General features: G+C 47.0%; 1 protein-coding gene across 3 annotated transcripts; it reads left to right on the forward strand.

Annotated features, from left to right (window-relative positions):
- The first annotated feature begins 39338 nt into the window (after window positions 1–39338).
- Window positions 39339–106733, forward strand: rab11fip5a (RAB11 family interacting protein 5a (class I)). Of its 3 annotated transcripts, XM_042330396.1 has the most exons (5): window positions 39342–40033; window positions 75418–75935; window positions 80015–80519; window positions 98208–98352; window positions 105385–106733. In XM_042330396.1, exons 1-5 carry the CDS (start codon window positions 39648–39650, stop codon window positions 105640–105642), a joined length of 1812 nt encoding a protein of 603 aa, XP_042186330.1. In that variant the 5' UTR covers window positions 39342–39647; the 3' UTR covers window positions 105643–106733. The 3 variants fall into 3 exon arrangements, with proteins under 3 accessions (XP_024271882.2, XP_042186330.1, XP_042186331.1); XM_024416114.2 differs by lacking the exons at window positions 98208–98352; window positions 105385–106733 and adding an exon at window positions 91412–91807 and having other exon boundaries at window positions 39339–40033; XM_042330397.1 differs by lacking the exons at window positions 39342–40033; window positions 75418–75935; window positions 80015–80519 and adding an exon at window positions 91519–92784.
- The last annotated feature ends 26769 nt before the right edge of the window (window positions 106734–133502 follow it).

Genomic DNA, 133502 nt, shown 5'->3' on the forward strand with positions numbered 1-133502 from the left:
CTCATGTATTCAAGTATGCTGTGCTGGAGTGTGGTGATGTTCAGCTTGTTGTCCTGGAGCATGGTGGTGTTCAGCTGGTTGTCCTGGAGTATGGTGATGTTCAGCTTGTTGTCCTGGAGAATGGTGATGTTCAGCTGGTTGTCCTGGAGAATGGTGATGTTCACGTTTCTGGCCATGGATGGTGACTTTAACGGAATGTAGATAGGAAGCCATAATTTTACTCCTCAAAGACATGAGAGTTCCATCGCACCTCCCTTCACAACCTCCCTCCACTCCCGGAGCACTAACAGGTTACAGCTTCTCAGTTCTACCTGCTAGGATGAAGCCATTCCCACGATTTCCTACATTCTGCTATCAGACTCTATACAGGTAAAACTACATTTACCAGTACAGTCTCATTGAACATCTTGATCACTTGTCTAGCGTCTCTGGATTAAAACCTAATAATAACAAGTGTACCATTGTTACACACTTCGAGGAGTAGTGGGTGCGGAGTCAGGCGCAGAGAGCAGAGAGTAAAGGACAATTGTGTTTATTCCGGCACAGAAAACGGTCACGCCAAAACACCAGGCGCATACAAATGACCGGCCCAAAAACAGGACCCAAACAGTCCGGAGAAAACAAGAATATCGCACCACCACAAAAATGAACAGAGGAACAAGCCCGCACAAAAGCAGGCGGGCATAACCGGCTTAAATAGCCCTAACCAAAACCTAAACAAGAAACAGGTGTAACCAATAAGACAAAACTAACAGAAAAGGAAAAGGGGATCGGTGGCAGCTAGTAGACCGGTGACGACGACCGCCGAGCGCCGCCTGAACAGGAAGAGGAGCCACCATCGGTGGGAGTCGTGACAACCATATTATGTATTGGATCGTTAAAAAATACAGTGTTTACACTAACTTGTAGTTTACCAATAAAATGGGCGGATAATGAAGCAGACATACTTGGTTTTCACATCTCAAAAAATATAATTGAATTTACCACAATTAATTTCAATAGAAAGTTAGCAAAAATGGATACGATTTTGCAACCATGGAGGGGTAAATACATGTCTATTTATGGAAAAATGACATTGATTAACTCTTTGGTCCTGTCACAGTTAATTACTAATGGCACTGCCTGGTCCAGATGATTCGTTTTTAAAATCATATGAGCAAAAAATATTTAATTTTATTTGGAATGCTAAACCAGGCAGGACTAAACGTGCTTATTTATATAATGAATATGGGGTTAAAATGATTAAATACTACAGCTTTAAACCACTAAAAGCTTCACACATACATAAATTACACTTAAACCCAAAATGGTTCTCCAGTAGATTATTAAGAAAGACTCCTCCTTTGTTCAAAGCCTTTTTGCCTTCATACAGATTAAAACTTCTCATTTCCCACTAGTTGAAAATGACATTTTGTTTAAAGTATCACCCTTTCTTAAACAAGCCATACAAAGCTGGTTAAAATTTCAGTTTTATCCTCCAGAAAAGAACAAATATTACAACAAATGGCTAAACTCAAAAATGTTGATTAATTTTAAAAAAAACATTCTTTATGGAATTTAAAAAATATATATATTATATTTATTAATGATATGAATAGAAACAGAGGAGTTATGCAGTTATCGAAAATATCTGGGAATATCTGCTCAATCCAAATTTACAACCAACTGATCGCAGCACTACCACAGAGATGGAGGAGACAAGAGGAAAAGGGAGAAGGTAGAGAACTTGTTTGCCTGCCATATATTAAAGATACTAATTGGCTGAAAGGAACATAAATGTCATGCAAAATAAATGGGAGGAGATTTTCGATGTACCGATTCCATGGCACATGTTTTATGAACTGGTACAAAAAAAACTAGAGTTAGAGTTTTTCAATTTAAATTATTATATAAACTCTTGCCACCAACAGAATGCTATATATATATATATATATATATATATATACACACACAGTGGGGAGAACAAGTATTTGATACATTGCCGATTTTGCAGATTTTCCTACTTACAAAGCATGTAGAGGTCTGTCATTTTTTATCATAGGTACACTTCAACTGTGAGAGACGGAATTCAGAAAAAATCTCACATACAGTGCCTTGCGAAAGTATTCGCCCCCCTTGAACTTTGCGACCTTTTGCCACATTTCAGGCTTCAAACATAAAGATATAAAACTGTATTTTTTTGTGAAGAATCAACAACAAGTGGGACACAATCATGAAGTGGAACGACATTTATTGGATATTTCAAACTTTTTTAACAAATCAAAAACTGAAAAATTGGGCGTGCAAAATTATTCAGCCCCCTTAAGTTAATACTTTGTAGCGCCACCTTTTGCTGCGATTACAGCTGTAAGTCGCTTGGGGTATGTCTCTATCAGTTTTGCACATCGAGAGACTGAAATATTTTCCCATTCCTCCTTGCAAAACAGCTCGAGCTCAGTGAGGTTGGATGGAGAGCATTTGTGAACAGCAGTTTTCAGTTCTTTCCACAGATTCTCGATTGGATTCAGGTCTGGACTTTGACTTGGCCATTCTAACACCTGGATATGTTTATTTTTGAACCATTCCATTGTAGATTTTGCTTTATGTTTTGGATCATTGTCTTGTTGGAAGACAAATCTCCGTCCCAGTCTCAGGTCTTTTGCAGACTCCATCAGGTTTTCTTCCAGAATGGTCCTGTATTTGGCTCCATCCATCTTCCCATCAATTTTAACCATCTTCCCTGTCCCTGCTGAAGAAAAGCAGGTCCAAACCATGATGCTGCCACCACCATGTTTGACAGTGGGGATGGTGTATTCAGCGTGATGAGCTGTGTTGCTTTTACGCCAAACATAACGTTTTGCATTGTTGCCAAAAAGTTCAATTTTGGTTTCATCTGACCAGAGCACCTTCTTCCACATGTTTGGTGTGTCTCCCAGGTGGCTTGTGGCAAACTTTAAACAACACTTTTTATGGATATCTTTAAGAAATGGCTTTCTTCTTGCCACTCTTCCATAAAGGCCAGATTTGTGCAATATACGACTGATTGTTGTCCTATGGACAGAGTCTCCCACCTCAACTGTAGATCTCTGCAGTTCATCCAGAGTGATCATGGGCCTCTTGGCTGCATCTCTGATCAGTCTTCTCCTTGTATGAGCTGAAAGTTTAGAGGGACGGCCAGGTCTTGGTAGATTTGCAGTGGTCTGATACTCCTTCCAATTCAATATTATCACTTGCACAGTGCTCCTTGGGATGTTTAAAGCTTGGGAAATCTTTTTGTATCCAAATCCGGCTTTAAACTTCTTCACAACAGTATCTCGGACCTGCCTGGTGTGTTCCTTGTTCTTCATGATGCTCTCTGCGCTTTTAACGGACCTCTGAGATTATCACAGTGCAGGTGCATTTATACGGAGACTTGATTACACACAGGTGGATTATATTTATCATCATTAGTCATTTAGGTCAACATTGGATCATTCAGAGATCCTCACTGAACTTCTGGAGAGAGTTTTCTGCACTGAAAGTAAAGGGGCTGAATAATTTTGCACGCCCAATTTTTCAGTTTTTGATTTGTTAAAAAAGTTTGAAATATCCAATAAATGTCGTTCCACTTCATGATTGTGTCCCACTTGTTGCTGATTCTTCACAAAAAAAATACAGTTTTATATCTTTATGTTTGAAGCCTGAAATGTGGCAAAAGGTTGCAAAGTTCAAGGGGGCCAAATACTTTCGCAAGGCACTGTAGGTGTTCCTTTTGTACAGGTAGGAAAGGGAAGTGTGGAGTGTGATTGAGATAGTGTCATCATTGGATCTGTTGGGGCGGTATGCGAATTGGAGTGGGTCTAGGGTATCCGGGAGGATGCCGTTGATGTGAGCCATGACCATCCAGAAAATCACATTGTATGATTTTTAAGTAATTCATTAGCATTTTATTGCATGACATAAGTATTTGATCACCTACCAACCAGTAAGAATTCCTTCTCTCACAGACCTGTTAGTTTTTATTTAAGAAGCCCTTCTGTTCTCCACTCATTACTCCACTGTTCTCCACCCAGACCTGACTGCCCTCGACCAGCACAAAAACATCCTGTGGCGGACTGCAATAGCATCGAATAGTCCCCGGGATATGCAACTGTTCAGGGAAGTCCGTAACCAATACACGCAGTCAGTCAGGAAAGCTAAGGCCAGCTTCTTCAGGCAGAAGTTTGCATCATGTAGCTCCAACTCCAAAAAGTTCTGGGACACTGTGAAGTCCATGGAGAACAAGAGCACCTCCTCCCAGCTGCCCACTGCACTGAGGCTAGGTAACACGGTCACCACCGATAAATCCATGATTATCGAAAACTTCAATAAGCATTTCTCAAAGGCTGGCCATGCCTTCCGCCTGGCTACTCCAACCTCGGCCAACAGCTCTGCCCCCGGCAGCTCCTCGCCCAAGCCTCTCCAGGTTCTCCTTTACCCAAATCCAGATAGCAGATGTTCTGAAAGAGCTGCAAAACCTGGACCCGTACAAATCAGCTGGGCTTGACAATCTGGACCCCCTATTTCTGAAACTTTCGGCCGCCATTGTCGCAACCCCTATTACCAGCCTGTTCAACCTCTCTTTCATATCGTCTGAGATCCCCAAGGATTGAAAGCTGCCGCAGTCATCCCCCTCTTCAAAGGGGGAGACACCCTGGACCCAAACTGTTACAGACCTATATCCATCCTGCCCTGCCTATCTAAGGTCTTCGAAAGCCAAGTCAACAAACAGGTCACTGACCATCTCGAATCCCACCGTACCTTCTCCGCTGTGCAATCTGGTTTCGAGCCGGTCACGGGTGCACCTCAGCAACACTCAAGGTACTAAACGATATCATAACCGCCATCGATAAAAGACAGTACTGTGCAGCCGTCTTCATTGACCTTGCCAAGGCTTTCGACTCTGTCAATCACCATATTCTTATCGGCAGACTCAGTAGCCTCGGTTTTCGGATGACTGCCTTGCCTGGTTCACCAATTACTTTGCAGACAGAGTTCAGTGTGTCAAATCGGAGGGCATGCTGTCCGGTCCTCTGGCAGTCTCTATGGGGTGCCACAGGGTTCAATTCTCGGGCCGACTCTTTTCTCTGTATATATCAATGACGTTGCTCTTGTTGCGGGCGATTCCCTGATCCACCTCTACGCAGACGACACCATTCTATATACTTTCGGCCCGTCATTGGACACTGTGCTATCCAACCTCCAAACAAGCTTCAATGCCATACAACACTCCTTCCGTGGCCTCCAACTGCTCTTAAACGCTAGTAAAACCAAATGCATGCTTTTCAACCGATCGCTGCCTGCACCCGCATGCCCGACTAGCATCACCACCCTGGATGGTTCCGACCTTGAATATGTGGACATCTATAAGTACCTAGGTGTCTGGCTAGACTGCAAACTCTCCTTCCAGACTCATATCAAACATCTCCAATCGAAAATCAAATCAAGAGTCGGCTTTCTATTCCGTAACAAAGCCTCCTTCACTCACGCCGCCAAGCTTACCCTAGTAAAACTGACTATCCCTCCGATCCTCGACTTCGGCGATGTCATCTACAAAATGGCTTCCAACACTCTACTCAGCAAACTGGATGCAGTCTATCACAGTGCCATCCGTTTTGTCACAAAAGCACCTTATACCACCCACCACTGCGACCTGTATGCTCTAGTCGGCTGGCCCTCATTACATATTCGTCGCCAGACCCACTGGCTCCAGGTCATCTACAAGTCCATGCTAGGTAAAGCTCCGCCTTATCTCAGTTCACTGGTCACGATGGCAACACCCATCCGTAGCACGCGCTCCAGCAGGTGTATCTCACTGATCATCCCTAAAGCCAACACCTCATTTGGCCGCCTTTCGTTCCAGTACTCTGCTGCCTGTGACTGGAACGAATTGCAAAATCGCTGAAGTTGGAGACTTTTATCTCCCTCACCAACTTCAAACATCAGCTATCTGAGCAGCTAACCGATCGCTGCTGCTGTACATAGTCTATTGGTAAATAGCCCACCCATTTTCACCTACCTCATCCCCATACTGTTTTTATTTATTTACTTGCTCTTTTGCACACCAATATCTCTACCTGTACATGACCATCTGATCATTTATCACTCCAGTGTTAATCTGCAAAATTGTAATTATTCGCCTACCTCCTCATGCCTTTTGCACACATTGTATATAGACTCCCCCCTTTGTTTTCTACTGTGTTATTGACTTGTTAATTGTTTATTCCATGTGTAACTCTGTGTTGTCTGCTCACACTGCTATGCTTTATCTTGGCCAGGTCGCAGTTGCAAATGAGAACTTGTTCTCAACTGGCCTACCTGGTTAAATAAAGGTGAAATAAAAAATAAAATAAAAATTACCTGTATTAACTGCACCTATTTGAACTCGTTACCTGTATAAAATACACCTGTCCACACAATCAAACAGACTCCAACCTCTCCACAATGGCCAAGACCAAAGAGCTGTGTAAGGACATCAGGGATAAAATTGTAGACCTGCACAAGGCTGGGATGGGCTACAGGACAATAGGCAAGCAGCTTGGTGAGAAGCCAACAACTGTTGGCTCAATTATTAAAAAATGGAAGAAGTTCAAGATGACGGTCAATCACCCTCGGTCTGGGGCTCCATACAAGATCTCACCTCGTGGGGCATCAATGAGCATGAGGAAGGTGAGAGATCAGCCCAGAACTACACGGCTGGACCTGGTCAATGACCTGAAGAGAGCTGGGTCCACAGTCTCAAAGAAAACCATTAGTAACACACTACGCCATCATGGGTAAAAATCCTGCAGCGCACGCAAGGTCCCCCTGCTCAAGCCAGTGCATGTCCAGGCCCGTCTGAAGTTTGCCAATGACCATCTGGATGATCCAGAGGAGGAATGGGAGAAGGTCATGTGGTCTGATGAGACAAAAATAGAGCTTTTTGGTAAACCCCACTCGCCATGTTTGGAGGAAGAAGAAGGATGAGTACAACCCCAAGAACACCATCACAACCGTGAAGCATGGAGGTGGAAACATCATTCTTTGGGGATGCTTTTCTGCAAAGAGGACAGGACCGTAATTGAGGGGAGTATGGATGGGGCCATGTATCGCGTGATCTCGAGATCTTGGCCAACAACCTACTTCCCTCAGTAAGAGCATTGAAGATGGGTCGTGGCTGGGTCTTCCAGCATGACAACGACCCGAAACACACAGCCAGGGCAGCTAAGGAGTGGCTCCATAAGAAGCATCTCAGGGTCCTGGAGTGGCTTAGCCAGTCTCCAGACCTGAACCCAATAGAAAATATTTTGAGGGAGCTGAAAGTCTGTATTGCCCAGCGACAGCCCCGAAACCTGAAGGATCTGGAGAAGGTCTGTATGGAGGAGTGGGCCAAAATCCCTGCTGCAGTGTGTGCAAACCTGGTCAAGAACTACAGGAAACGTATGATCTCTGTAATTGCAAACAAAGGTTTCTGTACCAAATATTAAGTTCTGCTTTTCTGATGTATCAAATACTTATGTCATGGAATAAAATGCAAATTACTTACTTAAAAATCATACAATGTGATTTTCTGGATTTTTGTATGGGCATACCTCAATCTCAGCTCTGTAGATTTTGTTGCGAATAGACTGAATCAATAGATCATTTATTCTGGTATTGCCCCAATGTAGCTTGTTTCTGGTCACAGGTTCAGGAATGGTTAAAAAAAAAAAAACCTGCACTTAAAATGTACCTTACAAATAGCAGTGTTGGGCGATCTGGAAAACCCTAGTCAGTCAATCAATAATATAATCATACTAGTAGGAAAGGTTTTCATCTTTAGCTCATGATCTTTGGATACTATACGAGTAGAAAGATTTTTAAAAATTGTAAAACATCACAGCACAATTGAAAAATATATGGCACATGGAAAACAAACAAGGGCGGTCTATGGTGATAGGTGGGATGGGCTGAGAGTGGCTGAGGGTTGGGATTAAAACGTTTGTTTGGTAGTATAGAATACAGTATATACAGTCGTATGAAAAAGTTTGGGCACCCCTCTGAGGCTGTATAATAATTTACTCTGTCGTCATAGAAAATGATCACAGTGGCATGCCATTCATTTTCTAATAAAAGCTGAGTACTGGGGTATTGGCCAGACAAAGATTTTTAGTGTAGCAATATTAAGTTGTATGAAATTAAATCAGATGTGAAAAATAGGCTATGCAAAAATTTTGGGCATTTTTGTCATTCTGTTGATTTGAATACCTGTAACTACTTAGCACTGTTTCATTGGAACACACAATTGGTTTGGTGAGCTCATTAAGCCTTGAACTTCATAGACAAGTGCATCCAATCATGAGAAAAGGTATTTAAGGTGGCCAATTGCAAGTTGTTGTTCTCCTTGACTCTCCTCTGAAGAGTGGCAACATGGGGGCCTCAAAACAACTCTCAAATGACCCGAAAACAAAGATTGTTCAACATTATGGTTTAGAGAAAGGCTACAAAAAAGCTATCGCAGAGATTTAGGCTGTCAGTGTCCACTAGTGAGGAAATGGACGACCACAGGCACAGTTCTTGTTAAGGCCAGAAGTGGCAGGCCAAGTAAAATATCGGAGAGGTAAAGGGCAAAGGCCAAAGGATGGTGAGGTAAAAGCAGGTCATAAGCAGACCACCTCCAAAGATTTTCTTGCTGCAGATGGTGTCACATCGTTCAACAGTTCAGCGCACTTTGCACAAGGAGAAGCTGTATGGGAGAGTAATGCGGAAGAAGCCTTTTCTGCACACGCCACAAACAGAGGGGTATGTAAACGCACATTTGGACAAGCCAGCTTCATTTTGGAATAAAGTGCTGTGGACTGATGAAACAAAGATTGAGTTATTTAGTCATAACAAGGGACGTTATGCATGGCGGCAAAAGAACACAGCGTTCCAAGAAAAACACTTGCTTCCAACAGTAGAATTTGGTGGGGGTTCCATCATGCTGTGGGGCTGTGGCCAGTGTCGGTACTTGGAATCTTGTTAAATCTTGTTAACCTCATTTCACTACTGAAATATTACTGTGTCCATCAGTTACTTGATAGATCAAAATGAAATTGCTGATCCAAACACCCAATTATTTATAAATGGAAATCATGGAAATTGTCAGGGGTTCCCAAACTTTTTCATACGACTGTACAGATGAAATTAGTAAAACAGTATATGAAGTGACCAGTGTTCCAAGTCTATGTGCATAGGGCAGCAGCCTCTAAGGTGCAGGGTTGAGTAACCAGGTGGTAGCCGGCTAGTGAAAGTGACTAAGTTCAGGGCAGGGTACTGGGTGGAGGCTGGCTAATTAACAGTCCGATGGCCTTGGATTGGAAGCTGTTTTCCAGTCTCTCTGTCCCAGCTTTGATGAACCTGTACTGAACACACCTTCTGGATGATAACGGGGTGAACAGGCAGTGGCTCGGGTGGTTGTTGTCCTTGATGATCTTTATGGCCTTCCTGTGACATCGGGTGGTGTAGGTGTCCTGGAGGGCAGGTAGTTTGCCCCCGGTGATGCGTTGGGCAGACCTCACTACCCTCTGGAGAGCCCTGCGGTTGCGAGCGGTGCAGTTGCCATACCAGGCGGTGCTACTGCCCGACAGGATGCTCTCAATGGTGCATCTGTAAAAGTTTGTGTGGGTCTTAGGGGCCAAGACAAATTTCTTCAGCCTCCTGAGGTTGAAGAGTTGTTTAGGCGCTTTCTACACCTCACTGTCTATGAGGGTGGACCATTTCAGATCGTCAGTGACTTGTACGAGGAGGAACTTGAAACGTTCCACCTTCTCCACTGCGGTCTCGTCGATGTGCTCCCTCTGCTGTCTCCTGAAGTCCACGATCAGCTCTTTGGTTTTGTTGACGTTGAGAGGGAGGTTATTTTCCACAGCTGTAGAATGTCTTTTTTTCACGTATTTTTGCTGTTCTATATTATTTGTCTCTTGCAACAATCCGGAGTGAAGCGCATGAAAAACCAAAATCAACCTTCTTCTGGCGTGGGATTGTCAAGGATGTGGACAGCTTGGGCAAGTGAAATAACCTTTTGTTTATCAATCACATACCATTTTATCTGAAATGATTACGATTTCGATGAATGTCATGTCAGAGCACACACAGTGTTTCAATTAGTCACTTTGTGGTTACAGGTCAGTAGCCTGTTTAGCCTGCCATAAGTTTGAGATGACGGAGACTGTGGCACCGGAGTTGAAGCATGATTAGTAATTGTAACAATTCAAATTGTTCAGTTTCCCAGTTCCTTACTGGTCCTTAACCCCTTCTCCCTAGCCATTAATCTATTGTGTCCAATTCCAAATCAACATTTTAGGCCGGGGTTGGTATGGAATTAGACATTAGTTTCTAGTTAGTGTTTGCTTATCTGGAGGTTCTAGATGTGTGTTTGTAATGTGGCAGAAGTCTCCTGGAGTCCATTACACAGCAGGGTGGAGTCATCACCGTATCGCTACACCTATCCAAGCCCCATTTTGACTGTATGTATTGTGATTGCTCATAATGAATTGCCTGATCGAGGATATGAATGTTTTCTAAACTAAACGACAGAGGAAGACAGAACAAAAGAAGACATTTGTATCTTCTGCGGTGAGTCTGGACTGCCTTGATAAGATGTAGTTTTGTTCAGCCAGACAGACAGCCAGCCAGCCAGTCAGCCAGCCAGCCAGCCAGCCAGCCAGCCAGCCAGCCAGCCAGCAAGCCAGCGCATCCCAAATAGAACCCTATACCTTATAGTGAACAGAGCCCTGGTCAAAAGTAGTGCCCTAAGTAGCGAATAGGGTGCCGTTTGGAACGCATTCACTGACTGACTGAACAGAAACCCCCTGAAAGGATCTGTGGAAATAGATGAGACACACCCAGCCCTTCTTCAGCCACTGTCTTTAGTTATGACTCATTCTCTAAACCCAGCTCTTCCCTGAGCAAGGCCGCTAACCCACTAAGGCAGCCCACCGCATCTCTCTGACTCAGAGGGGTTGGGTTAAATGCGGAAGACACATTTCAGTTGAATTCATTCAGTTGGACAACTGACTAGGTATACCCTTTTACCCTTTCCTTTCTTCAGCCACTGTCTTCAGCCATCGGATGTTGGGATGTATCCCAAATGGCAAGCTGTTCCCTCTATAGTGCACTACTTTAGACCAGGGCCCATAGGGGTTAGGGTGACATTAGGGGGACACAGACAGTTTTGTGAGAGGAAATACATGTCTCCACAGAAAAGGTCTTCTAAGAGCCATGATATAACAGAAGGGTACTCAGGCAGGTTGATATAACAGAAGGGTACTCAGGTTGATATAACAGAAGGCTACTCAGGCAGGTTGATATAACAGAAGGGTACTCAAGTTGATATAACAGAAGGGTACTCAGGTTGATATAACAGAAGGCTACTCAGGCAGGTTGATATAACAGAAGGGTACTCAGGTTGATATAACAGAAGGCTACTCAGGCAGGTTGATATAACAGAAGGGTACTCAGGTTGATATAACAGAAGGCTACTCAGGCAGGTTGATATAACAGAAGGGTACTCAAGTTGATATAACAGAAGGCTACTCAGGCAGGTTGATATAACAGAAGGGTACTCAGACAGGTTGATATAACAGAAGGGTACTCAGACAGGTTGATATAACAGAAGGGTACTCAAGTTGATATAACAGAAGGGTACTCAGGTTGATATAACAGAAGGCTACTCAGGCAGGTTGATATAACAGAAGGGTACTCAGGTTGATATAACAGAAGGCTACTCAGGCAGGTTGATATAACAGAAGGGTACTCAGACAGGTTGATATAACAGAAGGCTACTCAGACAGGTTGATATAACAGAAGGGTACTCAGACAGGTTTATATAACAGAAGGGTACTCAGACAGGTTTATATAACAGAAGGGTACTCAGACAGGTTGACATAACAGAAGGGTACTCAGACAGGTTGAAATAACAGAAGGGTACTCAGACAGGTTGAAATAACAGAAGGGTACTCAGACAGGTTGATATAACAGAAGGGTACTCCGACAGGTTGATATAACAGAAGGGTACTCAGTCAGGTTGATATAACAGAAGGGTACTCAGACTGGTTGATGTAACAGAAGGGTACTCAGGTTGATATAACAGAAGGGTACTCAGACAGGTTGATATAACAGTAGGGTACTCAGACAGGTTGATATAACAGAAGGGTACTCGGGTTGATATAACAGAAGGGTACTCAGACAGGTTGATATAACAGAAGGGTACTCAGGTTGATATAACAGAAGGGTACTCAGACAGGTTGATATAACAGTAGGCTACTCAGACAGGTTTACATTGCAGTCTGCTGCTAGTCATCTGTCTCACATCTGTTATGGCATGTTCTTGGTTGTATGTTTGTGTCCCAGTCTGCTCTTCCCTCCTGTCGCCACAAGGTGGCACTGTTCTATAGAGTACTCTAGTGAGACATGTTCACCCCCTAATGGTGTGCATAATTTCAATCTGCAATATATATCTGCCTGAGTAGACTTTTACCATCCTAATGTGCCTCTTGTTTGCCATATGTCCTTATAAGGATGTTGGGATTACTGCAGTTCCCAGACCAATGCATGAGTCACCCCAGCAGGAGAGCTCATTCTACACATGCTAGTCCAGGTATCAGCCTGTCAGCCCTGTTTGTTAGCAAAATAGGTACTTCTGCACACCAGCAGATTTCCAGACAACATTTTGGCTGTTGAATGGCCTCCTGACATGTCTCTAATAACTGCCAGATGAGAGGACTGATGGAGTGGGCCTATCCAGGGAAGTTCTGGGATAATTAGGGGAGGACTGATGGAGTGGGCCTATCCAGGGAAGTTCTGGGAGATTCAGGATGGCATCGACATTGGAGAGGTACATTTCTGATTACGTGAAGGCCCACTAAGCGGATGGCATTTCTTGTCAATGAGTGTCATGTTGTGTTTGTTCATTGTAGTGAACACCTGCTTTATGAGCTGTCATGTGTGGTTGCATCCTCCCCATACACCATATTGTCACCAAGGCAACACCAGGGCAGACAACCAAGATGGTGCGCATGATTGTCTGGAAGAAGCAATGTGTCAGATCAACCCAGAACAGCAGAAGAGTGCACCAGAACAGCAGAAGAGTGCACCAGAACAGCAAAAGAGTGCACCAGAACAGCAAAAGAGTGCACCAGAACAGCAGAAGAGTGCACCAGAACAGCAAAAGAGTGCACCAGAACAGCAGAAGAGTGCACCAGAACAGCAGAAGAGTGCACCAGAACAGCAAAAGAGTGCACCAGAACAGCAGAAGAGTGCACCAGAACAGCAGAAGAGTGCACCAGAACAGCAGAAGAGTGCACCAGAACAGCAGAAGAGTGCACCAGAACAGCAGAAGAGTGCACCAGAACAGCAAAAGAGTGCACCAGAACAGCAGAAGAGTGCACCAGAACAGCAGAAGAGTGCACCAGAACAGCAAAAGAGTGCACCAGAACAGCAAAAGAGTGCACCAGAACAGCAGAAGAGTGCACCAGAACAGCAGAAGAGTGCACCAGAACAGCAAAAGAGTGCACCAGAACAGCAGAAGAGTGCACCAGAACAGCAAAAGAGTGCACCAGAACAGCAGAAGAGTGCACCAGAACAGCAAAAGAGTGCACCAGAACAGCAGAAGAGTGCAGAACCAGAACAGCAAAAGAGTGCACCAGAACAGCAAAAGAGTGCACCAGAACAGCAAAAGAGTGCACCAGAACAGCAAAAGAGTGCACCAGAACAGCAGAAGAGTGCACCAGAACAGCAAAAGAGTGCACCAGAACAGCAAAAGAGTGCACCAGAACATCCTAAATGTGCATCCCAAATGTTGGATTCAGGCAGACGTATTAGACTAGCCATGAACCAAAGCTCACTTATAAATGATAAGGAGGTGACTTAAGAGCCCAATCCTGGAGGGGAAAGTTGTAGAGCTAGGGAGAAGGGGTTAGAGTCATGGTTTGGATTTGCAGTACTTATATTAGAGCCTCCCAGTTGCCTCATTTTAAAGATGTATTTAAACCTTTATTTAACCAGGAAGGGCTCATTGAGATTCAAATCTCTTTTTCAAGAGCGCCCTGGCCAAGATGGGCAGCACCAAGTAATTACAAAAAAAATTACAGACAGACAACATGAAAAACTACAAGTAATCTAGTAAAAACCATAGAATTCACAAGAGTATAAAACAGCCAATTAAAAACATTGACAGGTCAGGGAATCAGTCTCATTGATCCTCAAAGAGGCTTGTGACTGGGAATACTTGGTGTTGCCATGGCAGTCTGCTGACTTTTCTATATCAGACAAGGTGTTTGAGTGTCATTATGGCAGACCGGCTGGATTCTCAACGTAGCTGAAGTACACAACAAATAGTTTTGAGTACAGGTCATAAGTACAGTACGCAAATGTGAAAAATGTCTCATTTAAAACGTGTACATACGGTATACAGGTGGTTAAACCACCATTTAATGGTAATATGGCTGCCATAATGGATGGGGGGCTAATAAGTTCAATAGTAGTTCCTGCGCATATAAAATCCACAGAGGATCCTTTGACTGGAAAAAAGAAAGACAGTTTTAAGTGTCTGAGACCACTTGCCTTAGAGCCAATTACAATCGCCACAACATAAACACAACGTGTAGCTGGATGTTGTCAGGCAGGACCATACAGCACTGAAGGAGAGCACATTTGCCTTGGAAAGTTGTCTATTGAACAGCTACCAAAAAGCTGTTTATGTTCATATTTCCACCTATTGTATTTGTGTTTACAGGTCTATGTTTCCTACTTGCATTAAGATACCATAATGTTGTTTGTTTGTGTATATAACCATATCCTAATGTTGTTTGTGTATATAACCATGTCCTAATGTTGTTTGTGTATATAACCATATCCTAATGTTGTTTGTTTGTGTATATAACCATATCCTAATGTTGTTTGTTTGTGTATATAACAATGTTGGGTCACATGAGTTTATGTGGCCCAACTCTCTCCAGCCAGGCATTATTCTGCACTGTTTGAGTTTAAGGGTGTGTCACACACAATATCTATCAATGTAACCACTTTTGCAGTGAACTTATATGTCTATACTACAATCCATTTCCTATATGGGAGAACTTAAAGAGATATGGGAAATCATGGGTATGCTGTGTTATACCTCGGGTATCTAAAACCTTTTTTGAGGATTGGCCACTTTTTATTTCCTTTATTTAACTAGGCAAGTCAGTTAAGAACAAATTCTTATTTTCAATGACGGCCTAGGAACAGTGTGTTAACTGTCTGTTCAGGGGCAGAACAACAGATTTGTACTTTGTCAGCTCGGGGGTTTGAACTTGCAATCTTCCGGTTACTAGTCCACCGCTCTAACCACTAGGCTACCCTGCCTGTAGACTAATCTGCATCTATACGAAGACGAGTGAATGACTATGATTTTAGTCCTTACTTTTATCGTCTGAAAAATGGTTACAACATAGACTTATAAACCCTATATGCCATCATGTCCCCAAATAAGCATAGCACAAAAATGAGTTTTGGTCAAATAATTTCTAAATCAACACTTTCCTCACTAAATCGTGGCAAATGGATCACTTTGGATGGTCACTTTGTCAATCTGAAACAACTTGGAAACATGCAAACACACACACTGAATAAGGTTGGGTCTGGGGAGTGAGGAGTGGGCTAGACTAAATAATATTGTAGCCTTTGTGCCGCTGTGCATAATGAAAACGGCTTATCATGATGATGTCCCCGGGCGTTATTTCGACTTGTTCCATTTATCCGTGCTGAATTAAGGGAATGTCACCTGAACCATGTGACCACGACACCGTTTCGCTCGTCTTCGGGATTGAGAACAATAAGAGAAAGAGAAAATAAAGAGAGAAATTGGGAAGCGATTAAAACGAATAGAAGCCATCTCTACATGAGAGACATACTATTTCCTCATTTATTTAACATTCATTGAATTGAATTATCCGTCCTTTTTATCTTTAAATTGTCTGCATGTTTACCTTAAATATGCAAATTTATGTTTGCTGCAAGTGTTCTATGATTTAATATTTTTTTTCATCAATATATGCCTACGGGTCCGTCCTGAATTATTGGCACCCTAGGTAAATATGGATAAAAAAGGCTGTTAAGAAGTAAATTGAGAAGTAAATATTTTATTTTAAAAATATGAAGAATTCTTGGCAGGCCAGCATTTAGTACCTTGTGCCCCCTCCCTTTAATAACAGTTCTGAGTCATCTCCTAGAATGTTTTGATGAGGTGGGAGAACACCCCCTCCCCTTTAATAACAGTTCTGAGTCATCTCCTAGAATGTTTTGATGAGGTGGGAGAACACCCCCTCCCCTTTAATAACAGTTCTGAGTCATCTCCTAGAATGTTTTGATGAGGTGGGAGAACACCCCCTCCCCTTTAATAACAGTTCTGAGTCATCTCCTAGAATGTTTTGATGAGGTGGGAGAACACCCTCTCCCTTTAATAACAGTTCTGAGTCATCTCCTAGAATGTTTTGATGAGGTGGAAGAACACCCCCTCCCCTTTAATAACAGTTCTGAGTCATCTCCTAGAATGTTTTGATGAGGTGGGAGAACACCCTCTCCCTTTAATAACAGTTCTGAGTCATCTCCTAGAATGTTTTGATGAGGTGGGAGAACACCCTCTCCCTTTAATAACAGTTCTGAGTCATCTCCTAGAATGTTTTGATGAGGTGGGAGAACACCCCCTCCCCTTTAATAACAGTTCTGAGTCATCTCCTAGAATGTTTTGATGAGGTGGGAGAACACCCTCTCCCTTTAATAACAGTTCTGAGTCATCTCCTAGAATGTTTTTGATGAGGTGGGAGAACACCCCCTCCCCTTGGGGTTTAGTGTCAGGGGACTGGGATGGCCATAGCAAAAGCTTAATTCTGTGGTCAGTGAACCATTTTCGTGTGGATTTGGAGGTATGGTTTGGATCATTGTCCTGCTGGAAGATCCAACAACGACCAAGTGTTACCCTTCTGGCAGAGGCAGACAGGTTTTGGCCTAAAATCTCCTGGTACTTGGAGTCGATGATGCCGTGTTTCCTAACAAGGTACCCAGGGCCTTTGGAAGTAAAACAGCCCCACATCATCACAGATCCACCATCATACTTCACAGTGGGTATGAGGTTCTTTTATGCATGACCATGGCTCTTTTTACTCCAAACCTACTTCTGGTGTTTGTTGCCAAAAATATCTATTTTAGTCTCAATGACATTTAGCAAACTCCAGGCACTTGGTGACAGCAGAGGCTTTCTTCTGGCAACCCTTCCAAATAACTTGTTGGCACGGAGGTGGCATCTTATTGTAGTTTTGGAGACTTGGTGACACCAAAATGTAACCAACTTCTGCAATTCTCCAACTGTAATCCTTGGAGATTGTTTCGCCACTTGAACCATTGATCTCACTGTGTGTTGGGGGCAAAATACACTTACGTCCTGTTCCAGGCAGGTTCATTACAGCTCCAGTTGTTTTAAATGTCTTAAGTATTGCCCTAATAGTGCAGATGGGCATTTTCAGGAATGTAGCTCTCTTTTTATAACCATTGCCTGATTTGTGAAGGTCAACAATATTTTGTCTCATTTCCTTTGTGTGTTCTCTGGCCTGTCTCATGTTGATGGATGACTAAGGGAGTTTATCCCTGTGTGTCACCTCATATTTATACCCCAGGGAAACAGGAACTCATGGATGACCACGTAAGGGCTCCCAAAGACTCAGATGAACTTTAAAAAAGTAAAATCAGAATATCCATCAATTACATTTTGTTGATAATAATTTTTAGGGGTGTGAATCATTTTGACACGTATGTTTTCAAATAAAATAATTTCTAGATGATTTATTTTAGATTATTTTTTGTTTTTAAAGTTTAGATTCATATAATATTAAGACCAAGCTGATAAACAACATTCACATTTTTTCACAGCTTTTTGTGTTCATATTTACCCAGGGTGCCATAGTGCCCTCCTGAATTATCTCTCTCCGCTTAGATTAGTCTTATATTTGCTAATTGTTTCTAACTTTTCTATTCATGTTTCTGCACTTTGCCCTGGGCAAAGCCAGTTACATTTCAATCAAAATATTTAATTGTAAAGTCAATATACCAAACTATGCCCTGATAATTGTCTGTCACTTTGCATAGCTGCGCCACTCTCTGCCTCCGGGCCAAACCACTGTGGCCTTATCTGACTGTGGCCTTATGCTCGACTAAGAAAAAATAATGAACAATTTATCAATAGTCTTCAATGGGAAATAATAACAGGTTAAATGTAATTTCCTGTTTTGTGCCTTACAAATAGAGCCCCATAGTGGATGCGTAATAATGCCCATGAAACCCTTCGGTCAAACACCGAAATGGTTCCAATCATAAATTCATTTTCCCCACAGGGGATTTTAGAACCATTTTAAAACAAGGTCGGTGGTTCATGTAGTCAGTAGCATGAGAACCCCTTTAAAACAAGGTCTGTGTTTCATGTAGTCAGTAGCATGAGAACCCCTTTAAAACAAGGTCTGTGTTTCATGTAGTCAGTAGCATGAGAACCCATTTAAAACAAGGTCTGTGTTTCATGTAGTCAGTAGCATGAGAACCCATTTAAAACAAGGTCTGTGTTTCATGTAGTCAGTAGCATGAGAACCCATTTAAAACAAGGTCTGTGTTTCATGTAGTCAGTAGCATGAGAACCCCTTTAAAACAAGGTCTGTGTTTCATGTAGTCAGTAGCATGAGAACCCCTTTAAAACAAGGTCTGTGTTTAAAAACAGTTTCTATGCATGATAAAACAGGTCAGTCTGGCATTCTCTGGATGTATGGTGCTTTCAAGACTACTGGGAACTTGTTTTCCCAGTCTGAGATCGTTTTCTTTCCGAGTTCCCACTTGTCTTGAACTCATGAAGTCTGAGATTTCCCAGTTTTTCCGAGTTCCCACTTGTCTTGAACTCATGAAGTCTGAGATTTCCCAGTTTTTCCGAGTTTCCAGTTGTTCTGAACGCGGCAGAAGTCATGCTGGATTGTTTTACATTTAGTTTATTAATTTGACCATTTAAAAAAACAAGCACACATAAAACTTGGAAAAGCCATACATGCAAATAACTAAAATCATCAAGGATAACACACAATCAAGTCTGGAACTTTCTATTGTGGTCCTCTTGAAACAACACTTCTAGGCAAGATACAACATGGTTGAACACAGTATGAAAATAATCTAACAAAGAAGAACATCAGTGCAGTTACATCCTAGGGGTCATTCAGATGGGCACAGAAGACATCTTCCCTGACATTAGTTATCTTTGTTTTCTTTATTATGTTGGTTAGGTCAGGGTTTGACAAGGGTGGTTGGTTTAGTTTTTTGTATTGTCTAGGTGTTTTTGTCCTGTCTAGGGTTTTTGTATATCTATGGGGTTTTAGTATGTCTAGGTATATGTAGGTCTATGGTGGCCTGAATTGGTTCCCAATCAGAGGCAGCTGTTTATCGTTGTCTCTGATTGGGGATCCTATTTAGGTTGCCATTTTCACTTTTGGTTTTGTGGGTTATTGTCTATGTGTAGTTGCATGTCAGCACTCGGGTTTATAGCTTCACGTTCGTTTTGTTATTTTGTTAGTTTGTTTAGTGTTCTTCATTTAAATAAAGAAGAACGTATTCATCTCACACTGCGCCAAGGTCTCCTCGTTATGACGAACGTGACAACATCAAACAGGTTTTTAACTTTATTTTTGACAGCATGGCCAATATTGAACCTTTTCTGGCTTATGGTGTTGAATGTTTATCCTTTTAAACTGAACAGCAGGCTAGTGTCTGCTTTTAAACTTGGAAAAGAGACCCTTAAACCCAGACTTGGACCACACACCCACTCCACTGAACAGCAGGCTAGTCACTGCTTTTAAACTTGGAAAAGAGACCCTTAAACCCAGACTTGGACCACACACCCACTCCACTGAACAGCAGGCTAGTCACTGCTTTTAAACTTGGAAAAGAGACCCTTAAACCCAGACTTGGACCACACACCCACTCCACTGAACAGCAGGCTAGTCACTGCTTTTAACTTCTTGGATATAGGGGGCGCTCTTTTAATTTATGGATAAAAAAACGTTCCCGTTTTAAACTAGATATTTTGTCACGAAAAGATGCTCGACTATGCATATAATTGCCAGGTTTGGAAAGAAAACACTCTGACGTTTCCAAAACTGCAAAGATATTGTCTGTGAGTGCCACAGAACTAATGCTACAGGCGAGCTTAGACTTTGTCATTTCCCCAAGGTGTCGACAGCATTGTGACGTATTTGTAGGCAAATCATTGGAAGATTGACCTTAAGAGACTACATCTACCAGGTGGCCGCTTGGTGTCCTCCGTTGCAATTATTGCGTAATCTCCAGCTGCGTGTATTTTTCGTTTACTTTGAGGAGAAACACAGCTGCCACTAATGATTTATCATCGAATAGATATGTGAAAAACACCTTGAGCATTGATTCTAAACAACGTTTGCCATGTTTCATTCGATATTATGGAGTTCATTTGGTAAAAAGTTCGGTGTTGTAGAGACTGCATTTTCGGAATTTTTTCTTAGCCAAACGTGATGAACAAAACGGAGCGATTTCTCCTACACAAATACTCTTTTTGGAAAAAATGAACATTTGATATCTAACTGAGAGTCTCCTCATTGAAAACATCCGAAGTTCTTCAAAGGTAAATGATTTTATTTGAATGCTTTTCTTGTTTTTGTGAAAATGTTGCCTGCTGAATGCTAGGCTTAATGCTATGCTAGCTATCAATACTCTTACACAAATGCTTGTGTAGCTATGGTTGAAAAGCATATTTTGAAAATCTGAGATGACAGTGTTGTTAACAAAAGGCTAAGCTTGTGAGTGAATATATTTCTTTCATTTCATTTGCGATTTTCATGAATAGTTAACTTTGCGTTATGGTAATGAGCTTGAGGCTATAATTACGCTCCCGGATACGGGATTGCTCGACGCTAGAGGTTAAACTTGGAAAAGAGACCCTTAAACCCAGACTTGGACCACACACCCACTCCACTGAACAGCAGGCTCGGCACTGCTTTGCTGTGCTTGCACTTATTTCTTCCAAACCACTTATTGTTGAATTTGCGATTTCCAACTTGTGTAATGTTTATGGCCGATGAGCACCGATGCAATTTATCTATCAGTTCACTTCATAAGACAAGGATTGAAAAGTATTTGCCTGCAGATTGTCAACGTGATTCATGTTGGTGACTGCTTGTCTAGTTAAGATTTTGAAAGTATGATTGATCAGTCCAATCAAAGCTACGGTAGATATAACGTGATTTGACAATTTTATCTGTGGTCAATGACCTTGAGCCTTCTTGGATGAGAATTTCTAATGTAACTCTATGGCAACACCCAAGGTGCTTGAATTGTCGCGCTCTAGAACAATCCTCCTGTATTCCTGACCATGAGATGGCTTTAGAACAGCCCTCCTGTATTCCTGGCCCTGAGATGGCTCTAGAACATTCCTCCTGTATTCCTGACCCTGAGGATGGCTCTAGAAGATTCCTCCTGTATTCCTGACCCTGAGATGGCTCTAGAACATTCCTCCTGTATTCCTGACCCTGAAATGGCTTTAGAACAGCCCTCCTGTATTCCTGACCCTGAGATGGCTCTAGAACATTCCTCCTGTATTCTTGACCCTGAGATGGCTCTAGAACATTCCTCCTGTATTCCTGAACCTGAGATGTCTCTAGAACATTTATCTTGTATTCCTGACCCTGAGATGGCTCTAGAAGCTTCCTCCTGTATTCCTGACCCTGAGGATGGCTCTAGAACATTCCTCCTGTATTCCTGACCCTGAGATGGCTCTAGAACATTCCTCCTGTATTCTTGACCCTGAGATGGCTCTAGAACATTCCTCCTGTATTCCTGAACCTGAGATGTCTCTAGAACATTTATCTTGTATTCCTGACCCTGAATTGGCTCGACAACATTTCTCCTGTATTCCTGACCCTGAGATGGCTCTAGAACATTTATCCTGTATGTCACACCCTGACCATAGTTTGCTTTGTATGTTTCTATGTTTTGGTTGGTCAGGGTGTGATCTGAGTGGGCATTCTATGTTGGATGTCTTGTTTGTCTATTTCTATGTCTGGCCTGATATGGTTCTCAATCAGAGGCAGGTGTTAGTCATTGTCTCTGATTGGGAACCATATTTAGGTAGCCTGGGTTTCACTGTGTGTTTGTGGGTGATTGTGGGTGATTGTCCTTGTTCTGTCTCTGTGTTACTTTGCACCAGTATTAGGCTGTTTCGGTTTTCGTTTATTGTTTTTGTATTTGATTCGTGTTTACTTTGTTTCATTAAACATGGATCGCAATAGCCACGCCGCATTTTGGTCTGACTCTCTTTCACATACAGAAAACCGTGACACTGTATTCCTGACCCTGAATTGGCTCTAGAACATTTCTCCTGTATTCCTGAACCTGAGATGGCTCTAGAACATTCCTCCTGTATTCCTGACCCTGAGATGGCTCTAGAACATTCCTCCTGTATTCCTGACCCTGAGATGGCTCTAGAACATTCCTCCTGTATTCCTGACCCTGAGGATGGCTCTAGAAGATTCCTCCTGTATTCCTGACCCTGAGATGGCTCTAGAACATTCCTCCTGTATTCCTGACCCTGAGATGGCTCTAGAACATTCCTCCTTTATTCCTGACCCTGAGATGGCTCTAGAACATTTCTCCTGTATTCCTGACCCTGAGATGGCTCTAGAAGATTCCTCCTGTATTCCTGACCCTGAGATGGCTCTAGAACATTTCTCCTGATTCCTGACCCTGAGATGGCTCTAGAACATTCCTCCTGTATTCCTGACCCTGAGGATGGCTCTAGAAGATTCCTCCTGTATTCCTGACCCTGAAATGGCTTTAGAACAGCCCTCCTGTATTCCTGACCCTGAGATGGCTCTAGAACATTCCTCCTGTATTCTTGACCCTGAGATGGCTCTAGAACATTCCTCCTGTATTCCTGAACCTGAGATGTCTCTAGAACATTTATCTTGTATTCCTGACCCTGAATTGGCTCGACAACATTTCTCCTGTATTCCTGACCCTGAGATGGCTCTAGAACATTTATCCTGTATTCCTGACCCTGAGATGGCTCTAGAACATTCCTCCTGTATTCCTGACCCTGAGATGGCTCTAGAACATTCCTCCTGTATTCCTGACCCTGAGATGGCTCTAGAACAGATTGGGAATATGACTCAATAAGGAATAGGCCTTGGAACAGATTGGGAATATGACTGAATAATGAATAGGCCTTGGAACAGATTGGGAATATGACTGAATAATGAATAGGCCTTGGAACAGATTGGGAATATGACTGAATAACGAATAGGCCTTGGAACAGATTGGGAATATGACTGAATAATGAATAGGCCTTGGAACAGATTGGGAATATGACTGAATAACGAATAGGCCTTGGAGCAGATTGGGAATATGACTGAATAATGAATAGGCCTTGGAACAGATTGGGAATATGACTGAATAACTAAAGATCTTAAAAAATATAAAAAATTAAATGCTTTTTGAATAATAGGTAGGTTATATCAATTGTAGTTGCTCTGGCAACATCACCAATAAAATGGTACCATGTCTGTTCAATGTGACGCTGACGATGACAGATGTCCGAGAAACATAATGAGAGTTCCTGCTGAACTGAGATACATTTTTGTATTAATTTATTTCTCTGTTCATTCGTATATTTATTTTCTAATCTAATTGATCCTGCCCCTGGGCGCTGAGAGAACACTGGATAATTAAATTATTGGGCTTTAGCTGTAACCTTCTCCACTTGTTATGGAACCAACCACGGATATAATGGGAACCAACCACGGATATAATGGGAACCAACCATGGATATAATGGGAACCAACCACGGATATAATGGGAACCAACCACGGATATAATGGGAACCAACCACGGATATAATGGGAACCAACCACGGATATAATGGGAACCAACTACGGATATAATGGGAACCAACCACGGATATAATGGGAACCAACCACGGATATAATGGGAACCAACTACGGTTTATAATGGGAACCAACCACGGATATAATGGGAACCAACTACGGTTTATAATGGGAACCAACCACGGATATAATGGGAACCAACCACGGATATAATGGGAACCAACCACGGATATAATGGGAACCAACCACGGATATAATGGGAACCAACTACGGATATAATGGGAACCAACCACGGATATAATGGGAACCAACCACGGATATAATGGGAACCAACCACGGATATAATGGGAACCAACTACGGTTTATAATGGGAACCAACCACGGATATAATGGGAACCAACCACGGATATAATGGGAACCAACCACGGATATAATGGGAACCAACTACGGTTTATAATGGGAACCAACCACGGATATAATGGGAACCAACTACGGTTTATAATGGGAACCAACCACGGATATAATGGGAACCAACTACGGATATAATGGGAACCAACCACAGATATAATGGGAACCAACCACGGATATAATGGGAACCAACCACGGATATAATGCGAACCAACCACGGATATAATGGGAACCAACCACGGATATAATGGGAACCAACCACGGATATAATGGGAACCAACCACGGATATAATGGGAATGTTATTATGCTGTTATCACAAAGAGCCTCAAAGGTTGACATGAAATGACAATAACTGCTTTTCTGTGAAAAAAAAGTAGTACTTTCTTTGAAGAGAAGTCATAGGTTAAAACCATAACAGGACACATTGATTTCACTTCAATAGCCTAACTGTCCTCCATCATTTAGGGCTCAATATGTGATATTTTGTTTCTGTCTAACGGTCGTTTCTCATTTTCTGGTTGAGACCAGATGTATGTTTCTCTCCAAATCACGAGGCTCCTTAGAAACTGCAAGCCTTTTTCACAGTTCAATGTTTCTGCCAAAGTTTAAACTTGTCATCCTACACGACAGACATCAAATTTAATGTTAATGTTAATGTTGATTTTTATAACCATAAATATGTTATTAGTGACGCAGAACCCACCAAATGGAACAAGAGGGGTAACTAACTTCCTCTGGAGTTTCAGAGGAAGTGACACTGCATATTTACACTGTCTACTGTACATCACACGGAAGGTTCATCTCTGAGGGTGGAGGTGACACCTCAGACGGGGACTATCCTATCTCTATACTAATTCAGCCTTGATTTTCAGTAGAATGTGTGTGCATTTCTCTAAACAGCCAATGAATTAAGTTGAATTGGTCTAGGCTATTACCGGTAATTAACTAATTATAATAACCTGAAAACGTCAAGGCTGCTAGCTGTAAAATGTGCTGAGAATGAAAAAGGAAACCCAGGAAGTATTTGATGTTTGCCAGTGGATAGGCTGTTAGGTATACTATCCAGAATGATTCACAGCTCCAAAAGTACCTTTTATCTGGTTGAAATGAGGTTGAAAGATGAACAGGGAAACATGAGCTGACCCACCGCCCCAAGGATTACCTCTCTCTGCTGGCCTTCAGCACAGAAGGATAAAAAAAGGACCATCTCTCCGTGTTACATTGTATCAGTCGGCTTTATGACCACGACAATGGCTGACCACCAAATGTCAGTGTGTCCGTTTTGGAGATCAGTCGCCACGGTCATGACAAGGTGAAGTGGTGGACAATCCTTTGGTTCAGAGATGTCTGTGGGAGCAGGCCCCAGGAACCTGCCCCAGGAACCTGCTCTAAGGGCCCCTTTTGTTAGGGCCCTTAGAGCAGAGAGATGGGTAGCATGCCCCAGGAACAGGGGGTCCTTTTGTTGGGGCCCTTAGAGCAGGGAGATAGGTAAGCAGGCCCCAGGAACAGGGGGTCCTTTTGTTGGGGCCCTTAGAGCAGAGAGATGGGTAGCAGGCCCCAGGAACAGGGGGTCCTTTTGTTGGGAACCTTAGAGCAGGGAGATTGGTGGTTATTGGGCCTGTCATGACAAATAATGTCCCCCAGACAAAATGTTTTCCCCCCCCGTGTCACAATGGGATTCCCAAGAGTAAAAATACTGTTGTAATCCTGACCTTCACAGCAGCCATGACATGAGGAGAGTTGATCGTGGTGGCTAAGGCGAGTATAAACAGGATTAATACAGGCCTTAAAACCCGGCCAAGACCACGTACATAGACTTCTGGTGGGACAGGGACAGAGGCTGGGGCTGGACAGAGGCTGGGGCCGGAAAGAGGCTGGGGCTGGACAGAGGCTGGGGCTGGACAGAGGCTAGGGCTGGACAGTGGCTGCGGCCGGACAGAGGCTGGTGCTGGACAGAGGCTGGACAGAAGCTGGGGCTGGACAGAGGCTGGACAGAAGCTGGGGCTGGACAGAGGCTGGGGCCGGACAGTGGCTGCGGCCGGACAGAGGCTGGACAGAGACTGGACAGAAGCTGGGGCTGGACAGAGGCTGGACAGAAGCTGGGGCCGGACAGTGGCTGCGGCCGGACAGAGGCTGGCGCTGGACAGAGGCGGGGGCAGGACAGTGGCTGCGGCTGGTCAGAGGCTGGGGCTGGACAGTGGCTGCGGCTGGACAGAGGCTGGGGCTGGACAGAGGCTGCGGCTGGACAGAGGCTGGGGCTGGACAGTGGCTGGGGCTGGACAGTGGCTGCGGTTGGACAGAGGCTGGGGCTGGACAGAGGCTGGGGCTGGACAGAGGCTGGGGCTGGACAGAGGCTGGGTCTGGACAGAGGCTGGGGCTGGACAGTGGCTGCGGCTAGACAGAGGCTGGGGCTGGACAGAGGCTGGGGCTGGACAGAGGCTGGACAGAAGCTGGGGCTGGACAGAGGCTGGGGCAGGACAGTGGCTGGGGCCGGACAGTGGCTGCGGCCGGACAGTGGCTGCGGCCGGACAGAGGCTGGGGCCGGACAGAGGCTGCGGCCGGACAGAGGCTGCGGCCGGACAGAGGCTGCGGCCGGACAGAGGCTGCGGCCGGACAGAGGCTGCGGCCGGACAGAGGCTGGGGCCGGACAGAGGCTGGGGCCGGACAGAGGCTGGGGCCGGACAGAGGCTGACAGATTCCACCTCTTTACCACAGTGACTGACAGATTCCACCACTTTACCCCCAGTGACTGACAGATTCCACCACTTTACCCCCAGTGACTGACAGATTCTACCTCTTTACCCCCAGTGACTGACAGATTCCTCCTCTTTACCCCCAGTGACTGACAGATTCCTCCTCTTTACCCCCAGTGACTGACAGATTCTACCTCTTTACCCCCAGTGACTGACAGATTCTACCTCTTTACCCCCAGTGACTGACAGTTTCCTCCTCTTTACCCCCAGTGACTGACAGATTCCACCTCTTTACCACAGTGACTGACAGATTCCACCACTTTACCCCCAGTGACTGACAGATTCTACCTCTTTACCCCCAGTGACTGACAGATTCCTCCTCTTTACCCCCAGTGACTGACAGATTCCTCCTCTTTACCCCCAGTGACTGACAGATTCTACCTCTTTACCCCCAGTGACTGACAGATTCTACCTCTTTACCCCCAGTGACTGACAGATTCCTCCTCTTTACCCCCAGTGACTGACAGATTCCTCCTCTTTACCCCCAGTGACTGACAGATTCCTCCTCTTTACCCCCAGTGACTGACAGATTCCACCTCTTTACCCCCAGTGACTGACAGATTCCTCCTCTTTACCCCCAGTGACTGACAGATTCTACCTCTTTACCCACAGTGACTGACAGATTCCACCTCTTTACCCCCAGTGACTGACAGATTCCTCCTCTTTACCCCCAGTGACTGACAGATTCCACCTCTTTACCCCCAGTGACTGACAGATTCCTCCTCTTTACCCCAGTGACTGACAGATTCCTCCTCTTTACCCCCAGTGACTGACAGATTCTACCTCTTTACCCCCAGTGACTGACAGATTCCTCCTCTTTACCCCCAGTGACTGACAGATTCCTCCTCTTTACCCCAGTGACTGACAGATTCCTCCTCTTTACCCCCAGTGACTGACAGATTCCACCTCTTTACCCCCAGTGACTGACAGATTCCTCCTCTTTACCCCCAGTGACTGACAGATTCTACCTCTTTACCCACAGTGACTGACAGATTCCACCTCTTTACCCCCAGTGACTGACAGATTCCTCCTCTTTACCCCCAGTGACTGACAGATTCTACCTCTTTACCCACAGTGACTGACAGATTCCACCTCTTTACCCCCAGTGACTGACAGATTCCACCTCTTTACCCCCAGTGACTGACAGATTCCTCCTCTTTACCCCAGTGACTGACAGATTCCTCCTCTTTACCCCCAGTGACTGACAGATTCTACCTCTTTACCCACAGTGACTGACAGATTCCACCTCTTTACCCCCAGTGACTGACAGATTCCACCTCTTTACCCCCAGTGACTGACAGATTCCTCCTCTTTACCCCCAGTGACTGACATATTCTACCTCTTTACCCCCAGTGACTGACTGATTCTACCTCTTTACCCCAGTGACTGACAGATTCCACCTCTTCCCCCAGTGACTGACAGATTCCTCCTCTTTACCCCCAGTGACTGACAGATTCTACCGCTTTAACCCAGTGACTGACAGATTCCACCTCTTCCCTCCCAGTGACTGACAGATTCCACCTCTTTACCCCCAGTGACTGACAGATTCCACCTCTTCCCCCAGTGACTGACAGATTCTACCTCTTTACCCACAGTGACTGACAGATTCCACCTCTTTACCCCCAGTGACTGACAGATTCCACCTCTTTACCCCCAGTGACTGACAGATTCCTCCTCTTTACCCCAGTGACTGACAGATTCCTCCTCTTTACCCCCAGTGACTGACAGATTCTACCTCTTTACCCACAGTGACTGACAGATTCCACCTCTTTACCCCCAGTGACTGACAGATTCCACCTCTTTACCCCCAGTGACTGACAGATTCCTCCTCTTTACCCCCAGTGACTGACATATTCTACCTCTTTACCCCCAGTGACTGACTGATTCTACCTCTTTACCCCAGTGACTGACAGATTCCACCTCTTCCCCCAGTGACTGACAGATTCCACCTCTTCCCCCCAGTGACTGACAGATTCCTCCTCTTTACCCCCAGTGACTGACAGATTCCTCCTCTTTACCCCAGTGACTGACAGATTCCACCTCTTCCCTCCCAGTGACTGACAGATTCCACCTCTTTACCCCCAGTGACTGACAGATTCCTCCTCTTTACTCCCAGTGACTAACAGATTCCACCTCTTCCCTCCCAGTGACTGACAGATTCCACCTCTTCCCTCCCAGTGACTGACAGATTCCACCTCTTCCCTCCCAGTGACTAACAGATTTGGAGGTCATTCTGCCATGCGCACCGCCATGCGGTGGTCCAATTAAACTTCCCAAAGAGCAGTAACTCTAGCAGAGGTCCAATAGTCCTTCCAGAAGAGCAGTAACTCTAGCAGAGGTCCAATAGTCCTTCCAGAAGAGCAGTAACTCTAGCAGACGACTAAGTCTTCTGTTAAATGGCACAAAGGGGAGGGGGAGGCAGGGAGGGGGAGGGGAGGCGGAGGGGAGGCAGGGAGGGGAGGCAGGGAGGGGAAGGGGAGGCAGGGAGGGGGAGTGGAGGCAGGGAGGGGGGGAGTGGAGGGAGGGGAAGGGGAGGCAGGGAGGGGAGGGGAGGCAGGGAGGGGAGTGGAGGCAGGGAGGGGGAGGGGGAGGCAGGGAGGGGGAGGCAGGGGGGGGAGGCAGGGACGGCTGATAGGGCCTTGGCTGCTCCCTCCATCGGATATGCGGCTCCGCTCACCTCGGCGCCGGATGGATTAATCTGTTGTCCTGTTTCGATAGGATATCAGTTTATATACCGACAGACAATGGTTGTGTCTCAAATGACACCCCATTCCCTTTAAAGTGTTGTGACCAGGGCCCGTAGTGACCAGGGCCCGTAGTGACCAGGGCTCATAGTGACCAGGGCTCGTAGTGACCAGGGCCTGTAGTGACCAGGGCCCGTAGTGACCAGGGCCCGTAGTGACCAGGGCTCGTAGTGACCAGGGCCCGTAGTGACCAGGGCCCGTAGTGACCAGGGCTCGTAGTGACCAGGGCTCGTAGTGACCAGGGCCCGTAGTGACCAGGGCTCGTAGTGACCAGGGCCCGTAGTGACCAGGGCTCGTAGTGACCAGGGCCCGTAGTGACCAGGGCCCGTAGTGACCAGGGCCCGTAGTGACCAGGGCCCGTAGTGACCAGGGCTCGTAGTGACCAGGGCCCGTAGTGACTAGGGCCGTAGTGACCAGGGCTCGTAGTGACCAGGGCCCGTAGTGACCAGGGCTCGTAGTGACCAGGGCCCGTAGTGACTAGGGCCGTAGTGACCAGGGCTCGTAGTGACCAGGGCCCGTAGTGACCAGGGCCCGTAGTGACCAGGGCCCGTAGTGACCAGGGCCCGTAGTGACCAGGGCCCGTAGTGACCAGGGCTCGTAGTGACCAGGGCTGCTAAGCAAGCTGCTAAATCATTCAGTTTACATCTTCCCTACATCTTGTCAAAGCTATTGTAGACTATCTGAAATTAGATGTAGGCCTATCAGGGGCTATAGGCTACCGAGTTTATCTAAGCAAACCATGGCAACATTTAATTAGAATCATAAGCCCAGGCCTCCTGAGTGGTGCAGTGGTCTAAGGCACTGCATCGCTGTGCCACCAGAGATTCTGGGTTCGAGGCCAGGCTTGAGACCGATGGGGCGGCGCACAATTGGCACAGCGTCGTCAGGGTTAGGGGAGGGTGTAGGTGTTTCCTCCGACACATTGGTGCGGTTGTAACTACCAATTGGATACCACAAAAGAGGGGCAAAAAGAATCATAAACCCAGATTTATGTCTGTATTCTATGCCTATTGAAATGACAAGTCAATCTCTGAAAAAGGGACATTTATAACGTTTTTTAGTCTGAACATCTGGCACATAACAGTACAATTGCCAGAAAATGCGTTATGCGTTTTATAACATGATATTATTCAACAGCCTACAGTGCAAATGTTGATTGAGAAATGATGTCATTTTATTTTATTTTTGCTCCGGTACCTAAAGAAATAGCACTACATCACTGACTATAATTGGTTGAATCTGTAATGCCACTATAGTTACACATCTTTGTTTTGAATTTTACTTACTTTTTGTAAAGACTGAAAAGTCTCATCATAAAAGTATTTTGTTAAAACTGACTACCTGTCTCTTTACTGGACATAATACGTTCCTATGGGATTTTACCTAAAGTGACGTGTTCAGGGCAGATTTTCTGTCATTTTTCTTAAAATTGAAACAGAACAGAATATCATGCTAGTTGGTGCTAGTTCCGGGACGGAAACATTAGCCAGGAGTAGTCAACCCGGGTTGCGGTTAGCTAGCTGTGATGATCCAGATGAAAAGGTTCAGAGTTTGTGGTAGGAATTTGGGGATATGGAGAGAAAAATAGGTCCTGTGTGCTCTGGTTTGAAACGCGTTGTATGAACTGGCGAGAGCTTTCCGAGCTTAAGGTTAGCTGATGACCGCTAGCAGTGGTTAGCTGACTGATAGCTGGTAGCTAGCTTCAGTTGAGGTATTCCAGTTCGAGGTAAATACAAATACTTTAGGGAAAAAACAAAACAGATCCACACCACATTGGGTGAGGCGGGTTGCAGGAGAGTATTTTGAAGTTGAGGTTTAGGAAAAATATTAAAAAGAACGCGAAGAAAAAGATATATACACATGGGACGAGACAAGACAAAGACAAGGACGTCTGACTGCTACGCCATCTTGGATTGCAAGGAAAGCTGGAATCCAACTTTTGAAAGTTGGATCCTTTTATCCTTTTGAGGCTTTCGTACAATATGATTTTGAGCATTTAAAGCCACTGGGAAACGTCCATGGCAGGCATTGTTGTCACTTTAGCTTCCTACATAACTTCTGAGTGATAGAAAGCACAAGTACCACCACCAATCAGCCTACACCACTGCACACACACCCGTCGTTACTATGACAACTAGTGTAGACATTTCAGCAAATGACTGCTGTCTGAACACACGTGAATCTGATTTGGTCACTTGTAACTTGCTGTTTGGACAGTCAATATTCTAAAACAGAGTTGAAAAACCAAACTGATTTGAGCATTAAAGGCCTGCAGTGTGAACAAGGCTTTAGACAAAAGCAGAAGTGCTGACACATACCATTGGCAGTACAGTACAGTACAGCACAGGCCTGCAGTGTGAACAAGGCTTTAGTCTCACATCGACCTCTACATGCAACAGCATTATTATACAACTCGAACCAGTAGTCCTTCCAGAAGATCAGTAACTCTAGCAGAGGTCCAGTAGTTCTTCCCTAAGAGCAGTAACTCTAGCAGAGGTCCAATAGTGCTTCCAGAAGAGCAGTAACTCTAGCAGAAGTCCAATAGTCCTTCCAGAAGAGCAGTAACTCTAGCAGAAGTCCAGTAGTCCTTCCAGAAGAGCAGTAATTCTAGCAGAGGTCCAATAGTACTTCCAGAAGAGCAGTAACTCTAGCAGAAGTCCAATAGTCCTTCCAGAAGAGCAGTAACTCTAGCAGAAGTCCAGTAGTCCTTCCAGAAGAGCAGTAATTCTAGCAGAGGTCCAATAGTCCTTCCCGAAGAGCAGTAACTCTAGCAGAGGTCAAATAGTTATTCCAGAAGAGCAGTAACTCTAGCAGAGGTCCAATAGTCCTTCCAGAAGAGCAGTAACTCTAGCAGAGGTCAAATAGTCCTTCCAGAAGAACAGTAGCTCTAGCAGAGGTCCAATAGTCCTTCCCGAAGAGCAGTAACTCTAGCAGAGGTCCAATAGTCCTTCCAGAAGAGCAGTAATTCTAGCAGAGGTCCAATAGTCCTTCCAGAAGAGCAGTAACTCTAGCAGAGGTCAAATAGTTATTCCAGAAGAGCAGTAACTCTAGCAGAGGTCCAATAGTCCTTCCAGAAGAGCAGTAACTCTAGCAGAGGTCCAATAGTCCTTCCAGAAGAGCAGTAACTCTAGTAGAGGTGATGAAGTCTCCATGTTGGTTTAACTGTAAAAGGACTTTCTCAGTACATCTGCTGAGCTTTCTACCAGCACTCTTAAAAGTTCTTCACAACTTGTTTTTGCCTCAGAACTAACACTCTTGATTAAAATAATAAAGTTATCATCAAGCATTTGATTTGAATCATGTGTATTAGTCCAGCCCTTTGGGTTCCCAGGATCAGGATTAGAGCCAGGACCAGGATTAGAACCAGGATCAGGATTAGAGCCAGGACCAGGATTAGAACCAGGATCGGGATTAGAACCAGGATCAGGATTAGAACCAGGACCAGGATTAGAACCAGGATCAGGATTAGAACCAGGACCAGGATTAGAACCAGGATCGGGATTAGAACCAGGATCAGGATTAGAACCAGGACCAGGATTAGAACCAGGATCAGGATTAGAACCAGGATCAGGATTAGAATCAGGATCAGGATTAGAATCAGGATCAGGATTAGAACCAGGACCAGGATTAAAACCAGGATCAGGATTAGAATCAGGATTAGGAAACACTCCCTCTGTTATAACATCCTGCATTGGAGCTGAGCAGTGAGAGAACAGAACCCAGCAGCCAGCCACGCCTCACTGACCAGGTGGTAAATTCTCTTCTTCCATAACAGCAAAAAGACAGTAATAAAATCAGCTAAATGAATTAAGCCCTCCAGCTCCCTCACTCTTTCCCTCTCTGTCTCTTTTTTCTGCAACTCATCTGCCAGATGCAGCAGGTATCAGGAATATGACTGACAGTCACTGCAGTCAGTGGATTCTCACCTGCTGCTAAATAGTAAACCAGAGGTGTCAAACTTATCCCATGGAGGGCCTAGTGTCTGCTGGATTTTGGGTTTTCCTTTCAATGAAGCTCTAGACCACCAGGTGAGGGGAGTTCCTTACTAATTAGTGACCTTCATTCATCAATCAAGGACAAGGATGGAGCAAAAACCCATCGACAATCGGCCCTCCATGGAATGAGTTTGACACGTGCTGTAGGTGATTGACTGTAGGCCACAGTATATATATATATATATATGTATATATGTTTTATTTATTTAACTAGGCAAGTCGGTTAAGAACACATTCTTATTTACAATGACGGCCTACCAAAAGGCCTCCTGCGGGGACGGGGGCTGAGATAAAAAAACAACAAATACAATTAAAATATAGGAGAAAACACACATCACAACAAGACATAGACCACAACACTACATAAAGAGAGACCTAAGACAACACCATAGCAAGGCAGCAACACATAACACAGCATGTTAGCAACACAACATTGCAGCAGCACAGAACATGGTACAAACATCGTTGGGCACAGACAACAGCACAAAGGGCAAGAAGGTAGAGACAACAATACATCACGCAAAGCAGCCACAGCGGTCAGTAAGGGTGTCCATGCATGAAGCAGCCACAGCGGTCAGTAAGGGTGTCCATGCATGAAGCAGCCACAGCGGTCAGTAAGGGTGTCCATGCATGAAGCAGCCACAGTGGTCAGTAAGGGTGGCCATCCACAAAGCAGCCACAGCGCTCAGTAAGAGTGTCCATCCACAAAGCAGCCACAGCGTTCAGTAAGAGTGTCCATCCACAAAGCAGCCACAGCGCTCAGTAAGGGTGTCCATGCACAAAGCAGCCACAGCGCTCAGTAAGGGTGTCCATCCACAAAGCAGCCACAGTGCTCAGCAAGGGTGTCCATCCACAAAGCAGCCACAGCGCTCAGTAAGGGTGTCCATCCACAAAGCAGCCACAGCGCTCAGTAAGGGAGTCTATGATTGAGTCTTTCAATGAAGGGTTGAAACTCTACGGCGGTTTGGCTACCAGGTGAGGTCCTCATCAGACTGCTGTCTACTAAAGCAATGAGAGGCCCTAGACTAAGGACCAATATAAAAGGGTGGCTGGCAAACATTTTAAGGGCCAATCTGGAATTGATACATACATTTTACCAGCATCATCCCTCAACTGTTTATCAAAACAGTGGCTGGGTTTCCACTTGGTTTAAATCCCAGATTACCCCTTTATCGTGTGGGCTACATTGTTGAATAGCATGTGTTGCTTAGTTTGAAGATTAGGCTGAAGGCGAAAGGCTTGTATTTTCAATCTATGAAAACTTCCCACTGGCTGTAAAGGGTGTACCACCACTACGGACTACAATAGTCCTGGTTGGGAGATAAAACACAAATCTGCCAAAATGTGTCCATTTATTTTTAAGAGTTCAAACGTACTACTGGTATAACAAACCACAACAACAACAACTACCCATGTTGGCCCTGCAGAAGGAGTGACAGAGAGTACCCATGTTGGCCCTGCAGAAGGAGTGACAGAGAGTACCCATGTTGGCCCTGCAGAAGGAGTGACAGAGAGTACCCATGTTGGCCCTGCAGAAGGAGTGACAGAGTGAACCCATGTTGGCCCTGCAGAAGGAGTGACAGAGAGTACCCATGTTGGCCCTGCAGAAGGAGTGACAGAGTACCCATGTTGGCCCTGCAGAAGGAGTGACAGAGTGAAACCATGTTGGCCCTGTGGAAGGAGTGACAGAGAGTACCCATGTTGGCCCTGCAGAAGGAGTGACAGAGTGAACCCATGTTGGCCCTGTGGAAGGAGTGACAGAGAGTACCCATGTTGGCCCTGCAGAAGGAGTGACAGAGAGTACCCATGTTGGCCCTGCAGAAGGAGTGACAGAGTGAACCCATGTTGGCCCTGCAGAAGGAGTGACAGAGAGTACCCATGTTGGCCCTGCAGAAGGAGTGACAGAGAGTACCCATGTTGGCCCTGCAGAAGGAGTGACAGAGTGAACCAATGTTGGCCCTGCAGAAGGAGTGACAGAGAGTACCCATGTTGGCCCTGCAGAAGGAGTGACAGAGAGTACCCATGTTGGCCCTGCAGAAGGAGTGACAGAGTGAACCCATGTTGGCCCTGCAGAAGGAGTGACAGAGAGTACCCATGTTGGCCCTGTGGAAGGAGTGACAGAGAGTACCCATGTTGGCCCTGCAGAAGGAGTGACAGAGTACCCATGTTGGCCCTGCAGAAGGAGTGACAGAGAGTACCCATGTTGGCCCTGCAGAAGGAGTGACAGAGAGTACCCATGTTGGCCCTGTGGAAGGAGTGACAGAGTACCCATGTTGGCCCTGCAGAAGGAGTGACAGAGAGTACCCATGTTGGCCCTGCAGAAGGAGTGACAGAGTACCCATGTTGGCCCTGCAGAAGGAGTGACAGAGTGAACCCATGTTGGCCCTGTGGAAGGAGTGACAGAGAGTACCCATGTTGGCCCTGCAGAAGGAGTGACAGAGAGTACCCATGTTGGCCCTGCAGAAGGAGTGACAGAGTGAACCCATGTTGGCCCTGCAGAAGGAGTGACAGAGTACCCATGTTGGCCCTGCAGAAGGAGTGACAGAGAGTACCCATGTTGGCCCTGCAGAAGGAGTGACAGAGAGTACCCATGTTGGCCCTGCAGAAGGAGTGACAGAGAGTACCCATGTTGGCCCTGCAGAAGGAGTGACAGAGTGAACCCATGTTGGCCCTGCAGAAGGAGTGACAGAGAGTACCCATGTTGGCCCTGCAGAAGGAGTGACAGAGAGTACCCATGTTGGCCCTGCAGAAGGAGTGACAGAGAGTACCCATGTTGGCCCTGCAGAAGGAGTGACAGAGAGTACCCATGTTGGCCCTGCAGAAGGAGTGACAGACAGTACCCATGTTGGCCCTGCAGAAGGAGTGACAGAGTCCCGCATTCAACACCATAGTACCCTCCAAGCTCGTCATCAAGCTCGAGACCCTGGGTCTCGACCCCGCCCTGTGCAACTGGGTACTGGACTTCCTGACGGGCCGCCCCCAGGTGGTGAGGGTAGGCAACAACATCTCCTCCCCGCTGATCCTCAACACTGGGGCCCCACAAGGGTGCGTTCTGAGCCCTCTCCTGTACTCCCTGTTCACCCACGACTGCGTGGCCACGCACGCCTCCAACTCAATCATCAAGTTCGCGGACGACACAACAGTGGTAGGCTTGATTATCATCAACGACGAGACGGCCTACAGGGAGGAGGTGAGGGCCCTCGGAGTGTGGTGTCAGGAAAATAACCTCACACTCAACGTCAACAAAACTAAGGAGATGATTGTGGACTTCAGGAAACAGCAGAGGGAACACCCCCCTATCCACATCGATGGAACAGTAGTGGAGAGGGTAGCAAGTTTTAAGTTCCTCGGCATACACATCACAGACAAACTGAATTGGTCCACTCACACAGACAGCATCGTGAAGAAGGCGCAGCAGCGCCTCTTCAACCTCAGGAGGCTGAAGAAATTCGGCTTGTCACCAAAAGCACTCACAAACTTCTACAGATGCACAATCGAGAGCATCCTGGCGGGCTGTATCACCGCCTGGTACGGCAACTGCTCCGCCCTCAACCGTAAGGCTCTCCAGAGGGTAGTGAGGTCTGCACAACGCATCACCGGGGGCAAACTACCTGCCCTCCAGGACACCTACACCACCCGATGTTACAGGAAGGCCATAAAGATCATCAAGGACAACAACCACCCGAGCCACTGCCTGTTCACCCCGCTATCATCCAGAAGGCGAGGTCAGTACAGGTGCATCAAAGCTGGGACCGAGAGACTGAAAAACAGCTTCTATCTCAAGGCCATCAGACTGTTAAACAGCCACCACTAACATTGAGTGGCTGCTGCCAACACACTGACACTGACTCAACTCCAGCCACTTTAATAATGGGAATTGATGGGAAATGATGTAAATATATAAACAATGCTACCTTATATAATGTTACTTACCCTACATTATTCATCTCATATGCATACGTATATACTGTACTCTATATCATTGACTGCATCCTTATGTAATACATGTATCACTAGCCACTTTAACTATGCCACTTTGTTTACATACTCATCTCATATGCATATACTGTACTCGATATCAGCTACTGTATCTTGCCTATGCTGCTCTGTACCATCACTCATTCATATATCCTTATGTACATATTCTTTATCCCCTTACACTGTGTATAAGACAGTAGTTTTGGAATTGTTAGTTAGATTACTTGATGGTTATTACTGCATTGTCGGAACTAGAAGCACAAGCATTTCGCTACACTCGCATTAACATCTGCTAACCATGTGTATGTGACAAATAAAATGTGATTTGATTTGAGTACCCATGTTGGCCCTGCAGAAGGAGTGACAGAGTGAACCCATGTTGGCCCTGCAGAAGGAGTGACAGAGAGTACCCATGTTGGCCCTGCAGAAGGAGTGACAGAGTGAACCCATTTTGGCCCTGCAGAAGGAGTGACAGAGTGAACCCATATTGGCCCTGCAGAAGGAGTGACAGAGAGTACCCATGTTGGCCCTGCAGAAGGAGTGACAGAGAGTACCCATGTTGGCCCTGCAGAAGGAGTGACAGAGAGTACCCATGTTGGCCCTGCAGAAGGAGTGACAGAGAGTACCCATGTTGGCCCTGCAGAAGGAGTGACAGAGAGTACCCATGTTGGCCCTGCAGAAGGAGTGACAGAGTACCCATGTTGGCCCTGCAGAAGGAGTGACAGAGAGGTTTTCTTTCCTACCGATCATCTGGCGGGCCCACTGGGCACAGACATCTAGAGTTGTCAACTAACGTGATTTTTTATTTTATTTTTTACTTTAAGTTAAAAGTTGAGTAAAAAAATAGTAAATGTCCTAACATTGATGCCTTTTTTCAAATCCAATTAGATATACACTTTGATTCAATGTCATCAACACATAGATCTTTTACTCCAGTTGAAATGACGTGGAAACAACGTTGATTCAACCCATTTTCTGCCCAGTGGGGAGCAACAGAGCATCTGCAATGTTATGTCATCCCAGGGCTGTGTGTACTCTAGAACTGTTCTCACAGCGCAGTACCCCGGAGGGGAAGGTGGTCTCCCTACTTCCAATGGGTCTGATCTGAGAGACAGGCCGCAGTCTGGACAGGATAGTTATCACTGCAACTCTTTAAAAACAAAGGATCTTTGTAATATACGTTTCACGTTATCATATTACTAGAGATTCTGATAAACTGAGCCTCGGGTATTGTGGTGGAAGCTGTTTTCTACTACCTTCTTCCTGTAGAGAGAGGATAAAGGCGTGACATTGGCACTGCCTTGGTTTCAACCATAGAGAATGATAGAGAAAACATCCTTATATAGTTCTATTATGGCGTCTGTAAGTGCATGGGAAACGCCAATGAGGCAATCTCCATTTTGAAGAAGTCCATTTTTGATTTATTTTTTACGATTAGCTGATCCCTCCTGGTGAGCCAATGAAGTTGAAATGTCCCACCCAGTTGAAATGGTGGAAGCCCTCAATGCGCTGCGCATTTTGACGACGGCCTTTTGCCACTAGAGAACTCTATCATTGTCTATGGTTTGAACAATTCTGACTGCAGAGAGGGGACGCGGAGACGCGCGTCGTACCGTCGATAGCTTTATTAGCATAGCCGAGCATACGCCACGATACACATGCTGGGGCAACGAACAGTGAAGACACTACAGACAGACCGGTCAATACCGACAACTTAAAGGATACAATAATGCCGAGCCGTCCACCTCGCGACTAGGCTGGACGGCATCTCTGAGAGACGCTGAGGGAAACGGCAGGGTATCCTCCCATTTCCACGTTTACATTTGAGCCTGTCCTCACTCTCTGTTTCTTTGGACATGTCCTCGCTAAATATAGACTACGACGAAGACCAGAGATGGGTTCCTACACACGTCCAGGTCACCGTTCTGCGGGGCAGGGGCTTGCGGGCGAAGGGCAAACACGGTACCAGCGACGTCTACACCATTATCCAGGTGGGCAAGGAGAAATACTCCACTTGTGTTCTGGAAAAGACCACTGTTCCCGAATGGAAGGAGGAATGTTCTTTCGAGTTGTTACCGGGTGTTCTGGAGCAGGTTGGGGACGGGGGCGCATACCCCCCCGGGAGCAGCGACTTGGTCCTGACGGTGATGCACCGGGCGCTCATGGGACTGGACGTGTTTCTGGGCCAAGCCGTGATCCCTCTGGATAAGGTGTTTCAGGACAGAATATGCATGAAAAACGAGTAGGTTTCATTTCTTTTGAGGTTTGAAGTCTTTTTGCTGTATATTCCATTTGATTTCAGCGCTTCAGGGAGACGAGAGAACACCGGCCCTGTCCTGCATGGTGGTCTGTTCGAGAAACAGTCTCGCAGTGTTTCAAAGAGAGATTTTTTTTAAACTCCCAAAGCTTTACATTGTACGACAACATTAGTCAACTTTACCTTTCTTTTAATTGGGTTTAGAGGGTTTATTCTAAAGTTGACTTCTATAAACACAACAACTGTCAGATCATTCTGCAGCTTCAACCCAGGGCCTCTGCACTACCAGACACGCCCTCTACATGCAGCCAGACATCACAACTAGTTTGTCAAACATGACTATGACTATGAAGAGGGGACTATGCTATTTGATAGCCATTCTAGACTGCCGTGCTATTACTTTTCAGGCTGTGTAATGCTACATGAGGTTAGCCTACAGAGCTGGGCTATGATGAGGGAGGTTAGCCTACAGAGCTGGGCTATGATGAGGGAGGTTAGCCTACAGAGCTGGGCTATGATGAGGGAGGTTAGCCTACAGAGCTGGGCTATGATGAGGGAGGTTAGACTACAGAGCTGGGCTATGATGAGGGAGGTTAGACTACATGAGGTTAGCCTACAGAGCTGGGCTATGATGAGGGAGGTTAGACTACATGAGGTTAGCCTACAGAGCTGAGCTATGATGAGGGAGGTTGGCCTACAGAGCTGTGCTATGATGAGGGAGGTTAGCCTACAGAGCTGTGCTATGATGAGTGAGGTTAGTCTACAGAGCTGGGCTAAGCTGAGGGAGGTTAGCCTACAGAGCTGGCCTATGATGAGGGAGGTTAGCCTACAGAGCTGGGCTATGATGAGGGAGGTTAGACTACATGAGGTTAGCCTACAGAGCTGGCCTATGATGAGGGAGGTTGGCCTACAGAGCTGTGCTATGATGAGGGAGGTTAGCCTACAGAGCTGTGCTATGATGAGTGAGGTTAGTCTACAGAGCTGTGCTATGATGAGGGAGGTTGGCCTACAGAGCTGTGCTATGATGAGGGAGGTTGGCCTACAGAGCTGGGCTAAGCTGAGGGAGGTTAGCCTACAGAGCTGGGCTATGATGAGGGAGGTTAGACTACATGAGGTTAGCCTACAGAGCTGGGCTATGATGAGGGAGGTTGGCCTACAGAGCTGTGCTATGATGAGGGAGGTTAGCCTACAGAGCTGGGCTATGCTGAGGGAGGTTAGCCTACAGAGCTGGGCTATGATGAGGAGGTTGGCCTACAGAGCTGTGCTATGATGAGGAGGTTAGCCTACCGAGCTGTGCTATGATGAGGGAGGTTTGCCTACAGAGCTGTGCTATGATGAGGGAGGTTAGCCTACAGAGCTGGGCTAGGCTACATGAGGTTAGCCTACAGAGCTGGCCTATGATGAGGAGGTTAGCCTACAGAGCTGGGCTATGATGAGGGAGGTTAGCCTACAGAGCTGGGCTATGATGAGGAGGTTAGCCTACAGAGCTGGCCTATGATGCGGGAGGTTAGCCTATAGAGCTGGGCTGAGGGAGGTTAGCCTACAGAGCTGGGCTATGATGAGGGAGGTTAGCCTACAGAGCTGGCCTATGATGAGGAGGTTAGCCTACAGAGCTGGGCTAGGCTACATGAGGTTAGCCTACAGAGCTGGCCTATGATGAGGGAGGTTAGCCTACAGAGCTGTGCTATGATGAGGGAGGTTAGCCTACAGAGCTGTGCTATGATGAGTGAGGTTAGTCTACAGAGCTGTGCTATGATGAGGGAGGTTGGCCTACAGAGCTGTGCTATGATGAGGGAGGTTGGCCTACAGAGCTGGGCTAAGCTGAGGGAGGTTAGCCTACAGAGCTGGGCTATGATGAGGGAGGTTAGACTACATGAGGTTAGCCTACAGAGCTGGGCTATGATGAGGGAGGTTGGCCTACAGAGCTGTGCTATGATGAGGGAGGTTAGCCTACAGAGCTGGGCTATGCTGAGGGAGGTTAGCCTACAGAGCTGGGCTATGATGAGGGAGGTTGGCCTACAGAGCTGTGCTATGATGAGGGAGGTTAGCCTACCGAGCTGTGCTATGATGAGGGAGGTTAGCCTACAGAGCTGTGCTATGATGAGGGAGGTTAGCCTACAGAGCTGGGCTAGGCTACATGAGGTTAGCCTACAGAGCTGGCCTATGATGAGGGAGGTTAGCCTACAGAGCTGGGCTATGATGAGGGAGGTTAGCCTACAGAGCTGGGCTATGATGAGGGAGGTTAGCCTACAGAGCTGGCCTATGATGCGGGAGGTTAGCCTATAGAGCTGGGCTGAGGGAGGTTAGCCTACAGAGCTGGGCTATGATGAGGAGGTTAGCCTACAGAGCTGGCCTATGATGAGGGAGGTTAGCCTACAGAGCTGGGCTAGGCTACATGAGGTTAGCCTACAGAGCTGGCCTATGATGAGGAGGTTAGCCTACAGAGCTGTGCTATGATGAGGGAGGTTAGCCTACAGAGCTGGGCTATGCTGAGGGAGGTTAGCCTACAGAGCTGGGCTATGATGAGGAGGTTGGCCTACAGAGCTGGGCTATGCTGAGGGAGGTTAGCCTACAGAGCTGTGCTATGATGAGGGAGGTTAGCCTACAGAGCTGGCCTATGATGAGGGAGGTTAGCCTACAGAGCTGGGCTATGATGAGGAGGTTAGCCTACAGAGCTGGGCTATGCTGAGGGAGGTTAGCCTACAGAGCTGTGCTATGATGAGGGAGGTTAGCCTACAGAGCTGGGCTATGCTGAGGGAGGTTAGCCTACAGAGCTGTGCTATGATGAGGGAGGTTAGCCTACAGAGCTGGCCTATGATGAGGAGGTTAGCCTACAGAGCTGTGCTATGCTGAGGGAGGTTAGACTACAGAGCTGGGCTATGCTGAGGAGGTTAGCCTACAGAGCTGGGCTATGATGAGGGAGGTTGGCCTACAGAGCTGGGCTATGCTGAGGAGGTTAGCCTACAGAGCTGTGCTATAATGAGGGAGGTTAGCCTACAGAGCTGGCCTATGATGAGGGAGGTTAGCCTACAGAGCTGGGCTATGATGAGGGAGGTTAGCCTACAGAGCTGGGCTATGATGAGGAGGTTAGCCTACAGAGCTGGGCTATGATGAGGAGGTTAGCCTACAGAGCTGGGCTATGATGAGGAGGTTAGCCTACAGAGCTGGGCTATGATGAGGGAGGTTAGCCTACAGAGCTGGGCTATGATGAGGAGGTTAGACTACATGAGGTTAGCCTACAGAGCTGTGCTATGATGAGGGAGGTTGGCCTACAGAGCTGTGCTATGATGAGGGAGGTTAGCCTACAGAGCTGGGCTATGATGAGGGAGGTTAGCCTACAGAGCTGGGCTATGATGAGGAGGTTAGCCTACAGAGCTGTGCTATGATGAGGAGGTTAGCCTACCGAGCTGTGCTATGATGAGGGAGGTTAGCCTACAGAGCTGTGCTATGATGAGGGAGGTTAGCCTACAGAGCTGGGCTAGGCTACATGAGGTTAGCCTACAGAGCTGGCCTATGATGAGGGAGGTTAGCCTACAGAGCTGGGCTATGATGAGGGAGGTTAGCCTACAGAGCTGGGCTATGATGAGGAGGTTAGCCTACAGAGCTGGCCTATGATGCGGGAGGTTAGCCTATAGAGCTGGGCTGAGGGAGGTTAGCCTACAGAGCTGGGCTATGATGAGGAGGTTAGCCTACAGAGCTGGCCTATGATGAGGGAGGTTAACCTACAGAGCTGGCCTATGATGAGGGAGGTTAGCCTACAGAGCTGGCCTATGATGAGGGAGGTTAGCCTACAGAGCTGGCCTATGATGAGGGAGGTTAGCCTACAGAGCTGGCCTATGATGAGGGAGGTTAGCCTACAGAGCTGGCCTATGATTAGGGAGGTTAGCCTACAGAGCTGGCCTATGATGAGGGAGGTTAGCCTCCAGAGCTGGCCTATGATGAGGGAGGTTAGCCTACAGAGCTGGCCTATGATGAGGGAGGTTAGCCTACAGAGCTGGCCTATGATGAGGGAGGTTAGCCTACAGAGCTGGCCTATGATGCGGGAGGTTAGCCTATAGAGCTGGGCTGAGGGAGGTTAGCCTACAGAGCTGGGCTATGATGAGGGAGGTTAGCCTACAGAGCTGGCCTATGATGAGGGAGGTTAGCCTACAGAGCTGGGCTAGGCTACATGAGGTTAGCCTACAGAGCTGGCCTATGATGAGGGAGGTTAGCCTACAGAGCTGTGCTATGATGAGGGAGGTTAGCCTACAGAGCTGGGCTATGCTGAGGGAGGTTAGCCTACAGAGCTGGGCTATGATGAGGGAGGTTGGCCTACAGAGCTGGGCTATGCTGAGGGAGGTTAGCCTACAGAGCTGTGCTATGATGAGGGAGGTTAGCCTACAGAGCTGGCCTATGATGAGGGAGGTTAGCCTACAGAGCTGGGCTATGATGAGGAGGTTAGCCTACAGAGCTGGGCTATGCTGAGGGAGGTTAGCCTACAGAGCTGTGCTATGATGAGGGAGGTTAGCCTACAGAGCTGGGCTATGCTGAGGAGGTTAGCCTACAGAGCTGTGCTATGATGAGGGAGGTTAGCCTACAGAGCTGGCCTATGATGAGGGAGGTTAGCCTACAGAGCTGTGCTATGCTGAGGAGGTTAGACTACAGAGCTGGGCTATGCTGAGGGAGGTTAGCCTACAGAGCTGGGCTATGATGAGGAGGTTGGCCTACAGAGCTGGGCTATGCTGAGGGAGGTTAGCCTACAGAGCTGTGCTATAATGAGGGAGGTTAGCCTACAGAGCTGGCCTATGATGAGGGAGGTTAGCCTACAGAGCTGGGCTATGATGAGGGAGGTTAGCCTACAGAGCTGGGCTATGATGAGGGAGGTTAGCCTACAGAGCTGGGCTATGATGAGGGAGGTTAGCCTACAGAGCTGGGCTATGATGAGGAGGTTAGCCTACAGAGCTGGGCTATGATGAGGGAGGTTAGCCTACAGAGCTGGGCTATGATGAGGGAGGTTAGACTACATGAGGTTAGCCTACAGAGCTGTGCTATGATGAGGAGGTTGGCCTACAGAGCTGTGCTATGATGAGGGAGGTTAGCCTACAGAGCTGGGCTATGATGAGGAGGTTAGCCTACAGAGCTGGGCTATGATGAGGGAGGTTAGCCTACAGAGCTGTGCTATGATGAGGGAGGTTAGCCTACCGAGCTGTGCTATGATGAGGGAGGTTAGCCTACAGAGCTGTGCTATGATGAGGAGGTTAGCCTACAGAGCTGGGCTAGGCTACATGAGGTTAGCCTACAGAGCTGGCCTATGATGAGGGAGGTTAGCCTACAGAGCTGGGCTATGATGAGGAGGTTAGCCTACAGAGCTGGGCTATGATGAGGGAGGTTAGCCTACAGAGCTGGCCTATGATGCGGGAGGTTAGCCTATAGAGCTGGGCTGAGGGAGGTTAGCCTACAGAGCTGGGCTATGATGAGGGAGGTTAGCCTACAGAGCTGGCCTATGATGAGGGAGGTTAACCTACAGAGCTGGCCTATGATGAGGGAGGTTAGCCTACAGAGCTGGCCTATGATGAGGGAGGTTAGCCTACAGAGCTGGCCTATGATGAGGAGGTTAGCCTACAGAGCTGGCCTATGATGAGGAGGTTAGCCTACAGAGCTGGCCTATGATTAGGGAGGTTAGCCTACAGAGCTGGCCTATGATGAGGGAGGTTAGCCTCCAGAGCTGGCCTATGATGAGGGAGGTTAGCCTACAGAGCTGGCCTATGATGAGGGAGGTTAGCCTACAGAGCTGGCCTATGATGAGGGAGGTTAGCCTACAGAGCTGGCCTATGATGCGGGAGGTTAGCCTATAGAGCTGGGCTGAGGGAGGTTAGCCTACAGAGCTGGGCTATGATGAGGGAGGTTAGCCTACAGAGCTGGCCCATGATGAGGGAGGTTAACCTACAGAGCTGGCCTATGATGAGGGAGGTTAGCCTACAGAGCTGGCCTATGATGAGGGAGGTTAGCCTACAGAGCTGGCCTATGATGAGGGAGGTTAGCCTACAGAGCTGGCCTATGATGAGGGAGGTTAGCCTACAGAGCTGGCCTATGATGAGGGAGGTTAGCCTACAGAGCTGGCCTATGATGAGGGAGGTTAGCCTACAGAGCTGGCCTATGATGAGGGAGGTTAGCCTACAGAGCTGGGCTATGATGAGGGAGGTTAGCCTACAGAGCTGGGCTATGAGGAGGGAGGTTAGCCTATAGAGCTGGACTATGATGAGGGAGGTTAGCCTACAGAGCTGGCCTATGATGAGGAGGTTAGCCTACAGAGCTGGCCTATGATGAGGGAGGTTAGCCTACAGAGCTGGGCTATGATGAGGAGGTTAGCCTACAGAGCTGGGCTATGAGGAGGGAGGTTAGCCTACAGAGCTGGACTATGAGGAGGGAGGTTAGCCTACAGAGCTGGGCTATGAGGAGGGAGGTTAGCCTATAGAGCTGGGCTATGAGGAGGGATGTTAGCTTCCAGAGCTGGACTATGAGGAGGGATGTTAGCTTCCAGAGCTGGACTATGATGAGGAGGTTAGCCTATAGAGCTGGGCTATGATGAGGAGGTTAGCCTACAGAGCTGGGCTATGAGGAGGGAGGTTAGCCTACAGAGCTGGCCTATGATGAGGGAGGTTAGCCTACAGAGCTGGCCTATGATGAGGAGGTTAGCCTACAGAGCTGGCCTATGATGAGGGAGGTTAGCCTACAGAGCTGGCCTATGATGAGGAGGTTAGCCTACAGAGCTGGCCTATGATGAGGGAGGTTAGCCTACAGAGCTGGCCTATGATGAGGGAGGTTAGCCTACAGAGCTGGCCTATGATGAGGGAGGTTAGCCTACAGAGCTGGCCTATGATGAGGAGGTTAGCCTACAGAGCTGGCCTATGATGAGGGAGGTTAGCCTACAGAGCTGGCCTATGATGAGGGAGGTTAGCCTACAGAGCTGTGCTATGATGAGGGAGGTTAGCCTACAGAGCTGGGCTATGAGGAGGGAGGTTAGCCTATAGAGCTGGACTATGAGGAGGGATGTTAGCTTCCAGAGCTGGGCTATGATGAGGGAGGTTAGCCTATAGAGCTGGACTATGAGGAGGGATGTTAGCTTCCAGAGCTGGCCTATGAGGAGGGAGGTTAGCCTATAGAGCTGGGCTATGAGGAGGGATGTTAGCCTATAGAGCTGGACTATGAGGAGGGAGGTTAGCCTATAGAGCTGGGCTATGAGGAGGGAGGTTAGCCTATAGAGCTGGACTATGAGGAGGGATGTTAGCTTCCAGAGCTGGACTATGAGGAGGGAGGTTAGCCTACAGAGCTGGGCTATGATGAGGAGGTTAGCCTATAGAGCTGGGCTATGAGGAGGAGGTTAGCCTATAGAGCTGGGCTATGAGGAGGGAGGTTAGCCTACAGAGCTGGCCTATGATGAGGGAGGTTAGCCTACAGAGCTGGCCTATGATGAGGGAGGTTAGCCTACAGAGCTGGCCTATGATGAGGGAGGTTAGCCTACAGAGCTGGCCTATGATGAGGGAGGTTAGCCTACAGAGCTGGCCTATGATGAGGAGGTTAGCCTACAGAGCTGGCCTATGATGAGGAGGTTAGCCTACAGAGCTGGCCTATGATGAGGGAGGTTAGCCTACAGAGCTGGCCTATGATGAGGGAGGTTAGCCTACAGAGCTGGCCTATGATGAGGGAGGTTAGCCTACAGAGCTGGCCTATGATGAGGGAGGTTAGCCTACAGAGCTGGGCTATGAGGAGGGAGGTTAGCCTATAGAGCTGGACTATGAGGAGGGATGTTAGCTTCCAGAGCTGGGCTATGATGAGGAGGTTAGCCTATAGAGCTGGACTATGAGGAGGGATGTTAGCTTCCAGAGCTGGCCTATGAGGAGGGAGGTTAGCCTATAGAGCTGGGCTATGAGGAGGGATGTTAGCCTATAGAGCTGGACTATGAGGAGGGAGGTTAGCCTATAGAGCTGGGCTATGAGGAGGGAGGTTAGCCTATAGAGCTGGACTATGAGGAGGGATGTTAGCTTCCAGAGCTGGACTATGAGGAGGGAGGTTAGCCTACAGAGCTGGGCTATGAGGAGGGAGGTTAGCCTATAGAGCTGGGCTATGAGGAGGGAGGTTAGCCTATAGAGCTGGGCTATGAGGAGGGAGGTTAGCCTATAGAGCTGGACTATGAGGAGGGAGGTTAGCCTATAGAGCTGGGCTATGAGGAGGGAGGTTAGCCTATAGAGCTGGGCTATGAGGAGGGAGGTTAGCCTATAGAGCTGGGCTATGAGGAGGGAGGTTAGCCTATAGAGCTGGACTATGAGGAGGGATGTTAGCTTCCAGAGCTGGACTATGAGGAGGGAGGTTAGCCTACAGAGCTGGGCTATGAGGAGGGAGGTTAGCCTATAGAGCTGGACTATGAGGAGGGAGGTTAGCCTATAGAGCTGGGCTATGAGGAGGGAGGTTAGCCTATAGAGCTGGGCTATGAGGAGGGATGTTAGCTTCCAGAGCTGGACTATGAGGAGGGATGTTAGCTTCCAGAGCTGGGCTATGAGGAGGGAGGTTAGCCTATAGAGCTGGACTATGAGGAGGGAGGTTAGCCTATAGAGCTGGACTATGAGGAGGGAGGTTAGCCTACAGAGCTGGGCTATGAGGAGGGAGATTAGCCTACAGAGCTGGGCTATGAGGAGGGAGGTTAGCCTATAGAGCTGGACTATGAGGAGGGATGTTAGCCTATAGAGCTGGACTATGAGGAGGGATGTTAGCCTACAGAGCTGGACTATGAGGAGGGATGTTAGCTTCCAGAGCTGGGCTATGAGGAGGGATGTTAGCTTCCAGAGCTGGGCCATGATGAGGGAGGTTAGCCTACAGAGCTGGACTATGATGAGGGATGTTAGCCTACAGAGCTGGACTATGAGGAGGGATGTTAGCTTCCAGAGCTGGGCTATGAGGAGGGATGTTAGCTTCCAGAGCTGGGCTATGAGGAGGGAGGTTAGCCTACAGAGCTGGACTATGAGGAGGGAGGTTAGCCTACAGAGCTGGGCCATGCAGAGAGTAATTCTAAACTCCAGAGGTGGAATAACATGTTATTCTCTGTAATCTGTATTGTGGCCCCAGGCAGGACTATGGCAGGATGTGAAATTACTGGGGATTAGAGTTTGTCCCAGTTCTCAGGATAATCCACTGGTCTCATGGCCTGAAAGCTCTGATTGGCATCCCAAATGGCACGCTATTTAGTTTATAGTGGAATACTGTTGACCAGGGCCCGTGGGGGGTGGAGCCTGACCAGGACCCGTGGGGGGGATGGAGCCTGACCAGGACCCGTGGGTGGTGGAGCCTGACCAGGACCCGTGGGGGATGGAGCCTGACCAGGACCCGTGGGAGGGGGAGGATGGAGCCTGACCATGGCCCGTGGGGGATGGAGCCTGACCAGGGCCCATGGGGGGATGGAGCCTGACCAGGACCCATGGGGGGATGGAGCCTGACCACGGCCCGTGTGCATAGTTGTAGTGACGACCCGGGCCTGTCTCATACTATTAGGTGATAGAAGTAGTGACGACCCGGGCCTGTCTCATACTATTAGGTGATAGAAGTAGTGACGACCGGGCCTGTCTCATACTATTAGGTGATAGACGTAGTGACGACCCGGGCCTGTCTCATACTATTAGGTGATAGATGTAGTGACGACCGGGCCTGTCTCATACTATTAGGTGATAGATGTAGTGACGACCGGGCCTTTCTCATACTATTAGGTGATAGACATTGTAGTGACGACCGGGCATGCCTCATACTATTAGGTGATAGACATAGTGACGACCGGGCCTGCCTCATACTATTAGGTGATAGACGTTGTAATGACGACCCGGGCCTGCCTCATACTATTAGGTGATAAACGTTGTAATGACGACCCGGGCCTGTGTCATACTATTAGGTGGTAGACGTTGTAGTGACGACCCGGGCATGCCTCATACTATTAGGTGATAGACATAGTGACGACCCGGGCCTGCCTCATACTATTAGGTGATAGATGTTGTAATGACGACCCGGGCCTGCCTCATACTATTAGGTGATATAAAGTGGTTTAACATTTTATTTTTTATAAGTATTCAGACTCTTTGCTATGAGATTCAAAGTTGAGCTCAGGTGCATCCTGTTTCCATTGATCATCCTTGAGATGTTTCTACAACTTGATTGGAGTCCACCTGTGGTAAATTCAATTGATTGGACATGATTTGGAAGGTCGAAGGAATTGTCCGTAGAGCTCCAAGACAGGATTGTGTTGACGCACAGATCTGGGGAAGAGTACCAAAACATTTCTGCAGCATTGAAGGTCTCATTGCCCTCCATCATTCTTAAATGGAAGAAGTTTGGAACCACCAAGACTTCCTAGAGTTGGCCGTCCGGCCAAACTGAGTAATTGGTTGAAGGGTCTTTGTCAGGGAAGTGACCCAGAACCTGATGGTCACTCTGACAGAGCTCCAGAGTTCCTCTGTGGAGATGGGAGAACCTTCCAGAAGGGCAACCATCTCTGCAGCACTCCATCAATCAGGCCTTTAAGGTAGAGTGGCCAGACGGAAGCCACTCCTCAGTAAAAGGCACATGACAGCCCACTTGGAGTTTTCCAAAAGGCACCTAAAGGACTCTCAGACAATGAGAAACGAGATTCTCTGGTCTGATGTAACCAAGATTGAACTCTTTAACCTGAATGCCAAGCGTCACGTCTGGAGGAAACCTGGCACCATCCCTACAGTGAAGCATGTTGGTGGTGGAAAAATGCTGTGGGGATGTTTTTCAGCAGCAGGGACTGGGAGACTAGTCAGGATCGAGGGAAAGATGAACAGAGCAAAGTACAGAGAGATCCTTGATGGAAAAACTACCTTCCAACAGGACAACGAACCTAAGCACACAGCCAAGACAGCGCAGAATTGGCTTCAGGTCAAGTCTCTGAATGTGCTTGAGTTTGCCCAGCCAGAGCCCGGACTTGAACCCGATTGGACATCTCTACAGAGACCTGAAAATAGCTGTGCAGCGACGCTCCCCATCTAACCTGACAGAGCTTGAGAGAATCTGCAGAGAAGAATGGGAGAAACTCCCCAAATACAGGTGTGCCAAGCTTGTAGTGTCATACCGGGGGAGGCAGGGTAGCCTAGTGGTTAGAGTGTTGGGCTAGTAACCAAAAGGTTGCAAGATCGAATCCCTGAGCTGACAAGGTACAGATCTGTCATTCTGCCCCTGAACAAGGCAGTGTTCCCCAGTAGGCCATTGTTGAAAATAAGAATTTGTTCTTAACGGACTTGTCTAGTTAAATAAAGGTATAATACCAAAGAAGATTTGAGGATGTAATCGCTGCCAAAGGTGCTTCAACAAAGTACTGAGTAAAAGTACAACGAAGTACTGAGTAAAAGTACAACGAAGTACTGGATACTAATGTGATATTTCAGTTTTATTGTATTTTGCCCCTTTTTTCTCCCCAATTTAATGATATCCAATTCGTAGTTATAGTCTAATCTCATCGCTGCAACTCCCGTACGAACTCGGGAGAGGCGAAAGTCGAGAGCCAACGCGTCCTCCGAAACACGACCCAACCTAGCCGCACTGCTTCTTGACACAATGCCCACTTAACCATGAAGCCAGCCGCACCAATGTGTCGGAGGAAACACCGTACACCTGGCGACTGTGTCAGCGTGCATTGTGTCCGGCCCACCACAGCAGTCACTAGTGCGCGATGGGACAGGGACATCCCTGCCGGCCAAACCCTCCTCTAACCCCAACGACTCTTGGCCAATTGTGCGCCGCCTCATGTGTCTCCTGGTCGCGGCCAGCTGAGACAGAGCCTAGGCTCGAACCCAGAATCTCTAGTGGCACAGCTTTAGCTGCAAAGATTTCTAAAACAATTTTTGCTTTGTCATTATGGGGTATTGTGATGTCATTGTGGGGTATTGTGATGTCATTATAGGGTACTGTAATGTCATTATAGGGTATTGTGATGTCATTATGGGGTACTGTGATGTCATTATGGGGTATTGTGTGTAGATTAATGAGGATCTTTATTTATTTAATCGATTTTAGAATAAGGCTAACGTAACAAACGTTGTAAAGGTCAAGGGGTCTGAATACTTTCTGAATGCTCTGTATATTCTAGATATGAGTGTGTTCCTTCATATAGATTGATGGTGTGTATTGCAGGGAATGATGACCGAGGCGTGCTTGGACCCAGCTCTGCCAAAGACCTGTCACTTAACTATTTCTGATATTTATAAAGCTCTTACATAGGAGGAGGGGCTTAGTATAGCTCAGCCTCTGTTGGGCACTGGGACATACTGTATATTCTAGTCATCCATCTCTAGTCATCCATCTCTATTAATCTCTAGTCATCCAACGCTATCGATCTCTAGTCATCCATCTCTATTAATCTCTAGTCATCCATCGCTATCGATCTCTAGTCATCCATCTCTAGTCATGCATCTCTATCCATCTCTAGTCATCCATCTCTAGTCATGCATCTCTATTCAGCTCTAGTCATCCATCTCTAGTCATATCTCTATTCAGCTCTAGTTATCCATCTCTAGTCATGCATCTCTATTCAGCTCTAGTCATCCATCTCTAGTCATCCATCGCTATCGATCTCTAGTCATCCATCTCTATTAATCTCTAGTCATCCATCGCTATCGATCTCTAGTCATCCATCTCTAGTCATGCATCTCTATTCAGCTCTAGTCATCCATCTCTAGTCATATCTCTATTCAGCTCTAGTTATCCATCTCTAGTCATCCATCTCTATTCATCTCTAGTCATCCATCTCTAGTCATATCTCTATCCATCTCTAGTCATCCATCTCTAGTCATGCATCTCTATTCAGCTCTAGTCATCCATCTCTAGTCATGCATCTCTATCCATCTCTAGTCATCCATCTCTAGTCATATCTCTATTCAGCTCTAGTCATCCATCTCTAGTCATGCATCTCTATTCAGCTCTAGTCATCCATCTCTAGTCATGCACCTCTATTCAGCTCTAGTCATCCATCTCTAGTCATCCATCTCTAGTCATGCATCTCTATTCAGCTCTAGTCATCCATCTCTAGTCATGCATCTCTATTCATCTCTAGTCATCCATCTCTAGTCATATCTCTATTCAGCTCTAGTTATCCATCTCTAGTCATATCTCTATCCATCTCTATTCATCCATCTCTAGTCATGCATCTCTATCCATCTCTAGTCATCCATCTCTAGTCATATCTCTCTTCAGCTCTAGTTATCCATCTCTAGTCATATCTCTCTTCAGCTCTAGTCATGCATCTCTATCCATCTCTAGTCATCTCTAGTCATCCATCTCTAGTCATATCTCTATTCATCTCTATTCATCCATCTCTAGTCATATCTCTATCCATCTCTATTCATCCATCTCTAGTCATGCATCTCTATCCATCTCTAGTCATCCATCTCTAGTCATGCATCTCTATTCATCTCTAGTCATCCATCTCTAGTCATATCTCTCTTCAGCTCTAGTCATGCATCTCTATCCATCTCTATTCATCTCTAGTTATCCATCTCTAGTCATATCTCTATTCATCCATCTCTAGTCATATCTCTATTCAGCTCTAGTCATGCATCTCTATCCATCTCTATTCATCTCTAGTTATCCATCTCTAGTCATATCTCTATTCATCCATCTCTAGTCATATCTCTATTCAGCTCTAGTTATCCATCTCTAGTCATATCTCTCTTCAGCTCTAGTCATCCATCTCTAGTCATATCTCTATTCAGCTCTAGTCATCCATCTCTAGTCATGCATCTCTATTCAGCTCTAGTTATCCATCTCTAGTTATCCATCTCTAGTCATATCTCTATTCAGCTCTAGTTATCCATCTCTAGTCATCTATCTCTCTTCAGCTCTAGTCATGCATCTCTATCCATCTCTAGTCATCTCTATTCATCCATCTCTGTGCTGTAGATGGTTTAGAGCAACGCTCTACAACTAGATTTAGCCATGGGTGGCTGGAACCTAATTATATATTTATTTGTACTCGATCAGTCAAAAGTTTGGACACACTTACTCAGTCAAGGGTTTTTCTTTATTTGTACTATTTTCTACATTGTAGAATAATAGTGAAGACATCAAAACTATGAAACAACACATATGGAATCATGTAGTTACCAAAAAAGTGTTAAACAATAACCAAACAAGTGTTACAATATATTTTATATTTGAGATTCTTCAAAGTAGCCACCCTTTGCCTTGATGACAGCTTTGTACACTCTTGACATTCTCTCAAACAGCTTTTACATTATTTTTCCTTCATATTTTCAAGCAGTCCATTTCTATTTTCCAACGGGGCTATACATTTGTGTGCGTTTTATTTTCTCTCGCCTGAGTAGCCTCGTTTCACTGCCAAAAATAAAACATTTAACCATTTAGTGTTCAGCAAAAAATAGCTTTGTCAAATGCAGGTAACCTAGTCAAATAATTAACATCCAATCACATTAACCGTTACTCTCTCGTGGGAATTCCACTAACGGTCCGTATGTAGCCAAACGTAGCTGATGCTCATGTTTGTATCTGTACTGATGGAGCAAAAGCCATGGCAGGGAGACAGTAGAGTGGTAACGCGCCTGCAAGCAGTTGCTCCCGACGCCACTTGGATACACTGCAGCATCCACTGAGAGGCTCTTGCTGCCAAGGGAATGCCTGACAGCTTGAAATACATTTTGGACACTACAGTGAAACTGGTTAACTTTGTTAAAGCAAAAGGCCCCTGAACTCTCGTGTGTTTTCTGCATTATGCAATGATATGGGTAGGGACCATGTAACGCTTTTACAACATACAGAAGTGTGCTGGTTATCAAGGGGCAAAGTATCGACACATTCTTTAAAGCTGAGACGAGCTTATTGTTTTCTATACTGACCATAATTTTCACTTGTCTGACCGCTTGTGTTGGACTAGTAACCGAAAGGTTGCAAGATCAAATCCCAGGTAAAAATCTGTTGTTCTGCCCCTGAACAAGGCAGTTAACCCACTGTTCCTAGGCCATCATTGTAAATAAGAATTTGTTCTTAACTAACTAGCCTAGTTAAATAAAGGTAAAATTGACTGATTTTTAAAAATTGAGAGACGAGCTTAAATGTTCTATACTGACCATTATTTTCACTTGTCTAACCGCTTGCATGATGACGAGTTTCTCACACAACTGGCCTATCTGGGTGATGTTTTTTTCTCGCCTTAATGATCTGAATCTAGGATTACAGGGACTCTCCACAACTATATTCAATTTGCAGGACAAACTTGAGGCGATGATTAATACGTTGGAGCTCTTCTCTGTCTGTATTAACAAGGACAACACACATCAGCATTCTATGATTTCTGTTGTTGTTATTTTTTTGTGCAAATGAACTCAATTTAATCAGAAGCCACTGACAGATTTCCTGATAGGGCTGCGCTCAGAGTATCCTGCCTTTGCAAATCGTCCTGTTAAAACACTGATGCCCTTTGCAACTACGTACCTATGTGAGAGTGGATTCTCGGCCCTCACTAGCATGATAACTAAATACAGGCACAGACTGTGTGGAAAATGATTTAAGACTGCGACTCTCTCCAATACAACCCAACATTGCAGAGTTATGTGCAGCCTTTCAAGCACACCCTTCTCATTAACCTGTGGTGAGTTATTCACAATTTTCTATACAGAAATACTGTTTTATATCTAAGATGGTTAAATAAACAGCTAAATGATTGATTATTATTATTTGTGCCCTGGTCCTATAAGAGCTCCTTGTCACTTCCCACGACCTGGGTTGTGGCAAAAAAAATCACACTCATTCTTATGTTTATTAAATCTCTGTGTGTGTGGCAGGCTTACAATGATGTCAACAAACAACATTTGCAAGTGTGCTGACCCTGGTGCTAAAGGGGGTACAGCTGGAGGTTGACTGTTTGAAGGGGTAAGGGACTATGAACAGTTTGGGAACCACTGGTTTAGAGAATAAGAGGGCGGAGGATGTTGTAGATGGTTTATAGAATGAGGGAGAGGAGGATGGAGGAGGATGTTGTAGATGGTTTATAGAATGAGGGAGAGGAGGAAGGAGGTGGATGTTGTAGATGGTTTATAGAATGAGGGAGGAGGATGTTGTAGATGGTTTATAGAAAGAGGGAGAGGAGGATGTTGTAGATGGTCTATAGAATGTGGGAGGAGGATGTTGTAGATGGTTTATAGAAGTAGGGAGGAGGATGTTGTAGATGGTTTATAGAATGAGGGAGAGGAGGAAGGAGGAGGATGTTGTAGATGGTTTATAGAATGAGGGAGAAGGATGTTGTAGATGGTTTATAGAATGAGGGAGAAGGATGTTGTAGATGGTTTATAGAAGGAGGAGGAGGATGTTGTAGATGGTTTATAGGAGGGAGGAGGATGTTGTAGATGGTTTATAGAAGTAGGGAGGAGGATGTTGTAGATGGTTTATAGAAGTAGGGAGGAGGATGTTGTAGATGGTTTATAGAATGAGGGAGGAGGATGTTGTAGATGGTTTATAGAATGAGGGAGAGGAGGAAGGAGGTGGATGTTGTAGATGGTTTATAGAATGAGGGAGAGGAGGATGTTGTAGATGGTCTATAGAATGTGGGAGGAGGATGTTGTAGATGGTTTATAGAATGAGGGAGAGGAGGATGTTGTAGATGGTTTATAGAATGAGGGAGAGGAGGATGTTGTAGATGGTTTATAGAATGAGGGAGGAGGATGTTGTAGATGGTTTATAGAATGAGGGAGGAGGATGTTGTAGATGGTTTATAGAAAGAGGGAGAGGAGGAAGGAGGAGGATGTTGTAGATGGTTTTTAGAAAGAGGGAGATGAGGAAGGAGGAGGATGTTGTAGATGGTTTATAGAATGAGGGAGAGGAGGATGTTGTAGATGGTTTATAGAAAGAGGGAGAGGAGGAAGGAGGAGGATGTTGTAGATGGTTTATAGAAAGAGGGAGATGAGGAAGGAGGAGGATGTTGTAGATGGTTTATAGAATGAGGGAGAGGAGGAAGGAGGAGGATGTTGTAGATGGTTTATAGAAAGAGGGAGAGGAGGAAGGAGGAGGATGTTGTAGATGGTTTATAGAAAGAGGGAGAGGAGGAAGGAGGAGGATGTTGTAGATGGTTTATAGAAAGAGGGAGAGGAGGATGTTGTAGATGGTTTATAGAAGGAGGAGGATGTTGTAGATGGTTTATAGAAGTAGGGAGGAGGATGTTGTAGATGGTTTATAGAAGGAGGGAGGAGGATGTTGTAGATGGTTTATAGAAGTAGGGAGGAGGATGTTGTAGATGTACGTGCTCTATATGAATCATGCAGAACAGAACGATGCATCTTCATAGTGCAGGTTGAGGTCGAGAGAGATGTAGTTTATTAATCAATCCTGTCTGTCTGTCCTCCATTTCTAAACTGCTTAACAACATGAACTAGCATTTGCAATGAACTAGCCTGTCTTTTGAAAGACTTAACCACTAGACCATTCCATGATATAATATAACTAACTATATTTGAGAGTGGTGAACAGTAGTTAACTATTTGTGTTTTTATAGAACCTTCATTTAACTAGGCAAGTCAGTGAAGGACAAATTCTTATTTATAATGACGGCCTACACCGGCCACACCTGGACGACGCTGGGCCAATGGTGCGGCGCCCTACGGGACTCCCGGTTACGGCCGGCTGGGATACAGCCTGGATAGTAGTGGGGGAGGGGCTCTCATCACATCCAGATGTGGAATGTGTTTCTCCTCCCATGTCCATTGTGATTTCTGACATTACAGCCTGTCCCACTGAGGAGGCTGTTTACAGCCTGTCCCACTGAGGAGGCTGTTTACAGCCTGTCCCACTGAGGAGGCTGTTTACAGCCTGTCCTGCTATTCCCTTCATAGTGTACTACTCTGGTCAACAGTAGGGCCCTATACTGTATAGGACTCTGGTCAACAGTAGGGCACTATACTGTATAGGACTCTGGTCAACAGTAGGGCACTATACTGTATAGGACTGGTCAACAGTAGGGCACTATACTGTATAGGACTCTGGTCAACAGTAGGGCACTATACTGTATAGGACTCTGGTCAACAGTAGGGCACTATACTGTATAGGACTCTGGTCAACAGTAGGGCACTATACTGTATAGGACTGGTCAACAGTAGGGCACTATACTGTATAGGACTCTGGTCAACAGTAGGGCACTATACTGTATAGGACTCTTGTCAACAGTAGGGCACTATACTGTAGAGGACTCTGGTCAACAGTAGGGCACAATACTGTAGAGGACTCTGGTCAACAGTAGGGCACTATACTGTATAGGACTGGTCAACAGTAGGGCACTATACTGTATAGGACTCTGGTCAACAGTAGGGCACTATACTGTATAGGACTCTGGTCAACAGTAGGGCACTATACTGTAGAGGACTCTGGTCAACAGTAGGGCACAATACTGTAGAGGACTCTGGTCAACAGTAGGGCACTATACTGTAGAGGACTCTGGTCAACAGTAGGGCACTATACTGTAAAGGACTGGTCAACAGTAGGGCACTATACTGTATAGGACTCTGGTCAACAGTAGGGCACTATACTGTATAGGACTCTGGTCAACAGTAGGGCACTATACTGTATAGGACTCTGGTCAACAGTAGGGCACTATACTGTATAGGACTCTGGTCAACAGTAGGGCACTATACTGTATAGGACTCTGGTCAACAGTAGGGCACTATACTGTAGAGGACTGGTCAACAGTAGGGCACTATACTGTAGAGGACTGGTCAACAGTAGGGCACTATACTGTAGAGGACTCTGGTCAACAGTAGGGCACTATACTGTAGAGGACTGGTCAACAGTAGGGCACTATACTGTAGAGGACTGGTCAACAGTAGGGCACTATACTGTATAGGACTCTGGTCAACAGTAGGGCACTATACTGTAGAGGACTCTGGTCAACAGTAGGGCACTATACTGTATAGGACTCTGGTCAACAGTAGGGCACTATACTGTATAGGACTCTGGTCAACAGTAGGGCACTATACTGTACATTTGGGATGAAGACGTGAGGTCTCCAGCTCTGCTTACTCCAAGAACAATGTAAAACTACTGTACCTACAGGACTACAGTATATCTGACTGATCCTACTGTTCTACCAACCCCTGCTGTACAGAGTGAGGTGGAAGCAGTATGTCTGACTGATCCTACTGTTCTACCAACCCCTGACTGATCCTACTGTTCTACCAACCCCTGACCAACCCCTGACTGATCCTACTGTTCTACCAACCCCTGACTGATCCTACTGTTCTACCAACCCCCTTGTCTTACCAGAGCTCACTGGCGCATGAAACTCTGAGGGCCCAGAGTAGTTGATACAATAATGCAAGTTTGCTATGGCCAAGACCCAGTTGATAGTTAGTTTGCTATGGCCAAGACCCAGTTGATAGTTAGTTTGCTATGGCCAAGACCCAGTTGATAGTTAGTTTGCTATGGCCAAGACCCAGTTGATAGTTAGTTTGCTATGGCCAAGACCCAGTTGATAGTTAGTTTGCTATGGCCCAGACCCAGTTGATAGTTAGTTTGCTATGGCCAAGACCCAGTTGATAGTTAGTTTGCTATGGCCAAGACCCAGTTGATAGTTAGTTTGCTATGGCCAAGACCCAGTTGATAGTTAGTTTGCTATGGCCAAGACCCAGTTGATAGTTAGTTTGCTATGGCCAAGACCCAGTTGATAGTTAGTTTGCTATGGCCAAGACCCAGTTGATAGTTAGTTTGCTATGGCCAAGACCCAGTTGATAGTTAGTTTGCTATGGCCAAGACCCAGTTGATAGTTAGTTTGCTATGGCCAAGACCCAGTTGATAGTTAGTTTGCTATGGCCAAGACCCAGTTGATAGTTAGTTTGCTATGGGCCAGACCCAGTTGATAGTTAGTTTGCTATGGGCCAGACCCAGTTGATAGTTTGCTATGGGCCAGACCCAGTTGATAGTTAGTTTGCTATGGGCCAGACCCAGTTGATAGTTGAAATGATTTGCAGACAGGAAATGCCAATTTAATTTAACTTATTTTTTGCTATTTTTATCTAGTTGGCAATAGAAGTACATTTGAGATTTGTTTAGATATAATTTAGATGAACCAGATGAGACATGAAGATGTTATTGTAATTCAAATTAAACACTTCCTCTCAAAAGTGCATACGAACATTTTATGACAAGTTTCATGCAATTCTATTCATTTTGTCATGGGGCAATGATACATTTTTGCAGTTTTTAAAGTGAATTTCCTGCAATTTTACACATTTCTCCATGGGCAGTGAGAAATGTTTGCACTTTTAAAGCAAATCTGCAATTCTACACATTTTGCCATGACTTATGCCATGTTAACTACATCTGTGCGCGAGTGACTAACAAAATCAAAGGGGGCCCCCTGTAGGTCAAGCATATTCCCTGCGTGACCGGTCGGTATTCAGACATCATTACGACAAGTTTAAATAGCTGGGTATACTAACTTACCAATCTAAAAATTGTTACTTGATTTGATTAAAACAGGGTGTGTCTATGGAAAAATACATACAAATAATTAAATAGTGGAACATTTCCCCTTAGTTAAATGCCTCTGGATGCTGCTCATTAGTGGCAGTTCTATTTGCATTTGTTAAACTATCTCTGTTAGACGGGCTGTAGCCTGAGTGTCAATGTTAAACCGCGACGCCAGTGAATGGTAGTTTTCTCCCTTTGGTGTGGATCAGAGAGGGAGTGAGGAGGCTGCGTCCCAATTGGCACCCTATTCCTTATGAAGTGCACGTCAGAAGTAGTGCACTATAAAGGGAAAAGTGCTATTTGGTACGCAGACAGGAGATGGTCTCAGATGGGGAGATGGGGACAGGGTGGAGTGTTGTGGTTTCCTGTTTTAGGGAGATTCTGGAACAGATGGGGAGTGTTTTACAATCTGTCTGTACAGACTCCCAGAAATGCCCAGGAGCAGGCAGCCCCATACCCGTCCTTCTGCCCCACACCCATCCTTCTGCCCCACTACAGACCTGTACTGTCTCTCTCCTGTGTGTCTGCCCCATACCCGTCCTTCTGCCCCACTACAGACCTGTACTGTCTCTCCTGTGTGTCTGCCCCATACCCATCCTTCTGCCCCACTACAGACCTGTACTGTCTCTCTCCTGTGTGTCTGCCCCATACCCGTCCTTCTGCCCCACTACAGACCTGTACTGTCTCTCTCCTGTGTGTCTGCCCCATACCTGTCCTTCTGCCCCACTACAGACCTGTACTGTCTCTCCTGTGTGTCTGCCCCATACCCGTCCTTCTGCCCCACTACAGACCTGTACTGTCTCTCTCCTGTGTGTCTGCCCCATACCTGTCCTTCTGCCCCATACCTGTCCTTCTGCCCCACTACAGACCTGTACTGTCTCTCCTTTGTGTCTGCCCCATACCCGTCCTTCTGCCCCACTACAGACCTGTACTGTCTCTCCTGTGTGTCTGCCCCATACCCATCCTTCTGCCCCACTACAGACCTGTACTCTCTCTCCTGTGTGTCTGACCCATACCCGTCCTTCTGCCCCACTACAGACCTGTACTCTCTCTCCTGTGTGTCTGACCCATACCCGTCCTTCTGTCCCACTACAGACCTGTACTCTCTCTCCTGTGTGTCTGACCCATACCCGTCCTTCTGCCCCACTACAGACCTGTACTCTCTCTCCTGTGTGTCTGACCCATACCCGTCCTTCTGCCCCACTACAGACCTGTACTCTCTCTCCTGTGTGTCTGACCCATACCCGTCCTTCTGTCCCACTACAGACCTGTACTGTCTCTCCTGTGTGTTCCAGTTCCAAAACTATTTGCCTTAACAGCAGTTCTACTTTCGATTACATTGTAGTTTTGTGAGTTTTTAAAAAACATTTTATTCAAGCATCATGATTCTATGCAGCTGCAAGGCCACAAATAGGAGAGACAGTACAGGTACAAATAGACCAGAGAGTACAGGTCTGTAGTGTAGAGACAGTACAGGTCTGTAGTGGGACAGAAGGACGGGTATGGGGCAGACACACAGGAGAGAGACAGTACAGGTCTGTAGTGGGGCAGAAGGACGGGTATGGGGCAGACACACAGGAGAGAGACAGTACAGGTCTGTAGTGGGGCAGAAGGACGGGTATGGGGCAGACACAAAGGAGAGACAGTACAGGTCTGTAGTGGGGCAGAAGGACGGGTATGGGGCAGACACACAGGAGAGACAGTACAGGTCTGTAGTGGGGCAGAAGGACGGGTATGGGGCAGACACACAGGAGAGAGACAGTACAGGTCTGTAGTGGGACAGAAGGACGGGTATGGGGCAGACACAAAGGAGAGACAGTACAGGTCTGTAGTGGGACAGAAGGACGGGTATGGGGCAGACACACAGGAGAGACAGTACAGGTCTGTAGTGGGGCAGAAGGACGGGTATGGGGCAGACACACAGGAGAGACAGTACAGGTCTGTAGTGGGGCAGAAGGATGGGTATGGGGCAGACACAGGAGAGAGACAGTACAGGTCTGTAGTGGAACAGAAGGACGGGTATGGGGCAGACACACAGGAGAGAGACAGTACAGGTCTGTAGTGGGACAGAAGGACGGGTATGGGGCAGACACACAGGAGAGACAGCACAGGTCTGTAGTGGGGCAGAAGGACGGGTATGGGGCAGACACACAGGAGAGAGACAGTACAGGTCTGTAGTGGGACAGAAGGACGGGTATGGGGCAGACACACAGGAGAGACAGTACAGGTCTGTAGTGGGGCAGAAGGATGGGTATGGGGCAGACACAAAGGAGAGACAGTACAGGTCTGTAGTGGGGCAGAAGGACGGGTATGGGGCAGACACACAGGAGAGACAGTACAGGTCTGTAGTGGGGCAGAAGGATGGGTATGGGGCAGACACAAAGGAGAGACAGTACAGGTCTGTAGTGGGGCAGAAGGACGGGTATGGGGCAGACACACAGGAGAGACAGTACAGGTCTGTAGTGGGGCAGAAGGATGGGTATGGGGCAGACACACAGGAGAGACAGTACAGGTCTGTAGTGGGGCAGAAGGACGGGTATGGGGCAGACACACAGGAGAGACAGTACAGGTACAAATAGACCAGCTTCATTTTGCACATAGCAAAGATTACCACTATTTGAACACCATGGAGAACAGAAGCTGTAGACCATGTTGATCCACACTCGGGTATAATTTGTTTGCGTTTCTATTGTAAATGAAACACAGCAATATCTCATTCATTCAATAAGTAGGACATCTGGAATCCTCCAACAAGGACTTCTGGAAAATAAAAAACATGTTGGGAAACCCTAGTTTCAGATGTTATGATCGGGAAAAGTATTGTACTGTTTCAGATGTATTGTTAATACCAGGCTATGTTCTGTACTATTTCAGATGTATTGTTAATACCAGGCTATGTTCTGTACTGTTTCAGATGTATTGTTAATACCAGGCTATGTTCTGTACTGTTTCAGATGTATTGTTAATACCAGGCTATGTTCTGTACTGTTTCAGATGTATTGTTAATACCAGGCTAAGAACTGTCTGGGTGACACTGCTTCTCCAACACGCTTCTCCTTCCTTCCACGGTGCATTATTAAATCAACACAATTTATTATAGAGACAAAATAATGCATAGAAACATGATTTCTTATAGCAACAAAACACTGCTTAGAAACATACTGGTACTTGACTCCCCTCTGCCTGTCTCTCTGCCCCTGTATGCCCCCCCCCATTCCCTGTGCTTGAGCTAAAGCATGCGTACTACTACTAATAATGCTGTCAGGTGTGTTACTAAAGGGATATATAACGTATCTACAGCATACAGTTGAAGTCGGGAAGTTTACATACACTTAGGTTGGAGTCGTTAACTCGTTTTTCAACCACTCCACAAATTTCTTGATAACACACTATAGTTTTGGCAAGTTGTTTAGGACATCTACTTTGTGCATGGCACAAGTCATTTTTCCAACAATTGTTTACAGACAGATTATTTCACTTATAGTTCACTGTACCACAATTCTAGTGGGTCAGAAGTTTACATACACTAAGTTGACTGTGCCTTTAAATCAGCTTAGAAAATTCCTGAAAATGATGTCATGGCTTTAGAAGCTTCTGATTGGCTAATTGACATCATTTGAGTCAATTGAAGATGTATCTGTGGATGTATTTCAAGGCCTACCTTCAAACTCAGTGCCTCTTTGCTTGACATCATAGGAAAATCAAAAGAAATCAGCCAAGACCTCCATAAGTCTGGTTCATCCTTGGGAGCAATTTCCAAATGCCTGAAGGTACCACGTTCATCTGTACAAACAATAGTATGCAAGTATAAACACCATGGGACCACACAGCCGTCATACCGCTCAGGAAGGAAACACGTTCTGTCTCCTAGAGATGAACGTACTTTGGTGCGAAAAGTGCAAATCAATCCCAGAACAACAGCAAAGGACCTTGTGAAGATGCTGGAGGAAACGGGTACAAAAGTATCTATATCCACAGTAAAACGAGTCCTATATCGACATAACCCGAAAGGCCGCTCAGCAAGGAAGAAGCCGCTACTCCAAAACCCCAATAAAAAAGCCAGGCTACGGTTTGCAACTGCACATGGGGACAAAGATGGTACTTTTTGGAGAAATGTCCTCTGGTCTGATGAAACAAAAATAGAACTGTTTGGCCATAATGACCATCGTTATGTTTGGAGGAAAAAGGGGGATGCTTGCAAGCCGAAGAACACCATCCCAACCGTGAAGCATGGGTGTGGCAGCATCATGTTGTGGGGGAGCTTTGCTGCAGGAGGGACTGGTTTAAGACATCAGTCAGGAAAATAAAGCTTGGTTGCAAATGGGTCTTCCAAATGGACAATGACCCCAAGCATACTTCCAAAGTTGTGGCAAAATGGACAAGGAGGCCTACAAACCTGACTCAGTTACACCAGCTCTGTCAGGAGGAATGGGCCAAAATTCCCCCAACTTATTTTGGGAAGCTTGTGGAAGGCTACCTGAAACGTTTGACCCAAGTTAAACAATTTAAAGGCAATGCTACCAAATACTAATTGAGTGTATGTGAACTTCTGACCCACTGGGAATGTGATGAAAGAAATAAAAGCTGAATTAAATCATTCTCTCTACTATTATTCTGACACTTCACATTCTTAAAATCAATTGGTGATCCTAACTAACATAAGACAGGGAATTTTTACTCTGATTAAATGCCAGGAATTGTGAAAAACTGAGTTTAAATGCATTTGGCTAAGGTGTATGTAAACTTCTGACTTCAACTTGAAATGCCAAATGCTGCCTTATTGTTTGTCCTTAATGCTCCAGTTCACAGTTTGGTTCCAGAATAGCACTTCATTTCACCTAAAGGAGATTGGGACACATGAAGAAAAAGTCAAGCCATTGTCCCGTGACTGTTATTCTGTCACAGGACACAAGACACAACAACGCTTTGTTGCAATGTTATTTAGTTGTTGTTTAGTTCATCACACAAGAAGAAACCCCATTGTGTGCATACTAACAGGTTATGAGAAGAAACCCCATTGTGTTCATACTAACAGGTTATGAGCAGAAACCCCATTGTGTGCATACTAACAGGTTATGAGCAGAAACCCCATTGTGTGCATACTAAGAGGTTATGAGCAGAAACCCCATTGTGTGCATACTAATAGGTTATGAGCAGAAACCCCATTGTGTGCATACTAAGAGGTTATGAGCAGAAACCCCATTGTGTGCATACTAATAGGTTATGAGCAGATTATGATTACCTGTGGAATGCCAAAAAGCCAAACCTTGAACCCTAATGAACATATGGAGGTTTGATTCACTGTAGTTATTGAATTATGAAGCCACTGTTGCTAAATGGGTTCCAGTCTGTTGAGCTGTCATTCCCTTTCCTTGTCATAGTGGAATGTCAGCACAAACGGACTGGATTTCTCCAGGCTAAACTGTTACAGCATTTCTAGATGTTCTTGCACTACCCTCCTCTTCAGAAGCGTAGAAATAGAATGGTCAGAACATACAGAGCCTTAAGGAGGTATTTAACCTTCGATCTTGACTTGGTAAGTGTTGAACCCGATTACAGCTGGGAGTCTTTGAGTCTCTAAAAGCTTTTCACACCTGGATTGTTCAGCATTTTGCTCATTATCCTTTTAAAAACTCTTCAAGCTCTGTCAAATTGGTTGTCAAGTTGGTTGGTGATCATTGATAGACAACCATTTAAGCCTTGCCATAGATTTCCAAGCTGATTTAAGCAAAAGGTTTAACTAGGCCACTCAGGAACCTTCAGTGTCGTCTTGGTAAGCAACTCTTGTAGATTTGGCCTTGTGTTTTAGGTTATTGGCCTGCTGAAAGGTGAATCTCCCAGTGTCTGTTGGAAGCAGACTGAACCAGATTTTCCTCTAGGATTTTGCCTGTGTTTATGGCAAGCATACCCACAACATGATGCAGCCACCACCATGCTTGAAAATATAAAGAGTGGTACTCAGTGATGTGTTGGATTTTCCCCAAACGTACCGCTTTTTATTCAGAACAAAACGTTTGTTTCTTTACCAATTTTTTGCAGTATTACTTTAGTGCCTCATTGCAAACAGGATGCATGTTTTGAAATATGTTCTATTCTCTAGAGGCTTCCTTCTTTTCACTCTGTCAGTTAGGTTAGTATTGTGGAGTAACCACACTTGTTGATCCATCCTCAGTTTTCTCCTATCACAATCATTAAACTCTGTAACTGTTTTAAAGTCACCATTGGCCTCATGGTGAAGTCCCTGAGTGGTTTCCTTCCTCTCTGGCAACTGAGTTAGGAAGGACGCCTGTGTTTTTGTAGTGACTGGGTGTTTTGATATAATGAATAACTTCACCAGGGATATTCAATGTCTGCTTTAAAAAAATACATATCCTGCCCTTCTTTGCGAGTCATTGGAAAACCTCCCTGGTCTTTGTGGTTAAATCTGTGAAATTCACTGCTAGACTGAGGGACTTTACAGATCATTGTATGTGTGGGGTACAGAGATGAGGTAGTCATTCAACCATCATGTTAAACACTTAGTGCACACGGAGTCCATGCAACTTATTATGTGACTTGTTAAACACATTTTTACTGCTGAACGTATTTAGCTACTTGCATAATAAAGGGATTGAATACTTATTGACTCAAAATACATTTCAGCTTTTCTTTTGTAATTCTTTTGTAAAAAACATTCTACAACATGCATCTACTTTGTGGAGTATTGTGTGTGTAGATCAGTGACACAATCTCAATTTAAACTATTTTAAATTCAGGCTGCAAACACAACAAATTGTGAAATATGTCAAAGGGTGTGACTACTTCCTGAAGGCCCCAGTATGTGATGGTATGCAATGACACGCTGCATGACTTGTTCTTCCACCACACCTTGCTTACAATGACAACACGGCTTCTATTTTTGTCTGAATACAGAAGAGCTGACCGATCTTTAGAACATCTATTAGAGGTTTTTCAGGCAGTTTTTTTTCTGACTGGGCCTTTCGGGGCTTTTTGTCATTGACGAGAGGGACTGGGATGAAATTTAAATTGACATGATATGTAGATAAACTTTTCAATTGACATTTGTGACGGGAATGTAATGCGCCTAGAGGAGTCAGTAGGCTAAGCTAAGCATTCATATTCATCTATTAGCTAAGCTAAGCATTCATATTCATCTATTAGCTAAGCTAAGCAATTCATATTCATCTATTAGCTAAGCTAAGCATTCATATTCATCTATTAGCTAAGCTAAGCATTCATATTCATCTATTAGCTAAGCTAAGCATTCATATTCATCTATTAGCTAAGCTAAGCATTCATATTCATCTATTAGCTAAGCTAAGCATTCATATTCATCTATTAGCTAAGCTAAGCAATTCATATTCATCTATTAGCTAAGCTAAGCATTCATATTCATCTATTAGCTAAGCTAAGCATTCATATTCATCTATTAGCTAAGCTAAGCATTCATATTCATCTATTAGCTAAGCTAAGCAATTCATATTCATCTATTAGCTAAGATGTAAACCTTTTGTAATGCATGTGACACTTGAATAATGCAACAATTCACAAGCAAAAAAAGTTTTTTTTTTCAGGACCCCGTCTTTCAAAGATAATTTGTAAAAATCCAAACAACTTCACAGATCTTCATTGTAAAGAGTTTTAAACACTCAATGTTGGTTTGTGGTGGCTAGGTCACATGGTCAAGGAGCTATATGGGAGTGATTTTTCACAAAGAAACAGCCCTTTTTCAGGATCTTGTCTTACAAAGATAATTCGAAAAAATCCAAATAACTTCACAGATCTTCATTGTAAAGGGTTTAAACACTGTTTCCCATGCTTGTTCAATGAACCATAAACAATTAATGAACATACACAATTAAGGAACGGTCCTTAAGACTCGAACAGCTTACAGATGGTAGGAAATTCAGGTCACAGTTATGAAAACTTAGGACACTAAAGGGGCCTTTCTACTGAAAAACACCAAAAGAAAGATGCCCAGGGTCCCTGCTCATCTGCGTGAACGTGCCTTAGGCATGCTGCAAGGAGGCATGAGGACTGCAGATGTGGCCAGGGCAATAAATTGCAATATCCGTACTGTGAGACGCCTAAGACAGCGCTACAGGGAGACAGGATGGACAGCTGATCGCCCTCGCAATGGTGTGCTGACCATTGTTCACTCGTCTTGGAATACCAGATGGTCAAATGCCGACCCTTCTAACCTCCCGAGAGAGTTTTCATCTGTTATCGTGACTGCTGTATATATTCCACCTCGGGACAAGAAAAACAACAAGCTGGCACTTAACAAACTGTACAAGGCTGTAAACAAGCAGGAAAACATTAGTGCTGAGCGATTTAACCGACATTTTCACATCTGTAATCATTAAGTGCTTTGAAAGGTTGGTTATGACACATCAACTTCATCATCCCAGATAGCCTATTGCTCTCCACACTGCCTTCACCCACTTAGATAAGATGAATACCTATGTGAGAATGCTGTTCATTGACTATAGATCGGTGTTCAACACCATAGTCCCCTCCAAGCTCGTCACCAAGCTTGACCCTGGGACTGAACACCTCCCTCTGCAACTAGATCCTAGACTTCCTGATGGGCTGACCACAAGGGTAGAGAACATCACCTCCTCCACACTGACCCTCAACACGGGGGCCCCAGAGGGGTGCGTGCTTAGTCCCCTCCTGTACTCCCTGCTCACCCACAACTCCGTGGCCACGCATGACTCCAACACCATCAAATTTACCGACGACACGACGGTGGTAGGCCTGACCACTGGTGACGATGGGACAGCCTACAGGAAGGTTCGGTGACCTGTCAGTAAGACCAAGGAGCTGATCGTGGACTACAGGAAAGGAAGGCGAGTACGTTGGGCTGCATTGGAGCTGGTCGAGAGCTTCAAGTTCCTTGGTGTCGAAATTACTAAGGACTTAAAATGGTCCACACACACGCAAACAGTTGTGGAAAAGGCGCCTCTTTGCCCCTCAGGTGGAAATGGCTCTTCATGCTGACTCTATACACACGCTAATATACCATCTTAATTTACGCTGCTGCTACTCTGTTTATCTATCCTGATGCCTAGTCACCTTACCCCTATACTTATCTAACCCTGCCACTCCATTATCCATTGGAAATATGACCCTGGACACTCTCTATGGTTTACTTTCTCATGTTCTTTTTTCTCCTCTGTTTTTGTTCTACTTGACTTTTTTGTGTGTATTTTATTGATTGTTGGGAAGCAAGAAGAAGTTAGCAAGAAAGGCATTTCATTGTACTTGTGCACGTAATAAACTTGAAACCTGAGAAGTATATTTTTAGGGAGGTTATGTGTCAGAGTTGTATTTCTGGTGGGGTAATTCTCTTTACCAGTCTTAATCCTGTGTCCTGGCTGTCAGCCAGTCATATTAGAGCAGTTGATACTTTCCCATGAGTCATTCTGTATGTCACTGACTGTATCACACCAGTTTATTAGGTATACCACCCCGTTAACACAGAAATGGTCCGCGTACAGACAGTGAGTCACGTGACTTGATACATGAAACAGGCAGACAGCCATCCAGGTTCGATTGAACGTTAGAATGGGGCAAAACAAGTGACCTAAGCGAATTTGAGCATGGTATGATCGTCGGTGCCAGGCGTGCCTGTTCCAGTATCTCAGAAATATCCGATAAAATAATTCCAGTCAGCCGCAGTCCTGTGGGCGATGAGAGGTCAAAAGAGAATGGCAAGAATTTTGCAAGCTAACATGTGGGCTACAAACAGGCAAATAACGGCATCTCGGAACGCACAACTCGTACAGATGGGCTATTGCAGCAGGTGACCACCCCGGGTTCCACTCTTATCATCTAAAAACAAGAAGAATTGGCTCCAGGGGGGTTCACCAACAATTGAGCAGTGGATAAACCTTGCCTGGTCCAACGAATCCCGGCTCCTGTTGCATCATGCAGATGAAGGACTTGGCATAAACAGCATGAGTCCATGGCCCCATCCCGCCTGGTGGCGGTGGTGTAATGGTTTGGGGAATGTTTTCCTGGCACACGTTAGATTTCTTTAAACCAATTGAACAATGAAGAATTCGGGCCATTCTGGAGACAGAGGGGTCCAACCCTGTACTAGATAGGTGTACCTAATAATAAACTGGGTACATCTAGCTGGTTTTTGTATGCATCGACAGGGCAGAACAGCAGCGTTGGGCTCAAGGAGGTAGTGTGTGTCTTTTTGTTAACAACAGCTGGTGAACGATCTCTAATATTAAGGAAGTCTTGAGGTTCTGTTCTCCTGAGTTAGGATACCTCATGATAAGCTGTAGACCATACTATTACCAAGAGTTTTCATCTATATTCTTCATAGGTGTCTATTTACCACCACAAACCGATGCTAGCACTAAGACTGCTCTCAACGAGCTGTTTTGGGCCATAAGCAAAGAAGAATATGCTCATCCAGAGGCGGCGCTCCTAGTGGCCCGGGACTTTAACGCAGGGAAACTGCCAGCATGTCACGTGCAATTAGAGGCGAAAAAACTCAACGCATACAAAGCTCTTCCTCGCCCTCCATTTGGCAAATCTGACCATAACTCTATCCTCCTGATTCCTGCTTATATGCAGAAACTGAAACAGGAAGTACCAGTCACGCACTCAATACGAAACTGGTCCAATGAAGCAGAAGCAAAGTACAGGACTGTTTCTCTAGCACAGACTGGAATATATTCCAGGATTCATCCGATGGCATTGAGGAGTATACCACCTCAGTCATCTGCTTCATCAATGAGTGCATCGACGACGTCGTCCCTACAGTGACCATACGTACATATCCCAACCAGAAGCCATGGATTACAGGCAGCATCCGCACTGAGCTAAAGGCGAGAGCTGCAGCTTTCAAGGAGTGGGAGACTAATCCGGACGCTTATAAGAAGTCTCGTATGCCCTCAGACTAATTATTAAGACTGAATGCTAAATGCCTCCTATGCTCACTCAAGCAACACTGAACAATGCATCAGAGCACCAGCTGTTCCGGACGACTGTGATCAGTCTACGCTCTCTGTAGTCGACATGAGTAAGACTTTAAACAGGTCAACGTTCACAAGGCTGCGGGGCCAGACGGATTACCAGGACGTGTACTGCGAGCATGCGCTGACCAACTGGCAAGTGTCTTCACTGACATTTTCAACCTCTTCTTGACCCATTCTGTAATACCTACATGTTTCAAGCAGACCACCATAGTCCCTGTACACAAGAACGTCAAGGTAATCGGTCTAATTGACTATCGCCCCGTAGCACTCACATCTGCAGCCATTAAATGCTTTTGAAAGGCTGGTCATCATACCCTTTGTATATAGCCATGTTATTACCTCGTACCCCTGCACATTGACTCTGTTACCCTGTGTATATAGCCATGTTATTACCTTGTACACTTGCACATTGACTCAGTACTGGTACCCTGTGTATATAGCCATGTTATCACCTCGTACCCCTGCACATTGACTCAGTACTGGTACCCTGTGTATATAGCCATGTTATCACCTCATACCCCTGCACATTGACTCTGGTACCCTGTGTCTATAGCCATGTTATCACCTCGTACCCCTGCACATTGACTCTGGTACCCTGTGTATATAGCCATGTTATCACCTCGTACCCCTGCACATTGACTCTGGTACCCTGTGTCTATAGCCATGTTATCACCTCGTACCCCTGCACATTGACTCTGGTACCCTGTGTATATAGCCATGTTATCACCTCGTACCCCTGCACATTGACTCTGGTACCCTGTGTCTATAGCCATGTTATCACCTCGTACCCCTTCACATTGACTCTGGTACTGGTATCCTGTGTATATAGCCAAGTTATTACCTCATACCCCTGCACATTGACTGGTACTGGTACCCTGTGTATATAGCCATGTTATCACCTCGTACCCCTGCACATTGACTCAGTACTGGTATCCTGTGTATATAGCCAAGTTATTACCTCGTACCCCTGCACATCGACTCAGTACTGGTACCCTGTGTGTAGAGCCATGTTATCATTGACAGTACTGGTACTCTGTGTGTAGAGCCATGTTATCATTGACAGTACTGGTACTCTGTGTGTAGAGCCATGTTATCATTGACTCAGTACTGGTACTCTGTGTATAGAGCCATGTTATCATTGACTCAGTACTGGTACCCTGTGTGTATAGAGCCATGTTATCATTGACTCAGTACTGGTACTCTGTGTGTAGAGCCATGTTATCATTGACTCAGTACTGGTACTCTGTATATAGAGCCATGTTATCATTGACTCAGTACTGGTACTCATGTTATCATTGACTCAGTACTGGTACTCTGTGTATAGAGCCATGTTATCATTGACTCAGTACTGGTACTCTGTGTATAGAGCCATGTTATCATTGACTCAGTACTGGTACTCTGTGTATAGAGCCATGTTATCATTGACTCAGTACTGGTACTCTGTGTATAGATCCATGTTATCATTGACTCAGTACTGGTACCCTGTGTATAGATCCATGTTATCATTGACTCAGTACTGGTACTCTGTGTATAGAGCCAAGTTATCGTTACTCATTGTGTATTTATTATTACATGCTACTGCCCGTTTTAGAGCTACTGCCCGTTTTGGAGCTACTGCCTGTTTTAGCGCTACTGCCCGTTTTAGAGCTACTGCCCGTTTTAGAGCTACTGCCCGTTTTGGAGCTACTGCCCGTTTTAGAGCTACTGCCTGTTTTGGAGCTACTGCCTGTTTTAGAGCCTCTGCCTGTTTTAGAGCTACTGCCTGTTTTAGAGCTACTGCCTGTTTTAGAGCTACTGCCTGTTTTAGAGCTACTGCCCGTTTTGGAGCTACTGCCCGTTTTAGAGCTACTGCCTGTTTTAGAGCTACTGCCCGTTTTAGAGCTACTGCCCGTTTTAGAGCTACTGCCTGTTTAGAGCTACTGCCTGTTTTGGAGCTACTGCCTGTTTAGAGCTACTGCCTGTTTTAGAGCTACTGCCTGTTTAGAGCTACTGCCTGTTTTAGAGCTACTGCCTGTTTTAGAGCTACGACCTGTAGCTGTTTTTAAAACTCTATATTTTATTAGCAGCAGCCTATAAATGAATGGTTAAGTTGTCTCCTGTTTGAAGCTACTACCTTTTTGGGGATGTTTTCAGCAGCACAGTGGCATGTCTATGAATGGCCTGCCAATGACGGTGACCGTGTTATGCTGTTTTGACATGGCCATTGTATCAAGGCCAGCCAGTAGCCACTCATTGTTAGTGTTTTCCTGGTGGTAGTTTTGCCAGGGTTTAGAAGATGATGTGTCCCAAATGGCACCTTATTCTCTATTTAGTGCCCTTCACTACTTTTGTTTTTACCAGAGCCCTATGTAGGGAATAGGGTGCCATTTGGGACGCACAATATGTCTGGGTGAGGAAAACAGGTCTGATAACAATAACAAGGTGCCAGAATGTATCATGGGAGATCTGAACACACACACACACACACACACACACTGGAGCTTGGTCTCGGAGTGTGTGTGTAGTCCCTCCCTGGACGTGAGGCCAGATTAACCTCATTCGGATGAACAATAGGTTAATTCAGTCTCTCCTCGGTCTCACCTGACACCTTTATGTCTCCAGCTCAAGGAAACAGTCCATTAATCCACTCGATTGGAGTCTATTGGGGTATTTGTTTGCATAGTTATGCCATTATTTTAAGGCCAGATTGTAGAATAATAGTGAAGACATCAAAACTATGAAATAACACACATGGAATCATGTAGTAGCCAAAACAGTGTTGAACAAATCAAAATATATTTTATATTTGAGATTCTTCAAAGTAGCCACCCTTTGCCTTGTTGACAACTTTGCACACTCTAGGAATTCTCTCAACCAGCTTCATGAGGTATTATCAGGTGTGTCTTAATGAGGACCGTCACAGGAAATGAAGACCCAGAGTTACCTCTGCTGCAGAGCCTCAGAAATTGCAACCCAAATAAATGCTTCACAGAGTTCAAGTAACAGACACATCTCAACATCAACTGTTCAGAGGAGACTGTATGAATCAGGCCTTCATGGTCGAATTGCTGCAAAGAAACCTCTACTAAAGGACATCAATAATAAGAGACTTGCTTGGGCCAAGAAACACGAGCAATGGACATTAGACCGGTGGAAATCTGTCCTTTTTCGTCTGATGAGAACAAATTTGAGATTTTTGGTTCCAATTGCCGTGTATTTGTGAGACGCAGAGTAGGTGAACGGATGATCTCTGCATGTGTGGTTCCCACCGTGAAGCATGGAGGAGGAGGTGTGATGGGTGCTTTGCATCCCATCTGGTTTGCGCTTTGTGGGACTATCATTTGTTTTTCAACAGGATAATCACGCAACACATCTCCAGGCTGTGAAAGGAATATTTGACCAGAAGGAGAGTGATGGAGTGCTGCATCAGATGACCTTGTCTCCACAATCACCCGACTTCAACCCAATAGAGATGGTTTTGGATGACCCCAGAGTCAAGGAAAAGCAGCCAACAAGTGCTCAGCATGTGGGAACTCCTTCAAGACTGTTGGAAAAGCATTCCAGGTGAAGCTGGTTGAGAGAATGCTGAGACTGTGCAAAGCTGTCATCAAGGAAAAGGGTGGCTACTTTAAACAATCTAAAAATATATTTGGATTTGTTTAATACTTTCCTGGTTACTACATGTTTCCATATGTGTTAGTTCACAGTTTTGATGCCTTCACTATTATTCTAGTAATAAATCAAGAAAAAAACCTTGAATGAGTAGGTTTGTCCAAACTTTTGACTGGTATTGTATGTTTAGAAATCTCTTTTGCCATCTCTACCTTGCTCATTAATCTATATATGATCCAGTCTGAAGTGATCTTGTTCTTGTCCCTGTCTCTGTTCCAGGTGGTACAAGCTGAACTCCAAGACTGGGAAGAAGGAGAAGGAGCGAGGGGACATTCAGGTGACGGTGCAGTTCACCAAGAACAACCTGACAGCCAGCATGTACGACCTCTCCCTGGGTAAGGACAAGCCCCGGTCCACCTTCGGCAAGATCAAGGACCGCATCAAGGGCAAGAAGAGGAGCAGCAAGGACTCTGATGAAGACTCCGCCTCCACTATTGGGGGCGGCTACGGCCCCGTTTCCCGCATGAGGAACCGGTTGCCGAGCGATGGCGGCGGGGAGGAAGACTACGAGGACGATGAAGGGGGGGAGGGGCGGAGGAGTAAGATGAGGAACTTCTTCCTGCGAGGGAAACTGAGGAAGTCGTCCGATACGAGGTCGAGCACGTCGCTAGGGTCGGAGAGTAGTGAGTCGTCGTCGAGGGGAGGGAGTCTCAGTCCCACCGCTGGGATCTCTGTAGTGGTGTCTGACCTGTCTAACTCGCCTAGCAACAGCAGCAACTTCACAGCAGACAGCCCTGGTGAGAGGAAAACATCATATATATACCTAGTTACAGTGGAATATAATAAGAGTACATGGCCATTAAGGCCAGATAGTTCTTCAAGATGTTCAAATGTTTATAGATGACCAGCAGGATCAAATAATAATAATCAGTGGTTGTAGAGGTACAACAGGTCAGTACCTCAGGAGTAAACGTCCTTAGGCTTATCATAGCCGAGCATTCGCGAGGTAGAGAGAGACTCACTCAAAAAAGCAGGTCCTGGACAAGGTAGCACGTCCGGACAGGTCAGGGTTCTATAGCCGCAGGCAGAACAGTTGAAACTAGAGCACCAGCACGACCAGGTGGACTGGAGACAGCAAGGAGTCATCAGCCAGGTAGTGCTGAGGCATGGTCCTCAGGTCCTCCGGGAGGGAGAGAGTTGTGAGAGACCGCTGTAGAGCTCATCACTCCCCTAACTGGTAGGGGGCCAGAGGCAATTTCTCGATGCCAACACATCTTTCTAGCTAATTTACACGCTGAGGCTATGTTGTGCTTGGTGACCTCTGACTCTTTTATCCTAACATCGTTGGTGCCAACGTGGATAACAATATTCCTAAACTCTACACTCTGCAGTTTTAGCCAGCACTCTCTTCAGATTAGCCTTAACGTCGGTAGCCCTGCCCCCTGGTAAACAGTGTATGATCGCTGGATGATTCGTTTTAAGTCTAATACTGCGGGTAATGGAGTCACCAATGACTAGATTTTTCAATTTGTCAGAGCTAATGGTGGGAGGCTTCGGCGGCTCAGACCCAATAACGGGAGAAAGAGAGACCTGAGAAGGCTCAGCCTCCGATTCGTTGCTTAATGGGGAGAACCGGTTGAAAGTTTGTCACTCTTCCCCACCAGCCTCCACTGAGAGATAGATACTCTACCACCATCTACCACCCCACTACCACCATCTACCACCCCACTACCCCATCCACCATCTACCACCCCACTACCCCCATCTATCACTCTACCACCATCTACCACCCCACTACCAACATCTACCAACCCACTACCACCATCTTCTACTCCACTACCACACCACTTCCCATCCCCCATCTACCACCCCACTACCCCCATCCACAACCCCATTAGCACCATCTACCACCCCAGTACCACCATATTCTACTCTACCACCCCACTACCCCATCCCCCATCTACCAGCCCACTACCACCATCTACCACCCCACTACCCCATCCACCATCTACCACCACACTACCACCATCTACCACTCCACCACCATCTAACACCCCACTACCCCATCCACCATCTACCACCCCACTACCCCCATCTATCACTCTACCACCATCTACCACCCCACTACCAACATCTACCAACCCACTACCACCATCTTCTACTCCACTACCACACCACTTCCCATCCCCCATCTACCACCCCACTACCCCCATCCACAACCCCATTAGCACCATCTACCACCCCAGTACCACCATATTCTACTCTACCACCCCACTACCCCATCCCCCATCTACCAGCCCACTACCACCATCTACCACCCCACTACCCCATCCACCATCTACCACCCCACTACCACCATCTACCACTTCACCACCATCTACCACTCTACCACCATCTAACACCCCACTACCCCATCCACCATCTACCACCCCACTACCACCATCTACCACCCCACTACCCCCATCTACCACCCCACTACCACCATCTACCAACCCCTACCACCATCTTCTACTCCACTACCACACCACTTCCCAATCCCCCATCTACCACCCCACTACCCCCATCCACGACCCCATTAGCACCATCTACCACCCCAGTACCACCATATTCTACTCTACCACCCCACTACCCCATCCCCCATCTACCAGCCCACTACCACCATCTACCACCCCACTGCCACCATCTTCTACTCCACTACCACCCCACTATCACCATCTACCACCCCACTACCCCATCTACCACCCCACTACCCCATCCACCATCTACCACCCCACTACCACCATCTACCACTCTACCACCATCTACCACCCCAGTACCACCATATTCTACTCTACTACCCCATCCCCCATCTACCACCCCACTGCCACCATCTTCTACTCCACTATCACCATCTACCACCCCACTACCACCATCTTCCACCCCACTACCCCATCTACCATCCCACTACCACCATCTTCTACTCCACTACCCCATCTACCACCCCACTACCCCATCTACTACCCCATCTACCACTCCACTACCACCCCACTACACCATCTGACCATCTACCACCCCACTACCCCATCTACCATCCCACTACCACCCCACTACCCCATCTACCACTCCACTACCAGCCCACTACACCATCCCCCATCTACCACCCCACTACCCCATCTACCACTCCACTACCACCCCACTACCCCATCTACCACCCCACTACCACCCCACTACCCCATCTACCACCCCACTACCACTCCACTATCCCATCTACCACCCTACTATCCCATCTACCACCCCACTACCCCATCTACCACCCCACTACCACCCCACTACCCCATCTACCACCCCATCTACCACCCCACTACCCCATCTACCACTCCACTACCACCCCACTACACCATCCCCCATCTACCACCCCACTACCCCATCTACCACTCCACTACTACCCCATCTACCACTCCACTACCACCCCACTACCCCATCTACCACCCCACTACCACCCCACTACCACTCCACTATCCCATCTACCACCCCACTACCACCCCACTACCCCATCTACCACCCCACTACCACCCACTACCCCATCTACCACCCCACTACCCCATCTACCACCCCACTACCCCATCTACCACCCCACTACCCTATCTACCACCCCACTACCACCCCACCACCCCATCTACCACCCCATCTACCCCACTACCACCCCACTACCCCATCTACCACCCCACTACCACCCCACTACCACCCCATCCCCCATCTACCACTCCACTACTACCCCATCCCCCATCTACCACCCCACTACCCCACTACCACCCCACTACCCCATCTACCACCCCACTATCACCCCACTACCACCCCACTACCCCATCTACCACCCCACTACTACCCCATCCCCCATCTACCACCCCACTACCCCATCTACCACCCCACTACCCCACTACCACATCTACCACCCCACTACCACCCCAATACCCCATCTACCACCCCATCTACCATCCCACTACCCTATCTACCACCCCATCTACCACCCCACTACCCCATCCCCCATCTACTACCCCATCTACCACCCCACTACTACCCCACTACCACCCCACTACCCTATCTACCACCCCATCCCCCATCTACCACTCCACTACTACCCCATCCCCCATCTACCACCCCACTACCCCATCTACCACCCCACTACCACCCCACTACCCCATCTACCACCCCACTACCCCATCTACCACCTCACTACCCCATCCCACTACACCATCCCCCATCTACCACCACACTACCCCATCTACCACCCCACTATCCCATCTACCACCCCACTCCCCCATCTACCACCCCACTACCCCATCCCACTACACCATCCCCCATCTACCACCCCACTACCCCATCTACCACCCCACTATCCCATCTACCACCCCATTACCCCATCTACCACCTCACTACCCCATCCCACTACACCATCCCCCATCTACCACCCCACTACCCCATCTACCACCCCATCTACCACCCCACTACCCCATCTACCACCCCACTACCCCATCTACCACCCCACTACCCCATCTACCACCCCACTACCCCATCTACTACCCCACTACCACCCCACTACCCCATCTACCACCCCACTACCCCACCCCCATCTACCACTCCACTACCATCCCACTACCCCATCTACCACCTCACTACCCCATCCCCCATCTACCACCCCAATACCCCATCTACCACCCCAATACCCCATCTACCACCCCACTACCCCATCTACCACCCCACTTCCACTCCACTATCCCATCCCCATCCCCCTACTTTAATTGTTTTATTGCATACATTGTCGCTCTTTGCTTGACTTTTCCTGTCATGAAAATACATGCTATTCAAGCACTAGCATCTCTCTCTTTCCCCTCCACAGATCATACGGCAGAGTCGTCTCCCAAGCTGGCCTCCTATACATGTGAGTTCACTGACGAGTCTGGAGAGATCAACATCCCTGTGCCTCAGCCTGTCTGCATCAATGGAAGCCATGTGTACAACACCACCTTGGACCCTTGCCCGGGGAACCCTGTAGTACCCTTAGATCCTCTAGCCCTGGTGAAGAAGAACCTGCCTCTGTCCCAATCCCTCCAGAACCTCAACCAGCGGAGAGAGGAGCTCCCTGTCCTCCTCCCTAAAGGTCCCGCTGCGGATGGCCGGCGCTGGTCCTTTGACAAGGCAGGGAAGGAGGAGAAGGTGGCCATCGCAGCGGCCCTGGAGCAGGCTGGCCAAGGGATGGGCGAGGGGGCCAGGGAGGAGTCAGACAGAGACAGCCGGAGCAGGAACTGTCTGGATGAGTCTGAACAGGCCTCGAACTCTGACTCTGGTCCAGGCGAGAAACACAAAGGATGGTTTGGATCAAAGGACAACCATAACAAACCCAGGTGAGAAAGAATGACCACTACTGGGTGTTAACAGGTTAGAACGCAGGGTGACGTAGACAGCTCAGAAAGATACGTGGCCTCCACTGACTATATTATAGACGACAGCTGGTTTGTCTCAAAGATGTCCACCACAACCCAGGATACGTTTGTGTCATGTTGCTAGAAAACCAGAGGATTTAAATCGTATGATGTGTAAGGGATGGTTAGCCTTATTAGACCGTTGACAACTGGTTGAAGTGCCAGAGGTTTCTACACAGGGCAGGTTGGAGTCATTGAGTCATGTTGAAGTGCCAGAGGTTTCTACACAGGGCAGGTTGGAGTCATTGAGTCATGTTGAAGTGCCAGAGGTTTCTACACAGGGCAGTTTGGAGTCATTGAGTCATGTTGAAGTGCCAGAGGTTTCTACACAGGGCAGGTTGGAGTCATTGAGTCATGTTGAAGTGCCAGAGGTTTCTACACAGGGCAGTTTGGAGTCATTGAGTCATGTTGAAGTGCCAGAGGTTTCTACACAGGGCAGGTTGGAGTCATTGAGTCATGTTGAAGTGCCAGAGGTTTCTACACAGGGCAGTTTGGAGTCATTGAGTCATGTTGAAGTGCCAGAGGTTTCTACACAGGGCAGTTTGGAGTCATTGAGTCATGTTGAAGTGCCAGAGGTTTCTACACAGGGCAGTTTGGAGTCATTGAGTCATGTTGAAGTGCCAGAGGTTTCTACACAGGGCAGTTTGGAGTCATTGAGTCATGTTGAAGTGCCAGAGGTTTCTACACAGGGCAGGTTGGAGTCATTGAGTCATGTTGAAGTGCCAGAGGTTTCTACACAGGGCAGGTTGGAGTCATTGAGTCATGTTGAAGTGCCAGAGGTTTCTACACAGGGCAGTTTGGAGTCATTGAGTCATGTTGAAGTGCCAGAGGTTTCTACACAGGGCAGGTTGGAGTCATTGAGTCATGTTGTTGAAGTGCCAGAGGTTTCTACACAGGGCAGGTTGGAGTCATTGAGTCATGTTGAAGTGCCAGAGGTTTCTACACAGGGCAGGTTGGAGTCATTGAGTCATGTTGTTGAAGTGCCAGAGGTTTCTACACAGGGCAGGTTGGAGTCATTGAGTCATGTTGTTGAAGTGCCAGAGGTTTCTACACAGGGCAGGTTGGAGTTAGTAACCATGTTTCCATCCACAGTTTTAATGCTAGCAGTCATACCATATAAAAATAAATCATGACCGAAACAGGAAGTTTTTGGTACAATTTTATAAATGCAGACGGATCAAAATTAATTATGCGAGAAATGGCGGTGGAAATGCCTTTATGCACAAATATTGAAGTTAACTTGGAAGTTATGTAAAGTTTCAGCATGATAAGGCACAACCATGTCACAAGGATCTGTACACAATCCCTGGAAGCTGAAAATGTCCCAGTTCTTCCTTGGCCTGCATACTCACCAGACATGTCACCAATTGAGCATGTTTGGGATGCTCTGGATCGATCTGTATGACAGCGTGTTCCAGTTCCCGCCAATATCCAGCAACTTCACACAGCCATTGAAGAGGAGTGGGACAACATTCCACAGGCCACAATCAACAGCCTGATCAACTCTATGTGATGGAGATGTGTTGCGCTGCATGAGGCAAATGGTGGTCACACCAGAGACTGACTGGTTCTGATCCACGCCCCTACCTTTCTTTATGTGTGATGACTGATTACAGATGTGCGTCTGTAATGTGAAATCCATAGATTAGAGCCTAATGAATTTCTTTCAATTTACTGATTTCCTTCTATGAACTGTAACTTAGTAAAATATTTGAAATTGTTGCATATTGAGCTGACGTTTTTGTTCAGTGTGAAAATCTGTTGCTGATGGAGCTCATGAGCTGGGCCTCTCTGAGGTGGGCCTCTCTGAGCTGGGCCTCTCTGAGCTGGGCCTCTCTGAGCCGGGCCTCTCTGAGCTGGGCCTCTCTGAGATGGGCCTCTCTGAACTGGGCCTCTCTGAGCTGGATCCATCTAAACTGGTATGTGTCTATGGTGTATGTAGACACCTGGGCCATGAGGGAGACATTACTGAGTACCACTCTCCATGTTTTCAAGCATAGTGGTGGCTGCATCATGTTATGGGTATGCTTGTAATCGTTAAGGACAGGAACAATTCTAGAGGAAAACCTGGTTCAGTGTGCTTTCCACCAGACACTGGGAGATGAATTCACCTTTCAGCAGTCCACCTGTGGTAAATTCAATTGATTGGACATGATTTGGAAAGGCACACACTTGTCTATATAAGGTCCCACAGTTGACAGTGCATGTCAGAGCAAATACCAAGCCATGAGGTCGAAGGAATTGTCCGTAGAGCTCCGAGACAGGATTGTGTCGAGGCACAGATCTGGGGAAGGGTACCAATACATTTCTGCAGCGTTGAAGTTCCAAGAACCCCGTGGCCTCCATCATTCTTAAATGGAAGAAGTTTGGAACCACCAAGACTCTTCCTAGAGCTGGCCACCCAGGCCAAAATGAGATCATCCTGTATCAAATTGTCAATACATTTTCTAAAAACATGTTTTTTTACTTTGTCATTATGTGGTTTTGTGTGTAGATGGTAGGAAGAAAATGATATATAATCCATTTTGAATTCAGGTTGTAACACAACGACATGTGGAATAAGTCAAGAGGTATGAATACTTTCTGAAGGCACTAACCAGAGCCCACAAGTATCTGTGACATTTGGATACTGCCTGTTGCACTTTCTTTGGTTACACGCCTGTGGTTGGTGTTTAGTGTGGCAGTAGGGTTGTGCTGCGGTGGAGAGAGGACCCGAGTTTACCTCATCCCCTGTTTCTGGTTGGAGATCCTGCTTTGCTCATTGTTGGGACATCAGGTTTGTGTTTGTGCGGTGTTAGCAGTGAGAGATCGTTGGGGTTAGCGTGGATTGGCTACCTGAACTCTTGTCTTCTTCTCTGGTAGGTTTAGTGACGTCCCGTATGACACACGTTTGGCAGTGTTAGCGCATTCTTATTTTTGTGTGGTGACCGTGGCTGGAGCAGTTGTCTCGGGAGCACATCCGTGGCTCAGAGGGGTAACCACCTGGGAGCTTTGTCTGTGACAGTAAGCAAATACCCACCGCAGTAACTGTCTGAAGACTAGGGTTGAGCTAGTAATAGGTCTTGAGGAAGCTCCCCACCACCAGTAACTGTCTGAAGACTAGGGTTGAGCTAGTAATAGGTCTTGGGGAAGCTCCCCACCACCAGTAACTGTCTGAAGACTAGGGTTGAGCTAGTAATAGGTCTTGGGGAAGCTACCCACCGCAGTAACTGTCTGAAGACTACGGTTGAGCTAGTAATAGGTCTTGGAGAAGCTACCCACCGCAGTAACTGTCTGAAGACTAGGGTTGAGCTAGTAATAGGTCTTGGGGAAGCTCCATGAATTGTTTTTCACTCCTGTGTGGTTGACACTGTGCTTTTGTTTTAGTCTGGTTTGATGTACTCAATTGGGGCGAGAGCAGGTTGTTGTTCGTCCATAGTTGGTTAACTGTTTGACTATGGCTAACATTAAGGAATTCTTCCAAGTCCCGAGGGAGGAACTTCTGGTTTGCTATACTTAAGACCAATTGTTATGAATTGCGACACATTATAACATTGAGATTGATGATAAACGTCTGAAAGACACAGTTAAGTCCATACTAAAGGCCAACTTGATCGAATCCGGCATTCTAATGGAGTCATTTTCTCCTGGTTTGGCCACATTTCGGTCCACTACAAACGCCCCTAATCCTGTCTTCTCTTTTGAACAGCAAAAGGAACCGTTGTTGCTACAACTAGATCATGTTAGGTTGAAACAGCAACAAGCCTTGGAAATGGAGTTGGAGGTCAAAAGGTTTAAACAAGAAACGGCGGCAAGCTGACGCTGCAACAAGTCCGTTTTAGATTTGGTCAGAGATGGTAACCTCTCTGACAAGTCTCTTAATGACAGTTACTGTGATTTCTCAGGAGGTCGTGCTCAGCTTTCCTTCGACGTAGCTGGAAACTTGAGGCGCCTGCCAAAATTCAGGGAAAAGGAACCTGAGTTTTTTTTTCACTGTTTGAAAGGGTAACAGATTCCAGGAAATGGCCTGACACCGACCGTACGTTGATGTTGCAATGTGTGCTATCTGGGAAAGCACAGGAAGTCTACTCAGCTCTTAGCGTTGCTGATAGACAAAACTATGGCAAAGTTAAAGCTGCTGTGTTGCACGACTATGAGTTCAGTTCCTGAACTGTGTCACCAGCGGTTTAGAACCTGAAAAAAAAACTGACAAACAGACTTATGTTGAGTTTGCACGGGACTTGCACACCCAGTTTAACTGATGGTGCATTTTGTTGGTTGTTCCAACCTACGAGAAATTGTGCAGTTTAGTTGTGCTGGAGCATTTAGAAGATTCTGTCTCTGACCGCCTTGGCACATACATAAATGAGCATAAAGTGCAGACCGTCTCGGAGGCTGCAGTGTTGGCTGATGAATATGTGCTGATGCATAAATATCACTTTGGGGAACCCCGTCTTCACAGTGACTGTCGCAGGGAGAGTTTTGCGACTAAATTCTTTCCTACTGGGCCTGATCTTGTCTCAAGGATTGACTATTGTTCCCATGTGAAATACGATCATGGCAAAATCTGCTATTACTGCTGTGGTAAAGGTCATTGGAAAAGTGAATGCCCTGTCCTTAGAGTTAAAGCTAGGCCTTCTGGGGTAAATGCGCCCGTAAATCCTATGGCGTTAGCGGCACCTGCTTTTAAGTTAAGGGATTAAATTGTTCCACCTTTTAGGACCAGTTAAAAGAAACAATGGGTATGGTTGACAGTGCATCTATCCATTATCCATTCACCGGTCATTACGGAGGGTTACGTATCCCTGATATGTAACCAAGAGAGGGTTCCAGTTAAAGCCCCGTGAGATACTGGTGTCTATGCTCCCTCTTTCGCCAGAGACGGATACGGGACACAGTGTCTTGATCCGAGGGATAGTTTTGCGTATTGTGTATGTCCCTTTACACAAACATGTGACGTCACCATAGGAGTGGCGGTGATTCTAGGAAATGACCTTGCCGGTGGGCGGGTCTGGCGAGATGTATCACCACCTCTCATGGTTTCCTTAGGCCCATCTCAGAGAGGTGCCGGATGAAGGTGCTCAGAGTTTCCCCAGAGTGTTTACTGCTTGTGCCGTGACTCGTGCAATGAGTCCGTGTCTGAGTCCGTGTCTGAGTCTGGTGGACCAGCAAGGTGACGGACTATTCTGTAACTTGTGTGCCTGACCTTTCTTTGTCTGTTTCCCGTGGTGACCTGGTAGCAGAACAGCGGGCTGACCCTGCTCTGAAAGGGTTGTTTGAGCAGGTCCTCCCGGCCGATGATGTTCCAAATGTAGTACAGAGATACTACCTAAAGGATCAATTGTTGTTGAGGAAATGGCTGCCTCGTGGTGACTATGTTTTGGGTGACCTTGTCATTCAAATTGTAGTACCATATACCTTCTGTGATATGGTTTTGCAGACGTCTCATGGGGATGTTGCTGGTCACTTAGGTGTTGGGAAGACCCATGGCCATATTAATTTCTTTTGGCCTCGTCTGAAAAGAGCCGTCTCAGCATTTATCAAACTTTGCCATACTTGCCAGTTGACTGGGAAGCCTAACCAGACGTTAAAGCCAGCACCTTTGTACCCAATATCAGTAGTAAGCCAACCCTTTGAGCGTTTAACTATTGAATGTGTAGGCCCATTGCCTCTTGGCCTGATCTGGGCTCTACAACACTTTGGGTGTAGTGCCTCTAGTTGTATATACTGATCACAACCCACACACTTTTTTACGCTCGTTGCAGTGTCCGAACTAGGAGGTTGATGCGGTTGTACATTCAAGCTTTTCCCCTCGAGATTTGTCATATTAACGGGGTGGACAATGTTTTTGGCGGATTCGTTGTCCCGTGTGCCCTCTTCTTAGTCGTCCTGTTTAATACTGTGTCGTCTGTTCTCCGACAATTTGGTCTCGTCTCTCTTGGTCTCTCTCTTCCTCTCCTTTTCTTAATTTGCATCCAGGTGCCATGGTTGCTGGAGCTGGTGGTGTGGGTTGAGTTAAGTGGTGGACCTGGGTGGTTGGATGTCCAGGGAGTGCAAGTATATGTGTATTGTTTATTGCTTGTGTGTATTAAAACATTTGTTTCGGGGACATGGGAGGTCCGCGTTGTTATGGGTGGTGGTGTGACCGTCCCTCCCTGCTTTGTCTACTGTGTTTTGCTGTGCTTACTTCCTGCAGCAGATTGGTGGGCGGAGTAGGAGAGGTGGGCGGAGTTGGGAGGGTGGGCAGTGCTGATGGGGTACACCTGTGGGATAAAGCCACTGTTTCCCCATTCAGCAAGAGATTCCTCTCTCCATGCATACAGGTACCTTTTGGTTGTTTCGTTGTGGAGTTGGCAGTTGACACCTAATTTACTGACCTTCATGCCTCGTCTGATTATTGTTGTGAGTGTTGACTTTAGTTATAGAGGAAATTAATTTAGTTATTCCTTTATTCAGTGTTTCCCATTAGTACAATCTTGAGACCGGTTGTAACAGACACCCACCACTGAAATCTCCTCATATGCTTCATATCAATCCTCTGTAGAAAGCTGATCTGGGGTCAGGTCCCCTCCCTCTCCATATAAGGTACTGATCCCATAATATCGTCACTCTGAGACTGTGGATATGTCCCCTGGTTTCATAATGGGCTTGAAGCCTACTTCCTGTACACTGAGCATTATGGCTCCAGATCACAGAAATGGATGTTATTCCTTTTCATGCTCTGTTCTCTCTCTGGGTTTTTTGAACTTTGAACTGAAGAATAGCATGTTTTTATGGTTGATAAATATTTCCTAAACCTAAATAATCTATTTTGGTGCTGAGACGGAGACAACTATGCACATTTGATTTATTTTTTACTTTTATTTCTCCTTTATTTAACTAGGCAAGTCAGTTAAGAACAAATTCGTATTTACAATGACGCACTACAAAAAGGCAAAAGGCCTCCTGTGGGGACGGGGGCTGGGATTAAAAAATAAATCAATCAATAAATACAATAAAAATACAGGACAAAACACACATCACAACAAGAGAGACGACACAACACTACATAAAGAGAGACCTAAGACGACAACATAGAGCAAGGCAGCAACACATGACAACACAACATGGTAGCAACACAACATGCCAACAACATGGTAGCAACACAACATGGTAGCAGCACAACATGACAACAACATGGTAGAAGCACAACATGACGACAACAACATGGTAGCAGCACAACATGGTAGCAGCACAACATGGTAGCAGCACAACATGACGACAACATGGTAGCAGAACATGGTAGCAACACAACATGGTAGCAACACACATGACAACAACATGGTAGCAACACAACATGGTAGCAACACAACATGTTAGCAACACAACATGACAACAACATGGTAACAACACAACATGGTAACAACACAACATGACAACAACATGGTAACAACACAACATGGTAACAGCACATGGCAGCAACACAACATGGTAACAGCACATGGCAGCAACACAACATGGTAACAACATAACATGGTAGCAACATAACATGGTAGCATGACAACAACATGGTAGCAGCACAACATGGTAGCAGCACAACATGACAACAACATGGTAGCAGCACATGGTAGCAACACAACATGACAACAACATGGTAACAACACAACATGGCAGCAACACAACATGGCAGCAACACAAAACATGGTACAAATATTATTGGGCACATACAACAGCACAAAGGTCAAAAAAGTAGAGACAACAATACATCACGCAAAGCAGCCACAGCGCTCAGTAAGAGTGTCCATGATTTGAGTCTTTGAATGAAGAGATTGAGATAAAACGGTCCAGTTTTAGTGTTTGTTGCAGCTCGTTCCAGTCGCTAGCTGCAGCAAACTGAAAAGACGAGCGACCCAGGGATGTATGTGCTTTGGGGACGTTAACAGACTGTGACTGGCAGAACGTGCGTTGTATGTGGAGGATGAGGGCTGCAGTAGATATCTCAGATAGGGGGGAGTGAGGCCTATGAGGGCTGCAGTAGATATCTCAGATAGGGGGGAGTGAGGCTGCAGTAGATATCTCAGATAGGTGGGAGTGAGGCCTATGAGGGCTGCAGTAGATATCTCAGATAGGGGGAGTGAGGCCTATGAGGGCTGCAGTAGATATCTCAGATAGGGGGAGTGAGGCCTATGAGGGCTGCAGTAGATATCTCAGATAGGGGGAGTGAAGCTGCAGTAGATATCTCAGATAGGGGGAGTGAGGCCTATGAGGGCTGCAGTAGATATCTCAGATAGGGGGAGTGAGGCTGCAGTAGATATCTCAGATAGGGGGAGTGAGGCCTATGAGGGCTGCAGTAGATATCTCAGATAGGGGGAGTGAGGCCTATGAGGGCTGCAGTAGATATCTCAGATAGGGGGAGTGAGGCCTATGAGGGCTGCAGTAGATATCTCAGATAGGGGGAGTGAGGCCTATGAGGGCTGCAGTAGATATCTCAGATAGGGGGAGTGAGGCCTATGAGGGCTGCAGTAGATATCTCAGATAGGGGGAGTGAGGCCTATGAGGGCTGCAGTAGATATCTCAGATAGGGGGAGGGAGGCCTATGAGGGCTGCAGTAGATATCTCAGATAGGGGGAGTGAGGCCTATGAGGGCTGCAGTAGATATCTCAGATAGGGGGAGTGAGGCCTATGAGGGCTGCAGTAGATATCTCAGATAGGGGGAGGGAGGCCTATGAGGGCTGCAGTAGATATCTCAGATAGGGGGAGGGAGGCCTATGAGGGCTGCAGTAGATATCTCAGATAGGGGGAGTGAGTCCTATGAGGGCTGCAGTAGATGTCTCAGATAGGGGGAGTGAGGCCTATGAGGGCTGCAGTAGATATCTCAGATAGGGGGAGTGAGGCCTATGAGGGCTGCAGTAGATATCTCAGATAGGGGGAGTGAGGCCTATGAGGGCTGCAGTAGATATCTCAGATAGGGGGAGTGAGGCCTATGAGGGCTGCAGTAGATATCTCAGATAGGGGGAGTGAGGCCTATGAGGGCTGCAGTAGATATCTCAGATAGGGGGAGTGAGGCCTATGAGGGCTGCAGTAGATATCTCAGATAGGGGGAGGGAGGCCTATGAGGGCTGCAGTAGATATCTCAGATAGGGGGAGGGAGGCCTATGAGGGCTGCAGTAGATATCTCAGATAGGGGGAGTGAGTCCTATGAGGGCTGCAGTAGATATCTCAGATAGGGGGAGTGAGGCCTATGAGGGCTGCAGTAGATATCTCAGATAGGGGGAGTGAGGCCTATGAGGGCTGCAGTAGATATCTCAGATAGGGGGAGTGAGGCCTATGAGGGCTGCAGTAGATATCTCAGATAGGGGGAGTGAGGCCTATGAGGGCTGCAGTAGATATCTCAGATAGGGGGAGTGAGGCCTATGAGGGCTGCAGTAGATATCTCAGATAGAGGGGAGTGAGGCCTATGAGGGCTGCAGTAGATATCTCAGATAGGGGGAGGGAGGCCTATGAGGGCTGCAGTAGATATCTCAGATAGGGGGAGTGAGGCTGCAGTAGATATCTCAGATAGGGGGAGTGAGGCCTATGAGGGCTGCAGTAGATATCTCAGATAGGGGGAGTGAGGCCTATGAGGGCTGCAGTAGATATCTCAGAATAGGGGGAGTGAGGCCTATGAGGGCTGCAGTAGATATCTCAGATAGGGGGAGTGAGGCCTATGAGGGCTGCAGTAGATATCTCAGATAGGGGGAGTGAGGCCTATGAGGGCTGCAGTAGATATCTCAGATAGGGGGGAGTGAGGCCTATGAGGGCTGCAGTAGATATCTGAGATAGGGGGGAGTGAGGCCTATGAGAGTTTTTACATGGCTTTATTTACATGGCTTTTTTAAAATTGATCCCAGAACCCGTTGTCTCCATGTAGTCTAGTCTGTCGACAACATTAAAAGGTACACAGTATTTAAAGGGATGGCTTCAGATAAATATACTGAAAACCCTATTGAATAAAAACTCCATGAGAACATCTGTTGGGCAGCAAGTGGGAGGGTTTTCCTCGGTTGAATGACGTTTATTCAGAGCGCAAGGGAACCACGCCTGCAAAGTCTATTAGGCACCTGCAGAAGGTATGTCTGAATAGAAGGGAACCACACCTGCAGAAGGTATGTCTGAATAGAAGGGAACCACACCTGCAGAAGGTGTCTGACAGGTCTGAATAGAAGGGAACCACACCTGCAGAAGGTGTCTGACAGGTCTGACAGGTCTGAATACCAACTACTGAGAAGTGCGTAGCAAAGGCGTAAATTCCTGAATCGGTTCCTAATGAGGTGTTTACTTTTTTTTGGTAAGACCTGTCTCTAATACAGCGAAGGTCAGATGGATGAGGGTCCTGTATGTTGACTCCATCTGGCTAGACAACACAAACCGATCTGGCACCAGGCTACAATGGGTCTACAACTACACGGACCCATATTCAGTGGTGCCACTCAGTCTAGTGCATTGTCTCTCAGGCTAAACATTACGTTGTCTGTCTAGCTCAACGTGTTGTCGCAGGACTGGATTTAAAGACTGATGTTGATATGGGGTTGAGGTACAGGTATGAGGGACGTTGGAACTCAGTTTTACTACATCAGGCTGGTTAACCAACCAGCTACCACTGGTTGGTTTAGTCTGTCAGGGGATAACGCCTCAGAGGTTTAGATGCTAAGAAATATGTTATTATTATTTTTAAATTCAAAATTGAAGGTATTATTCCCCAACATTTGCAGTTGTTTGGTGTTACCACTGACTATGTCCAGTAGAACTGCAGGTCTGAGGTTAGCCTTGTAAACAAACATCACTAATCAAGAGGACTGTGTGCCTTCCTTTCACAGCCCGGTGGTGTCACCTAGCTCAGGCTCTCACCTCACCCCCATACCCCTGGTCTCACCCCCCTTACCCCTGGTCTGCTGTCCTGGGGCCCCCCTCACCTCCCTGTAGATCCAAACTCACTGGGCACCCCACTCCATCACACTAACCCCTTCAGCCAGTCCCCCATGTCTCCCTCCAACCCGTTCCTCTCTCTCCTCCAATGTAACCCTTTCTATGAGGAACTCCTAGCTGACCAAGCTCTAAACCTTAACTCTGCCCAGCCCCATCTGCCTCTCTGTTGTTCTAGCTTTACCTCCTATATCTCAGTAGCACCCCAAACCTGGTCTACCAACCCTAACCCCATACCCATCCTGCCCCCAACCCAAGACAGCCCAGTCACACCAGACTGCACTAACACTGGTATGAAGGAACAGAGAGCCTCCCTGAAACTTCCTCCAGAAGAGAAGAGCGCCAACACTAAGGATAAAGAAGAAGAAGAAGCAGTCAAAACGAGCCAGAGACCGCTCCCTCCGCTCCCAAAGACTGAGACGGTGCCCTCTGCTAACTCTCCCCTCTGTGAGGAAGACATGTCCTATGCTAAGGCTGAGACTGCATCATTCTACTCTGCCACTGGCCCAGACAACATGGCTGCTTTAGACTTGATGGGGGAGTTCTCTGACGATCGATGCTGGGCCACTTGTGATGATGTCATCCGGTCAGACACAATAGATCGAGCCACATCCCATCTGGGAGCCACCTGTGTTGTTAAAGAGAAGTCCACATCCCCTGAAGCAAGGATAGACTGGCCAATCGGCATGGACTTAGAATCATATAACTCAGCAGAACTTTCCAATGCACTTCTACACTCTGTCAGGTCTCAAGCTCACAGTCCACTAAAAACAGTTCAGTCCACTACTGGGACATCTAGTGGTGAGAAGGTCAATGAAGACATTGAGGATTACAGATCAGAGGACCAATACTCAGAACACCCCCGTGTGGAGTCTGTTGTAGTGCAACATTCTCTCTCAGGAGAACACCCTCTCCAACGGTCCCTCTCAGAGGGCACAAGAAGGAACAGCATTGAGGACCTGACTCTGTCGTTCGGCAACGACCCTGGCGTTGTAACCCTGGGGTCGTTGTCCTTTGTCCAGCAGCATGACACTTCTGACCTCCTCGCTGCATCCTCCTTCTCCGCTCCTTCCTCTCTAACTGCTGAACGTAACACATCTTCCTCTCCAGCTCTCTCCTCTCTCCCTGCCCCGCCCCCTGCTACTGTGAGGTCATCAGTAAGCACTGTCTCGGCCGCAACCCTTTTCTCCACTGCACAGCCAGTGATTGGTGCATCGCATGCTGGCTTGCCCCAGGAGACACATCCGCCAGCCAATCAGCAGATCAGGTGAGGTCACATGTTTACTGGGAAGTGGGGGGTGTCTCAACAGGGCCTCAAGTTCTTCTTCTCTCAGCGACTGCCATAGTTGATGCAAAGATGAGCCCTCTACTTATCTCTATGGCGATTGACGATCTGGGGCCCCGTTGCTTCCACTGCCTCTCCTCTGCAACCTGTCTTCATTTTCTTCTGTGTGAAAATCTTCTACTCTTATTTGTCAACACACACCATACTCCTGTGTTTCTTGTCTCTATGGTCAGTGTGATGGGTCCTGAAGTTAACACCCCCCCCCAATGAAATGTAGTATAGACTCCTTTATGTGTTTGCTACACGGGGGGCGACACGCGCAAGTTGGTGGCAGAACAAGGGGGAGTTATTCTGTAGAAAGCCAGCAAAAAAGTCTGTATTTACATGGTGCTTATGAGTGCATTTCACACTACTTTTGGATTATAATGGGATTTTCAGGCTCGTGTGAATGTCCTGCTTAACATAATGTTTGTGTCATCATCGCAAATCAACTGCATTATACTTCAAATACACTTCAACCAGTAAAATGGCTCTTCGGCTAGCTTTTGCTACAACCTATATCATATGAGCGTTAGCATTCTAGCTAACAAATGCTACATCCAAAATAGTTATTTTGCAAAGATCACATCCAAGTATAATCTTAGCGACTGTTCAAGCAAGAATCAAAACATCATTGTAAGCGTATGAGAACCCCAAAATGATTTTGTTTAGAAGTAATAACATAAATCTAATGTACATCTTGAATGGGCACAGATGGCGATGGCTTTCTTACTGCAGCCAAGAGTCGTGGACATCTGTGCCTGACGTCATTGTGTACTGGAAAAGGGTCTATTCACACTCACAGACCTGCTAGGAGGGGGAGTATTGGAGGACAGGTCCCAATAACAGCTAGGAGGGGGAGTACTGGAGGACAGGTCCCAATAACAGCTAGGAGGGGGAGTATTGGAGGACAGGTCCCAATAACAGCTAGGAGGGGGAGTACTGGAGGACAGGTCCCAATAACAGCTAGGAGGGGAGTACTGGAGGACAGGTCCCAATAACAGCTAGGAGGGGGAGTATTGGAGGACAGGTCCCAATAACAGCTAGGAGGGGAGTACTGGAGGACAGGTCCCAATAACAGCTAGGAGGGGGAGTATTGGAGGACAGGTCCCAATAACAGCTAGGAGGGGGAGTACTGGAGGACAGGTCCCAATAACAGCTAGGAGGGGGAGTACTGGAGGACAGGTCCCAATAACAGCTAGGAGGGGGAGTACTGGAGGACAGGTCCCAATAACAGCTAGGAGGGGGAGTATTGGAGGACAGGTCCCAATAACAGCTAGGAGGGGAGTATTGGAGGACAGGTCCCAATAACAGCTAGGAGGGGAGTACTGGAGGACAGGTCCCAATAACAGCTAGGAGGGGGAGTACTGGAGGACAGGTCCCAATAACAGCTAGGAGGGGAGTACTGGAGGACAGGTCCCAATAACAGCTAGGAGGGGGAGTACTGGAGGACAGGTCCCAATAACAGCTAGGGGGGGAGTATTGGAGGACAGGTCCCAATAACAGCTAGGAGGGGAGTACTGGAGGACAGGTCCCAATAACAGCTAGGAGGGGGAGTACTGGAGGACAGGTCCCAATAACAGCTAGGAGGGGGAGTACTGGATGACAGGTCCCAATAACAGCTAGGAGGGGGAGTACTGGAGGACAGGTCCCAATAACAGCTAGGAGGGGGAGTACTGGAGGACAGGTCCCAATAACAGCTAGGAGGGGAGTACTGGAGGACAGGTCCCACTAACAGCTAGGAGGGAGAGTACTGGAGGACAGGGTTCAATAACAGCTAGGAGGGAGAGTACTGGAGGACAGGGTTCAATAACAGCTAGGAGGGGGAGTACTGGAGGACAGGTCCCACTAACAGCTAGGAGGGAGAGTACTGGAGGACAGGGTTCAATAACAGCTAGGAGGGAGAGTACTGGAGGACAGGGTTCAATAACAGCTAGGAGCTGGAGTACTGGAGGACAGGGTTCAATAACAGCTAGGAGGGGAGGACAGGGTTCAATAACAGCTAGGAGGGGGAGGACAGGGTTCAATAACAGCTAGGAGGGGGAGGACAGGGTTCAATAACAGCTAGGTGGGGGAGGACAGTGTTCAATAACAGCTAGGAGGGAGAGTACTGGAGGACAGGGTTCAATAACAGCTAGGAGGGAGAGTACTGGAGGACAGGGTTCAATAACAGCTAGGAGGGAGAGTACTGGAGGACAGGGTTCAATAACAGCTAGGAGGGCGAGGACAGGGTTCAATAACAGCTAGGAGGGAGAGTACTGGAGGACAGGGTTCAATAACAGCTAGGAGGAAGAGTACTGGAGGACAGACCTGTCAATAACAGCTACGAGCTGGAGTACTGGAGGACAGGGTTCAATAACAGCTAGGAGGGGGAGTCCTGGAGGACAGGGTTCAATAACAGCTAGGAGGGGAGGACAGGGTTCAATAACAGCTAGGAGGGGGAGTACTGGAGGACAGGGTTCAATAACAGCTAGGAGGGGGAGGACAGGGTTCAATAACAGCTAGGAGGGGGAGGACAGGGTTCAATAACAGCTAGGAAGGAGTGTACTGGAGGACAGGGTTCAATAACAGCTAGGAGGGAGAGTACTGGAGGACAGGGTTCAATAACAGCTAGGAGGGGGAGGACAGGGTTCAATAACAGCTAGGAGGGAGAGTCCTGGAGGACAGGGTTCAATAACAGCTAGGAGGGAGAGTACTGGAGGACAGGGTTCAATAACAGCTAGGAGGGGAGTACTGGATGACAGGTCCCAATAACAGCTAGGAGGGGAGTACTGGAGGACAGGTCCCAATAACAGCTAGGAGGGGGAGTACTGGAGGACAGGTCCCAATAACAGCTAGGAGGGGAGTACTGGAGGACAGGTCCCACTAACAGCTAGGAGGGAGAGTACTGGAGGACAGGGTTCAATAACAGCTAGGAGGGAGAGTACTGGAGGACAGGGTTCAATAACAGCTAGGAGGGGGAGTACTGGAGGACAGGTCCCACTAACAGCTAGGAGGGAGAGTACTGGAGGACAGGGTTCAATAACAGCTAGGAGGGAGAGTACTGGAGGACAGGGTTCAATAACAGCTAGGAGCTGGAGTACTGGAGGACAGGGTTCAATAACAGCTAGGAGGGGGAGGACAGGGTTCAATAACAGCTAGGAGGGGAGGACAGGGTTCAATAACAGCTAGGAGGGGAGGACAGGGTTCAATAACAGCTAGGAGGGGAGGACAGGGTTCAATAACAGCTAGGTGGGGGAGGACAGTGTTCAATAACAGCTAGGAGGGAGAGTACTGGAGGACAGGGTTCAATAACAGCTAGGAGGGAGAGTACTGGAGGACAGGGTTCACTAACAGCTAGGAGGGAGAGTACTGGAGGACAGGGTTCAATAACAGCTAGGAGGGGGAGGACAGGGTTCAATAACAGCTAGGAGGGAGAGTACTGGAGGACAGGGTTCAATAACAGCTAGGAGGAAGAGTACTGGAGGACAGACCTGTCAATAACAGCTACGAGCTGGAGTACTGGAGGACAGGGTTCAATAACAGCTAGGAGGGGGAGTCCTGGAGGACAGGGTTCAATAACAGCTAGGAGGGGGAGGACAGGGTTCAATAACAGCTAGGAGGGGAGTACTGGAGGACAGGGTTCAATAACAGCTAGGAGGGGGAGGACAGGGTTCAATAACAGCTAGGAGGGGGAGGACAGGGTTCAATAACAGCTAGGAAGGAGTGTACTGGAGGACAGGGTTCAATAACAGCTAGGAGGGAGAGTACTGGAGGACAGGGTTCAATAACAGCTAGGAGGGGGAGGACAGGGTTCAATAACAGCTAGGAGGGAGAGTCCTGGAGGACAGGGTTCAATAACAGCTAGGAGGGAGAGTACTGGAGGACAGGGTTCAATAACAGCTAGGAGGGAGAGTACTGGAGGACAGGGTTCAATAACAGCTAGGAGGGAGAGTACTGGAGGACAGGGTTCAATAACAGCTAGGAGGGAGAGTACTGGAGGACAGGGTTCAATAACAGCTAGGAGGGAGAGTACTAGAGGACAGGGTTCAATAACAGCTAGGAGGGAGAGAGAGGACAGGGTTCAATAACAGCTAGGAGGGGGAGTACTGGAGGACAGGGTTCAATAACAGCTAGGAGGGGGAGGACAGGGTTCAATAACAGCTAGGAGGGAGAGTACTGGAGGACAGGGTTCAATAACAGCTAGGAGGGAGAGTACTGGAGGACAGGGTTCAATAACAGCTAGGAGGGGAGGACAGGGTTCAATAACAGCTAGGAGGGAGAGTACTGGAGGACAGGGTTCAATAACAGCTAGGAGGGAGAGAGAGGACAGGGTTCAATAACAGCTAGGAGGGGAGTACTGGAGGACAGGGTTCAATAACAGCTAGGAGGGGAGGACAGGGTTCAATAACAGCTAGGAGGGAGAGTACTGGAGGACAGGGTTCAATAACAGCTAGGAGGGAGAGTACTGGAGGACAGGGTTCAATAACAGCTAGGAGGGGGAGGACAGGGTTCAATAACAGCTAGGAGGGAGAGTCCTGGAGGACAGGGTTCAATAACAGCTAGGAGGGAGAGTCCTGGAGGACAGGGTTCAATAACAGCTAGGAGGGAGAGTACTGGAGGACAGGGTTCAATAACAGCTAGGAAGGAGAGTACTGGAGGACAGGGTTCAATAACAGCTAGGAGGGAGAGTACTGGAGGACAGGGTTCAATAACAGCTAGGAGGGAGAGAGAGGACAGGGTTCAATAACAGCTAGGAGGGAGAGTACTGGAGGACAGGGTTCAATAACAGCTAGGAGGGAGAGTACTGGAGGACAGGGTTCAATAACAGCTAGGAGGGAGAGTACTGGAGGACAGGGTTCAATAACAGCTAGGAGGGAGAGAGAGGACAGGGTTCAATAACAGCTAGGAGGGAGAGTACTGGAGGACAGGGTTCAATAACAGCTAGGAGGGAGAGTACTGGAGGACAGGGTTCAATAACAGCTAGGAGGGAGAGTACTGGAGGACAGGGTTCAATAACAGCTAGGAGGGAGAGTACTGGAGGACAGGGTTCAATAACAGCTAGGAGGGAGAGTACTGGAGGACAGGGTTCAATAACAGCTAGGAGGGAGAGTACTGGAGGACAGGGTTCAATAACAGCTAGGAGGGAGAGTACTGGAGGACAGGGTTCAATAACAGCTAGGAGGGAGAGTCCTGGAGGACAGGGTTCAATAACAGCTAGGAGGGAGAGTACTGGAGGACAGGGTTCAATAACAGCTTTCTCTGTGAAACTATCTTCAGTATGTCGTCTCAAAATGGACAGGTTCAAGTCTGGAGACTGAAAGATGGACTTTTATTTTTGTGCCCTTTTCTATCAGTGACGCGTCTTACTGTATGTCCCTTTACAGTCCTCACCCAGTGAAGCCCCTGACCCCAGAGGAGAAGAGGCGGGCGGAACTTTCTGAGGGGCGGTCGGTGCTGGACAAACTCAAGTCCTCTATCCACCCGGGGAGGAGCAGCCAGCCCACCGAGCAGCAGCCTGAGAAGAAAAAGGTACAGGAGTGACTAGCTGGCACACACCACACAGAACTACCACACAGAAAGCACAAACTGAAGCAATTGGCAGTTTCTCTGTTTAACTTAATCCCCCCTCTCTCGTTGTCTTTACCTCGCCTTTCTCCCCCTCTCTCGTTGTCTTTACCTCACCTTTCTCCCCCTCTCTCTCTCATTGTCTTTACCTCGCCTTTCTCCCCCTCTCTCTCGTTGTCTTTAACTTGCCTTTCTCCCCCTCTCTCGTTGTCTTTACCTTGCCTTTCTCCCCCTCTCTCGTTGTCTTTACCTTGCCTTTCTCTCCCTCTCTCTCTCGTTGTCTTTACCTTGACTTTCTCTCCCTTGCCTTTCTCTCCCTCTCACGTTGTCTTTACCTTGCCTTTCTCCCCCTCTCTCGTTGTCTTTACCTTGCCTTTCTCCCCCTCTCTCGTTGTCTTTACCTCGCCTTTCTCCCCCTCTCTCTCTCGTTGTCTTTACCCCGCCTTTCTCCCCCTCTCTCGTTGTCTTTACCTCGCCTTTTCCCCCTCTCTCGTTGTCTTTACCTCGCCTTTCTCCCCCTCTCTCGTTGTCTTTACCTCGCCTTCCTCCCCCTCTCTCGTTGTCTTTACCTCGCCTTTCTCCCCCTCTCCTTTTTGCCTTTACCTCACCTTTCCCCCTCTCTCTCTCGTTGTCTTTACCTCGCCTTTCTCCCCCTCTCTCTCTCATTCTTTACCTCGCCTTTCTCCCCCTCTCTCGTTGTCTTTACCTCGCCTTTCTTCCCCTCTCTCTCGTTGTCTTTACCTCGCCTTTCTCCCCCTCTCTCTCTCGTTGTCTTTATCTGGCCTTTCTCCCCCTCTCTCGTTGTCTTTACCTCGCCTTTTCCCCCTCTCTCGTTGTCTTTACCTTGCCTTTCTCCCCCTCTCTCGTTGTCTTTACCTCGCCTTTCTCTCCCTCTCTCTCTCGTTGTCTTTACCTCGCCTTTCTCCCCCTCTCTCTCTTGTTGTCTTTACCTCGCCTTTCTCCCCCTCTCTCTCGTTGTCTTTACCTCGCCTTTCTCCCCCTCTCTCTCTCGTTGTCTTTACCTCGCCTTTCTCCCCTTCTCTCGTTGTCTTTAACTTGCCTTTCTCCCCCTCTCTCGTTGTCTTTACCTTGCCTTTCTCCCCCTCTCTCGTTGTCTTTACCTTGCCTTTCTCTCCCTCTCTCTCTCGTTGTCTTTACCTTGACTTTCTCTCCCTCTCTCTCGCGTTGTCTTTACCTTGCCTTTCTCTCCCTCTCACGTTGTCTTTACCTTGCCTTTCTCCCCCTCTCTCGTTGTCTTTACCTTGCCTTTCTCCCCCTCTCTCGTTGTCTTTACCTCGCCTTTCCCCCTCTCTCTCTCGTTGTCTTTACCCCGCCTTTCTCCCCCTCTCTCGTTGTCTTTACCTCGCCTTTTCCCCCTCTCTCGTTGTCTTTACCTCGCCTTTCTCCCCCTCTCTCGTTGTCTTTACCTCGCCTTCCTCCCCCTCTCTCGTTGTCTTTACCTCGCCTTTCTCCCCCTCTCCTTTTTGCCTTTACCTCGCCTTTCCCCCTCTCTCTCTCGTTGTCTTTACCTCGCCTTTCTCCCCCTCTCTCTCTCGTTCTTTACCTCGCCTTTCTCCCCCTCTCTCGTTGTCTTTACCTCGCCTTTCTTCCCCTCTCTCTCGTTGTCTTTACCTCGCCTTTCTCCCCCTCTCTCTCTCGTTGTCTTTATCTGGCCTTTCTCCCCCTCTCGTTGTCTTTACCTCGCCTTTTCCCCCTCTCTCGTTGTCTTTACCTTGCCTTTCTCCCCCTCTCTCGTTGTCTTTACCTCGCCTTTCTCTCCCTCTCTCTCTCGTTGTCTTTACCTCGCCTTTCTCCCCCTCTCTCTCTTGTTGTCTTTACCTCGCCTTTCTCCCCCTCTCTCTCGTTGTCTTTACCTCGCCTTTCTCCCCTCTCTCTCTCGTTGTCTTTACCTCGCCTTTCTCCCCTTCTCTCGTTGTCTTTACCTCGCCTTTCCACCCCCTCTCTCGTTGTCTTTACCTCGCCTTTCCCCCCCCTCTCTCGTTGTCTTTACCTCTCCTTTCTCCCCCTCTCTCTCTCGTTGTCTTTACCTCGCCTTTCTCCCCCTCTCTCTCTCGTTGTCTTTACCTCGCCTTTCTCCCCCTCTCTCTCTCGTTGTCTTTACCTTGCCTTTCTCCCCCTCTCTCGTTGTCTTTACCTTGCCTTTCTCTCCCTCTCTCTCGCGTTGTATTTACCTTGCCTTTCCCCCTCTCTCGTTGTCTTTACCTTGCCTTTCTCCCCCTCTCTCGTTGTCTTTACCTCGCCTTTCTCTCCCTCTCTGTCTCGTTGTCTTTACCTTGCCTTTCTCCCCCTCTCTCATTGTCTTTACCTCGCCTTTCTCTCCCTCTCTCTCTCATTGTCTTTATCTCTCCTTTCTCCCCCTCTCTCTCGTTGTCTTTACCTCGCCTTTCTCCCCCTCTCTCTCGTTGTCTTTACCTCGCCTTTCTCCCCCTCTCTCTCTCGTTGTTTTTACCTCGCCTTTCTCCCCCTCTCTCGTTGTCTTTACCTCGCCTTTCTCCCCCCTCTCTCTCGTTGTCTTTACCTCGCCTTTCTCCCCCTCTCTCTCTTGTTGTCTTTACCTCGCCTTTCTCCCCCTCTCTCTCGTTGTCTTTACCTCGCCTTTCTCCCCCCTCTCTCTCGTTGTCTTTACCTCGCCTTTCTCCCCCTCTCTCGTTGTCTTTACCTCGCCTTTCCACCCCCTCTCTCGTTGTCTTTACCTCGCCTTTCCCCCTCTCTCGTTGTCTTTACCTCTCCTTTCTCCCCCTCTCTCTCTCGTTGTCTTTACCTCACCTTTCTCCCCCTCTCTCTCGTTGTCTTTACCTCGCCTTTCTCCCCCTCTCTCTCTCGTTGTCTTTACCTTGCCTTTCTCCCCCTCTCTCGTTGTCTTTACCTTGCCTTTCTCTCCCTCTCTCTCGCGTTGTATTTACCTTGCCTTTCCCCCTCTCTCGTTGTCTTTACCTTGCCTTTCTCCCCCTCTCTCGTTGTCTTTACCTCGCCTTTCTCTCCCTCTCTGTCTCGTTGTTTTTACCTCGCCTTTCTCTCCCCTCTCTCTCTGGTTGTCTTTACCTCGCCTTTCTCCCCCTCTCTCTGGTTGTCTTTACCTCGCCTTTTCCCCCTCTCTCGTTGTCTTTACCTTGCCTTTCTCCCCCTCTCTCATTGTCTTTACCTCGCCTTTCTCTCCCTCTCTCTCTCATTGTCTTTATCTCTCCTTTCTCCCCCTCTCTCTCGTTGTCTTTACCTCGCCTTTCTCCCCCTCTCTCTCGTTGTCTTTACCTCGCCTTTCTCCCCTCTCTCTCTCGTTGTTTTTACCTCGCCTTTCTCCCCCTCTCTCGTTGTCTTTACCTCGCCTTTCTCCCCCTCTCCTTTTTGCCTTTACCTCGGCTTTCCCCCTCTCTCGTTGTCTTTACCTCTCCTTTCTCCCCCTCTCTCCCCTCTCTCTCTCGTTGTCTTTACCTCGCCTTTCTCCCCCTCTCTCTCTCGTTGTCTTTACCTCGCCTTTCTCCCCCTCTCTCGTTGTCTTTACCTCGCCTTTCTCTCCCTCTCACTCTCGTTGTCTTTACCTCGCCTTTCTCCCCCTCTCTCTCTGGTTGTCTTTACCTCGCCTTTTCCCCCTCTCTCGTTGTCTTTACCTTGCCTTTCTCCCCCTCTCTCGTTGTCTTTACCTTGCCTTTCTCTCCCTCTCTCTCGCGTTGTCTTTACCTTGCCTTTCTCCCCCTCTCGCGTTGTCTTTACCTTGCCTTTCTCCCCCTCTCTCGTTGTCTTTACCTTGCCTTTCTCCCCCTCTCTCGTTGTCTTTACCTCGCCTTTCTCTCCCTCTCTCGTTGTCTTTACCTCGCCTTTTCCCCCTCTCTCTCTGGTTGTCTTTACCTCGCCTTTTTCCCCCTCTCTCGTTGTCTTTACCTTGCCTTTCTCCCCCTCTCTCGTTGTCTTTACCTTGCCTTTCTCTCCCTCTCTCTCGCGTTGTCTTTACCTTGCCTTTCTCCCCCTCTCGCGTTGTCTTTACCTTGCCTTTCTCCCCCTCTCTCGTTGTCTTTACCTTGCCTTTCTCCCCCTCTCTCGTTGTCTTTACCTTGCCTTTCTCCCCCTCTCTCGTTGTCTTTACCTCGCCTTTTCCCCCTCTCTCGTTGTCTTTACCTCGCCTTTCTCCCCCTCTCTCTCTCGTTGTCTTTACCTCGCCTTTCTCCCCCTCTCTCTCTCGTTGTCTTTACCTCGCCTTTCTCCCCCTCTCTCTCGTTGTCTTTACCTCGCCTTCCTCCCCCTCTCTCTCTCGTTGTCGTTACCTCGCCTTTCTCCCCCTCTCTCGTTGTCTTTACCTCGCCTTTCTCCCCCTCTCCTTTTTGCCTTTACCTCGCCTTTCCCCCCTCTCTCGTTGTCTTTACCTCTCCTTTCTCCCCCTCTCTCTCTCGTTGTCTTTACCTCGCCTTTCTCCCCTCTCTCTCGTTGTCTTTACCTCGCCTTTCTCCCCCTCTCTCTCTCGTTCTTTACCTCGCCTTTCTCCCCCTCTCTCGTTGTCTTTACCTCGCCTTTCTCCCCCTCTCTCTCTCGTTCTTTACCTCGCCTTTCTCCCCCTCTCTCGTTGTCTTTACCTCGCCTTTCTTCCCCTCTCTCTCGTTGTCTTTACCTCGCCTTTCTCCCCCTCTCTCGTTGTCTTTACCTCGCCTTTCTCCCCCTCTCTCGTTGTCTTTACCTCGCCTTTCTCCCCCTCTCTCTCTCGTTGTCTTTACCTCGCCTTTCTCCCCCTTTCTCTCTCGTTGTCTTTACCTCGCCTTTCTCCCCTCTCTCTCTCGTTGTCTTTACCTCGCCTTTCCCCCCTCTCTCGTTGTCTTTACCTCTCCTTTCTCCCCCTCTCTCTCTCGTTGTCTTTACCTCGCCTTTCCACCCCCTCTCTCGTTGTCTTTACCTCGCCTTTCCACCCCCTCTCTCGTTGTCTTTACCTCTCCTTTCTCCCCCTCTCTCTCTCGTTGTCTTTACCTCGCCTTTCTCCCCTCTCTCTCTCGTTGTCTTTACCTCGCCTTTCTCCCCCTCTCTCTCTCGTTGTCTTTACCTTGCCTTTCTCCCCTCTCTCGTTGTCTTTACCTTGCCTTTCTCTCCCTCTCTCTCGCGTTGTCTTTACCTTGCCTTTCTCCCCCTCTCGCGTTGTCTTTACCTTGCCTTTCTCCCCCTCTCGCGTTGTCTTTACCTTGCCTTTCTCTCCCTCTCACTCTCGTTGTCTTTACCTCACCTTTCTCCCCCTCTCTCGTTGTCTTTACCTCGCCTTTCTCTCCCTCTCACTCTCGTTGTCTTTACCTCGCCTTTCTCCCCCTCTCTCTCTGGTTGTCTTTACCTCGCCTTTTTCCCCCTCTCTCGTTGTCTTTACCTTGCCTTTCTCCCCCTCTCTCGTTGTCTTTACCTCGCCTTTCTCTCCCTCTCACTCTCGTTGTCTTTACCTCGCCTTTCTCCCCCTCTCTCTCTGGTTGTCTTTACCTCGCCTTTTTCCCCCTCTCTCGTTGTCTTTACCTTGCCTTTCTCCCCCTCTCTCGTTGTCTTTACCTCGCCTTTCTCTCCCTCTCACTCTCGTTGTCTTTACCTCACCTTTCTCCCCCTCTCTCTCTGGTTGTCTTTACCTCGCCTTTTTCCCCCTCTCTCGTTGTCTTTACCTTGCCTTTCTCCCCCTCTCTCGTTGTCTTTATCTCGCCTTTCTCTCCCTCTCTCTCTCGTTGTCTTTCTCTCCTTTCTCCCCCTCTCTCGTTGTCTTTACCTCGCCTTTTCCCCCTCTCTTGTTGTCTTTACCTCGCCTTTCTCCCCCTCTCTCGTTGTCTTTACCTCGCCTTTCTCCCCCTCTCTCTCTCGTTGTCTTTACCTCGCCTTTCTCCCCCTCTCTCTCTCGTTGTCTTTACCTCGCCTTTCTCCCCCTCTCTCTCTCGTTGTCTTTACCTCGCCTTTCTCCCCCTCTCTCTCGTTGTCTTTACCTCGCCCTTCTCCCCCTCTCTCTCTCGTTGTCTTTACCTCGCCTTTCTCCCCCTCTCTCGTTGTCTTTACCTCGCCTTTTCCCCCTCTCTCGTTGTCTTTACCTCGCCTTTCTCCCCCTCTCTCGTTGCCTTTACCTCGCCTTTCTCCCCCTCTCTCGTTGCCTTTACCTCGCCTTTCTCCCCCTCTCTCGTTGCCTTTACCTCGCCTTTCCCCCTCTCTCGTTGTCTTTACCTCTCCTTTCTCCCCCTCTCTCTCTCGTTGTCTTTACCTCGCCTTTCTCCCCCTCTCTCTCTCGTTGTCTTTACCTCGCCTTTCTCCCCCTCTCTCGTTGTCTTTACCTCGCCTTTCTTCCCCTCTCTCTCGTTGTCTTTACCTTGCCTTTCTCCCCCTCTCTCTCGTTGTCTTTACCTCGCCTTTCTCCCCCTCTCTCTCTCGTTGTCTTTACCTCTCCTTTCTCCCCCTCTCTCTCTCGTTGTCTTTACCTCGCCTTTCCACCCCCTCTCTCGTTGTCTTTACCTCGCCTTTCCCCCCTCTCTCTTGTTGTCTTTACCTCTCCTTTCTCCCCCTCTTTCTCTCGTTGTCTTTACCTCGCCTTTCTCCCCCTCTCTCTCTCGTTGTCTTTACCTCGCCTTTATCCCCCTCTCTCGTTGTCTTTACCTTGCCTTTCTCTCCCTCTCTCTCTCATTGTCTTTACCTTGCCTTTCTCTCCCTCTCTCTCTCATTGTCTTTACCTTGCCTTTCTCTCCCTCTCTCTCTCGTTGTCTTTACCTCGCCTTTCTCCACCTCTCTCGTTGTCTTTACTTCGCCTTTCTCCCCTCTCTCGTTGTCTTTACCTCGCCTTTCTCCCCCTCTCTCTCGTTGTCTTTACCTCGCCTTTCTCCCCCTCTCTCTCTCGTTGTCTTTACCTCGCCTTTCTCCCCCTCTCTCTCTCGTTGTCTTTACCTCGCCTTTCTCCCCCTCTCTCTCTCGTTGTCTTTACCTCGCCTTTCTCCCCCTCTCTCTCTCGTTGTCTTTACCTCGCCTTTCTCCCCCTCTTTCTTTCTCTCCAAGTCTCTGACGGAGGGAGCTGGGCCATACTACCATCTGACCCACAGTGAGCTGGTCGCCCTCCTCCTCCAACGGGAGGCAGACCTACACCGGCAGAGGGTGGAGTTTGACCACCAGAGGGCGTTGCTAGCGAAGCGGGAGGCAGAATTGAAGAAGATGAAGCCTCAGGTTAGGGATCTGGAGGACTACATAGACACGCTGCTGGTTCGCATTATGGAGCAGACTCCCACCATCCTGCAGGTCGGCACCAAGCTCAAGTGACCGAGAGAGGGACTGATGGAATGGGGGTAACTAGCACCTAGGGTTGTGACATTCCCAGGTTTTCTAGAAATCCTGGTTGGAAGATTCCCGGAATCCGGAGGGAATAAGCAGGGGATCCAGGAATACTCTAACTGGGATTTCTGGGAAAACCTGAGAATTTTGTTTGCTGCAATTTTGCAACCCTGCTTGCACCTCGTTACTCTGACCCCCCCATAACAACCTCTACTCTGACCCCCTATAACAACCTCTACTCTGACCGCCCCCATAACAACACAACAACAATAGCTGTCTTCTTTATTAGTCTGTTCACTGCTGTGCTTCTGACATAATACTGTAGCTAGAAAACACAGCACTGACAAAATGGATGGTTTGGAATTGACTTCACTTGTATTGGAAGGCGCCCTCCCTGGTTTTGAAGGGGTTTGGGTTGCGGTGGGTTTGGGTTGCGGTGGTGGGTTGTGGTTCGTAAGGTTATGGTTTGGTAGAGGTCGTGGGGTTAAACAAGAGGGTCCTCAGGTTGTTTCAGGTATACCCAGTTGGTATTGAGCTAAGAGATCAAACCCAGATCACTCCGATACTGAATGACTTCCTCTTCATCACCTAGGCTACATCCAAAATGGCACCCTAGATCCTGTGTAGTGCACTACTTTTGATCAGGGCCCAAAGGGAAACCCATATAGGGCTCTGGTCAATAGTAGTGCACTATATAGGGAATAGGGTGCCATTTGGAATGCAGGCCCAGTCACTTCACAACCTAGACATTTTGCCCTGCAGACAAGTGCACCTACCACAGTTGTCAAGCTACAAACCAAATGAGAGATAGGAACTATCACTCATGTGTTATGGGCTGTGTCCCTAAAGTAGTGCACTATGTAGGGAATAGGTTGCCATTTAGGATGTAAAAATGATGTGCAAATGAATGGAATGGGAAGTGGTTTTAGGTTCAAAAGTGTTCTTACAAAAACAAACAGATGAATAGTTTGATCTTTGATGCGAAGTTCAGCTTGATTTGCTTTTTCTTTCATTTCTTACAATATGCTGCTTTTAACGTGGTGTATTGCAGACAGACAGGCAGACAGACAGACAGGCAGGCAGACAGACAGGCAGACAGACAGACAGGCAGACAGGCAGACAGACAGGCAGACAGACAGACAGACAGGCAGACAGACAGACAGGCAGACAGACAGGCAGACAGACAGGCAGACAGACAGACAGGCAGACAGACAGGCAGACACAGGCAGACAGACAGGCAGACAGACAGACAGGCAGAGACAGACAGGCAGAGACAGACAGGCAGACAGACAGACAGACAGACAGACAGACAGACAGACAGACAGACAGACAGACAGACAGACAGACAGAGACAGACAGACAGACAGACAGGCAGACACAGACAGGCAGGCAGACAGGCAGACAGACAGACAGACAGACAGACAGACAGACAGACAGACAGACAGACAGACAGACAGACAGACAGACAGACAGACAGACAGACAGGCAGGCAGGCAGACAGACAGGCAGACTGTGTTGATACCATTAAGATAAGTACTGTAGGTCTCAATGTTAGGCCTATTACCCGGCTAGATACTGTACTGTTTCAGATGATACTACCAGGCTAAGAAATTGAGTGCAGATAGACGTGCACAGAATGTATTGATACGGTTAAGGTTAAGGTTAAGTACCTTAAGTACCTTTTCAGATAGTTAAGTACCTTTTCAGATAGTGTGGCAAAAATTCTGATCGGGTTTTCCAGAAATCCAGGTTGGATAATTCCGGGATTCGGAAGGGAATAAGTAGGAAATCCGGAATCCTCCAACAAGGACTTCTGGAAAATAAAAAACATGTTGGGAAACCCTAGTTTCAGATGTTACGATCGGGAAAAGTATTGTACTGTTTCAGATGTATTGTTAATACCAGGCTATGTTCTGTACTGTTTCAGATGTATTGTTAATACCAGGCTATGTTCTGTACTGTTTCAGATGTATTGTTAATACCAGGCTAAGAACTGTCTGGGTGACACTGCTTCTCCAACACGCTTCACCTTCCTTCCACTGTGCATTATTAAATCAACACAATTTATTATAGAGACAAAATAATGCATAGAAACATGATTTCTTATAGCAACAAAACACTGCTTAGAAACATACTGGTACTTGACTCCCCTCTGCCTGTCTCTCTGCCCCTGTATGCCCCCCCCCCATTCCCTGTGCTTGAGCTAAAGCATGCGTACTACTACTAATAATGCTGTCAGGTGTGTTACTAAAGGGATATATAACATATCTACAGCTGTATATGCCATATTGAAATGCCAAATGCTGCCTTATTGTTTGTCCTTAATGCTCCAGTTCACAGTTTGGTTCCAGAATAGCACTTCATTTCACCTAAAGGAGATTGGGACACATGAAGAAAAAGTCAAGCCATTGTCCCGTGACTGTTATTCTGTCACAGGACACAAGACACAACAACGCTTTGTTGCAATGTTATTTAGTTGTTGTTTAGTTCATCACACAAGAAGAAACCCCGTTGTGTTCATACTAACAGGTTATGAGCAGAAACCCCATTGTGTTCATACTGACAGGTTATGAGCAGAAACCCCATTGTGTTCATACTAACAGGTTATGAGAAGAAACCCCATTGTGTGCATACTAACAGGTTATGAGAAGAAACCCCATTGTGTGCATACTAACAGGTTATGAGCAGAAACCCCATTGTGTGCATACTGAGGTTATGAGCAGAAACCCCATTGTGTGCATACTAACAGGTTATGAGCAGAAACCCCATTGTGTGCATACTAATAGGTTATGAGCAGAAACCCCATTGTGTGCATACTGAGGTTATGAGCAGAAACCTCATTGTGTGCATACTAAGAGGTTATGAGCAGAAACCCCATTGTGTGCATACTGAGGTTATGAGCAGAAACCCCATTGTGTGCATACTGAGGTTATGAGCAGAAACCTCATTGTGTGCATACTAAGAGGTTATGAGCAGAAACCCCATTGTGTGCATACTGAGGTTATGAGCAGAAACCCCATTGTGTGCATACTAACAGGTTATGAGCAGAAACCCCATTGTGTGCATACTAATAGGTTATGAGCAGAAACCCCATTGTGTGCATACTGAGGTTATGAGCAGAAACCCCATTGTGTGCATACTAACAGGTTATGAGCAGAAACCCCATTGTGTGCATACTAATAGGTTATGAGCAGAAACCCCATTGTGTGCATACTGAGGTTATGAGCAGAAACCTCATTGTGTGCATACTAAGAGGTTATGAGCAGAAACCCCATTGTGTGCATACTGAGGTTATGAGCAGAAACCCCATTGTGTGCTTACTGAGGTTATGAGCAGAAACCTCATTGTGTGCGTACTAAGAGGTTATGAGCAGAAACCCCATTGTGTGCATACTGAGGTTATGAGCAGAAACCCCATTGTGTGCATACTGAGGTTATGAGCAGAAACCCCATTGTGTGCATACTGAGAGGTTATGAGCAGAAACCCCACTGTGTGCATACTGAGGTTATGAGCAGAAACCCCATTATGTGCATACTAAGAGGTTATGAGCAGAAACCCCACTGTGTGCATACTAAGAGGTTATGAGCAGAAACCACATTGTGTGCATACTAACAGGTTATGAGCAGAAACCCCATTATGTGCATACTAATAGGTTATGAGCAGAAACCCCATTGTGTGCATACTAATAGGTTATGAGCAGAAACCCCATTGTGTGCATACCAACAGGTTATGAGCAGAAACCCCATTATGTGCATACTAATAGGTTATGAGCAGAAACCCCATTGTGTGCATACTAATAGGTTATGAGCAGAAACCCCATTGTGTGCATACTAATAGGTTATGAGCAGAAACCCCATTGTGTGCATACTAACAGGTTATGAGCAGAAACCACATTGTGTGCATACCAACAGGTTATGAGCAGAAACCCCATTGTGTGCATACTAATAGGTTATGAGCAGAAACCCCATTGTGTGCATACTAATAGGTTATGAGCAGATTATGATTACCTGTGGAATGCCAAAAAGCCAAACCTTGAACCCTAATGAACATATGGAGGTTTGATTCACTGTAGTTATTGAATTATGAAGCCACTGTTGCTAAATGGGTTCCAGTCTGTTGCGCTGTCATTCCCTTTCCTTGTCATAGTGGAATGTCAGCACAAACGGACTGGATTTCTCCAGGCTAAACTGTTACAGCATTTCTAGATGTTCTTGCACTACCCTCCTCTTCAGAAGCGTAGAAATAGAATGGTCAGAACATACAGAGCCTTAAGGAGGTATTCAACCTTCGGAGTCTGAGTATCTAAAAGCTTTTCACACCTGGATTGTTCAGCATTTTGCTCATTATCCTTTTAAAAACTCTTCAAGCTCTGTCAAGTTGGTTGTCAAGTTGGTTGGTGATCATTGCTAGACAACCATTTAAGTCTTGCCATAGATTTCCAAGCTGATTTAAGTAAAAGGTTTAACTTGGCCACTCAAGTACCTTCAATGTCGTCTTGGTAAGCAACTCTTGTAGATTTGGCCTTGTGTTTTAGGTTATTGTCCTGCTGAAAGGTGAATTAATCCCCCAGTGTCTGTTGGAAAGCAGACTGAACCAGATTTTCCTCTAAGATTTTGCCTGTTTTAGCTCTATTCTGTACATTTTTATCCTGAAAAACTCCCCAGTCCTTATCGATGACAAGCATACCCATAACATGATGCGGACACCACTTTGCTTGAAAATATAAAGAGTGGTACTCAGTGATGTGTTGGATTTGCCCCAAACGCTTTATATTCAGAACAAAACGTTTGTTTCTTTACCAATTTGTTTGCAGTATTACTTTAGTGCCTCATTGCAAACAGGATGCATGTTTTGGAATATGTTCTATTCTCTAGAGGCTTCCTTCTTTTCACTCTGTCAGTTAGGTTAGTATTGTGGAGTAACCACACTTGTTGATCCATCCTCAGTTCTCCTATCACAGCCATTAAACTCTTTTAAAATCACATTGGCCACATGGTGAAATCACTGAGCGGTTTCCTGAATAGGAATACCTCCCTGGTCTTTGTGGTTGTATCTGTGTTTGAATTTCACTTCTCAAATTTATTTTTAAATTTTTCCTTTATTTAACTAGGCAAGTCAGTTAAGAACAAATTCTTATTTACAATGACGGCCTAGGAACAGTGGGTTAACTGCCTTGTTCAGGGGCAGAACAACAGATTTTTACCTTGTCAGCTCGGGGATTTGATCTATCAACCTTTCGGTTACCAGTCCAACGCTCTAACCACGAGGCCTCCTGCCGCCCCTACCTTACAGGTAATTGTATGGAGTTGTGGAGTACAGAGATTGTGGAGTACAGAGATGAGGTAGTCATTCAACCATCATGTTAAAAACTTACTGCACACGGAGTCCATGCAACTTATTATGTGACTTGTTAAGCACATTTTTACTTCTGAGCTTATTTAGGCTTGCCTTAACAAAGGGGTTGAATACTTATTGTCTCAAGACATTTCAGCTTTAAATGTGATATTAAATTGTTTAACAAAAATCTACAAACAAAATTCCACTTGGACGTAATTGTATTGTGTGTGTAGATCAGTGACACAAACATCTCAATGAATACATTTTAAATTCAGACTGTAACAACGAAATGTGAAAAATGTCAAGGGGTTGAATAGTTTCTGAAGGCCCTGTATTAATGGGTCGACTTCCTACCGATCCCTCTGCCTCACTGGGCTTCTTCTTCTTGACATGACACCTCAAGAAGTTGTTTAGCCAAAAAAAGGTTTCTATCCAGTTTAAAGCACATTGATTCTGAAATAGTATAATAATGCCTCATCTCAAGTTCTGCTTTAGGAATGCAGGGTCTACACTATTCCCTAGTGCACTACTTTTGGCCTGAACCCTGTAGGCCCTGGCCAAAAGTAGTGCACTATATTTTAGGGTGCCATTTTAGCTGCAGACATTAAATGTGACTGCATTTTTCTAAACTGCTAATGTTTTGTCTTCCTCCTTGTCTTCCGTTTTAAAGTTCATTTCAGTTCAACTGATTGTGTCTCTGTTTTAGCTGGTGGAATGTGCATAAGTTAGTCAAAGATTGGAAAGTTTACAATTCGTGATACAATTGTTTCACAAATTTTATATATTTAATAAAATGATTTTGTGTTTCTTGCTCACTATATGTTTGGCTCTTCAACTTTATTTTAACACACACACACACAGACAGAAAAATATGGATAGGCTTGGACAATTAAAATAGTGAAACTTAAGAGCTGGTTTTGCTCAGTAGTAACCACTACAGTGTCAGGTTAGACTGGTAGTAACCACTACAGTGTCAGGTTAGGAGGTTTAGACTGGTAGTAACCACTACAGTGTCAGGTTAGGAGGTTTAGACTGGTAGTAACCACTACAGTGTCAGGTTTAGACTGGTAGTAACCACTACAGTGTCAGGTTAGACTGGTAGTAACCACTACAGTGTCAGGTTAGACTGGTAGTAACCACTACAGTGTCAGGTTAGACTGGTAGTAACCACTACAGTGTCAGGGTTAGACTGGTAGTAACCACTACAGTGTCAGGTTTAGACTGGTAGTAACCACTACAGTGTCAGGTTTAGACTGGTAGTAACCACTACAGTGTCAGGTTAGGAGGTTTAAACTGGTAGTAACCACTACAGTGTCAAGTTTAGACTGGTAGTAACCACTACAGAGTCAGGTTAGGAGGTTTAGACTGGTAGTAACCACTACAGTGTCAGGTTAGACTGGTAGTAACCACTACAGTGTCAGGTTTAGACTGGTAGTAACCACTACAGTGTCAGGTTTAGACTGGTAGTAACCACTACAGTGTTAGGTTAGATTGGTAGTAACCACTACAGTGTTAGGTTAGATTGGTAGTAACCACTACAGTGTTAGGTTAGACTGGTAATAACCACTACAGTGTCAGGTTAGACTGGTAGTAACCACTACAGTGTCAGGTTAGACTGGTAGTAACCACTACAGTGTCAGGTTAGGAGGTTTAGACTGGTAGTAACCACTACAGTGTCAGGTTTAGACTGGTAGTAACCACTACAGTGTCAGGTTTAGACTGGTAGTAACCACTACAGTGTCAGGTTAGACTGGTAGTAACCACTACAGTGTCAGGTTAGACTGGTAGTAACCACTACAGTGTCAGGTTTAGACTGGTAGTAACCACTACAGTGTCAGGTTAGACTGGTAGTAACCACTACAGTGTCAGGTAGACTGGTAGTAACCACTACAGTGTCAGGTTAGGAGGTTTAGACTGGTAGTAACCACTACAGTGTCAGGTTAGACTGGTAGTAACCACTACAGAGTCAGGTTAGGAGGTTTAGACTGGTAGTAACCACTACAGTGTCAGGTTCGACTGGTAGTAACCACTACAGTGTCAGATTAGACTGGTAGTAACCACTACAGTGTCAGGTTAGACTGGTAGTAACGACTACAGTGTCAGGTTAGACTGGTAGTAACCACTACAGTGTCAGGTTTAGACTGGTAGTAACCACTACAGTGTCAGGTTAGGAGGTTTAGACTGGTAGTAACCACTACAGTGTCAGGTTTAGACTGGTAGTAACCACTACAGTGTCAGGTTAGACTGGTAGTAACCACTACAGTGTCAGGTTTAGACTGGTAGTAACCACTACAGTGTCAGGTTAGGAGGTTTAGACTGGTAGTAACCACTACAGTGTCAGGTTTAGACTGGTAGTAACCACTACAGTGTCAGGTTTAGACTGGTAGTAACCACTACAGTGTCAGGTTAGACTGGTAGTAACCACTACAGTGTCAGGTTAGACTGGTAGTAACCACTACAGTGTCAGGTTTAGACTGGTACAGTGTCAGGTTTAGACTGGTAGTAACCACTACAGTGTCAGGTTAGACTGGTAGTAACCACTACAGTGTCAGGTTAGACTGGTAGTAACCACTACAGTGTCAGGTTTAGACTGGTAGTAACCACTACAGTGTCAGGTTAGACTGGTAGTAACCACTACAGTGTCAGGTTAGACTGGTAGTAACCACTACAGTGTCAGGTTAGACTGGTAGTAACCACTACAGTGTCAGGTTAGACTGGTAGTAACCACTACAGTGTCAGGTTAGGAGGTTTAGACTGGTAGTAACCATTACAGTGTCAGGTTAGACTGGTAGTAACCACTACAGTGTCAGGTAGACTGGTAGTAACCACTACAGTGTCAGGTTAGGAGGTTTAGACTGGTAGTAACCACTACAGTGTCAGGTTAGACTGGTAGTAACCACTACAGTGTCAGGTTAGGAGGTTTAGACTGGTAGTAACCACTACAGTGTCAGGTTAGACTGGTAGTAACCACTACAGTGTCAGGTTAGGAGGTTTAGACTGGTAGTAACCACTACAGTGTCAGGTTAGACTGGTAGTAACCACTACAGTGTCAGGTAGACTGGTAGTAACCACTACAGTGTCAGGTTAGGAGGTTTAGACTGGTAGTAACCACTACAGTGTCAGGTTAGACTGGTAGTAACCACTACAGTGTCAGGTAGACTGGTAGTAACCACTACAGTGTCAGGTTAGGAGGTTTAGACTGGTAGTAACCACTACAGTGTCAGGTTAGACTGGTAGTAACCACTACAGTGTCAGGTTAGGAGGTTTAGACTGGTAGTAACCACTACAGTGTCAGGTTAGGAGGTTTAGACTGGTAGTATCCACTACAGTGTCAGGTTAGGAGGTTTAGACTGGTAGTAACCACTACAGTGTCAGGTTAGACTGGTAGTAACCACTACAGTGTCAGGGTTAGACTGGTAGTAACCACTACAGTGTCAGGTTAGGAGGTTTAGACTGGTAGTAACCACTACAGTGTCAGGTTAGACTGGTAGTAACCACTACAGTGTCAGGTTAGGAGGTTTAGACTGGTAGTAACCACTACAGTGTCAGGTTAGGAGGTTTAGACTGGTAGTAACCACTACAGTGTCAGGTTAGTAACCACTACAGTGAGGTTTAGACTGGTAGTAACCACTACAGTGTCAGGTTAGACTGGTAGTAACCACTACAGTGTCAGGTTAGGAGGTTTAGACTGGTAGTAACCACTACAGTGTCAGGTTAGGAGGTTAGACTGGTAGTAACCACAACAGTGTCAGGGGTTAGACTGGTAGTAACCACTACAGTGTCAGGGTTTAGACTGGTAGTAACCACTACAGTGTCAGGTTAGACTGGTAGTAACCACTACAGTGTCAGGTTAGACTGGTAGTAACCACTACAGTGTCAGGGTTAGACTGGTAGTAACCACTACAGTGTCAGGTTAGGAGGTTTAGACTGGTAGTAACCACTACAGTGTCAGGTTAGACTGGTAGTAACCACTACAGTGTCAGGTTAGGAGGTTTAGACTGGTAGTAACCACTACAGTGTCAGGTTAGGAGGTTTAGACTGGTAGTAACCACTACAGTGTCAGGTTAGACTGGTAGTAACCACTACAGTGTCAGGTTAGGAGGTTTAGACTGGTAGTAACCACTACAGTGTCAGGTTAGGAGTAACCACTACAGTGTCAGGTTAGGAGGTTTAGACTGGTAGTAACCACTACAGTGTCAGGTTTAGACTGGTAGTAACCACTACAGTGTCAGGTTAGACTGGTAGTAACCACTACAGTGTCAGGTTAGGAGGTTTAGACTGGTAGTAACCACTACAGTGTCAGGTTAGACTGGTAGTAACCACTACAGTGTCAGGGTTAGACTGGTAGTAACCACTACAGTGTCAGGTTTAGACTGGTAGTAACCACTACAGTGTCAGGTTAGACTGGTAGTAACCACTAGAGTGTCAGGTTTGGAGGTTAAGACTGGTAGTAACAACTACAGTGTCAGGTTAGACTGGTAGTAACCACTACAGTGTCAGGTTAGGAGGTTTAGACTGGTAGTAACCACTACAGTGTCAGGTTAGGAGGTTAGACTGGTAGTACCACAACAGTGTCAGGGTTAGACTGGTAGTAACCACTACAGTGTCAGGTTTAGACTGGTAGTAACCACTACAGTGTCAGGTTAGGAGGTTTAGACTGGTAGTAACCACTACAGTGTCAGGTTAGGAGGTTTAGACTGGTAGTAACCACTACAGTGTCAGGTTAGGAGGTTTAGACTGGTAGTAACCACTACAGTGTCAGTTTAGGAGGTTAGACTGGTAGTAACCACTACAGTGTCAGGTTAGGAGGTTTAGACTGGTAGTAACCACTACAGTGTCAGGTTAGGAGGTTTAGACTGGTAGTAACCACTACAGTGTCAGGTTAGGAGGTTTAGACTGGTAGTAACCACTACAGTGTCAGGTTAGGAGGTTAGACTGGTAGTAACCACTACAGTGTCAGGTTAGGAGGTTTAGACTGGTAGTAACCACTACAGTGTCAGGTTAGACTGGTAGTAACCACTACAGTGTCAGGTTAGGAGGTTTAGACTGGTAGTAACCACTACAGTGTCAGGTTAGGAGGCTTAGGCTGGTAGTAACCACTACAGTGTCAGGGTTAGACTGGTAGTAACCACTACAGTGTCAGGTTAGGAGGTTTAGACTGGTAGTAACCACTACAGTGTCAGGTTAGACTGGTAGTAACCACTACAGTGTCAGGTTAGACTGGTAGTAACCACTACAGTGTCAGGTTAGGAGGTTTAGACTGGTAGTAACCACTACAGTGTCAGGTTAGGAGGTTTAGACTGGTAGTAACCACTACAGTGTCAGGTTAGACTGGTAGTAACCACTACAGTGTCAGGTTAGGAGGTTTAGACTGGTAGTAACCACTACAGTGTCAGGTTAGGAGGTTTAGACTGGTAGTGACCACTACAGTGTCAGGTTAGACTGGTAGTAACCACTACAGTGTCAGGGTTAGACTGGTAGTAACCACGACAGTGTCAGGTTAGGAGGTTTAGACTGGTAGTAACCACTACAGTGTCAGGTTAGACTGGTAGTAACCACTACAGTGTCAGGTTAGGAGGTTTAGACTGGTAGTAACCACTACAGTGTCAGGTTAGGAGGCTTAGACTGGTAGTAACCACTTCAGTGTCAGGTTAGGAGGTTAGACTGGTAGTAACCACTACAGTGTCAGGGTTAGACTGGTAGTAACCACTACAGTGTCAGGTTAGGAGGTTTAGACTGGTAGTAACCACTACAGTGTCAGGTTAGACTGGTAGTAACCACTACAGTGTCAGGGTTAGACTGGTAGTAACCACTACAGTGTCAGGTTAGGAGGTTTAGACTGGTAGTAACCACTACAGTGTCAGGTTAGGAGGTTTAGACTGGTAGTAACCACTACAGTGTCAGGTTAGACTGGTAGTAACCACTACAGTGTCAGGTTAGGGTTAGACTGGTAGTAACCACTAGAGTGTCAGGTTAGGAGGTTTAGACTGGTAGTAACCACTACAGTGTCAGGTTAGACTGGTAGTAACCACTACAGTGTCAGTGTCAGGTTAGACTGGTAGTAACCACTACAGTGTCAGGTTTAGACTGGTAGTAACCACTACAGTGTCAGGTTAGACTGGTAGTAACCACTACAGTGTCAGGTTAGGAGGTTTAGACTGGTAGTAACCACTACAGTGTCAGGTTAGACTGGTAGTAACCACTATAGTGTTAGGTTAGGAGGTTTAGACTGGTAGTAACCACTACAGTGTCAGGTTAGACTGGTAGTAACCACTATAGTGTTAGGTTAGGAGGTTTAGACTGGTAGTAACCACTACAGTGTCAGGTTAGGAGGTTTAGACTGGTAGTAACCACTACAGTGTCAGGTTAGACTAACCACTACAGTGTAGTTTAGACCACTACAGTGTCAGGTTAGGAGGTTTAGACTGGTAGTAACCACTACAGTGTCAGGTTAGGAGGTTTAGACTGGTAGTAACCACTACAGTGTCAGGTTAGACTGGTAGTAACCACTACAGTGTCAGGGTTAGACTGGTAGTAACCACTACAGTGTCAGGTTAGGAGGTTTAGAGTAACCACTGGTCAGGTAACCACTACAGTGTCAGGGTTAGACTGGTAGTAACCACTACAGTGTCAGGTTAGACTGGTAGTAACCACTACAGTGTCAGGTTTAGACTGGTAGTAACCACTACAGTGTCAGGTTAGACTGGTAGTAACCACTACAGTGTCAGGTTAGGAGGTTTTAGTAACCACTACAGTGTCAGGTTAGACTGGTAGTAACCACTACAGTGTCAGGGTTAGACTGGTAGTAACCACTACAGTGTCAGGTTAGGAGGTTTAGACTGGTAGTAACCACTACAGTGTCAGGTTAGACTGGTAGTAACCACTACAGTGTCAGGTTAGGAGGTTTAGACTGGTAGTAACCACTACAGTGTCAGGTTAGTGTAACCACTACAGTGTCAGGTCAGGAGGTTTAGACTGGTAGTAACCACTACAGTGTCAGGTTTAGACTGGTAGTAACCACTACAGTGTCAGGTTAGGAGGTTTAGACTGGTAGTGTGTCAGGTTAGGAGGTTTAGACTGGTAGTAAGTAACCACTACAGGTTTAGTAACCACTACAGTGTCAGGTTAGACTGGTAGTAACCACTACAGTGTCAGGTTAGACTGGTAGTAACCACTACAGTGTCAGGTTAGGAGGTTTAGACTGGTAGTAACCACTACAGTGTCAGTTTAGGAGGTTAGACTGGTAGTAACCACTACAGTGTCAGTTAGGAGGTTTAGACTGGTAGTAACCACTACAGTGTCAGGTTAGGAGGTTTAGACTGGTAGTAACCACTACAGTGTCAGGTTAGGAGGTTTAGACTGGTAGTAACCACTACAGTGTCAGGTTAGGAGGTTAGACTGGTAGTAACCACTACAGTGTCAGGTTAGGAGGTTTAGACTGGTAGTAACCACTACAGTGTCAGGTTAGACTGGTAGTAACCACTACAGTGTCAGGTTAGGAGGTTTAGACTGGTAGTAACCACTACAGTGTCAGGTTAGGAGGTTTAGACTGGTAGTAACCACTACAGTGTCAGGTTAGGAGGTTAGACTGGTAGTAACCACTACAGTGTCAGGTTAGACTGGTAGTAACCACTACAGTGTCAGGTTAGGAGGTTTAGACTGGTAGTAACCACTACAGTGTCAGGTTAGACTGGTAGTAACCACTACAGTGTCAGGTTAGGAGGTTAGACTGGTAGTAACAGGTTAGGAGGTTTAGACTACAGTGTCAGGTTAGGAGGTTTAGACTGGTAGTAACCACTACAGTGTCAGGTTAGGAGGTTTAGACTGGTAGTAACCACTACAGTGTCAGGTTAGACTGGTAGTAACCACTACAGTGTCAGGTTAGGAGGTTTAGACTGGTAGTAACCACTACAGTGTCAGGTTAGGAGGTTTAGACTGGTAGTAACCACAGGTTAGACAGTGTCAGGTTAGGAGGTTTAGACTGGTAGTAACCACTACAGTGTCAGGTTAGGAGGTTTAGACTGGTAGTAACCACGACAGTGTCAGGTTAGGAGGTTTAGACTGGTAGTAACCACTACAGTGTCAGGTTAGACTGGTAGTAACCACTACAGTGTCAGGTTAGACTGGTAGTAACCACTACAGTGTCAGGTTAGGAGGTTTAGACTGGTAGTAACCACTACAGTGTCAGGTTAGGAGGTTTAGACTGGTAGTAACCACTACAGTGTCAGGTTAGACTGGTAGTAACCACTACAGTGTCAGGTTAGACTGGTAGTAACCACTACAGTGTCAGGTTAGACTGGTAGTAACCACTACAGTGTCAGGGTTAGACTGGTAGTAACCACTACAGTGTCAGGTTAGGAGGTTTAGACTGGTAGTAACCACTACAGTGTCAGGTTAGGAGGTTTAGACTGGTAGTAACCACTACAGTGTCAGGTTAGACTGGTAGTAACCACTACAGTGTCAGGGTTAGACTGGTAGTAACCACTAGAGTGTCAGGTTAGGAGGTTTAGACTGGTAGTAACAACTACAGTGTCAGGTTAGACTGGTAGTAACCACTACAGTGTCAGGTTAGGAGGTTTAGACTGGTAGTAACCACTACAGTGTCAGGTTAGACTGGTAGTAACCACTACAGTGTCAGGGTTAGACTGGTAGTAACCACTACAGTGTCAGGGTTAGACTGGTAGTAAACACTACAGTGTCAGGTTAGGAGGTTTAGACTGGTAGTAACCACTACAGTTTCAGGTTAGACTGGTAGTAACCACTACAGTGTCAGAGGAGGTTTAGACTGGTAGTAACCACTACAGTGTCAGGTTAGGAGGTTTAGACTGGTAGTAACCACTACAGTGTCAGGTTAGGAGGTTTAGACTGGTAGTAACCACTACAGTGTCAGGTTAGACTGGTAGTAACCACTACAGTGTCAGGTTAGGAGGTTTAGACTGGTAGTAACCACTACAGTGTCAGGTTAGGAGGTTTAGACTGGTAGTAACAACTACAGTGTCAGGTTAGACTGGTAGTAACCACTACAGTGTCAGGTTAGGAGGTTTAGACTGGTAGTAACAACTACAGTGTCAGGTTAGACTGGTAGTAACCACTACAGTGTCAGGTTAGGAGGTTTAGACTGGTAGTAACCACTACAGTGTCAGGTTAGGAGGTTTAGACTGGTAGTAACCACTACAGTGTCAGGTTAGGAGGTTTAGACTGGTAGTAACAACTACAGTGTCAGGTTAGACTGGTAGTAACCACTACAGTGTCAGGTTAGGAGGTTTAGACTGGTAGTAACCACTACAGTGTCAGGTTAGGAGGTTAGACTGGTAGTAACCACAACAGTGTCAGGGTTAGACTGGTAGTAACCACTACAGTGTCAGGTTTAGACTGGTAGTAACCACTACAGTGTCAGGTTAGACTGGTAGTAACCACTACAGTGTCAGGTTAGGAGGTTTAGACTGGTAGTAACCACTACAGTGTCAGGTTAGACTGGTAGTAACCACTACAGTGTCAGGTTAGACTGGAGGTTAGACTGGTAGTAACCACTACAGTGTCAGGTTTTAGACTGGTAGTAACCACTACAGTGTCAGGTTAGACTGGTAGTAACCACTACAGTGTCAGGTTAGGAGGTTTAGACTGGTAGTAACCACTACAGTGTCAGGTTAGGAGGTTTAGACTGGTAGTAACCACTACAGTGTCAGGTTAGGAGGTTTAGACTGGTAGTAACCACTACAGTGTCAGGTTAGACTGGTAGTAACCACTACAGTGTCAGGTTAGGAGGTTTAGACTGGTAGTAACCACTACAGTGTCAGGTTAGGAGGTAACCACTTTAGACTGGTTAGTAACCACTACAGTGTCAGGTTAGACTGGTAGGTTAGACTGGTAGTAACCACTACAGTGTCAGGTTAGGAGGTTTAGACTGGTAGTAACCACTACAGTGTCAGGTTAGACTGGTAGTAACCACTACAGTGTCAGGTTAGGAGGTTTAGACTGGTAGTAACCACTACAGTGTCAGGTTAGGAGGTTTAGACTGGTAGTAACCACTACAGTGTCAGGTTAGGAGGTTTAGACTGGTAGTAACCACTACAGTGTCAGGTTAGGAGGTTTTTAGACTGGTAGGTTAACCACTACAGTGTCAGGTTAGACTGGTAGTAACCACTACAGTGTCAGGTTAGGAGGTTTAGACTGGTAGTAACCACTACAGTGTCAGGTTAGGAGGTTTAGACTGGTAGTAACCACTACAGTGTCAGGTTTAGACGGGTAGTAACAACTAAAGTGTCAGGTTAGGAGGTTAGACTGGTAGTAACCACTACAGTGTCAGGTTAGGAGGTTTAGACTGGTAGTAACCACTACAGTGTCAGGTTAGACTGGTAGTAACCACTACAGTGTCAGGTTAGGAGGTTTAGACTGGTAGTAACCACTACAGTGTCAGGTTAGGAGGTTTAGACTGGTAGTAACCACTACAGTGTCAGGTTAGGAGGTTTAGACTGGTAGTAACCACTACAGTGTCAGGTTAGGAGGTTAGACTGGTAGTAACCACTACAGTGTCAGGTTAGGAGGTTTAGACTGGTAGTAACCACTACAGTGTCAGGTTAGACTGGTAGTAACCACTATAGTGTTAGGTTAGGAGGTTTAGACTGGTAGTAACCACTACAGTGTCAGGTTAGGAGGTTTAGACTGGTAGTAACCACTACAGTGTCAGGTTAGGAGGCTTAGGCTGGTAGTAACCACTACAGTGTCAGGGTTAGACTGGTAGTAACCACTACAGTGTCAGGTTAGGAGGTTTAGACTGGTAGTAACCACTACAGTGTCAGGTTAGACTGGTAGTAACCACTACAGTGTCAGGTTAGACTGGTAGTAACCACTACAGTGTCAGGTTAGGAGGTTTAGACTGGTAGTAACAACTACAGTGTCAGGTTAGACTGGTAGTAACCACTACAGTGTCAGGTTAGGAGGTTTAGACTGGTAGTAACCACTACAGTGTCAGGTTAGGAGGTTAGACTGGTAGTAACCACTACAGTGTCAGGTTAGACTGGTAGTAACCACTACAGTGTCAGGGTTAGACTGGTAGTAACCACTACAGTGTCAGGTTAGGAGGTTTAGACTGGTAGTAACCACTACAGTGTCAGGTTAGACTGGTAGTAACCACTACAGTGTCAGGTTAGGAGGTTTAGACTGGTAGTAACCACTACAGTGTCAGGTTAGACTGGTAGTAACCACTACAGTGTCAGGTTAGGAGGTTTAGACTGGTAGTAACCACTACAGTGTCAGGTTAGGAGGTTAGACTGGTAGTAACCACAACAGTGTCAGGGTTAGACTGGTAGTAACCACTACAGTGTCAGGTTTAGACTGGTAGTAACCACTACAGTGTCAGGTTAGACTGGTAGTAACCACTACAGTGTCAGGTTAGACTGGGAGTGTCAGGTTAGACTGGTAGTAACCACTACAGTGTCAGGTTAGACTGGTCAGGTAACCACACTACAGTGTCAGGTTTAGACTGGTAGTAACCACTACAGTGTCAGGTTAGGAGGTTTAGACTGGTAGTAACCACTACAGTGTCAGGTTAGACTGGTAGTAACCACTACAGTGTCAGGTTAGGAGGTTTAGACTGGTAGTAACCACTACAGTGTTAGGAGGTTAGACTGGTAGTAACCACTACAGTGTCAGGTTAGGAGGTTTAGACTGGTAGTAACCACTACAGTGTCAGGTTAGGAGGTTTAGACTGGTAGTAACCACTACAGTGTCAGGTTAGGACTGGTAGTAACCACTACAGTGTCAGGTTTAGACTGGTAGTAACCACTACAGTGTCAGGTTAGGAGGTTTAGACTGGTAGTAACCACTACAGTGTCAGGAGGTTTTAGTAACCACTACAGTGTCAGGAGGTTAGACTGGTAGTAACCACTACAGTGTCAGGGTTAGACTGGTAGTAACCACTACAGTGTCAGGTTAGGAGGTTTAGACTGGTAGTAACCACTACAGTGTCAGGTTAGACTGGTAGTAACCACTACAGTGTCAGGTTAGACTGGTAGTAACCACTACAGTGTCAGGTTACTGGTAGTAACCACTACAGGTTTAGACTGGTAGTAACCACTACAGTGTCAGGTTAGGAGGTTTAGACTGGTAGTAACCACTACAGTGTCAGGTTAGACTGGTAGTAACCACTACAGTGTCAGGTTAGACTGGTAGTAACCACTACAGTGTCAGGTTAGGAGGTTTAGACTGGTAGTAACTACAGTGTCAGGTTAGACTGGTAGTGTCAGGTTAGGAGGTTTAGACTGGTAGTAACCACTACAGTGTGTTAGGAGGTTTAGACTGGTAGTAACCACTACAGTGTCAGGTTAGGAGGTTTAGACTGGTAGTAACCACTACAGTGTCAGGTTAGACTGGTAGTAACCACTACAGTGTCAGGTTAGGAGGTTTAGACTGGTAGTAACCACTACAGTGTCAGGTTAGACTGGTAGTAACCACTACAGTGTCAGGTTAGGAGGTTAGACTGGTAGTAACCACTACAGTGTCAGGTTAGGAGGTTTAGTGGTAGTAACCACTACAGTGTCAGGGGTTAGACTGGTAGTAACCACTACAGTGTCAGGTTTAGACTGGTAGTAACCACTACAGTGTCAGGTTAGACTGGTAGTAACCACTACAGTGTCAGGTTAGGAGGTTTAGACTGGTAGTAACCACTACAGTGTCAGGTTAGAGGAGGTTTAGACTGGTAGTAACCACTACAGTGTCAGGTTAGGAGGTTTGGACTAGTAACCACTACAGTGTCAGGTTAGACTGGTAGTAACCACTACAGTGTCAGGTTAGGAGGTAGACTGGTAGTTAACCACTACAGTGTCAGGTTAGAGGTTTAGACTGGTAGTAACCACTACAGTGTCAGGTTAGACTGGTAGTTAACCTGACGCTGTATTCAGTCACAAATGTAATGATTCACCGGTCTAACCTGTTTTAGTTACTGCCAGTCTCTCCCTGACTTTTTCTCTTGGCTTCAGTCAACCGCTGGCAGTGATTGCTGCCGATTTGCTACAACGACGCTGTGGTTTTTCAGTCTAAGCACTCTAACCTGACGCTGTGATGTTACCGGTCTGGCAATGATGATTGCCGATTAAACACTCAGTGCAGCAGTGTTACTGCCGGTCACAAACACTGGCCTGACGCTGTGGTACTACTGATCTGAAACCTCCTGACTTTAGGCACTGCCAGTGGTTACTACCAGTCTGGCCTGACACTGTCTAGATGGCTTGCTACCAGTCTAACCCTGACACACTGTTATGGTTACTACCAGTCTAACACCTGACCGTCTGCCTCCTGACACTGTACGCTGTGTTACTACCAGTCACAACTGTTGCTAACAGCGTTACTACCGGTCACAAACCTGACTGTAGTGGTGCTCTGTTTGCTGTTGTGGTTGCTACCGGTCTAACCTCTAACCTGACACTGTAGCGCTACTGCAGTCTAAACCTCCTAACCTGACTCTGCTGCAGTGGTTACCGGTGACACAGTCGTTACCTGACACCGTCTAGGCCTCTGGCCTGCTACTCGGTACTACCAGTCACTGACACTGTGGTGGTGCTACCAGTCTAAACCTCCTGACACTGTAGTGGTCACTACCGAGTCTGGCTCTGACACCTGTAGTGGTTGCTACCAGTCTAACCCTGACGCTGCGTATGTCTAACCTGACACTGTAGTGGTTACTGCAGCCTAGACCTCCTAACCTGACACTGTGAGTGGTTACTACCGGTCCTAGCCTGACACTGTGGTGGTTGGTCTACCAGCCTAACCTGGCCTGACACTGCTAGTGGTTACTACCAGTCTAACCTGACACTGCTAGCCTGTGCGCTGTAGTGGTGCTACCAGTCACAAACCTCCTAACCTGACTGCGGCTCAGTGGTCACTGCCAGTCTAACCTGACACTGTAGTTGCTACCACCAGTCTAGCACTCCTAACCCTGACACTGCTGAGTGGTTACTACCAGTCTAAAGCCTCCTAACCTTGACACTGCAGTGGTTACTACCAGTGGACGCCTGGCCTGACACTGTAGTGGTTACTGCAGTCTCAACCTGACACTGACAGTGGTTACTACCAGTCTAAAGCCTCCTGGCCTGACACTGCAGATGTTTCAGTCTAACCAGTCCTAACCCTGACACTGCTGTGGTGCTACCAGTCAACTCCTAACCCTGGACGCTGTAGTGGTGCTACCGGTCTGGAAACACTCTGGCCTGTTGCAATACCAGTCTGAAGCATACATTGTTGCTGCCAGTGGTTACTACCGGTCTAACCCTGTTTGCAGCTGTCAGTCTGAACCAAACCTCCTAACCTGTTGCTGAGTGGTTACCTACCGGTCAGGCACAACCGTGGTTGCTACCGGTCTGCGGCGATGGTTGCTACCGGTCACAAACGCTCTAACCTGACGCTGCAGTGGTTGCTACCGGTCACAAACACTCTGGCCTGACGCTGTAAGTGGTTACTGCCGGTCACAACCTGTCGCTGACAGCGTTCACTACCGGTGTGCTGTACGTGGTTACTACCTGATCACAAACGCTGGCAGCGCTTGTACTACCAGTCTACACCCTGACGCAACTGTAGTGGTGCCACCAGTTCTACTCCTGACGACACTGTAGTGGTCCGAGCACCAGTCTAACCACGACACTGTAGTCGTGCCACCGGTCTAAACCTCCTGGCCTGACGCTGCAGTGGTTACTACTGATCTCCTTTAGTCTAACCTGACACCGTAGTTTGAGTACTGCCTGTCTAAAACCTCCTAACCCTGACACGCTAGTGGTGCAGTCTGGCAGCAATCGTTACCTACCGATGCAAACACTGCTAGTGGCTACTGCCAGTCTAAACCTCTACTGTTTTGCTGTGAGTGGTTGCTACCAGATCTAAACCTCCTAACCCTGTCTTTTGCTGTAGTGGTGCAGTCTAACCTATTTACCAGTCTAAACCTGACTTGCCAGTAGTGGTTACTACCAGTCTAACTCCTAACTGACACTGTAGTGGTTACTACCAGTCTCACAGCGTGCACGAAACTGTAGTGTTTGCTAGTGGCCTAAACCTGACTGACACTGACAGGCTACCAGTCGCAAACTCTAACCTGACGCACTCTAACTGACTTGCTGTGCATGGTGCCAGTCTAACCTGACACTGGCGTGATACTACCAGTCGTTACACCAAACTCCTCCTAACCTGACACTGTAGTGTACAGTCTACCTCTAACCTGACACTGTAGTGGCTACTACCAGTCTAACCTGACACTGTAGTGGTTACTACCAGTCTAAACCTCTAACCTGACACTGTAGTGGTTACTACCAGTCTAACCCTGACACGCTAGTGGTTACTACCAGTCTAACCTGACACTGTAGTGGTTACTACCAGTCTAAACCTCCTAACCTGTACTACTGTAGTCGAGTCTAACCTGACTGCAGTGCTACAGCCTGAAACCTCTGACTGTACTGTAGCGGTGACTACCAGTCTAAACCTCCCAGCCTGACACTGTAGTGGCTACTACCAGTCTAACCTGCTTTGATACAGTGGTTGCTACCAGTCTAGAAACCTCCTAACCCTGTACGCTGTGTTACTACCAGTCCCAACAGCCTGACACTGCAGTGGTTACTACCAGTCTAACCTGACACTGTACGGTTACTACCAGTCTAAACCTCCAACTGACACTGTAGTGGTTACTACCAGTCTAAACCTCCGACCTGACACTGTAGTGGTTACTACCAGTCTAAACCCCTAACCCTGACACTGTAGTGGTTACTACCAGTCACTAAACCTCTAACCTGACACTGTAGTGGTTACTACCAGTCTAAACCTCCCAACCGACACTGTAGTGGTTACTACCAGTCTAAACCCTGACACTGTAGTGGTTACTACCAGTCTAACCTGACCTACTGCTAGTGGTTACTACCAGTCTAAACCTCCTAAACTGACACTGTAGTGGTTACTACCAGTCTAACCTGACACTGCAGTGGTTACTACCAGTCTAAACCTCCTAACCTGACACTGTAGTGGTTACTACCAGTCTAACCTCTAACTGACACTGCAGTGGTTACTACCAGTCTAAACCTCCTAACCTGACACCAGTAGTCAGTCACAAGCCTCCTAACCTGACACTGTAGTGGTTACTACCGTCTAACCTGACACTGTATGTACTACCAGTCTAAACCTCCTCGGGCCTGACACTGTAGTGGTTACTTCAAACCCCTGGCTCTGTGTGAGCTACCTGTCTGAAACCCTAAACTGACATGTGGCTACTACCAGTCTAACACTCCTAACCTGACGCTGTAGTGGTTACTACCAGTCTATTGCTAGTCCTACCGACACTGTAGTGGTTACTACCAGTCTGACACACTCTAGACCCTGACACTGTAGGTGATTCCAGTCTAACCTGACAGCTGTCAGTGATTACCTAGTCTAACACTCAACCCTCTTTGATGTTGACACCAGTACTAAACCTCCTAAACCAGCTCTGACACTGTGGTGCTACCGGTCTAGCCTCTGGCCTGACACTGAGTCGATACCAGTCTAAACCTCCTAACCTGACACTGTAGTGGTTACTACCAGTCTCAAACCTGACACTGTAGTGGTTTGCTACCAGTCTACACCTGACACTGTAGTGGCTACTACCAGTCTAAACTGACAACCCGTTGTCGTGACTACCAGTCAGAACCTCCTAACCTGACACTGTAGTAAGGCTACCAGTCTAAACCTCTGGCCTGTCGCTGCAGTGGTACTGCCAGTCATAACTGACAACTGCAGTTGTTACCAGTCACAAACCTCCAACTGACACTTTGTCGTGGTTACTACCAGTCTAGCCTCCTAAACCTGACACTGCAGTCGCGTACACTCAACCTGTTTGCTGCAGCGTGCCTCTGCTGACGCTGTAGTGGTTACTACCGGTGCTACACTCTGGCCTAACATGTGGTGGTTACTACCAGTCACAAACCTGACATGCAGTGATTGCCTGACACTGTGCAGTGTTGTGGTACCTGGTCTGACGCCGTGTACTACCGATCTCGCTGGCGACGCTGCGGTGCTACCGTGCTAACCTGACACTGTAGTGGCTGGCTACCAGTCTGACGCACAACGCTGCTACCACGTCTAACCTGTACGCTGGCGAGCGTGCCAGTCTGGCCTGGCGCCTGTAGTGGTACTACCGGTCACAAACCTCCTAACCTGACACTGATGTTCAGTCTGGCCTGACTACAACAGTGGTGCACCGGTCCTAAACCTGACACTGTAGTGGTACTACCGGTGGCCTGACATGCCAGTGGTACTACCGGTCTGGCCTGACACTTTACTACCAATCTGTGCTCCCTAACCTGACTGCTGTGGTAAGGCTGCACCGGTCTCGCCTGACACTGTAGTGGTTACTACCAGTCTAAACCTCCTAAACTGACGCTGTAGTGTTTACTACCAGTCTACTTACTCCTGACACTGTAGTGGTTACTACCAGTCTCAGCCTGACACTGTAGCATACTACCAGTCTAACCTGGACAGTGGCTACTACCGTCACAAACCTCCCAGCTGACGCTGCAGTGGTGCTACCAGTCTGACGCTGACACTGTAGTTGTGCTACCTAGCCACAAACCTCCTAACCTGACACTGTAGTGGTTACTACCGGTCTAACCCTGACACTGACAGTGTTCACTGCCGGTCTACAACCTGTGGTGCTACCGGTCAGCTGGTGACTTTTCCAGTCTAAACCTCCTGGCCCTGACTATCTGCAGCGCTAACGACGAGTCTAAACTACCGGTAACTGACGCAGTGGTTACTACCAGCTACTGCTGAACGCTGTGAGTGGTTACTACCGGTCTAACCTGACACTGCAGTGGTTACTGTACCAGTCTAGACCCTCCTGCTGACGCTGTGAGTGTGTACTACCAGTCTGGCTCCTGACGCTGGCAATTGTGCGATTTAACCACTGACGCCAGCCAGTGAGACTCCGTCCTAAACCTCCTGGCAGTGTGTTGGCTACCGATCTAAACACTCCTAACCTGACACTGCGCGTTACTACCAGTCTAACCTGACACTGCGTTGATACTGCCGGTCTCAAACCCTGCTATCGCACTGCAGGTTACTACCAGTCTCAAACCTCCTAACCTGGACGCCAGCAGTGGCTGCTACCGGTCTAACCCTGACACTGTAGTGGTGCACTACCGGTCTAACACCTTTCCTAACCTGACGCTGCAGTGGTTACCGCCAGTCTAAAGCCTCGGCAACCTGACACTGTAGTGGTTACTGCAGTCTAAACCTGCTAACCTGACACTGTAGTGGTTACTGCAGTCTAACCCTGACACGCTGTAGTGGCCACTACCAGCTCTAACTTGGCTGCCTGCCAGTCTAACCTCTAATGACACTGTAGTGTGTGCTACCGAGTCTAAACACTGACGACCCTGCTGTCGTAGGTTACTACTTTCCAGTCTGGGCACTCCTGGCCTGACACTGATGAGTGGTTACTGCAGTCTAAACCTCCTGACCTGACACTGTAGTGGTTACTACCAGTCTAACCTGACACTGTAGTCGTTACTACCAGTCTAAACCTCCTGCTGACGCTGTAGTGGTTACTACCGCTCCTAACCTGACACTGCAGTGGTTACTACCAGCTCCAACTCCCACCTGACACTGTAGTGGCGCTTACCAGTCTAACCTGACTCTGTAGTGGCGCTTTTCCAGCGATGCCTCCTAAACCTGACTTTTTGCTGTGAGTGTTTACCACCAGCCTAACCCGCTGACACTGTAGTGGTGTGCTACACAGTCCAACCCTGACTCTGCTAGCGGTGGTTACTACCGAGTGTCACCTGACACTGTTAGTGCAGTCTAGACCTACTGTTGCACAATAATGACCTCCTGTCGCCTCTAATGACGCTGTAGTGGTGCTACCAGTCTGAAATACAACCTGGACAATATGTAGTGCACTACCGAGTCTAGAGCACTCCTAACCTGACGCTCTAGTCGCACCCGTCTAAACACTCTGACACTAGTGCAGTGTGATTACTACCGAGTCTAACCTCTGAAACACTGTAGTGGTTACTGCAGTCTAAACCTCCTAACCTGACGCTGTAGTGGTTACTACCAGTCTAGGCCCTGCTCTGTAGCGTGCTACCAGTCTAAACTCTGGACAGTGCGCTACTAGCCACTCAGCTCCAAACCTGACGCTGCAGTGGTTACTACCAGTCTAACCTGACACTGTAGTGGTTACTACCAGTCTAACCTGACACTGTAGTGGTTACTACCAGTCTAAACCCTCCCAACCTGACACTGTAGTGTGCTACCAGTCTAGCCTACCTGACACTGTAGTGGTTACTACCAGTCTAAACCTCCTAACCTGACACTGTAGTGGTTACTACCAGTCTAGTCCTCCTAACCTGACACCTAGTGGTTACTACCAGTCTAACCCTGACACTGTAGTGGTTACTACCAGTCTAACCTCGACACTGTAGTGGTTACACCAGTCTAAACCTCCTAACCCTGACACCTGTAGTGATTACTACCAGTCTAACTCCTGACACTGTAGTGGTTACTACCAGTCTAACCTGACACTGTAGTGGTTACTACCAGTCTAAACCTGCAACCTGACACTAGTGGTTACTACCAGTCTACACTCCTGACACTGTAGTGGTTACTACCAGTCTAACCTTTGCACTGAAAACGGTACTACCATCAGTCTAACCTGACGCTGTGCGGTTACTACCAGTCTAAACCTCCTAACCTGACACTGCAGTGGTTACTACCAGTCTGACCTGACACTGTAGTTGCTTAGCTACCAGTCTAAACCTCCTAACCTGACACTCCAGTGGTTACTACCAGTCTAACCTGACACTGTAGTGGTTACTACCAGTCTAAACCTCCAACCTGACACTGTAGTGGTTACTACCAGTCTAACCTGACACTGTAGTGGTTACTACCAGTCTAAACTGACACTGTAGTACTACACGTGTAGCTGGGCACTGTTACTACCAGTCTAACCTCCGACCTGACACTGTTGTGGTTACTACCAGTCTAACCTCCTAACCTGACACCAGTAGTGGTACTACCAGTCCTGGCACGTTGTTACCAGTCTAAACTCTCCTAACCTGACACTGTAGTGGTTACTACCAGTCTAACCTGTCACTTGACACTACAGCTGCTAACTACGCAGTGCTAAACCTGCGCTCACAATGACACTGTAGTGGTTACTACCAGTCAACCTCCTAACCTGACACTGTAGTGGTTACTACCAGCTCTAAACCTCCCTGACCTGACACTAGTAGTGGCTACTACCAGTCTAACCTGACACTGTAGTGGTTACTACCAGTCTAAACCTCCTACCGACCTGACACCGCTAATGTTTCGTGCTACCCCAGTCTAAGCCTACTCTAACCTGACACTGTAGTGGTTACTACCAGTCTAAACCTCCTGACACTGACACACGTGGTTACTACCAGTCTAAACCTCCTAACTGACACTGTAGTGGTTACTACCAGTCTAAACCTCCTAACCTGACACTGTAGTGGTTACTACCAGCTCTAACCTGACACTGCTAGTGGTACTACCAGTCTGAAACCTCCTAACCTGACACTGTAGTCTTACCGGTCTACCTGACACATGTGCTACCAGTCGCCTGACACTGTAGTGGTTACTACCAGTCTAACTCCTGACTACTGCTGCAGTGGTTACTACCAGTCTAACTGACGCTGGGCACTACCAGTCCAGCCTGGCCTGAGCGCTGACGAGCATCTAACCTCCTAACCTGACACTCTAGTGGTTACTACCAGTCTAAACCTCCTAACCTGACACTGTAGTGGTTACTACCAGTCTAACCTGACACTGTAGTGGTTACTACCAGCCTAACTCTGACCCTGTAACTGGCTGCTACTACCAAGCCCTCCTACTGACACTGTAGTGGTTTACTACCAGTCTAAACCTCTAACCCTGACACTGTAGTGGTTACCTCTGGGACCAGTCTTACTACCTGATCACTAACCGTAGTGGTGCTAGCAGTTAATACCAGTCTAACCTGACACTGTAGTGGTTACTACCAGTCTAAACCTGACACTGTAGTGGTTACTACCAGTCTCAAACTCCTGTCTGCACACCCGTAGTGGCTACCACTCAGCCTGAAACCTCCTAACCTGACACTGTAGTGGTTACACCAGTCTAAACCTCCTCGAACCTGACACTGTAGTGGTTACTACCAGTCTAACTGACGCTGTAGTGTTACGCGGTCAAAAACCTGACACTGTAGTGGTTACTACCAGTCTAAGCCCTGACACTGTAGTGGTTAGTCACCAGTCTAAACCTCTAGCCTGACACTGTAGTGGTTTGCTACTAGCCTAGCAGCTCTAACCCTGACACTGTAGTGGTTACTACCAGTCTAACCTGTACACTGCAGTGACAGTTACCACTAAACCTTTAACCTGAACTTTAGTGGTGCTACCGGTGCACCCGTTTTTGTAGTAACCTGTCTAACTGACGCTGTAGTGCTGCGTCAAACCTGACACGCTAGTGGTTACTACCAGTCTAAACCCCTAACCTGACACTGCTAGTGGTTACTACCAGTCTAACTCTTGACACGTGCTAAACGGTCTAGCCTCCTCAACCTGACACTGTAGTGGTTACTACCAGTCTAAACCTCCTAACCTGACACTGTAGTGGTTACTACCAGTCTAAACCTGACGCGGTAATGGTCCTGACACAGTAGCGGTCCTAAACTGACGCTGGAGTGGTTACACCGGTCTAACCTGGCGCTGTAGTGGTTGCCTGACGCTGTAGTGCTACTACCGGTCTAAACCTACACTGTAGTGCACCGGTGCGCAGGCCCAGCCTGACTGCTGTGGTTACTACCAGTCTAACCTGACGCTTGTAGTGGTGCTACCAGTCTAAACTCCTCCTAACCTGACACTGTAGTGGTTACTACCAGTCTAAACCCTCCGACACTGCGTGGTTACTACCGTCAGACGCTCGCTACTACCGTGACACTGTAGTGGTTACTACCGAGTCTAAACCTCCTAACCTGACACTGTAGTGGTTACTACCAGTCTAAACCTCTCAGCGGTTACTACTTCAGCCGACCTGCTGCAGTGGTTACTACCAGTCTAAACCTCTAACTGACACTGTGTGGTTAGCTACTAGTCTAACCTGACACTGTAGTGGTTACTACCAGTCTAAACCTCCTAAACCTGACACTGTAGTGGTTAATACCAGTCTAACCCTGACACTGTAGTGGTTACTACCAGTCTAACTACCTGACACTGTAGTGGTTACTACCAGTCTAAACCTGACACTATGTGGTGACTACCAGTCTAAACCTCCTAACCTGACGCTGTAGTGGTTACTACCAGTCTAACCTGACACTGTAGTGGTTACTACCAGTCTAAACCTCCTAACGACACTGTAGTGGTTACTACCAGTCTAAACCTCTATTTGACACTGCCTTGTGGTTGCTACCAGTCTGGCCTCCTGGCCTGACATCAGCGGTTACTACCGAGTCTAGGCCTCCTGGCCTGACACTGCGTGGTGCATTACCAGTCTAACCTGACACT

The sequence above is a fragment of the Oncorhynchus tshawytscha genome, linkage group LG11 (genome assembly GCF_018296145.1).
Source record: "Oncorhynchus tshawytscha isolate Ot180627B linkage group LG11, Otsh_v2.0, whole genome shotgun sequence".
In the NCBI taxonomy this organism is placed as follows: Eukaryota; Metazoa; Chordata; class Actinopteri; order Salmoniformes; family Salmonidae; genus Oncorhynchus; species Oncorhynchus tshawytscha.

What these genes read in the sequence shown, in the direction of transcription:
- rab11fip5a (XM_042330396.1), top strand. Translation starts at nt 39,648, where the DNA reads ATGTCCTCGCTAAATATAGACTACGACGAAGACCAGAGATGGGTTCCT. An exon ending in AGAATATGCATGAAAAACGA is followed by an intron (nt 40,034 to 75,417) that starts GTAGGTTTCATT and finishes TCTCTGTTCCAG; the next exon opens with GTGGTACAAGCTGAACTCCA. An exon ending in CTTCACAGCAGACAGCCCTG is followed by an intron (nt 75,936 to 80,014) that starts GTGAGAGGAAAA and finishes TCCCCTCCACAG; the next exon opens with ATCATACGGCAGAGTCGTCT.